General features: G+C 34.9%; 2 protein-coding genes across 4 annotated transcripts; one reads left to right on the top strand and one right to left on the bottom strand.

Moving 5' to 3' along the window:
- Positions 1-6,413: 6,413 nt before the first annotated feature.
- On the top strand, positions 6,414-46,368 carry LOC145332077 (carbohydrate sulfotransferase 11-like). 2 transcript variants are annotated; one of them, XM_080177010.1, is made up of 15 exons: positions 6,414-6,504; positions 15,848-15,910; positions 17,001-17,049; positions 37,091-37,134; positions 38,184-38,271; positions 39,343-39,394; positions 39,727-39,802; positions 41,502-41,555; positions 42,415-42,477; positions 43,186-43,269; positions 43,544-43,607; positions 43,840-43,911; positions 44,840-44,886; positions 45,451-45,510; positions 46,058-46,368. In XM_080177010.1, the coding sequence occupies exons 1-15, from the start codon at positions 6,452-6,454 to the stop codon at positions 46,122-46,124; spliced, it is 936 nt and encodes a 311-aa protein (XP_080033136.1). In that variant the 5' UTR covers positions 6,414-6,451; the 3' UTR covers positions 46,125-46,368. The 2 variants fall into 2 exon arrangements, with proteins under 2 accessions (XP_080033136.1, XP_080033135.1); XM_080177009.1 differs by having other exon boundaries at positions 43,541-43,607.
- Positions 46,369-68,715: 22,347 nt separating this feature from the next.
- LOC145332755 (uncharacterized) lies at positions 68,716-132,587 on the bottom strand. Of its 2 annotated transcripts, XM_080177808.1 has the most exons (18): positions 132,405-132,587; positions 115,458-115,574; positions 114,398-114,474; positions 113,719-113,827; positions 109,848-109,955; positions 108,572-108,633; positions 104,941-105,009; positions 102,368-102,428; positions 89,000-89,087; positions 88,208-88,266; positions 87,316-87,391; positions 77,254-77,270; positions 77,083-77,163; positions 75,995-76,080; positions 71,617-71,682; positions 70,812-70,902; positions 70,343-70,421; positions 68,716-69,641 (listed from the first exon to the last, which is right to left on the bottom strand). In XM_080177808.1, the coding sequence occupies exons 1-18, from the start codon at positions 132,498-132,500 to the stop codon at positions 69,532-69,534; spliced, it is 1,452 nt and encodes a 483-aa protein (XP_080033934.1). In that variant the 5' UTR covers positions 132,501-132,587; the 3' UTR covers positions 68,716-69,531. The 2 variants fall into 2 exon arrangements, with proteins under 2 accessions (XP_080033934.1, XP_080033933.1); XM_080177807.1 differs by lacking the exon at positions 77,254-77,270 and having other exon boundaries at positions 77,083-77,180.
- Positions 132,588-143,424: the final 10,837 nt, after the last annotated feature.

Here is a 143,424-nt window from a genome sequence, read left to right as displayed (position 1 = left end):
GGGAGGGTACCAACACCCTCCCAAGATAAATCAAATAAATATAAAATAATTTCGAATAGAGACTCCTACGCAACATTGCAAGGTATTGTAAAAACTTGAAAGCAAAACAGATATGTAGCGTATTATTTAAAAAAAAAACATTTAAAGTGCAACTAGAGGCCTCTAGAAGCGTAGCTGCTGGTATATTACATAAAGGGATAGAACAATGATCAATAAATTTATGTAAATCCCACGTTATGATAAACAAATAAACACCTTCAATAGATGACAATTAAATACTTTAGACACTCAACTTAATGAACTTATCCATCAAAGTTCATTAAAAGTCTCCATAATTGTTGAGCCAACGAATAAGAAAATGTTATTGTAAAACTTTGGGGGCATGTGTACACGTGGGTTATGGAGCAGTTTGGATACTTTTATAACAAGTGTTTTTAGTGTTTAAATTCTAATCATTAATAACCCTTTAATAGATCTATTTTCATTGATTAATGATTAATTGCTAAACATTCAATTACTATACAGATGGTGTCAATTGATATTGTATTACATGGATGTTGCACCAGATTTTCATACACTCTAATAAAGTAAAATTCGCAGCTGACTAAAATTACGATGACCTTCATCCAACATCTCTATCTCTTCCCCAGGTAAATGAATTGACCAATAAATGAGGTACCATATTAGCAAGCTAAATTGATGACAAATTTTCCCCCGTCAATATATCCACGTATATCCTATATCCATTGAATTAGGACTAGCAGGTGCAAACCTAGCTTCTAGGGACTGTGAAGGGTAGAGAGGAAGCAAGACTTTGATTAATAAAATAGCCTAAAACCACTCCAGGACCGAATCGGTTCAGTGGTCGGTGAGATCTTAAGCTTAATACAAAAACTTACTTTTTATATAACTAGCGAATGCGACCCTAGGTAGGGCCAATTTGATTTTTTTTCATTTCTCTTGGGAGGGTGGTTGTACCCTCCCCCAAAATAGTTAAAAACCTTCCCGGGACATATGAGAATCTACCCTGTTAAGGAGAACCCGATCGTTTCAGCGGTTAGCGAGATCCTTCGGTACACACAGACACACAAACATCCTGTTACATTAGTATAAGGATTATAAGTCAAACTAAGGAAATACACTGCGAACCAAAAAAAAGTAGGCGAATCTGAAATTTATGAATAGCAGCGTTATCATTCAGTTAGGATGATTTTACTATAAATATGAAAAGTAGATGCATCTTTTGGTTACAAGTTTCAACTGTTTATTTTGTATTGCTAGCACCAATGAAGCACAAGATCTCAAAAACTGCAAATTTTATTCAATAATTCATTGGAATATCGTTATAAAATATTGATGATATATCATCGATGACTACTTTTATATAACGTTATAACGGACTTGATTATAGAGATGCTTTGTTTATAACACAATACGTTGTTATAAAAGGAATCAGTATACCAAAAATCAGATGAATCGGATAATTTTAACATACAAAAATTTGTTGTCAAAAAAGTAAAAAATTGGCATGTTTTAAATGAACGTACGGACTTTCTGGTAACGATTATAGAGTTGCTGCGCTTTCAAAGTCGTAGTGTCCTAACTTTTGTCATTTTTGTTTATCCCATTCATAGCGAGCTCCCAAAGTTCAAATTTTTATTCAACGGGGTTCAACAAAATAGTTTTTTTTCAATACTTAACAGAATTCAAAAAGTAAGATGTCAAATTAAAGATCTTACTATTTTTGTTCATAATGGCAATTTCTTCTTTTTTTTTGTTGCGTTTTATTACCATAAATCGAACTTAGTTTTTTTCAAACATAAATTACTTCAAAACGATTGCATATTTAAATTCTATGGATCATTTACATCTACTACGTATAAAAAATACCGACTAGCTATGTTTTAAATCACAAAAGTTAGGGCTCGTTCTTAACTCTTTTGCCTTATAATAATTCAGAATATATACTAAATTTTCCCCTAAGATGAATCTGGTCCACCAAAAACGATAAAAATGTATCTTTAATGCTTATTTTAGGTAAGGTTAACTTTAGCGGCCCCAGGGGGTTAAGGTTTGATATAATATGCCCACCGTGGCTGATATAAGTTTTTACAGAAATATAAAAAAAATTTTGGGGGGGAAGGGGAGGGGGAATATATTCTTACCTTGTTAATTAATGGGGGGGGGGGGGGGGTACAATCATAAAAGTGAGGGATTTTACTTAAAATTCATTGCAGACATTTTTATAATCCATAATTTAGAAAAATCCAATTAATAGCTATAAAAAAAAAACAATTGTGTGCATAATACCTTTTTAAACCTTTAACAGTCAGACTCTTAAAATTTTATTTGCCCATCATAAATAGCACCCAAAATAATAACATTTCCCCCATTGCCTTAGGGGCAGAAAAACGAAGTGAATACTAGCAGAGATCTTAAGGGATAAGCCAATGGCCAATAAATTGATGTACATCCCCAACGATAAGCACAAAATTACCTATTATGTATATTACACTTAGTGGTTGAAACGATTGGACACTCAACTTAATAGACAATCTAATCAAATTCAAAGTCCCAAAAGGTGTGAAGCCAACGAATATAATAACTTTATTATAAAACCTTGGGTACTAGTGTAATAAACAGCTCAATGTCCCCTTCCTCCTTGGAATAATAGAGTTGCTGAATATTGTCTTTCATCTACTCTAATTCAGTGAGTTAGGGAGGGGACAATGGATCAAATATTCAATTATTAAGGGTCTCAAAATTGGGTACCAGCTCAAAGTGTTCTTGAAGGATTTAGCAAGATTTTGGGTACTTTGGGTACTAGCCCGCATTTGCCGCTGAATTTGTTATGATCCTAGTAGACAAAAATAAAAAAAAATAATTAACACAATTTCTAGCAGACAAAAAAATGTATACTCAGTAAGATTATTGCTGCTGGTTATAACAAATATTTTTTCCACGAAAATATTATTTTATGTATAGAAACTTTAATCTGATATTTATGTAATAAACAATCTTAGAACCCAAATGTTTTATCTTGAATTTAGGTGGCAGTTAATAATATAGGAGAAGGGATGATAGAGTTCTCAGGGCGATTTTTCTATTAATTATTACAGAATGTTTACTAGATTGTGATGTACTGGTAACCTAATTGTCTTTTAGCAAAATTTAATTGCCCATTGTCCCCTCCCTTACTCCCTGACTTTAATTACTAATAATGATATGCAATATTAAAATAAGTTTATTCATCCAACTATTGTTTTGCAATCATGGAGGAAGGGGACATTGGGCTGTTTATTACACTAGTCCCCGAAGTTTTATAATAACGTTCTCTTATTGGTTGATTCAACAACTTTGAGGACTTTTATTGAATTTTGATTGGTTGCTTCATTAAGTTGATTGTCCTGATGTTTCAACAACTAATTGCATGATGGGTAATTTTGTGTGTCATTATTGGGTATTTAAATCAATTTGTCGGCCATTATCTTATCCCTTTAAAAACCTGATTGTTTTGCAATAGTGTTTTATGGGAGGGGGTAAAAAAATATTTTAACAAGGATGACATGAAACGTGCATAATTGGCAAATGATAAATGAAAAAAAACGCTAAGAAAATTTCACTTTTGGCAAAAGTGGGATATTTATTACACTAGTCCTCAAAGTTTTGCAATATCAGTTTCTTATACGTTGGCTTAATAACTTTTGAACTTTTATTTTGTCCAAAAATGAGGGATTTAAATATAGGGTCAAAAAAATGTATTTAATGTGATAGGCAGGTAGATAGAAAAAGATGCCTTTTTTTAAAACTTTCACCTCCTTGAGTCGTTTAAACATTATTATAATATTCACATGATAATACAAAAATAAATCTTAAAATTAAATTATTTAAAGATATTTTCATTTAAAAATTTATTCAGCTTTAAATTAAGGCAGTAAAGCAAAACAATAAAAATAGATACTTTTAAATTTAAATTTTAATAGTTTTGTTGACATTTTTTTTCATGAAAGTTTTTAAAAAGTCTGAAATCATAAATAACCCAATTTTAATAAAATTATTTTATTAGATAAAACAAACTCGTATTTTAAGATATATTTAAAACATATCCTATTGAGCATTGACCTAGGTTGGGTCGACAGTACATGTACACTTTGTTAACATTCACTGTGCGTGCGTGCGCGCAAGCAACTGATAACCAGTAACAAAATGCCATTTCACGCGGTCAGACGCTGTCGTACGCAAAGTTGGAAGTGTGCCGCAACTTTGAGATATTAATTTTCGCGTTTTGAGAAGAATTTATCTTTACATTGTAAAGAATTAAAAAAGCTTGCACAGTCACACATCGCTTTTTTATCTTTATTTTTAAAAAAATATTAAATCAACAAGCAAAAACTGATATCTGAAATTAGCGTCACCCTTCTAACATTGCGTCTGACCGCTTACGACCGCGAGGAACGGCATTTTATTACTGACTCTCTATTGCTTGCGCGCACTCACGCACGCACAGTGAATGTTCACAATGCGTGCACGTAAGCAACTTGGGTGTACCACCTCGCCGCGCGTGTGCTTGGAATGGGTACATATTAAGGGGATATATTAACAGAGGAAAAATTTAGTCAATTTAAGTTGGTAACATCAACCTCATTTATTGGTCAGTTAATTCATACATTAGAAGGGGAGGATGTGGGGGCGTTATTGTAATATCCCTTTCTTAGAGTACATAAAATTCTGGTGCAACATCCAGGTAATAATACATCGATTGTGCATGGTATCTTGGGCTTGAGTCAAAATCTTTTCTGTGTTTTTTTTGTTGGGGTATGTCTGTGTATGTGTTAAGTATGTGTGTGTGTGTGTGTGTGTGTGTGTGTGTGTGTGTGTGTGTGTGTGTGTGCTTGTGTGTTTTGTTATGTGTGTGTATGTATTTGTGTGTGTGTGTGTGTGTGTGTGCTTGTGTGTTTTGTTATGTGTGTGTATGTATTTGTGGGTGTGTGTGTGTGTGTGCTTGTTTGTTTTGTTATGTGTGTGTATGTATTTGTGTGTGTGTGTGTGTGTGTGTGTGTGTATGTGTTTGTAGGTGTGTGTGTGTGTGCTTGTGTGTTTTGTTATGTGTGTGTATGTATTTGTGGGTGTGTGTGTGTGTGTGTGCTTGTGCTTGTTATTTTAATTTGTATGTATAAAAAGCATGGCTAATATAGTATTCAAAATCTGCTCAGTATCTATGTATATATATTAGAAAGTTTTTTTCCAGAATGGATTTGTAAACAACTTATATCCGCTGGATTAGAACCGATTCGAAGCCAAGCTGAAAAATCCTGTACAGCATCGTATTACAGACAATTTTCCATAAATATTAAAATATGAATTATACGATTTATATCAGTTTCGTTGGCCTGAGCCTTTGGCCCCAAGTGGCTAAAAAACTGATTTTTATTTTCAAATACGCTATGCGATAAATAACTATTCTTCAAAACGCCCGCTGGATTAGAACCAGTCATAAACCTTTTTGAAAACGCATGAATAAAAATTGCCTAAGTAAACAGGATTTTATTATTTATTTTCTTACCTACGGCCAACTTCTTTCTCTCTCTCTGTATTGTATATATTAAAACCTTGCGCGCTAGACATTTGTGCAAAAATATGATTATTTATGGGGGTGGTATTTCATGAATGAAACCAAAAAAGTTCAACTGAGGAAAGCGTAGAAACAATATTAATTAGATGGAGCAGTTTAAAGCGCCAAATAAAAAATTTGACGCCATACTACACAAATGACCAATGATAGGCCAGTATACATTTTACAATTGGTCAATTACAATGTATCATTGGTCATTTGTATTGTATGTTGTCTTTTTTATTAGGCACTATAAGCTGTTTCAATATTCAATAAGCAGTTTTTTTCTCCATCCCCCCCCCCCCATCATAATATTTTTTTTGTTATCTTCACTCATGGTAATATATGATGCCCTTTATTTTTTTATCATTTGCTATTTAATTGTGACTGTTTTGTTATATATATCTTTTGAGCGTTTTATGGCCTGCACTAGGCCTATGAAGCTTTTAAGCGTTTTATGGCCAAACCTAGGTCTATGCAGTACTACGCAGAAGATGCCATGTTCACTTTTTGAGCGTTCAGTAACCAGTTAGTGTTTAGCCTTAGTAGAGAGCTCAATTAGTGTTGTAGTTTTACAGTATGGCTTCGAAACCGATTAATATCCGCTGGATTAGAACCGTTTCTCAGCCAAACTGAAATATCGTGTTTAGCAGATCGTATTATGAACAATTTTCTACGAGTATTAAATTAATATAATTTATTACAAATTTTGTTCGTACCGACTGAATAATCTTCTAATCCGTTATTTTAATATCCGCGGAAAGCTGTCTATAATACAATGCGATAAATAAGTTATCAATTTATAGTTTACCTAATTTTGAAGAAAAATATTATGAAGAAATGTATTTATATGTGAAAGATTTCCATACATGTTCTAAATCATCATATTTTAGGTAGTATCATTTTTAAAATCGTAGTTTTCTGTAATTAAGGTTGGTCCGACAGTCCGTAACTGTTAGCTCTTTTCGTTTATTTGAACTGTCCCATCGATTTCAAAATTTGCAGGGTGATTCCTGTAACAGTTAGGTGCAATTTAGAAACAGTAGCAACTCTATAATCGTTACCATAGGGTCTGTATGTCTGTTTTTAACAATTTTCAATTGATTTTTTGAATGCTGATTCCCAGGACAACATAGTACTATGTTTTAATCGAAGCTCCTCTATAAACAAGTCCTAAAAAAAGTAAGTATGTCCTTAAACATTAACCTGCATGTAAGCAGTTTTTGAACTGATTATTTAGTTCTGACACTCTACAAAATTTTAAAGATTTTATTAACTTCTATTTAAGAAAAACAGCTGAAATTATCAGGGATTGAATAAGTTTAAATCTTACATACTTCAATTAAGTTTCATTGAGATTTGCTTATTGTTTGGGGTGCTACTTCGATTCCAAGATTTTTAAGTTTTTAAGATTTCTTCAACTTCTATTCAAGATAGACGGCTGAAATTATCAGGGATTAAATAAGTTTAAATTTTGAACCTTCAATTAAGTTTCAATGAGATTTGCTTATCGGATGGGGTGCTAGTTCGATCCCTAGATTTTTAAGTTTCATTGTGATATGCTTATTGGTTGATTTCTACATTCTTAAGTTTTCAAGATTTTATCAACTTCTATTCAAGATAGACGGCTGAAATTATCAGGGATTAAATAAGTTTAAATTTTGAAACTTCAATTAAGTTTCATTGAGATTTACTCATTGGTCGGGGTGCTAGTTCTATTCCTATATTTTTAAGTTTTCAAGATTTTATCAACTTCTATTCGAGATAGAGGGCTGAAATTATCAGGGATTGAATACGTCATGTTCAAAAAATACACGCGCTCAAAGCGAAAATGCCTCGGGCAATTCATTTTTAAGACACAGTGGAGTTTTTTTGTGTCAGCGATAACATTTTTTACATTTTACTTATTTCGACAAAGTTTCATTAGGATTTGCTTGTGCTAGATTCCTAGATTTTCACCTTATGCATTTAAATGTTTTCGTGATTCATTTCAGTTTTAATGTTGATATTTTTTTTATAAAATCAGAGAGAGAGAGAGGGGAAAAGGCTATTTATTACACTAGTCCCAAAAGTTATAAAATAAAGTTTTCTTATTTGTTAGCAAATCGGGACTTTGGGGACTTTATTGAATTTTGAATGGTTAGTTTACAAAGTTTAGTTTTTAAACGTTTTAAGCACCATTTTTTATATTTACAGAAGGGGTAATCGTGTGATAATCATTGGGGGATTAACAATAATTTATCGGTTATTGACTTATCCCTTTAGGGAGGAACACATTGGACTATGTACCCAAAGTTTTATAACCATACTATCTTATTCGTTGGCCCATAAACTTTGGGTACTTTTTACAGAATTATCAGTTGGTTACAAACTGGTAGTAGTGTTCAAAATTTAAACACGCGGACAATACAAAAATGCCTCAGACTATATAATCTAGATATGGTTGGGCCGGATATCCGGCCGGGTACCGGATAATGAAACTATCCGGATAACGGATATCCGGCTGATTTTGATTTATAATGCCGGATATCGGGCTGATTTTGATATATAATGCCGGATATCCGGCTAATTTTGATTCATAATGCCGGATATCCGGCTGATTTTGATTTATAAAGCCGGATATCCGGCTGATTTTGATTTATAATGATTTATATTGTCGGATATCCGGTAATTTGCCGGTTATCGAACGTTGGCCAGATATCCGGCATTATCAGCTGGATATCCGGTATCCGGCCCAACCCTATTAGATATAACTAATTTTAAAATTTCCACAAACTCTCCACAGTAGAGTACTATGCATCTTGCTTAGGGAGGGGGGGAGGTGTTATCCCGTGGGGTCGGGCAGAAAAAAAAGAGAGGGTGAGGGGGAAAGGCTTTGATATACGGAAATTCTACAAAATCTGTATTTTTGGGGTCGGGCAATCATAGAAGAACGGATTTAAAAAAAAGAGAGGGGGGAGGAAGAAAAATAAACTGAAACTAAACAAAACCTGTATTTTCAAAAATTGAAGGGAAAAAAATAGCTGAACAAGAAAGAGAGGGAAAAAGGTGGTGAGGAGTCACAAAAATTATGATCGATCATAGGTTTTTAAATTTAGTAATTTAGACCTGATTTTTGTATTCACGTTTAAGTTTTCAATTTATGCATTATTCGGCCAATTTAAAGATCTTATGTCGCATGCAGATATAAAATTTACTAAATTTTCCAAAGCAAAACTTTTTAATATTGAAGTGTGTTTGTCAGTGTAGCAGTCTTCAGCAAATATCTATGATCGTTTTTTCAGACATTTTAGAATAGTTTTATTGATTTTGACCCTTCTACGAATGCAGAGCCCAACTATACAGAATCTGCACTATTCAAATAATTTCAAAACTCTATGGACGCTCAATTTTTGAGAATCATTGCTAAACTTTTCCTTTATTCCTGGGGCTTACAAAGATGCTTCATTAACAAGGACATGGGTCCAGGGATCTAAAGGGATAAGACAATGGCCGATAAATTGTTGTAAATCCCCAAAGAGGATACAAAAAAGTCTCTCTTATGTAGATTACAACTATATAAACCAACCAACTAATCATAATTTAATGAAAATCCCCAAAGTTATTAAAGCAAAGAATAAGAAAACTTCATTACAAAACTTTGGGGACTAGTGTAATAAACATCCCAATGTCCACTCCCTCCCTGGTATGGTGGTTCTCTCTTATACCCGAGTGTCAGGCGGTGAAATAGGTCACCCCTAGGCCCTACAGGGTCGGGCTAATCCAACGTGAGAACCCACAATGTAACCAAAAAGTAAAATAGCAAAAATAATATTAAAACAATACTACAAACTAAGAATTGATATATTATTACTTGGATATTACAACAGATTTCCATGTTCCATAATAAAGTGAACTCTGTAGCGGGCATAGTCCCCCATCCTCCTCCTTTTTTCCATCCCCTCCCCTCCAAATAAATAAGCGGCCCGACCAAAAAAAAGGGAAGGAAAATTGCAACCTAAATTGACAAAAAAAATTTCTCCTGTCATAATATCCATGTATATTCTACATCCATTAAACTCCTCTAAAATTTTTAAAAAATCATAAATAGAAAAATTACTAGGTTAAACTTTTAGATTTACCCAAATTGAATAAAAAGACTTTTGAAACCTCTGTCAATTAATATAAAAATAAGAATTAAAACTAATTTTTTAGTACATTAAAGTAGCTTGATGTGTGAATGTATGCAAGTTAAGATTTCAAAAATGGCTGATTTGATTTACTTACAAATTGTCATTGACAAGTTCAATGCTATTTTTTAATCCATAATTATGTACTTCATTTAAAAAACGTTAAAAGCGTGAGGCAAGCTCGTAGTTGAGTTCCTTTAACTTCAGTGGGCCAAAATTAAGGGGAATGTAAAAAAGGGGTGTTTTTTGGTTATATTACGTTTTAGGATGGTTTGTATGTACGTTTTGGTTTATATTTGAAGAGGGTGGAGAGGGGGTGGGTGGTTAGGGAGGGAGTACATTTTTCTAATACCCTGTAAAGGAAAACTTGATCGGTTCAACGGTTAGCGAGATCCTTCGGTACAGACAAACAAACAGACATTCTTTTACTTTATTATAAGGATTGCCCGTAAAGGTTGGAGAAAACTAATGCAATTTCAGAGAGAGATAAGCGCTATTTCTAGACAACAAAACAGATTTTCTTCTCTAGTTTTTGCATTGATTTAGATTTAGATATGAAAATTAAATAGCCTAAAACAATCATAGGATCTATGTAAAGGGGGGGGGGGGGGGGTTGTCTCCCCATCAAGACCATCAAAGGACCAGTAGGTATATTCCCTGAAGATTAGAGCCCAATCAGTTTAGTGGTTACTGAGATCTTAAGCTTCAGACAGACAGACATCGTTCTACTTTGTATAATAGATAAACAACTGTTATTTTTAAATATAATTTTAAATATAATTTTAAAACACAAGCCTGTTAATTACTAATAAGCACAACAGTAGAACATATGGAATTATAGAGTATCTTTGCTACTATACTTTAGCTTTAAATGCATTGGTATTGATAGAAAGTTTGAGTATATCATGGATCTAAAGGGATAAGACAATGGCCTATAAATAGATGTACATTCCCAATGGTGATACGCAAAATTGGCCTTCTGTAGATTACAATTAGTGGTGGAAACGTTTGGACACTCAACTTAATGTCCAACCAATCAAAATAAAAGTCTTCAAAGTTGTTAATCAAACAAATAAAAAAACGTAATCATAAAACTTTGGGGACTAGTGTAATAAATAGCCTATTGTTCCATCCCTTCATATTCTAAAAGTTTTCTCTTTTTAATGGCCAAATGCAAGGTTGTGCATTTTCAAATTTACAATCGTCTATAAATGTCTAAAGTCAGAAGGGAGGGAGGGAACATTGGACTGTAAATTACACTAGTTCCCAAAGTTTTATAATAACTTTTCTTATTCTTTGGCTTTACAACTTTTGGGACTTTAATTTAATCTTAGTTGATTTGTTTATTAAGTTCAGTATCCAAACGTTTCAACCACTAATTGTAATTTACAGAAACTGTAATTTTGCGTGTCACCATTGGGGATGTGCATCAATTTATCGGCCATTGTCTTATCCCTTTAGATCCATGATAAACTCTTCTATAAATACCAATGCATGTTCAAAATATAAAACTAAATAAATGTCTAAAGTCAGCGGGGAGAGAGGGAACATTGGACTGTAAATTACACTGGTACCCAAAACTTTGGGTACTCTTATTCAATTTTCATTGGTTGGCTCCAAATTAGAAGTGTAGAAAGGGTAATTTTGTTAATATCATTGGGATTTCAATAAATTTATCGTCCCGTGTCTTATTCCTTAAAATTTCTGAAAAATTTGCATTTGCAGACCATTAATTTTTTTTATGAAGCAAAATAAATTTTAAGCCTTCATTACGGAAGCGTCAGCTACGCTTATTGTTAAATAAATGCAGCTTTGGTTTCATTAGTCTCTTTCCTATTTCATAAAGTAGTAAGCTTTTTTGTCTGTAGCGAAAGATCTCGCTAACCATTGATCCGATATAGTTCCATTTTAAAGTGAAGCCTTTATAGATCCTGGAAAGGTTTTTAACTATTTTCGGAGGGGGTAGTTGTCATCCTTGTTTTTAAATACATGCATTTAACTAAAATATTACAGGAATCTAAAGGGATAAGATGTAGCTTCCCATTGAAGATGCACAAAATTACCCTTTTTGTAGATTACAATTAGTGATTACAATGCTTTGACAAACAAAATTGCAACAAAAATCCACAAAACTGTTAAGTCAACGAATAAGTAAATTTTATTATAAAACTTTTGGGACTAGTATTATAATAATAACTAGCGGCTTCGCCCCTAGCCTCTAGGGGCTTCGCCCTATAAAGTTATGGGAAGTCAACCCTTCTTAATAGAAATATTCAAAAAAAATATTCTTTGTTTAATTACTCTGTGGTAAAATTAAACCCAGGTTGTACGCTTTATGCACAAAAATTTTGATTTGTACAAATTTAACCCAGTTTATTTGCCGTATACACAAAAATTTCAATTCGTAAAAATTAAACCTAGGTTGTTCGCGTACACAAAAATTTAAATTAAAAAAAAATATTTTTATTTTTTTTTTTGGGGGGGGGGATTCATGGGGGCTTCGCCCCATGTTGCAATGGGGTTCCCCCACCTCAATTACTGGTTTTTGTTTACAAAATTTTAAAAAATTAAAAATTTTGGAAGTGGGGATTTTTTTATTTTTGGGGGGGTTGGGGTGTCCCACCCCCCAAGAAAATAGCTTAAAACCACCAGAGGACCAGTAGGTATATTCCCAGAAGGGTAGAGCCCAATTTTATCAGCAGTTACTGAGATTTTACAAAAAATGTAAAAAAAAAATTTTGGGGGGTTGTTTTTTTTTATTTTTGGGGGGGTTGGGGGTGTCCCACCCCCCAAGAAAATAGCCTAAAACCACCACAGGACCAGTAGGTATATTCCCTGAAGAGTAGAATCCAATCGGTTCAGTGGTTACCGAGATCTTAAGGGACAGACAGACAGACGGACAGACAGACGGACAGACGGACAGACGGACAGACGGACAGACATCAAGCTACTTTGTATTATAGATATGCAAAATATCCCCTTCCACCCTAAAAATATTTTGCTTTGCATATCTAAATTAAAGCGTTTCTATATTTAGTGTATGTCCGTACGTCCTTAAGGCATATCGGCTAGCTCTGATTGCGAATGCATACATTTTTTATTGTCTTATCGTCTATAAGTATTGTAGGTAAGGGTGATTTCTGTGAAAATAAGTCAAATATTCAAATGATTATGCTTATTATCTCATTTTAAGTTGCCCTATAGGAATCAAATGTGAATAAAAAATATTGTAATATAAAGTAAAAGCATAGGGTCATGGAAAGAAAACGCAGTTTCGGGTTTCGTCGTATTTTCAAAGTAGTTTTTTTCCTAATCCTATAATCAATAACACTTACCTAACCTAACCTAAAAAAATCTTTCAAAAGCTACGTGAAAATGCGACGAAACCCGCAACTTCGTTTTCTGTCCATGACCCAAAGCATAAAAGCCGATGGACAAGGTTTTAAATTCAAACATTTCTACATTTATGCTTAGAACTATCCGTATATGCACGGAAGGACACACCATAGTGTAAAGTCATGTTTTTCTTTTAAAAGCATTTGAATGTATTTAATAATGTAAGTGTCAGTGTCATGCTAAGATTAAACAAGGATGACAACATCCATAATAGCGAAGCTCTTAAATGGTAGAACAAACGAACATAAACATTTAATAAGCAGAATATTATAATAATAATAATAATATAAAAATTGCATATAAATGTGATGCAGAATTGTATAAATCAGGATACTGTTTAAGGACATACTTACAGTTTAGGACTTAATTATGGATATGCTTCTCTTAAAATATTGTACCATATTGTCTTACTAATCAATATTCCAAAATTTAGATATATAAGATGAATATATAATACAAAAAAATAAAAAATTTAAAGTTTTGAATAGACAATAACGGACTTTCCGGTACCTTTTATAGGGTTGCTAAGCTTTCTAAATCGCATCAAGAAAAATTTTAAAAAGAACAAGCAATTCCAACATCTTTTATTACAGACCTAATTATAGATTTAAAATGATGCTTTTAGTAATAGTGTAATATCCCTTAACCCACAATTGGAACATAATACACCCACCCACCCCCCCCCCATACCCCTCTGATATTTAAAACACTTGTTTGTATTTCTTATGGGGCATTCTAAAAAGTGCATTTTTGATCAGTTAAGAATAAAAAAGTAAAACTTGTTCAGTAGTCATAAAAAGTAAACAAACAAAAAAATAGATTGAATATCCTTATACTAAAGTAACAGGATGTTTGTTTGTCTGTGTATCTGTCTGTGTGTCTGTACCGAAGGATCTCGCTAACCGCTGAACCGATCGGGTTCTCCTTAACAGGATAGCTTCTCATAGGTCGTCCAGGGAAGGTTTATAACTATTTTCTTGGGGGGTTGGACACACCCAACCCTCCCAAAAATGAAAATTACCCCCCCCCCCAAAAAAAAAAAAAAAAAAAATTCCCACCCCCAAAAATATTTTTTTTTCTTTTTCTTTTAAAATCTAAAATAAGAAATTGGGCTATCAAATTCGACTCCCCCCTCCTCAAGTGTCCCTAGAGGGCACTAGGGGCGTAGCCGCTAGTATAAAATAATTTAAGAAAATCAAGATACTTCACACAGAATAAAAGTAGTTTATCGTAAAAAGCAGCCAAGAAAGTACTGGCGGACAGTCAGACAGACAAAGTGAATTATCTATAGAAGCACTAAACATTTATGGAAGGACAAACAGACAAAATGAATTATAGATAAGGTGTTCAGTTGATATGCAATAATTCAAAGGAACCTTTCTGAAAAAATAATAAAAAAAGTACTTGTAATGTCTTTTTATGCATGACGGACAGACTGACGGACAAAACTAATTATACACGCTATGCTTATTGATATTGGGAATCTTTACCAAAATTTTCAGCCATCTATATGCAATAGCAGCTGAGAAAATCGTATTTCACAAATAGCGTTACAGACGGAAAGAAATAGTTAATTATAGAGTAGCTTCGCTAGTAATAATATACCAAAATATGAATATGAAAACAAGGATGATAACATCCATAAAAGCGAAGCTCTTAAAGTAGGACAATCGGTCAAGTAAATTTGTTGAAAAATAGCTTGATGCAGGATAATATTTAAAGACATACTTACATTTTTAGGACTTGATTACAGAGTCGCTTCGAATATGATATTGTCCCAGGAATCAGTATACCCAAAATCAGATCAATCAGATAATTAGATCATATAAAAATTTATTGTTAAGAAAAGTTAAAAATCAACATGTTTAAAATGGAAACGATTATAGAGTTGCTACTCTTTATAAATCCTACTAAAGGAATGAATAATCATGCAAAGGTTGAAATTGATAATTCTAACATGCCTTAATTAACGAAAAGAGCTAATCGTTACGGGTGGACCGATTCTAATTGTAGAAAAGCTTTTCTTTTAATTATTACAATCTAATTGCATGTAAAAGCAATTGTTCTAAAAAGACTAATCATCATTTTTCAATGTTATGCTTAATTACTTTATAGTAGCAAAGCTACTCTATAATTAGGGTCGGTCCGTCCGTACGTCCGACACGGATAGCTTTTTTCGTTATCTTAAGCATGTTAAAATTGTCCTATCCATTTCAAACTTTGCATGATGATTCCTGTAGTAGTTAGTACGATTTAGAAAGCGTATCAACTCTATGATCGTAACCAAAATGTCCGTACGTCAATTTTAAACATGTCAATTGTTTACTTTTTGAACAACAGTTTTTTATGTGATCTAATTCCCCGATTGAACTGATTTTTGGTATTCCCAGGACAACAAAGCACAATGGTATAAGCGAAGCATCTCTATAGCCAAATGAAATTAGTTACTTAAACTTTATGTTTTACATACATTTGTATATATTCTGCTTATTCAGTTCTGATACTCTTCACGTGTTAAAGTTCGTTTGTCCTACTGTTTTAGAGCTTCGCTTTTATGGATGTTGTCATCCTTGTTTAAGTTCTGAGACTCTTTAAGTTTTAAAGTTCGTTTGTCCTACTGTTTTAGAGCTTCGCTTTTCTGTATGTTATCAATCTTGTATTTTTTGTTTAGATATTTTGTATCGCTTAACTGTGTTCTATGGACTGGATATATCTTGCTTCAGCTATCTGATTGGTAAATTTTTTTCTCGTATTCATTCGAATCCGGTGGATAGGAACCGGTTCTCATCCATACGAAAAAACTATGTCTAGCATCGTATTATATCCAGCTTTCTACAAATATAAAAATGTACAATCATAAGATTAAAACCAGTTTTTTAGCCGGTGCCTTCGGCACCTCGGGGCTAAAAAAAACTAGTTTTAATCTTATAATTGTACAATCTATGTCCTCGGAAACCTTATTGTTAATTTAGGCATGCTATAATTGCTATCAATTTCAAACTTGTCATGATGATTCCTGTAACAGTCAGTTACAACTTAGAAAGTTTAGAAACTTGGTAATATTTTCTAAAAAGTCCTTAGGTCCATTTAAACAAGGATGACAACATCCATAGAAGCGAAGCCCTGCAACGATATGACAGAGTAACATTAGCTTTTGTCAGAACTGAATATACAAAATATAATTATACAAGTTTTGACAAAACTATACGTAAATTTGTTGCAAAACTTCTTAAATACAGAAAACTGTTTAAGGACTAGGACATACTGACGTTTTTAGGACTTGATTATAGAGATGCTTCGCTTATAACGTTGTGTCTTATTAATATAGAAATCAGTACTCCAAAGATCAGATAAATTGGGCGATCATATCACATTTAAAAAGTTTGAAATCGATAGGACAATTCTTACATGCCTAAAATAACAAAAAAAATTCCGTTACGGACGGACGGACATGCGGACCTACCCTAATTATAGAAAAGCTTCGCTTTTAAAAATGCTGTAAATGTACGCAAAAATTACAAGGACAAATAACCATTTTAAAATTTTACAAAACAAACATTTTAAAATCGTAAAAAGGGCAAAGTTTTTTCATTTTAATATTTGCGGAAAGACCTATAAAACGATACGTTCATTAACTATTTCATTTAGAAGCTAGTAAAGTGTTTGACTCAGATTAAGACGTCAAAAAAATTAACCAATGAGAGGCAAGTATACATCGTAATTGACCAATGGTAAAATTTATAGTGGCCTCTTATTAATAAATTTTTTTGACGTCATAATCTGAGTCAGCCACTTTTACTAGCTTCTTTCATTTATATATTTAGGCCCTCTCTGGAAGATGACAAATTTCTGGAAAGCTGGCTAAAATTGCAGGTATTAGTTTATGCCGCAGCTGTAGTATTATAGTCATTTTTCCGCGGATATTAAATAAAAATTGTAAAATTAAAACCTCGAGGGGCCGAAGGCCTAGGATAACATAACTGGTATTAGTTTTATGATTCTTATTTTAATGATCCTGGAAAATTGTCTGTAATATGATGCTGTACATGATTTTTCAATATAGCTGAGAACTGGTTCTAATCCAGCAGATATTTATGGGTTTCGAAGCCATACTGAAAAAAAAAATATGGAAACAATAAAGAAAAAGGAAAATTGGACTACTAAACATTATCCTTATATAAAAGTAACAGGACCTATGTTCTGTCTGTCTGTGCATAAGGATCTCGCATACCGTTGAACCGATATGGTTCTCTTCCAATGATGTGTCTACTAGATATTTAAAATATTAAGTATTCCAAACCCTAAACGTATCGTATTTCGAGAAAATTTAGAAGGGAATTTAGAGATATGAAAATATTGAAATTGGGGAATATTAATTAACGTGTGCAAGAATTCTATTTCAAAAATAGGATATTTATTCCCCTCTCCGTTCGTTCAAAAATACCTCCCTATTTCTATTTTTCTAAATATTCAAATTTCTTAATATTTATTTACGAAGTACTTCGTAAATAAATAGAAGATTTTGAAAAATAATAAATTTTTACGTTTTATATTTCTATTTCGAAATAAATCACGCAATCTTAAATGAAGTATGTTCGTTAAACAATTCCGAAATAAAATTTACTACATATATTAGACTTTTAGGTTCTTTTTAGATAGATAGATAAACCCATAGATAGATAGAATCGAATAAAAAGAAATAGCCTGAAACCTGTCCATACAACAATACTTAGCTTCCCTAACAATTTAATATTGAGTAGTTAAGCAATTAAGAGAGAGAGAGAGAAAGAGAGAATATGAGAGAGAACGAGAGAGAGAGAGAGAAAGAGAGAGTCAGAGAAAGAGAGAAAGAGAGAGAATGAGAGAAAGAGAGAGAAAGAAAGAGAGAGAGAGAGAGAAGAGAGAGAGAGAGAGAGAGAGAGAGAGAGAGAGAGAGAGAGAGAGAGAGAGAGAGAGAGAGAATAACATAAAGAGAGAAAGAGAGAGAGAGAGAGAGAGAGAGAATAAGAGAAAGATAGATTCAGAGAGAGAGAGAGTAAGAGAGAGAGTAAGAGAGAGAGAGAGAAAGAGACAGACAGAGAGAGATAGAGAGAGAGTCAGAGAGAAAGAGACAGACAGAGAGAGAGAGAGATAATAAGAGAAAGAGAGAGTCAGAGAGAGAGAGAGAGAGAATAACATAAAGAGAGAAAGAGGGAGAGAGAGTTAGAAGGAAAGAGAGAGAGAGAGATAGAGAGAGAGAGTTAGCATAACTTTTGACGGAGAAACTCACTCACACTAAACTATATTAACCAATAGAAAATTTCAGCGGTAAACAAATTAACCAATGACAGATGAGCATTCATATAGGCGCTAAATAAAAAAATATTAGATTAGATTAAGATTAGCATTTTAAAGAAATTTATAAACCATACGAACTTACGAAGGAAAAAAATGATATTTAGCGTGATTTTTTTCAACTTTTATAGAAAAGCAAAGTTGTTAGGAATTGCTTTGAGTACAACATATAAAAAAATTAGCCTACTAGGATCATTGGTTATTGTTTTATCTCTTACGTAAGTTGGTCAAAAATTGATTTTTTTAAATGTTAAGGTAGGGTACTGTGCTTTTTTTCTTCTTAAAATTTTCATAGCCTTCGATTTTTTTAAAAACTATATTTTTATGTTTGAAAAAATGAAAAAATCTCTAACATATTAAAAAATTAGCCAGATAGCTCGATTTTTGCTCGTTTTATGATAAAATGAAGGTTTTTTATTTTTTATATAAAACAGGCGCAACTTGTTACCATGCACAGTTGGGACTTCTCAGAAAAAGGTCATGCACCACAGAGAGTTGGTTGTCTGATGGATGTTACTTAACCTAATATTGTTTGGACAGAGAAGGGTGCGTTAAAGTCATCCTTAGTTCTCCTGGATTGCTGGACCAGGACCTGGACAGTACATCAAGTTGATAAGGTCCTTGACTGTAATTCCGCCCGTACGAGGTAATTACGAGGTAAACCAAAGTCTCTAAAGTTTATAATAACATTTTCTTTTCGTTAGCTTAGCAACTTTGGGGACTTTTAATGAATTGGGTGATTTGTTGGGTGATTAAATTGAGTGTCCATCTGTTTCAACCACTATTTGTTATCTACATTTTGTATCATAAATTGGGATATTCATCAATTTATCGGCCATTGTCTCATCTCTTTAGATCCCTCGTTATATTATAACAATTTGTTATACAAAAACCTTTAAATAGCATCTTATGTTATATTTATAGCAGCAAAACTACTCTAGAGATAACTTGGTGCGTCTGTCCATCTGTATGGCTAAGGGGAAACATGAATTTCTTGACTACTATTTAATGTAGAAAGCTAAAATTTTTGGTGAAAACTTGTAAGACCTATGCACATCAAGGCTACATTTGTCTTTCCTTATTATATTATACCAGGGAGGGAGACGACATTGGGCTGTTTATTACACTTGTCCACAAAGTTTTTTTGTCTAACAACTTTGGGGACTTTCAAAGAATAATGATTGGTTAGTTCAATAAGTGTCTTAACGTTTCAACTACTAATTGTAATCTATAGAAGGGGTAATTTTGTGTATCATCTTTGGGGTTGTACATCAATATATCTGCCATTATCTTATCCCTTTAGAGCCCTCGTTAAATTATAACAATTTGTTATGAAAAAATCTTTAAATATCATTTAATGTTATATTTTTTTTAGCAAAGCTACTCTAGAAATAACTTAGTGCGTCTGTCCATCTGTATGGCTAAGGGGAAACATAAATTTCCTGACTACTATTTAAAATGGAAAGCTAAAATTATTTTTTGGTGAAAACTTGTAAGACCTATGCACATCAAGGCTACATACATCTTCCCTTATTATATTATACCAGGGAGGGAGACGACATTGGGCTGTTTATTACACTTGTCCACAAAGTTTTTTTGTCGAACAACTTTGGGGACTTTTGAAGAATAATGGTTGGTTAGTTCAATAAGTGTCTTAACGTTTCAACCACCAATTGTAATCTACAGAAGGGGTAATTTTGTGTATCATCTTTGGGGTTGTACATCAATATATCTGCCATTGTCATATCCCTTTAGATCTCATACATGCTCCATTATTACATTATACTGTTTAAATTTCTTTCTTGAAAACCTTTTTTTAGACAAGATTTTTTTCTAATTCTGTCTGCACGGTCATCAGTTTGTAATTTGGATGGGTTAGAATTGTTCTATTGTTTTCAAACTTTGCATGATGATTCCAATAACAGTTAGGTACGATTTAGAAAGCATAGCAACTCTATGAAAATCCGAATGTCCATTTAAAATAGGGTGATTTTTAACGTTTTTTTTGCAACATTTTTTTGTGTGATATTCATCTGAATTTTGGAATATTGATTCCTATGACAACAATGTTCAAAATCTCTATTAAAATAATTATGTATTATATAAATCCTGGGCAGGCTTTTAACCTCTCCTGGTTTGATTGTAGAGAGGGGGGGGGGAGGGTAGTTTAACCCCAATTTTTAAAAATCAAGTACAGATTAACTCATAACCATTAAATAAAAATAAATGGGCGGAGACAATAGTCTATGACCGTATTCTAATAGAGATTAATACCTGACCGTTTCGTTTTTTAGGAAATAAATGGGCGGAGATTAATGTCCGTTTTAATATGGGGCGGGGATTAACACACATTCCAATGACCGTTAAGATACACTCATGACCGTTTTAACCACGGCAATTTCAAATAAATATTTGGCAGGGAGGAAGTGGACATTGGGCTGTTTATTACACTAGTCTCTAGGGTTTTAAATTTCTTATTCGTTGGCTTAACAACTTTGGGAATTTTGATTGGTTCATTTAGTTGTGTCAAAACGTTTCAACCACTAACTGTGATCTACATTAGGGATGTGTGTTAATTTAAAGGCCATCGTCATATTCCTTCTGATCCCTGATTTATATAAATAGATTTATCACTGAAAGTGTATTAATGATAAACCCCCATGTCTGTTTGTTAATTTCTTTAGGTCCTTATTCATATTTATAGAAATGATAAGTAAAGGAGGATGGGGGGGTGTATTTGTGCTTAACAGGTACTTTGTGTGAAAGCACCCATCAATTTCCCTAACTAAGAAACATCATTTTAAAGATATTTCAGTTATTATTTTATAGTCCCAGACTTTTATACTTTTAGGTTAGGAAGGGATCTAAAAGGATAAGACAATGGCTGTTAAATTCATGTACATCCCAACCAATTAAAATTCAGGAAAAGTCCCCAAAGTTGTTAAGCCAACAAATAAGAAAATGCTTTTTATAAAACTTTGGGGACATGTGATATAAATAGCCCATTGTTCCCTTTCTCTAATATTTACTTTCAATTTTAGGATTTGATTATAATACTTTACCTTGTTGTACTAAGAATCATTATTTAAAAAATCAGATGAATAAGATAATTATGTCATACAAAATTGTTTTGTCAAAGTGTCAAGAAAATCAGCATGTTTTAAATGGATATACGGACTTTCTGGTAACGATTATAGTGTTGCTATGCTTTCTAAATTGTACCTAACTGTCATAGGAATCATCATGCACAGTTTGAAATCATTAGGACAATTCTAACATGCCTAAATTAACGAAAAGAACCAACAAAAGAGAAAGAGAGAGAAAGAAAGAGAAAAAGAGATAAAATGAATATAAAAGATAAAGAAAGAAAACACTTGATTATACAGATGCTTCGCTTATAATATTGAACATTGTTTGAATTTTTGAAAAGGAACCAGCATGTTTTTAAATGGATGTGATTCTGGTAATGATTATAGAGTTGCTACACTTCATAAATTATACCTAACTATTATTGGAATCATCATGTAAAGTTTAAAATCGATAGTATAATTGTAACATGTCTATTTTAGTTATCATTTCACAAATAAAAAATTTGGCAAAAAGTAAAATCATCATGTTTTAAATGGACATACGGACATTCTGGTAACGATTATAGAGTTTCTAACAAGGCCAATAAAATCTAAAATATTACATTTATATAGTTCATAGAAGCGAAGCTCCTCTATAATTAGGTTTAGCCAGTTAATCATTAAACAGCTTCCTTAAAATTAAGTTATCCATCCATCCAAACCATTAAAGTCCCCAAAGTTGTTAAGCCAATGTGAATAAGTAAACGTTATCATAAAACTTTGAATTGACAAAATTGTCCTATAGGAAGAATTATTAGGGGGGGGGGGATGTATGAAGTGAGAGAGAGTGAGTGTTTATTTAACTCCTCCCCCCCCCCCCCAAGAAATGCTAAGATTGCATTCCTAAGATACAGGGATAGAGCAATAATTCAGACCAGAAAATTGTAGACTGATCATTAATGATATTGTCTTCCTATTGAAAACTTCGGATCATGTAACTTGTAGATGCAGCGCTGCACTTACAAGTAACATGTTGTTAAGCCATCAAATAAGAAAATATTATAAAACTTTTGGGATTAGTGTAATAAACATCCCATTGTCCCCTATCTCTTTGAACTTTGAAAAGTATATTTGATGAAAATCTTCGTAAAAAAATCCGACATAAATCTTTAATAGTAACCTTTTTATAGACGAATGTTAGGAGTTATACATTATAGAATTGTAGAATAGCTTTGCTATTAAAAAGTTAAGTAGTATGTAGTTGAAATATTGAGAAGATAAATAATATCAATGGTCAGGTTTTAAGCTAGTTTCTCTATAAAATATAAGATATCCCTAGGAACATGGGACGAGCTACTAGTAAGTTAGAAAGTTTCCCCTCCTTCCCCTAACAAATTTTAGTTACAAGAAACAAAATCCTTTTAAGTTTTGCTCACTAATTGTTTTTCCCTTTTTTAGTGGCACAGCTGCTCTATAACTAGGTTAGGTCAGTCTAAAAGTCAAAATATCTTGCAATCAATATTAAGAAAAATCAGGGTTCTTAAGAGATAAGACAATGGCCAATAAATTGATGTACATCCTCAACAATGATACACAAAATTACCTTCTATGAATATGTCACTCTCTAGATTAAATAACTTAAACTACAATACACAAATAATCTTGTTGTATGTATTTCTTTCAATGATTTTGGATCTAGTCAACCTTGTTTTTATTATTGCATGAAAGGATGGGGGAGGGGAGGGGAGGTCATGTTATAATTATCAAATTACAATATGACGTCTATTTGGGGGGGGGGGGAATGACATGTATACACGGGTCATTTAATGTGATTTAGATGTACACTTGTACATTTAAATTATGCTTATTTTGATATTCCGACCATAAACACCAAAAATAGAAAGACAGAAGGACATTTCAAAATATAGAGTAGCTTCGAAAGTTTGGAAAGTCAACTCCTAAGTCTAACCCAGAAGAATGAAGGGATAATAAATAAAAGTAAAAGTTTTCCTCCCCCACAATCTACAATACAAAGTAGAATGATGTCTGTCTGTCTGTCCCTTAAGATCTTTGTAACTGCTGGATTCTACTCTTCAGGGAATATACCTACTGGTCCTGTGGTGGTTATAGGCTATTTGTATTGTGTGGGGGGGGGGGGGACACCATCAACAACCCCCAAAACCTATGTGATATTTTGTTAGCAGAACTAATCAGGGCAAGTTCCAACCTTCTCCCAATCACACCTAACACATGTTTTTGTAGTTTTACAATATACATATACTAGTGGTTACGCCCCTAGAAGCCTCTAGGGGTACTTAAGGTAGAAGGGGAAAAAGTCGACCTCATCCCATTTTAATATTAAGTTTTGAAAGAGTAAAAAAATAATATTTTGGGGGGGAAGTTTAAAACCTTCCCAGGACCTGTAAGAAGCTTTACTGTAAAAGAGAACAATACCGGTTCAGCGGTTAGCGAGATCCTTCGGGACAGACAAAAACGCTTACTACTTTATATAATAGGATAATTAAAAATACTGCTCCCCCCCCTCCAATTATTTATCATTACTTTTTACACTATCTACTTTGAGAAAATTACAAGGATAACAACATCCATAAAAGCGAAGCTCTAAAATGGAATGACTGATATTAACTTTTGTAGAGTGTCAGAACAAATTAAGCATAATATTTTTGGATTATTTTTGACAAAATTATACGTTATTTTTTTTGTAAAACTGTTAAATACAGAATAATGTTAAAAGGACAGACCTACCGACCCTAAGTATAGAAAAGCCCTGCTTTATAAAAAGTAAGGTTGGACCCCTTGCTCATATCAAAACCTCAACTTCCTGTTGTTGTATTAGTAAAGAAATATGGGAGGGATATTAAATTAATCTAATGATTTTATAAGTTTAAATTTTTAAAAGCGAAGCTTTTCTATAATTAGGGTTGAACCGTACGTCCGTCCGTCCGTACGTCTGAGATGGATAGCTTTTTTCATTAATCAAAATCAGAAATCAAAATACCAAAAATCAGATCAATCAGATGATTAGATCACATAAAAATTTGTTGTTAAAAAAAGTAAAAAAATCAACATGGTTAAAATGGACGTACGGACATTTTGGTAATGATTATAGAGTTGCTACGCTTTCTAAATCGTACCTAACTACTAAAGTTATCACCATGATTATTTTTCCATGCTTCTTAGTTAGTTTAATATAATTTCTTGTATTCATTCGAATCCGGTGGATAGGAACCGGTTCTCATCCATACGAAAAAACTATGAACTGAGGGCAGAATATAAATAGATATAAGGACATATAAGATTTTTAGGACTTGATTAGGGAGATGCTTCGCTTATAACATTACTAATATTATGCATGGTTAAAAACTTAAACATTTTAATAGATATTGAAAACAGAAATATACTTTTAATTTTTCATGACTCTATACATGTTTTTTTTATTATCTTTGTCTTAAGATGTATTATGTGTTAAACTTATAATTATTAAACTTTAAAAATTGTAATTTACAGAAGGGGTTGTGTATGATCATTGGGGATGTGAATCAATTTATCTGCCATTGTCTTATCCCTTTAGATCTCATATAAAGAATACAGGACTACAGCCCCTCCAACCCCTTCCCCCCCCATCTAAGGTAATATGATATGAGTTGTCCATCTGAAGTCTATTATTAGGTTTGTTTGTTTTTTTTGGGGGGGGGGGGAGGGGGGAGGCTTATGTTCATCATAGCTTAGACATTTTAAAGGCGAGGCTTTTCTATAATTAGGGTTGGTCCTTCCATCCGTCACAAATGGATAGCTTTTTTTGTTAATTTAGGCATGTTTGAGATATCAAGCAGTTTTTTAACAAATTGACTTACAATTTTGCTTCGACTCTTCTGACACTATACAAGTGTTAATATCCGTTTGTCCTACTGTATCAGTGCTTCGCTTTTATGGATCTTGTAATCCTTTCTAAAATTTTCCATGACTGAGTATATACATGTCATACATTTCCCCCCCCCCCCATAAAATGGGATTATCATCATCATAAATAATTAATGGGGGGTGGGGGGAAAGAAAGGAAGGGGTTGAACATAGGAATAGTGTGATCAACAGCTCATTGTCCCCTCCCTCCCTGGATATTAATTTTTCCGCCTCCCTTTTTATGTTTTAGGTTATGTCAGTCTAAAAGTCAAAATATCTTGCAATAAAAATTAAAAGTAAGAAAAATCAGGGATCTTAAGAGATAAGACAATAGCCAATAAATTGATGTACATCCCCAACAATGATACAAAATATGGTTCTGATATCACAAAAACCAATCAACCAATATTATTTTTTTTTATAATTCATTCTATAAAAATAAAAAACTCATAAATATTTAATTTTTTAAAAAAAATTGTATAAAAAGTAAAAAAAAACACTGAGAAAATATTAGGTGTAGAGGTTTCGTGTTCTTTCTAGACAGCAATATTGGCTATTTTTCCAAATTTTGACGGAACGAAAAAATTTATTGGAAAATATCAGTAAATATTAACTTTCAGGATCGTAAAAATTTAGAAAAGATTTTAACAGTTAGGGAGTTGAATCCATTTTTATAGAAGCAGAACTATAATCTATGATTATGGTTTGGACCCTCTAAAACTGTAATCTACCCTTCCACTTTCCCCTCTCTTGGTGAAGATATCTTCAACGCCGATACGATTTTTGAAATGTAAGATTCCACTTTTGCCTCTCTTGGTGAAGATATCTTTAACGCCAATACGATTTTAGAAATATAAGATTCCACTTTCAATAGAGGCGAAACTGGAATCATGGTTTACATTTTTAATATCTATGTTTCTGTAATCTTCCATTACTTTTTTAACATCGACATAATAGAAATGTACCATACTATTTTAAAATTATGTCAATTGTGAAAAAAGCATAGATTTTGTATATAATTTAAACATCGTTGTATATTCTTAATTAAATAAACAAAACTTACAAAGAGCGTATATAAAAGATGTTTTGTTTATTTAAAAAAAAATACTTTAAAAAGTGTATCAAATGAGTATTCAAAATTATTTTAAGAAAGTCGTTTATTAATTAATTCAATTGTATATACAGTGTGTTTTTTTTATGAGAACTTTTTTGAAAGCAATTTTACCCCACTTATAGTTATCAGAATTTAATGATTAATGGCTTATTTTCTTTGCTTTTTATAACCATTTATAGAAAATCAAAAAAAATATTTCAGTTTTTATTTAAAAAGTACAGTAAAATCAAAAATTAAAAACTTAGGTGTCAACATCTAAAAAAAGTTTTAGCGCAATTTTACTTAGCTCAAATCTTCTATCCTGTGCAAGAAAAAAATTGGATTTTCAGTAGTCCACTTTGGGGGGCCAGTACTCCCTCTCTGGTTGAGATATGGCCTTCAAACTTTGATATGTTCTAGTACATGTCCCCAAAAGTATCTGTATCAATTTTTAGTAGCAAAGCTACTCTATAATTCACTATGTCCGTCCGTCCGTCAGTCCGTCCGTCAGTCCGTAACGCTATGGGGAAAAAGGGGATTTACTCAGCTCCTATAAAAGATAGAATGCATCATTGGCGGTCAGACCGCTTTTTAGCAGGTTTTAGGCTATTTTTATATTTTTTACATTTTTCTCCATATCTTCAGTGTTTATGGACCGATTTTCAAAATTTTTTCAGTTATAGATATCAAAATTAAATTTCCCGTCGTTTAAAGATAACAACCATGAAGGCCTGACTGTCTTTTTAGCAGGTTTTAGGCTATTTTTATATTTTTCACATTTTCTCCATATCTTCAGTGTTTTTGGTCCGATTTTCAAAATTTTTTCAGTTATAGATATCAAAATTAAACTTCCCGTCTTTTAAAGAAAACAACCATGATAGCCAGACTGCCTTTTAGAAGGTTTTAGGCTATTTTTATATTGTTCACACTTTTCTGCTTCGCTACTTATGGATGTTGTCATCCTTGTTAACTCTGTATCTCAACTTTAAAGCGTTTTGCAGTCATTCTTGCAAAGGGTAGAAGATTTGAGCATGAGAAAAATGCGCTAAAACCATTTTTAGATGTTGACACCTAGGTTTTGAATTTTTGATTTTACTGTACTTTTTTAATAAAAACTAAAATATTTTTTTGATGTTCTATAAATGGTTAAAAAAACGAAGAAAATAAGCCATTAATCATTAAATACTGATTACTAAAAGTGGGGTAAAACTGCTTTCAAAAAAGTTCTCATAAAAAAAACACACTGTATTTGTAATTTTTTTGTTCAATTTATTTCATCTTAATATTTCCCTTGTAATCTCTCACTTACTCATTTAAAGTATAAAAAAATTTACCATCAAAACAGACAATGCAGCGTTCAAATAATACCAAGAGACATTTAGAATCCATTGAGAACGAAATACTAGCTGCTCCTTCATGGCAGATATTTCATTTTCAAGATTTGAGGTGAAAACACCAAATTCAACGAATATACAAGGCAATTCTACTTTGAATACAGGAAGATAAGATGTGCTTCTGTAAATTGTGCTCAGTATACTTTTAGATACTTTTGTAACAAAAATAAAAACTTTTTAATGTGAAATCAATGCAGCAGTTGTGATTTGACTTGAATTTGGTTAACTTGTCTTTGTGTTTTATTTGGTTTCTTTTTGATCTTAAACATTAAGGTATAGAATTTTTAACAATCTAGCTAAGTTATTCGTAGAAATATGTAAAAATTTTGACAGGAAAGAGATAAAATTTGCACTTCTTAAGGCAAAGATAGTTTTTTAGAAATCATATGGTTGAAAAATTCCTTTGCTGTATTACTTAAAATGATTATTTTAGTACAATTAAAATTTTGAAAGTTTTTCTTTGCTAATAATAAAATTTTCATTATTAAAATACGTCGTATGTAAGCAAAATTAATAGCTTATCTTTGTCAATAACTTAGACTGCCAGTAACTGATTACACACAGTGGGATCAAATGACAAATACTTGGACATTAAAAGTAGACAAAAGTAAACTTCAATAAATAGGCTTGTATTTGAAGTAATGGTGTAATTTCTTTTGCTTTAACTTAGAAATAACTTAAATTTTGCTCCTGTTAACTTCTAATTTGCATTTGGTAATTATGTCTAGCTGTTTTGGAGGAGCAAAGCTACCCTATTTTAAAAAAATTTATAAACCTTCATAACTTAGGTTAGGATAGGAATTTTTTAATAAAATCAACGTCTATGTAAATATTTCTCCAATGCAAACAATGTTTGTAAACAAAAAAATAGTGGCAGGTGCACCCAGTTCGAGTCCTGGCATTTTTAGGTAGGCCCAGAATAAGTAAAATAGGAGACTTGTAAGGCATGTTTTCAAATATTTTTTTTCCAGATATAAACAACAATAACATAATTTTCAAAACACTTTTGATTTTGTGCAATACCTTTATTCTAAGTGTAGTTATGTTCATTTAAAGTTTGTATAAGAATATACACATAATTACTCATATTATTTTCTCTCAGAAAATGCATATTGCTCTTTCTCTCTCATGCATATATAAGGTTTTGCAAGTATTATAAAAAATCCCCAAAATTTAATTTTTGCTGGATCAAAACCAGTTAGAAATACAAATTTTTAAAGAAAACATGAAATATAGCAAATTAAGTCGCTAAAATAAAAGTATTTATAAAACATCTTTATTTAACCCTTAACGGTCGGGGGGGGGGGCGTTGAACGCCCCCCCCTCCGGTTTTTTCTATCTCATTTTCTGTGTGTGAAAGATAAAGAGCCCAAACTGCTTGACTTTTTAAGTATGGGTATGACACATAACTGAGAGTTGGAATTTTTTGAATATCTCCATCCTGGCGGGCACAGGATGCCAGCAAACCTGGCAGGGTCATCCAGGTAAAGAGCAAAAATATTTTTTTGACTAAAACAAAGCATTTTATCATACCAAAATACTAAAAAATCCACTAGTAGCAGGGGCGTCCAAGCTTTTTTTTTTGGGGGGGGTAAAAAATTTTAGGGGGGGGGGTAATTCGTGTTTGGGGGGGGTAAAATGGCGCGCGAAGCGCGCTGAAATTTTTTTTTACCCCCCCCAAAATTTTTACCCCGGGGGTAAAATTTGATTGGGGGGGGTAATTACCCCCCCTAAAGTCTGTTGGGGGGGGTAAATACTCCCCCCAAATCTGTTGGGGGGGGTAATTACCCCCCCCAAACTAATTTACCCCGGGGGTAAAATTTTTGGGGGGGGTAATTTAATTATGTAAAAAAAGCACCTACCTCATCTATTAAGTTAATAAGTACTATCCTATAACATAAAGTAGTAAGTAAGGTTTATTTGACTATAGCTTCAGATTTCATTACTTTTAATACTGAGTTCTCCTTTTTTTTAGGAAAGCTTCACATAGATCCCATGATGGTTCCACACTATTATAGGTCAATCCTTTGAGTGGTTTTTGGCTATTTTTCTCCTCCCTTTTTACCCTTTAGAAAACACGAGTTCTTAGATGCTAAGGGCGCCACTACTATTCAAATATATAGTAGTATCTCATTCTTTAGAACATAAAAATACAATAATTAACTCACTAACCAATGAACCAATATGATTATACTTTAAAGTGAAGCGTCTTATAGGTCCTGGTAAGTTTTATAACTAGTTTTGAGACACCCTGACATCCTCCCAAAAGAAATCGCCTATAGAAATTCTTTTTCATTATTTAATGAAATATTTAATTTAGTTAGGTATCTATTTTATGGAATCTTCAGTGCTTTACAATTACATCATAGATCCCCGGGATGGTTTTAGCCCTTATAAAGGCCCAAGCAAATAAAACATGATCAAACTATTAAATTTTTTGTTATCATGGTTAAGAACTGTTTTAACTGGTTGGACTATATTGGGGTATAGTCCCTTTTGTGGCAACGCTCTTTAAGGGGCGTTTCTTCGTTTTTTTCACACAAGCTTCTCTCCTATTTCTAGACCCTGCGGGGGGCCAATTGCTTAACCATGTGGGGCAATCACCTAAACCAATATAACCTATCCTAAAATAAACTATCAGTAAAATTTATTTTTAAAGAACATTCAATTTGGGGGGGGTAAATACCCCCCCCCCAAAAAAAAATTTTTAAAGAACATTTATTTTGGGGGGGGTAATTACCCCCCCCAAAATGGTTGGGGGGGGGGTAAATACCCCCCCCCAAAATCGTTGGGGGTGCCTACGGCACCCCCAGGGTAGGGGTAATTTTTTTTTGGGGGGGGTATTGTTCACAAAATTTTGGGGGTGCCTACGGCACCCCCAAAATCGTTTGGGGGTGCCAAATGGCCCATTACCCCCCCCCTTGGACGCCTATGACTAGTAGTACATCCTTTTATGAAATACAGGTGTTCAAGTCACTTTCAGGTTCCAGGTATGATCCTGCAGGTCCTGATCCTCCAGGTCTCCAGAAATCTTTAAAAGGCTCCTGTGGCCGCAATTTTTGACTTAGAGACCTCAAATTTTAAACTTAAGCTTTTCTTACATGTCTACATAACGTATTAAAATTTCATGAAGATCCGCCGCCGTTTTCCCGCCGACCGCCGACTGCGGCGGCTGGCAGCTTCAAAGTACAGCTGCGGCCGCTGAAATTTATATTTTGATATTTCTAATGTAAAATTTACATAAAAATAAACATTTTCTGGGAAAAAATTTTTCTTCTAGCTTCAAAAATAAGAAAATTACAGCCGTTTGAAATTTTTAAATAAAAAAAGACCTAAAAACAAAGGTTGTTAAATAAAAGGGTGAAGGAAGCGAAAATTGACTTAGACTTATAAAAGGTCGGAAATTCATTATCAAACAGGGGACTTGCACAAAAAAATTTAGCCCTCTAGCTCTAATAGGAACTGAGATAATTAGGGGGGCGTTGAACGCCCCCCCCCCCCCCCCCCGACCGATTAAGGTGCGGCAAGGGGCCCGACTGTAAAGGGTTAACAACTCCTTTATCCCTTTAATGTCCATTAAAACCATGGGAACGGCAAAAATAGTTAAAAAACACGCCATCAGCAGCAAATAACGGCGGAATGGTTCGCCAGAGGCAAATAATGCAGAAGTAAAGAAAGATCCGCCTTCAAAAGTTTAAAAATATTGCAGAGATGACTTTGGGCTCTAAAATGACTCCTTCCCCCTCTAACGGGGGAAAATTTGAAATTAACAAGAACGAAATTATTCAAGTCATGCAATATAAAATGCTTAATTACTCAAAAACGGCTGGGAGGGCGCACATATTGAAAACTATTTTATACACAATACATGTTGCATATTAATATTATTATTGCTAAAACCCCGCCCTCCTGGCCGTTTTTGGTTAAAATGGAGAAAACTGATTTTTTTGGGTTAAAAATCTTTATATTTTTGGTGAAATTTTCTTACAAAATGTCAATTTACACGCCAAAAATTTTTTTTTTAAATTTTTCTTTAATTAGACAGTTGTCCAGGTATCTGAAAAGTACCTCAACCAAAAAATATTTTTATAAGATGAACATAAAAAAAAAGTGGGTAAAAAAATCTGGAAAATCATGAAAACTGACAAGAAGTTTTTCACTGCCCTTTTTAAAAATGGCATAAATCCGCCAAAAATTAATATTTTTTTAAAAATTTCTTTTCTAGCTGTCTACTTACAGCCATTATTAGGTCCTAGGATAGATAAAAGTCGATTTTAAATTTTTTAGATGTCCCGCTTTTTGTCAAAAGATCCCACTGTGTAACATTCTTACAATAAAACACCCTTTTTTATAGTCAAAATGTCTTTTTAAAAAATTGTTTTAAATTGCGTTTGAAAGCATAAAATCAAAGCGGGAAAAAATGAAACTAATGTAAGTAATACAGATGCTCAGCTGTGATTGGTTGTTCAGCAGACTTAGCATGGACTCAGACTTCTGATTGGCTAGAAATCCTAAAGGCTGGCATTCTCACGCTAAATTAATCACAATACAACGCAAATTAAACTGATTTTTAAAAATGATTTTGACTATAAAGAAAGGTGTTTTTATTGTAAAAATGTTATCAGTTATTGGCATCCTAAGTTTCTCCCAAAAATAAGCTTATAATTTTTTAGGTGACGTATTTTAATAATGGAAATGAAATTAGCAATGAAAAACTTTCAAAATTTTCATTGTACTAAAAATATGATTTTGAAATGTCTATAACTTTTTTGTTTTTGAAGCTGGAGGCTTCAAATTTTTTGTATTGGGTCTACTCGTGGCAGTCTTTCAGCAGTTAAAGTGGTTTATTTCTTGCATGGTTCCTTTAAGGGTATTAATTTGCCTTTGCTACAAGTAACTTTTTCTTATTTAAAGTTCTCTTCTATATTAATCTACTGTAAAGCTTTCCACTTAAAAACAAAAACAGTGTGAGAATAATATGGAGGTATAGATTCTAGTGTGTTCTATTTATATTTTTTTAAACCTTAAAATTTTTTCTCTTTTTTAATGTTTTTGAAAAAAATTTTGTTATTAGCCTTTTTAGGGCTTTGCCCCTACAGGAGAAGTAAGGTTTCTCAATCTTTTTAATTTGATAAAACAAGGTTTACAAGAAAAAAAGAAATTTAAAAAGAAAAAAAAATTTAATATAAAAAAGTATAAAAAAGCATAAAAAAATATAAGAATATATAAAAACATAAAAAAAAAATTTAAAATTTTTTTCTTTTAGGGGAAATTTTCATTTTTGGGGGGGTTGGGGATGACCCACCTCCCAAAAAAATAGCTTAAAACTACCACAGGACCAATAGGTATATTCCCTGAAGAGTAGAACCCAATCTGTTCAGTGGTTACTGAGATCTTAAGCTGCAGACGGACGGACGGACAGACAGACATCAAGCTACTTTGTATTTTAGATAACACATACTTAAGACTTAAAACTTAATGTAATGAAAAGCTTTCACTTAAGCAAAGCTAACAAATAAAATTAAGAAACATATCAGGTATCTAAAGAGATAAGACAATGGCCGATAAATTAATGCACATCCATAATGATGACGCACAAAATAACCCCTTCTGTAGATTAAAATTAGTGGTTCAAACGTTTATAAACACAATTTAATCAACCAATCAAAATTTAGTAAAAAAAACCAAAGCCAACAAATAAGAAAACGTTATTGTAAAACTGTGTGTACTATTGTAATAAGCAGTCAATTGTCTCCTCCCTCTCTGTATACAAATACTAACTAAGAAAGAATAAAATGCGATGGTACTCTACAATTCACTTTTCTGCCTGTCCGTCATTCTGGCCATGATTTTTTATGATTTTCCAGTATGGCTACGAAACCAATTAAGATCCGCTGGATCAGACCCGCCTAATCCATACTTGAAACCATGTATTGTATTATATTATAGACATTTTTGTACAAATAGTAAAGTAAAAAGTTGTAATATGAACTCCAGTTTTGTTGGCCTTCGCCCCTTCGGGACTAACAAAACTGAAAAAACAGATGCAATAAACAGCTAATCTTGGCTGTTTAGTTTTCACAATGCCAGTTTTCATCAACCAATTAAGATTGAATAAAAGTAAACAAATTCATAAATCCAACAAATGTTTATAAAACTTTGGGTACCACTGAAATTTAAACCCTTCCTTATTTTGCTGAGAGTTAACATATTAAAAAGACATAGTTATAGAAACCTGCAAACCATAAGAGTGATTTTTTTAGAGATACAGACTTCTACCAACCCTTTTTGTAGAAAACGTCACTTAGAAGCAATAACATTTTGTATGTATCTTATCAATTTATATTGTTACTAGCGGCTTCGCCCCTAGCCTCTAGGGGCTTTGCCCCAAGAGGTATGATGAACCTAATTTTTCGTATTTTAGAATTAAAAAGAAAAAAGTAAAAAAAAATTTTTTTGGGGGGGGGGTTGATTTTCATTTTTTGGGGGGGTTGGGGGTGTCCCACCCCCCAAGAAAATAGCTTAAAACCATCACAGGGCCAGTAGGTATATTCCCTAAAAGGTAGAGCCCAATCGGTTCAGTGGTTACTGAGATCTTAAGCTTCAGACGGACAGACGGACAGACATCGTTCGACTTTGTATTATAGATAACTCTTAATATAAAAAGCTTCGTCAAATGTTTTTAATGGACATTCAAGACTTTCTGATATTTATTACAGTTTATCGCCACCAGGGATCTAAAGGGATAAGACAATAGCCGATAAATGTATGTACATTCCCAAAAATACCCCTACTGCCCTACTGTAATTTGCCATCAGTGGTTGAAACATTTCGACAGTGACACTATACTAAATAAACTAACCAATTAAAATTCAGTAAAAGTCCCCAAAGATGTTAAGCAAACAAAAATGAAAATGTTATTATAAATCTTTGGGAACAAGCAGAGATAGAGAGGTGGACAATGGACTGGTTATTACAAGTTTTACGATAACGTTTTCTTATTGGTTGGCTTAACAACTTTGGGGACATTTATTGGATTTTGAATGGTTAGGTTATTAAGTACTATCGGCTTCGCCCCTAGCCTCTAGGGGCTTTGCCCCATGAGGTAATTTTTAAAAAAATATAAAAAAAAATTCTGGTGCTGCACCCACAATTTATGGGCATCACCAGATTTTTTTTTTTGGGGGGGGGGGAGAATTTTTTTTTGGGGGGGGGGTTGGGGTTGTCCACCTCCCAAGAAAATAGCCTAAAACCACAACAGGACCAATAGGTATATACCCTGAAGAGTAGAATCTGATCGGTTCAGTTGTTACCGAGATCTTAAGGGACAGATGGATGGACGGACAGACAGACAGGCAGACATCGTTCTACTTTGTATTATAGTAGTGGTTAAACCAACCAATCAAAATTCAGTAAAAGTCCCCAAAGTTGTTAAGCCAACAAATAAGAAAATTTATGTTTTGAGATTTCTAATATAAATTTTACTTTAAGATAAACATTTTCTGAAAAAATTGTTCTAGCTTAAAAAATAAGGAAATTACATCCATTTAACATTTTAATTAACTATAACCTTAAAAAATAAAGTTGTTAAATGAAAGGGTGAAGTAAGCGAAAAATGACTTTGTCTCACTTAAAGTCGGAAATTTATTATTTAACAGGGAACATGCACAATTTTTTTGCCACCTAACTTTAATAGGAGCCGAGATGATATGTGGGGGGGGGGCGTTGAACGATTAAAATCCGGAAATGGGCCTGATTGTTAAGTGTTAGCAACCTTTATTTTTAGGTCCTTTTTTTCTTAAAAACTTCAAACTAATAAAAATATAAAATAAACTAACTAATATGTACCATTTCTACTATGTCGATTTAAATATATGATATGTTATCTTGAATGTATCATTCCAGTTTTGTCTCTATTGAAAGTAGAATGATACATTACTATTATGTCGATATAAATAAGGAAATCAATGTTTATAAATACGCTGATATGTAAACATGAATGTATGATTTCAGTTTCGCCTCTATTGAAAGTGGAATCTTATATTTTAAAAATCGTATCGGCGTTGAAGATATCTTCACCAAGAGAGGGGAAAGTGGAAGGGTAGATTACAGTTTTAGAGGGTCCAAACCATAATCATAGATTATAGTTCTGCTTCTATAAAAATGGATTCAACTCCCTAACTGTTTAATATTTATGTTTCATGTCCAAATTCAACCCTTTCCCTAATTATTATAAACGACTTTGGACAGTTCGAAAATAGGGGGAATATTTGAGAAATATTGACCCGTGAGTTTCAAATTTCCATCGTCAAAGATATATTGGATTGATTTCAAGTAGACATATGTCTGTTCTCTTCTACAGAGTAGATTCTCATAGGTCTTGGCAAGCCCATCGCCCCTAGGAAAAATCTCCCCCCTTCAAAAATATTTTTCCTTTTTCAAAAAATAAAATTAGAGTTGTCAAAATCAACCCACTCACCCCCTCAAATGCCCCTAGAGGCCTCAAGGGGGCATAGCCACTAGTAATGACTGATATTTTATATAAAATTAGTTTTGTTTTTTAGTCGGAAAGACAAGAATTGGTTGACAAGAATTGTTTAAAGTATTGGGTTAAAGGATTGAATGAAAAAAATTGTTACATCAAGGAATTCTAATTTAAGAAAAATATTAGATCTATAATTAAAAGGAGGTTGCACCATATTTTCGTATACTCAATTAAATTGGTCCTTCCAGCTGGTTAAAAGATACCATTCCTATTCACATCCTTCTGCTAATAGGGAAATTCACTGACAATGAATGAGGTCTAAAGTAGCAATCAAAATCGACGACAAACCTTCCCCAGACAAAATATCCACGTATACTATATCCATTATTTTTAGATTATCGGAGAAAAAAAGAATAGTTATTTCTCGCATCGTATTATAAATAGCTTTCCACGGATTTAAAATGTACAAACATAAGATTAAAAACAGTTTTTTAAGCCCCGTGAAGCCGAAGCCACGGGCTAAAAACTGGTTTACATCTTATGATTGTACATTTTTATATTTGTAGAAAACTGGATATAATACGATGCTAGAAATACTTTTTCGTTTTTTTATTTTTAGTTAGAAAGACAGGCAATGGTTAAAAAGACCTGTTTAAACAAGGAATTCTAATTTATAATTAAATATCTAATTTTTAAACAACGACAGTTACATCCTACAGTTATAGCGAAGCTGTTTGAAATAAAATGAAAAATAAACGGCCAACAATAGATGTATACTTAACTGGATATTGCATCCTATTTTTGCCTACTATATTAAAATAATCCTCTGAGTTGGCTAATATAACAATACCATCCCAATCCCCTCCTATTGGAGGAAAGTAATGACCAATAAATGAAGACTAAAGTAGCAACCTAAGCATGCGAATAAATTTCCCCTGTCATAATATCCATCTTTATTATATCCATTCAGTCAACTATTTTGATTAGAAAGAGAAGGGACAATGTTTTTTACACTGGTCCCCAAAGTTTATTATTTGTTGACTTAACAACTTTGGGGACTTGAGTAAATTTTGATTGGTAGGTTAATTAGGTTGTTAAAACCTTTCAACCACCAATTTTAAACCACAGAAGGCGAAATCTTGTGTATCATCAATTTACATTAACTAATCGGCCATTGTCTTATCCCTTTATATCCCTGTATTATATATGTAACTGAACAAACACAGCCATGCAAAAATACACACACACACACACACACACTAACACAGACATGCATAAACACACACACACACACACACTCACACAAAAACACACACACACTAACACAGTCACGCATAAACACACACTCACACACACACTCATACACATACACACACACAAATACAGTCGTGTATAAACACACCCACACTCACACACACACAAACACACAGTCATGCATAAACACACACTCATACACATTCACACACACAAATACAGTCGTGTATAAAAACACACACACACTCACAAACTCACATACACACACTAACACACTCACACACACTCAAATAACAATTTAAATTTGCAACAAGTACATTACTGATCATAAATAAGTACCAGGGTCAGTGCTCGATAGTCCCGTTATGTGAAAGCACTTACCTTTTCAAAGTCTCTCTTTCTAAATTGTCCCTTTTATTGTAATAATAGTTAAATTAGAATTTCTGGAAAAAATAGGACGACCTTGAATTTGGAGTTCCAGAGTTGGACCTAAAGAATTTTGTGTATGAACCTCACAATAATTTACTTTACTGCTATCATCCAAAGGTATTTATTTATCTATCTACTTATCTATCTATCTATCTATCTATCTATCTATCTATCTATCCATCTATCTATCTATCTATCTATCTATCTATCTATCTATCTATCTATCTATATATCTATCTATCTATCTATATATCTATATATCTATATATCTATCTATCTATCTATCTATCTATCTATCTATCTATCTATCTATCTATCTATCTATCTATCTATCTATCTATCTATCTATCTATCTATCTATCTATCTATCTATCTATCTATCTATCTATCTATCTATCTATCTATCTATCTATCTATCTATCTATCTATCTATCTATCTATCTATCTATCTATCTATCTATCTATCTATCTATCTATCTATCTATCTATCTATCTATCTATCTATCTATCTATCTATCTATCTATCTATCTATCTATCTATCTATCTATCTATCTATCTATCTATCTATCTATCTATCTATCTATCTATCTATCTATCTATCTATCTATCTATCTATCTATCTATCTATCTATCTATCTATCTATCTATCTATCTATCTATCTATCTATCTATCTATCTATTTTTTTATTTATCTATCCCTATATCTAACTATCTATCTATCCCAGAGTTAGACCTAAAGAATTTTGTGTATGAGCCTCACAATAATTTACTTTACTGCTATCATCCCAAAGTATTTATTTATCTATCTATGGTCTGTCCGTCCGTCTGTCCGTCTGTCTGTCTGTCTGTATATCTATCTATCTGGAGTTCAAGAGTTGGGTCTAATTTTGTGTATAAGCCTCATAATAATTTATTATACTGCTATCATCCAAAGGTATACTATCTACTTATCTATTTATCTATCTACTTATCTATCTACTTATCTATTTATCTATCTACTTATCTATTTATCTATCTACTTATCTATTTATCTATCTACTTATCTATTTATCTATCTACTTATCTATTTATCTATCTACTTATCTATTTATCTATCTACTTATCTATTTATCTATCTATCTACCTATCTACCAATTTATCTATCTATCTATCTATCTACCAGTATATAATTGTATCTATCTATCCAGGTAAGCACCTCCACGTGGTTCCAGCAGATCCTGGTAAACTCCAAGACTCTAGGTATAACATTTAATTTTCATGGGGAGGAGGGTTGATGGAGTCAAGAACGCCTTAGAAATGAGGGGGTGCTAAACTGACCACTCACCCCCCCCCCCTCTCAAAAAAGGTTTGAACCTTCCTCCCCCCCCCCCCTACCTCTTTTCTTTTCTAGGGGCAATTTCTATTTGGAGGGTGGTGGTACCCTCTCCCCCGAAAAAGATATAAACCTTCTGAGAGCCTATGAAAAGCTTAACTGTAAAGGAGAACCATATCGGTTCATCAATAAGGGAGATCCTTAGGTCCAAACAGATAGACACCCTGTTACTTTATTATGAGGATAAATTTTGTTTCAGATTGGGTAAACAGCGACACAAATCCACATTCAGTGATTCCAAGATTATATACACCAAAGAATATAGGTTTTCTTAGGTAATATAGCGAACAGTTTTTTTTGGATCATGTTATAAAGACGAAGTTTTTCCGAAAAATGCAAATTACTCGTACGAAGTACTTTGATGAAAAAGCAACCTCTTTAGTTTAAAATACAAAAACTCATATTAATAAAACATACAAAGAAGTTGTATCAACTTTTTTGCTTTTTATTTAAGATAGCTAGCCGGTCCTTTCAGTAAGTAGTAGATGTAAAATTTTTCATAGAATTCAGATATGCAATCGGTTTTTTTGTAGACCTCTTAATTTTTAAGTAATTTAAGTTTTTTAAAAAAATAATTAAGTCGGTTTTAAGGTACTAAAACGCAACAAAATAAAAGAAGAAAATGGCCAGTATGAACAAAAATAGTAAGATCTTTAATTTGACACCTTACTTTTAAAATTCTGTTGAGTAATTATTGAAAAAATCTATTTTTTTAACCTCGGTTTAATAAAAACTGTAGACCTAAATATTTTCTCAAACAGACATAAAAAACATGGGTTCATATATACCTTTAGAATCAGAAAAATATTACGAATCTATTCTAAGCAAAATTGAAAAAGTTTTATAAAACTATAATAAAAAAAACAAGTTTATTTTAAGAATCATAATTTTCGGCTTTAAAGGGTTAGCTTAAACCAAACCTGAAAAAAACCTAAACAAAAGACAATGCAATGTAGCAGATATTTTTTAAACACAAGAAACAATAATGTATTTTTAACTGCATTGTTTTGAAGTTTATAAACAGACTGATGCATATTTGTTCATAATTGTTCATTCTTTACATGTTCTTTAATATCACTATATTTATTGTAGTATCTATTGTATATATTGTATGAACGTTCTCCTTTTTTTCTGGCAATTCTATAGGTTAATTTTATAGATTAAGCTTCCCGATTCGTCAATTTTTGCGATTTGTGATTGGCTAGTTTAGTAGTTACAATTCTTAAAATAACTTTTTTATTTTTTCTATTTTTTATTACAATTTTTTTAAACTTTTTTAATTTTGCTTACAATGGATTCATATTATTTTTCTCATTCTAATGGTATATATGAACCCATATTTTTTATGTCTGTATGAGAAAATATTTAGGTTTAATGTTTTGATTAAACCGAGGTTAAAAAAATAGATTTTTTCAACAATTACTCAACAGAATTTTAAAAGTAAGGTGTCAAATTAAAGATCTTACTATTTTTGTTTATACTGGCTATTTTCTTCTTTTATTTTGTTGCGTTTTAGTACCTTAAAACCGACTTAATTATTTTTTTTAAAAACTTAAATTACTTAAAAAATAAGAGGTCTACAAAAAAACCGATTGCATATCTGAATTCTATGAAAAATTTTACATCTACTACTTACTGAAAGGACCGGCTAGCTATCTTAAATAAAAAGCAAAAAAGTTGATACAACTTCTTTTAAGAAAAAAAAAATGCGCCCTAATTTCTGCTAATTTTCCGTAAACGTAAGAGTTTTTGTGTTATTTGACTTTGAAAAAAAGAAGATTTATAACAGTTATTTATCGCATCATACCATAAACAGCTTTCTGCGTATATCAAAATGAAAATTATAAGATTTAAGTTTTGTTAGCCCCGATGCCATACTTAATTTTGCAGTATAGCTGAGAACTGGTTTAAATCCAGCGGATATTAATCAATTTTGAAAAAAATATAACTTGATTTAATAAAAATATAATTTAGAAATCATGTCCAAACATCCATATCTTTCACTATGGTCAGACATCCTTTTGAAAGGTAAGTTTATTTTGTAGTGCAGCTACTCTAGAATTTAGATAGATAGATAGATAGATAGATAGATAGATAGATAGATAGATAGATAGATAGATAGATAGATAGATAGATAGATAGATAGATAGATAGATAGATAGATAGATAGATAGATAGATAGATAGATAGATAGATAGATAGATAGATAGATATAGATATATAGATATCTTTCACCATGGTCAGACATCGTTTTGAGAGGTAAGTTTTATAGTGCATCTACTCTAGAATTTAGGTCTGTATGTCTTAGGGGATATTGTAATGACAAATATACTGGTTTCCAAATTAAAGCACGTTCTCTTATTCGTTGGATTAATAACTTTAGATATAAACAGAATTTCAGTGAATATTTGCCCTTATATTCTACAGGATTAGTATTGAACTAAGTAACTGGACAAAGTGTGTCAGCCATGTGACCTCATAAAAATGAGGGAGATGAGAGGAGAGGTGGGAAAGAAAACCCCTAAAAACAGAGATGATAATTCCCCATTTTTATTACGTCACATGCTAAATTTTGAGCGACTTTCTTCACTCACTGTCTTGGGTTTATTTTTTAACATTGAAAGGGGAGGCGGTTATCCTTCAGTCGACTTGAAATTAAGGCTAGGAGCTGATAACCTTTACTTACTCGTACTTCATCGTACCTAACTGCTATAGAAATCATTATGCAAGGAAATCTAAAGGACAATTCTAACATGTTTAAATTAACGAAAAGATCTAAACGTTTCGGTCGGACTGACTTACGGACGGACAGACAGACACTTATTATAGAAAAAGAAAAGCTTTAAAAAAATACATATTTAATTATAAAATTATATATTTTATTTAGGCTAGTCTCAGCTTACAAAGATAAAATTCAAATTTTCTCGGATAAAGAATATGATAATAAAAGGTACACAGATAAAAAGCAAGAGCTACTCTATAATTTGAAATGTCAGTCTACCTATCCATAGGACACCAAACAAATTGGAACACGATTTTCTCGGCTCCTTTTTAAGACAGAAGGCTGAAACTTTGACATGATGGAGATGAAATGACTTTTATTACATTTACAATGCAGGTTTGGTTTTCTTATTCAAACCTAGTAAAATCTGTGGGACCTAATCCTTTTATAAAAGTAACAAAATGTCCGTCTGTTTGTTTGTAGCTTATGATTCCACTAACTGCTGGACCGATATGGTTTTTTACTCATAGAGAAGCTTCTTATTGGTCCAGGGAAGGTTTATAACTTTTATTGGAGTGAGGAGGTGTATCTATCTAGAAAAAAATATTTTTTTTTTTTCAAAAACAAATCGAACAGGGGTGGGGGGGGGTAACTTTCCTCATCCCCCTCCAGAATGTGACCCGAGAGACCTCAAGGGGCGTTGCCGCTAGTTCCTATATTTAAGTAACAGGATGTCTATGTGTTTGTTTGTAACAAAGGTGAATAACTATTTTTGTTAAGGGTACCACTACATTCCCCAGAGATTTTGCCCTTAAAAAAATCTCCCCCCCCCCTCAAAAAAAATATTTAGTTTTTCCTTTTTCTTTAAAAAACAAACAAAATAGAAAGTTTAGGGCGTAGCAGCTAGTTATATTTATAGTAGTAATTTATATTTAGAAAAGAAATACTGAATGAGTATGGGAATCTAAACTTTGAATCATTTATAGAACATGTTCTACGCGAGGCAAAAAAGTCATGCAAGTAAGTATTTTACCTTATATAAAAGTAAGAGGAACTGTGTATGCCTAACAACTAACTAAACCAATTGGGTTCTCCTTTACAGTATAGGACCTTTGAAGGTTTATAACTATTTTTGGCTGAAAGTAAGGTGGGTGGTAGTTTTTTATTTGTTTCCTGGTTACTATCCAAAGATAGAAGCTTTAAAATCACGTTAACCCCAACTTACTTACTATTGGACATGCAAAGTGAATTATAGAGTAGCTTCGCTTCTTAAATGTTATTTAATCTTTAGTAGGATTGATAAATGTGTATTGGACCGATACTGGCAACCCTTCATCTACGGATGTGCTTATTGTCAGGTAAATTATACTGGTACCCAAAGTTTTATAAACACGCTCTCTCATTTGTTGGCTTAAATGTTAATGATTAACCCGTAGGGTTAGGAACTAGGCTCGGCAGGGTTAGAGCCCCCACAGGGGATAGAAATAGGAGGCAAGATACTGTGAAAATATGACGAAAGCCGTTAATTCGTTTTCTTTCCATGATCTAAAAAACGTTTAGGGATAAAATTATCCAGCTATACATATTTAGATTCCTTACACCTATCTTCTGAAGCATGAAACGATTGATAAAGATACGAGAGCTATGGCTTTAATTACTAAGGTAGATACATAGAAAGATAATTAATACTAATAAGTTGGATATCTATGATAAAAAGTAGAACAATGTATGTCTGTCTGTTTGTACCGAAGGTTCTCGCTACCAACTGAACCGATCAGGTTCCCCTTAACAGGGTAGATTCTCATAGGTCCAGGGAAGGTTTATAACTATTTTGGGGGAGGGTACCCTTCCATAAGAAATCACAACTAGAAAAAATTACCCCTGTCCCTCCTCAAAAAAAAAAAAAAATTAAATACGGGGTTGATAAAAAAAAAGTTTTTGTTTCTTTTTAAAAATCTAAATTAAAAAAAGTCGGTTTTGAGATTCAACTACTCCACCCTCCTCAAGTGCCCCTAGAGGCCTCTAGGGGCGAAGCCGCTAGTATATAACAGTTTTATGGATAGATAGACAATTAGTTGCAAAGATGGATAAATAGATAGAGAAGATAAACAGAAGAAAAATGCAAAATAAAGCAATAACCTTACTAACTTATTTTTAGTGACTTGAAGCTTTTTACAGTGTTTATAAAAATGACTTGCTTGACTTACCCTTGGTCAATTAAAATGTATACTGGACTGCCATTGTCAATTTAGTCTGTGTATTGGCCTATCATTGGACATTTATATTGTATGATGTCATTTTTTTACAGGCACTATAAAGACTTCAAGTGACTGGCATAAAATACCACTAGTCTAAATCTGAATACGAAGAAAGTCGCTCCAAAAAAATTCTGACGTCATAAAAATGATGGACGAGGAGAGGAGGAGTGGGAAAGAAAACCCCTTAAAAAAGATAGATAATCCCTCATTTTTATGACGTCACATTGAGCGACTTTCTTTGTCTTCCTAAAACTATTTAAGAATTGAATTCTTAGCCTTTTAGAGTATTTTTGAGTGTTTTTCATAACTTTGTTTTATAACTTTTGTTTTAGATACCCTTTAAGTCAGTCCATTTGGAAAAAAGCAATGAAAATACTAGGTAATAATGATAATCCATTTGATACTGGGGTAGTGACAGAAGACCATTAACCCTTAACTATCGAACAAGGATGACAACATCCATAAAAGCGAATCTCTGAAAAGGTAGGACAAAAAAACATTAATACTTGTAGAGTATCAGAACTGAAAAAGCAGAATATAAATTTTAAGTAAATTTGTTGCTTAAATACAGGATACTGTTTAAGGACATACTTACATTTGTAGGACTTGATTATAGAGATGTTTCGCCTAAAACTGTGTACCTTGTTGTAATAGGAATATGTATTTTAAAAATCAGATAAATATGACTATTATATATCAAAGCAACATGTTTTAAATGGACGTACGGACATTCTGTTACGATTATAGAATTACTACGCTTTCTAAATCGTACCCAGCAATTATAGGAATCATCATGCAAAGTTTGAAATCGATAGGACAATTCTAACTAAAGAAAACAGCAAACCGGTTCGGACCTACGGACGGATGAACGGACCGACCCTAATTAAAACAGCAGATTGCGTTGCCACTGAACCCTTACTAAATTGTAATTTAATATTTTCAGAGATGTAGTAAATGAGTTTTTCAAGAGACTTAATCAAACACAAATAGATGCATTAAAGAGGTATTTTCTGTCTTGAATTTATTAAAGTTTTAAACTAATAGAACAATTAAATCAGTAAGTAGTAGTGCAGCGTTATATGTTTATTTTTGGTAGCGAAGCTACTCTATAATTTCTTTGTCTGTCCGTCAATCCGTTCGTCCCCAAACGCTAAGGAAATCCAGTTTTCTCGGCTTATATTGAAGACAGACAGCTGAAATTTTTTTTGTGAAGATTCCCAAGAAGTTTAATTTATTAGGTCCGTTAGTCTGTCGGTCAATAAGAATATTTTCATTTTATTTTTTAGAAAGGTTTCGTGATTTCTATAAACTATTGCATATTTATCAATTGAACATGTTCTCTATAGTTCATTTTGTCTGTTTGTCCTTCCATGAATTTTAGCACAATTTTTTTAAATTTTCTTTTTAAAACTAAAATAAGATATGGCGGGGGGTATTGGTAGATTTCAAGCCCACATAACCTCAAGTGCCCCTAGAGACCTCAAGAGGGCGTAGCCGCTGGTTATTAAAAAAATTCATTGTTAATCTAACAAAAAAATATTTATTTTCAGGTTGTATGAATTAGACTTTAAAATGTTTGACTATGATCCTGATTTCTTGCTGCCACATAATCTATAATACAAAGTAGTGCGATGTATATCTGTCTGAAGCTTAAGATCTCAGTAACCACTGAACCAATTGAGCTCTACTCTTCAGGGAATATACCTACTGGTCTTGTGATGGTTTTAAACTATTTTCTTGGGGGGTGGGACACCTCCAAGACCCTAAAAATGAAAACTACCCCCCCCCCCCAAAAAAAAAAAAAAATTAAAAAGGTATATACATATAGATCTGAACATATAATATACGTATTCACGCATCCAAAAGACACACCCTGCCTTAACCATATAAAGGATACACAAAAATTACCATGAAAACGGACAATGCAGCGTTCAAATAGGACCTAGTGCCAAATAGAATCCATTGAGAATGAAATCCTAGCTGTTCCTTCTTGGCAGATATTTCAATTTTAAGATTTAAGGTGAAAATCACTAAATTTGCCTAATATACAGGGTGGGGCAAATAAGACCGGACAAATTCTAACTTCTAAACAAGTAAACATAAAATCGTCAATTTTGAAGATTTTATTGAATTTAAAAAACTGGCAAGCAAAATAGGTATATGACTAGTAGATAATTCAACAAAATCGCCGCCAGCCTCAATCACCGCCTCTACCGGCCTCCTCAACCGCCGGCAGGTCCAGGTCAAAATGTACCTGTCCAAGCTGGCGTAGTTCTCCTTGATAGTGGCAATGAGGGAGGTTTTTGTGGTATGGGCACGTCCATTGGTGCATGCTTCAATGTAGCCCTAGGCCCAAAAGTCCATTGAATTAAGATCGGGCTGCTGGGAGGCCACATTTCCTTAGGAACATGAGTAACCGCCAAATTGACAAAATCCATGTTTTTGCTCTCATTTGGGCTAGGATTTAGCTACAGTGGACTTTAAGTACTCAAAATGCGTGTCTCGATGAGCTTAAGACACACAAAAAATTTTGGGTCAAATTTCCAACTCCTTCCCTGTCGGGCCCTACTGTTTGAGATTTCTTAAGGCTCAAAATCTTGAAAAATCGATCTCATTTCGGCAAGGATTGAGCTAAAATGGATTTAAACACGGCAAAATGTGTGTCTCAATGAGCCTAAGACACCCACAAAATTTGGGGTCAAGATTCCAACGCCTTCCCTATCGGACCCTACGTTATGTGATTTTGCGCATTAACCACCGGCGCATTTGGAATCTGCCTTGTTGAACATAAGTGCGGCCAGCTCGGTGTACACGTCTATCTTCGTCCAAAAAATTTTTTGTGCTAAAAGGTCATTACCTAAGCTTTTTATAGTATGGTCAAACGTCCTGATTGGTCAAGTAGTTTTGGCGCTATGGACGTTTAAAGTTTGTCCGGTCTTATTTGCCCCACCCTGTACAAGGCAAATCTACCTTTAATACAGGGAGATTAGATACTTTTTTTCTTAAAATTGCTAATGAGATCACTTTTTAAATTAAATAATATCTTAGTCGTGTAAAATCAATGAAGCAGTTGTGATTTGACTCAAACCTGGTTAACTTGTCTATGTGTTTTACTTGTTTTTCTAATCATCTCAAACATTAGGGCATAAAATTCTTTACACAATGTTTATACACTTAGACTAGAGATATCTAGAGACCCCCTCTGTAAATCAGCCAATAGGATAATACTGGAAGAACAATCTGGCTATGCTATTGGTAGAAATGTGTATAGATTTTGGCTCAAAAGGGCAAAATGTTTTCATTCTGTTTGCATAATGAGTCACCTATAAATAGTAGCGTTTTATAGGACAAAGCTTTGCTTGGGTAAAACATATCTTGTAAAGATGTATTATCTTATATAATGTGAAACATACGATAAAACATATATAGTAAGTCAACTATGAATAGTTAAATTTCTTTGGATAAAGTTAGCTTTCTATAAATTATTTTGTGGAAATATTTCATTACTGTATTATATGATTTGACTGTACATAACAAAAAAAAACTTGTGTTTGTATGTTAGATTTTTTCAAGTTTGACAGATTATGGGTCCAGTTTGACCATCTAGATATACTATATCTATTGGTCTAAGCTATGATAATACAGGTTATTTAATTCCTTGTCTGTATGATAATCCAGGCTTCATTGTTTTAATATTGTGTTTTGAAGTATTTCAAAAATGCTTAGTGATAATTTGTAATCAATCAGTTTCTTTTAGAAGCTTTTCTTAATTAAATTTGTTTAATATAATGGAAGTCTAATTCGAATTGTACCAAATGTACCTTTGCCACTAAGAATTAAAGTATGTCTACTACTCTGTTGTGTTGAGGTTTCCTTCAAGTTAATGTTTCTTCTTTCATTTTCTGCTTAAGGCTGTTGTAAAGCTTTATACTTAATAAAAACTTGCTGCCTTGGTGGAACCTAAGGTTTGTGCTGAGTGTGAATATGATTATAACTATTGATGGAGGAGAAGGATTCTTCTTATCTTAGTACTTCAGACATCCAAAAATCCATTTCCCTGTTCTAACTGTTTAGTACCAATCAGAGATTTTGAAGATTAACGCCTTAAGGTTGATGAATATAAGCCAAGAACTTTTGTTCTGGTACATTAAGTTTACTGAAGATCTCAAGCTAAATATTGCCAAATCCTAAGCTTCCCTATAAGCAAGGATTAGGAAGAGGGGTTTGTACCAAACAGTATAGTATATCTAGATTGTCAAACTAAACCCATAATCTGAACTATCTATCCTAAGAAATACAACAATAATACAATATTCATAGTTGACTTATTGTTATATATCCTTTGTCTAAATTTTACATTATATGCGGGAATACATTTTTACAGAATATGATTTTACCAAGCAAAGCTTTATCCTAAGATATGCAACTTTTTATAGCTGACTCATTATGCAAACAAAATGAAAACTTTTTGCTCTTTTGAGCCAAAATTTGTACACATCTCTACCAAAAACATAGCCAAATTATTCTTCTAGTGTTATCCTATTGGCTGATTGTCAGAGGTGTTCTCTAGACATCTCTATTCTAAGTGTATATGTGGTAATACGACACCCATACGGACAGGCCGATTACAGAGTTGCTTCGCTGTGACTTATGATAACAAACCCCCAGCACTAATCCTATTATATCACTATCCATCTCATGACCGCTGTTAACCCCGCACCCGGCGGTCAAACTAGCCTGCCTAAATGTGGGGAGGGGACTTGAACATGCAACTATCACGAGTCCATCATGCGCTTATATAATCGGGAGGCACTGCCTCCCCTTTTACCACCGCTGCCCCCACAGCCTGTCTACCGTCGGGCGCTAAGCCCTAGCGCCCCACACCCCCTTCAAACCTAACCATTGTTATATTTTTGTTGTATATATATAGTAAACATAACTTGTAAATATTATTCAGTTTAAATATATAATTCTGTATGATTGAATCCTGCTTGTTTGTTTGGTAGAATACTTAAAGGCTAGGGCCCGTTGAATCCGAACTCGTTACCCCGTGGGCCGAGTACGCTCGGCTTACCAGAACTTGGTGTCAGCTGTGAGATCGAGCCTTACAGAAACTAGCCTATTCTACCTCTGATTGGACCCTTTGGCAAGTAAGGGGACAATCAGCCGCCAACTGACCCGTGAGACGGCCTTTTTAGGTCGAATTTCCATCATTTTGAACGCAATATGTGGGCCTCTGGCCTACGGCAAGCAGATTTAGCCTGCTAAAAGCGCCAGTTAAGACGCTTTTTCCGTGTCGTGTAGGAGTAGCGCTAGGTGCGCAGCCACGGCAATCGGATAATTTAGCTCAGACGGCTACAAAACTGAGTCTAAATTGGCAAGTGTAGCTGGGACAAGCCCCAGGACACCCAGGCCAAACCTACGAGACAGACAGCTGTGTGCTGGTCTCCCTAAGAAGGCAATGTGTGGCTGCGAAGCTTCAGCACACAAGTAAGCCCTACCACTGCGACGGATAGCAGATTTTGAGCCACAGGCACGGCAGGACGGGACATTCCCTGCCGCTGCCTCCCAGGATTCGAACCCGAGGCGCTGCAGGACGGGCCATTCCCTGCCGCCATTTGTCGGGATTCGAACCAGCGGCGCTGTAGGACGGGTCATTCCCTACCGCCGTCACCCCTCTGAACCTTGCAGGACGGACATTCCCTGCTGCCAGTGCTTCCAGAATCGCACCTAGAGCTCCTAGTGATACCAACACATCATTGTGTATAAAATGTCAACCAAGTGATAAAAATAAATATAAAATTGTTGACCAAGTGATAATTAATAAGCTCTAGTGATTCGAAGCTACAGTCTAAGCCACCATGGTAAGCGATACCACCATAGCTGCGGTGCGGCCACCACCAAAGTTTCTGCCAACCCCAGCCGAACGAGAGGCCCCCTTGTCTCAAGGGCAGGACCTCCACTTCCCCTGCCATATCAGGGTGAGGTTTCCTACTCCTGACCCTGCCCAGCATGTACAGGTTGATGCCATGATTGACTCTGGCAACCGTGTACCAGGGTCTGCTGTAATTTCTGAGCACCTCATGCACGCGATGGGCGTGCAACGCATGTTGATTCCGGACAACACCCAGATCCTGACTGCTAATGAGGACGGCCAGCCCCTCCAGGTAATTGGAAAATTAAAAGAGTTATATATGGCAGTTTCACACACTCTTATACTCCATCTATACCACGTGTCTGTGGTCCGAAATCTCTCACACCCTCTGAACCTAGGAGGGTATTTTCTCAAGGAGTTCGGAACTAGGCTCTGTTTCGACATGCAACCACCTTGCTTGTGGGCGCGTGGGGAGTTTATCCCACTCCGTGGCGTCCCCATTGACCGGGAGACAGCCGAGAGAGAGCTAAGCTATGAGGGGCCTCTGCCAGGCCCCCTGCCTGAGCAGCCGCGTGTGGTTGAGAAAGGCACACACTGGGTGGACGCTGAGCTCAACGCACACAAGGGAGCTAACCTGCTAGCCATGGGGTTGCCCCCAGTGCCCAAGGTGCCAAGGGAGAGCCTGCCAACAACGTTTCCTGAGATTGCCAGCCCTCCAGAACCCATCTTCTCCTCCGACACTTTTATTAACGGCCAGCCGTGTCCACCTGGCCCCCTCTACCTGGGACCTCCAGCCAGTCCACCAGCCAAGCCCGAGTCCAGACCCGTCAAGTCGCGGTCTGATGTACCCGGAGCCCCACTCAGCTCTCAGGCCCCAGCCTCTCCCGGCGCCGTGCCCGTCAAGTCGCGGCCGGACGCCCACGGAGCCAAAGCTGGACCCAGCACTTTGGCCTCTCCCAGCGCCGAGCCCGTCAAATCGTGGCCGGACGCCCCCGGAGCCACGCCTGGCTCCGACACGTCAGCCTCTCCAGAAGCCGAGCCCGTCAAGTCGCGGCCGGTGGGTCCCGGAGCCAAGGCTGACCCCTCACCAGCCACGTATAGGCTAAGCGCTGTCACTCCAACTGACGGTCAACCACCCCAGCTCCGCACAGCCAAGCGGGTGGTCCTGCCTGGCCGCGGGGTTATGGCGGTCCCTGTTGAGCTAGTTGGCCATCGCACCAAGGATGCCATTCAACTAGCTGCCCCAGAACAGAGGTTTGGGGAGGACCTTGTCATTCCAGAGGGCCTGTATGCCCACAGGCCTGGCTCTGCCACTGTGTTCAGAGTACTGGTGGTCAATGAGGGGGAGGTGCCCCTCTTGCTGGATGCTGGCCTCCCAGTGGCAGGGGAGCTGGTCAAACCTGACATTTTGGAGGTCTCTGATACGCCTCCCCCGCGTCTCCACTCGTTCCAAGAACCTGCTGAGCCTATAGACATGCAAGAGTTGTGGGAGGCCCTGGAGATGGAAGACAATGAGTTCCTACGCAAGGACCCCTTGCTCAAGAAGGAGGTCTGGACTACGTTGTCAGAATACAGGGACGTCTTCTCCAATTCTACCCCCGGCTGCACAGATGTGGTTGAGTTGCAGCTGCGCCTCAAACCAGGGACCCAGCCGATCCGCCAGAGATTCAGGGATCTGAACCCGCGGCAAGAGGCTGAACTGGAGAAACAACTGGACACCTGGCTGCAGGAAGGAGTTATAGAGCCGTCGGACTCCGCCTGGAGCAGCCCCCTGGTGCCCATCAAGAAGAAGGACGGGAGCACCCGCTGGGCCGTCGACTACAGGGCCCTCAACAAGTGTCTGGAGCTGGACAGCTACCCCCTGCCTAGGATCCAGCAATTGGTGGAACGAGCTGGCGGGCACCGTGTCTACAGTGCTCTAGACGCGGTGGCCGCCTACTACACCATCCGTGTGTCTGAGGATAGCCGGCCCTGCACCGCCTTCACCACCCCCAGGGGCTTGTATCAATGGAAAAGGATGCCCTTTGGCCTGGCTACGGCACCGTCTGTCTATTCCAGGTTTATTGCAGGGGTCCTAAACCCACTAGGCACAGCCAACCTCCAGTCATACCTTGACGACGTCCTGACCTTCCATCAGGATACCTGGGCCCACCTGGCCAGGCTCCGAGAGGTCTTGGAAGCCCACCGCAGGGGAGGGATCCGCCTCAAGCCAGCCAAGACCAAGTTGTTCCGGTCCAAGGTGGATTATCTGGGTCACACCCTCAGCCGTGAGGGGATAGCCATGCAAGAGGACTATATTGACCGCATCTTGGACTGGCCAGCCCCTAGCACCCCCAAGGATTTGCTGGCGTTGCTGGGCTTCTTTGGATACTACCGCCTGTTCATCCCAGAGTATGCAGACCTCACCTACGAGATGAATCGGCAGAAGACGGCCAAGGCCCTAACCTGGACGCCTGAGATGGAAGCCCAGCTGCTGCAACTCAAGGACAAGTTCCGCCAGGCCCCCATCCGAGCGCCGCCCAGGTTTGATTTACCAGCAGTGTTCCAGCTCACCACAGATTTCAGCAGCCGCGCCATCTCTGCCATACTGAGTCAATGCCAGGAGGGCAAGGAGAGGCTGATTGCCGCCGTGGGGCGCAAGACAACCGACCCTGAAACGCGCTACCCGTCCTGGAAGGGAGAGATGGCCGCCATTATCTATGGGATCCGAAAATTCCACGGCATCTTGTCCTACCGCAGCTTCCAAATCAACACTGATTCCTCTGCCCTGCTACAGATGAAATCACTGAACACATCCACAGGGATGGTGGCCCGCTGGCAGGAGGAGCTAGCGGCCTTGGATTTTACCGTCTGCCACAGGCCTGGCACTCAGAACACCAACGCTGACGCCCTCAGCCGCCGGGAAGATGCCAACATGCCAACGGCTAGCGCCGAAGAATTAGCAGAGCAGGCTGAGTATATCCACAACCTGGGCCAGCCAGGGGAGGCCGCAGCTAGCCGGCCTCCTGCCGCCCGACTGGATTCAGCTAGAGTATTGGAAGCCCAGACACAGGACCCCCTCCTGCTCCGTGTCCGCCAATGGGTGGCTGATGGCAAGGCCCCAACCAAGGCTGAGCTGCGTGGCAAGGAACGAGACGAGCAGCAGTACGCCAGCCGCTTCTCAGCCCTGGGGCTTGACGAGCATGGCTGCCTCACCACCACTGACCAGACTCTGACAGGGGAGAGGACAAGATACCTGCTGCCCTCGGCCCTCCAGAAGGACGCGTTCTTTCTAGCCCATGGGACCCCCATGGCTGGGCACTTTGGGATGGACGCAACTATCGCCCGCGTTGCCATGCACTTCTGGTGGCCCAACCTGGCCCGTGACGTCCGCCTGATGGTACAAACCTGCCCTGAGTGCGTCCAGAAAGTTACCAAGGAGAGGCTGAAGCAGGGGATCCACGTGCCCTCCCGCCAGGGGTATCCACAGCAAGTCCTATTCATCGACCTGGTGGGGCCACTGCCAGAGACCCCAGCTGGGAACCGCTACATCCTCACCTGCCAAGATGGATTTAGCCGGTTTGTCAGCCTCTACGCCATCCCCAACAAGCGCACCCTCACGGTGGCTGAAGCCCTGTTGCACCGCCACCTGGCCACGTTCGGATGCCCCCTGAAGATCCATTCCGATAATGGAATGGAATTTACCGGCCAGGTATTCCAGGAACTGGCCTCCCGGCTCGAGATTGGCCTGACACATCCACCACCCTACAACCCGCAGTCCAACCGAGTGGAGAGGTTTCATAGGACGCTCAACACAGGCATGCGCCTGTTCCTAGACAGAGACGATAACAACTGGGAGCCCCACCTGCCTGCCATCGCCTTTGCCTACAACACCAAGGCCTGCAGATCTACTGGTGTGACCCCGTTCCTGGCCTTCTTTGGGAGAGAGGCCAAACTGCCGGTGGACATGGTGCTACGGCTGCCAGAGACCGAATATGCTTCAGTTCCAGCCAACGTCCAAGCTCTGTTGCAGCGCTACTATGCAGTTTATGATGCCATCCAGCAGAAGGAGGAGGGAGCCATCAGGAGGAGCGCGGCAGCTTACGAAGGCACGGCCAAGTATGAGGTTGGAGACTTGGTCTGGTACCTGGCCCCTCGCCTGGTGCCAGGAAAGGCAGCCAAGATTACCAAGAGATGGACTGGCCCCTGGAAAGTAGTGAGGAAAGCTACAGAAGTCCATTATGTCATTAAACCTGCCTCTCCAGTAGCCAGAATCTCAGAAGTTACCGCGCATGTAGGCCGACTGCGCAAATACACTGGAGATGTGACTGCCCACCAGATCCCAGACGACATCCAAGTTGACGTGGACGGCGACGAGGATGCCACCGAGCTGCCAGTTGGAGCGGCGGCGCCCGCAGCTAGCAACCCAGGAGAGTTCCCAGTGCACCAGCCAGCCGCAGCCGCCCCACAGCCTAGCGGCCAAGATCGTGACCCAGTGGAGGAAAACCTGCAGGAGCAGCCCAACGAACCGCCGCCGCCGCCGCCCGCTCCAGAGCCACTCAGAGATGCCATCTGGAACCCTGACTCAGACATGGAGAACCTGCCAGCCAGCAGCGAGCCTGTAGGAGAAGAGCCAGCCACTGCGATGGAAGAAGCCGCCCCAGAAGAGGAAGAAGAAGCCATGTGCCCCCTGCTGATGACAGCCATCCCCATCCGGGTCGGAGCTAGGAGGCCAAGCAACCTGAATCAAGCAGGCGCCCCCATGGAATTCTATGCGCCCTTTGCCATCACCATTCCACCCTTAGGAACCACCAGAGTCTGCCTAGGCCTCCGTGTCCAGCTACCAGCCGCGACAGAACTGATCCTGCAGACGAGGCAAAATTTCCAGCGGCGAGGCCTGGCCGTGGCCAACCCACGCCTAGAAGCCAACCAGGAGCTGACAATGCTGATCACCAACCACAGTCAGACCGAGCAACGAGTGTCCCGGGGAGCCTGTGTAGCCCGAGCTGTCCTCCATCGAGCTGTGCCCCAAGAACTGCCTGTCCGGCGCATGAGCCGGCTGTCGTATCCCCAGGTTCAAGGCCTGGTGGCTCAGGAGCCACGCAACCCTTGAAGGGGAGGTTGTGGTAATACGACACCCATACGGACAGGCCGATTACAGAGTTGCTTCGCTGTGACTTATGATAACAAACCCCCAGCACTAATCCTATTATATCACTATCCATCTCATGACCGCTGTTAACCCCGCACCCGGCGGTCAAACTAGCCTGCCTAAATGTGGGGAGGGGACTTGAACATGCAACTATCACGAGTCCATCATGCGCTTATATAATCGGGAGGCACTGCCTCCCCTTTTACCACCGCTGCCCCCACAGCCTGTCTACCGTCGGGCGCTAAGCCCTAGCGCCCCACACCCCCTTCAAACCTAACCATTGTTATATTTTTGTTGTATATATATAGTAAACATAACTTGTAAATATTATTCAGTTTAAATATATAATTCTGTATGATTGAATCCTGCTTGTTTGTTTGGTAGAATACTTAAAGGCTAGGGCCCGTTGAATCCGAACTCGTTACCCCGTGGGCCGAGTACGCTCGGCTTACCAGATATACACATTGTGTAAAGAATTCTATACACATAGACAAGTTAACCAGATTCGAATCAAATCACAACTGCTTCATTGATTTTACATGACTAAGATATTATTTGATTTAAAAGTGTCCTCATAAGTGCGATTTAAAGAAAAAATGTATCTAATCTCCCTGTATTAAAGGTAGATTTGCCTTGTATATTAGGCAAATTTAGTGATTTTCACCTTAAATCTTAAAACTGAAATATCTGCCAAGAAGGAACAGCTAGGATTTCATTCTCAATGGATTCTACTTGGCACTAGGTCCTATTTGAACGCTGAATTATCCGTTTTCATGGTAATTTTTGTTTATCCTTTATTTGGTTAAGGCAGGGTGTGAAGAACTGTCTAAAAACTATCCTAAATTATAAAAAAATGCATTAACAAATGATAATCTGTTGAAAAAGTGAATTATTCCGAAAATTTAGTGAATATTTTTGATTTAAGATTACACTCCGTAATTTTGTTCTCATTTCCAGAGTTGATATGAGTTTTATGGATAAAATAATTTATTTTGTAATATAATATAAATTGTTTATGTATGTATAAGGGTTTAGGATGGTTTTTAGCCATTAAAAAATATCTTGTGATTTTTTTTTGAATTTGGAAGTTTCTCTACCTCATTAATTAATAACTTTTGTGTGTAGTTCCTTTCGTGGCAACGCCTCTTAAGGGGCGTTTCGTCGTATTCTAACCGTAGCTTTTCTCCTATTTCTAGCCCCTGCAAGGGGCTCTAACCCTGCGGGGTAATCACCTAACCTAACCTGAAATTTCGACAAATCGCCCCTTAAGAGGCTTGACACGAAAGGGACTATAGCCTATTTATTTATATGAAAATAAAATTTGAAAATTGTTAATTTTGTTTGTATTAAATAGTAGGGAACTAAAGAAATAAGACAATGGCCGAAAAATTGATGCACATCCCCAAAGATGATACAAAAAATTACCACTTCTTTAGATTAAACTTATTGGGTGAAACGTTTAAACACTCATCTTAATTAACCAATCAATCAAAAAAAAAGCCAACCCATAAGAAAACGTTATTTTAGCCAGCTGCAAGCAACACTGTATTAGAGTTCATGAAAATCTGGTGCAACATCCAAGTATTTATAAATCTATTGTTGGCCGTATATTTTTCATATTATTTGAAACAGCTCATGTAATTATAAATCGATTCTTGCTTTGTTTATTGCATGATGTGATGTGCATGTATTGTTGCAGGGATCTTAAGGGATAAGACAATAAACGAAATAAATCATATATTCATATCCCTAATGTGGATAAACATAATCACCCCTCTTTGTTTCACAATATTGGTTTAAAGGTTTGGTGACTTCTTGTTTGGAAACAAAAATAAGAGTACCAAAAATTTATGAGCATAAGAATAACATAAGGTGGTTATAAAACTTTGGGTACCTGTGTTGTTTACAGTCCAATGTCCCCAATATTTTGAGAATCTACCAATTTCCCATATGATCAAGATAAAAATGTATTTTAAGTTTAAAGCAGCTTATAGTGCCTATTAAAAAATGACGCCATACAATACATATGACCAATTATAGGTCAGTTTACATTGTAATTGACCTATGGTAAAATGTACCTATCATTGGTCATTTGTATTGTATGATGTTGTTTTGTATTTGGCTCTATTAGTTGCTTTGTCTAACAGGGCTTATGGCCCACAGGGTTAGGGTTAAATATGATTGGAGCTGCCTACCATGCCTAATGATTCAGAGAGAATGAGGGGACAATGGACTGTTTACTAAGCTAGTCCCAAAAGTTTTTCTTATTCTTTGGCTCTACAACTTTGGGACTTCAGTGAATTTCGTTGATTCATAAAACTGAGTTTTCAAACGTTTCAACCACTAATTTAGTCTACAGAAGGGGTCATTTTGTGCATTATCATTGGGGATGTACACCATTTTATCAGTTTTTGTTTTATCCCTTAAGATCCCTGTTAATAGTTAGTTTTTAAAATATATATATATATATATAAATATCAGAGGGGGGGGGGGGGTAGATATACCACACTTTTCTGGGATCTTGCCAGATCAAGTATCAACTGTGGGGAATACCAAAGGATGACTCCATGCAAAATTTGAGCCTGATCCGACCAAAACCGGCCAAGATTTTTATAAAAAACCGGTTTTTTCCGGTTTTTAGGGGGTATCTGTAAATCGATTCAGCTGGAGCAAAACCGGTTGGAGGTACAAAAAATTTTAGTTCACATGAAATTTAGCCAATGTAATTGCCTACAAAAATGTACTTCATCATCAACTTGATTAGACAACTCTTTCCCCTCCTAAATGTCCATTAAAATCTCGGAAACGGCAAAAATCGCCAAAAATCACGCATTCGGCGGCGAATAACGGCTAAACGGTCAGCCGGAGGCGAATCAAACATATGTAAAGAAATGTCCGCCTCAAAAAGTTGTTCAACATCAAAGAGATGCTTGAAGTCTCTAAAACGACTCCTTCCCCTCCTTTAAGGGGAAAAACTGAAAAAACGTGATTTTCAAAAGTATGCCCACTTCGTGGGTGTGGGGGGCACTGAACCTTTCACCCTAGGGTCACCAAATATAAAGTCTAGGCGGCTCACAATGCTGAATTTTCACCAAGTGAAAGTCTTGTGTCATTATCTCTTATGAGAAAAAAGTTATTAATTAATTAAAATTTCAAATTGTGATTTTTTGATGGATTTCTTTGATGAAATGACAGGCTGGTCAATTTTTAGGCCATTTTTTGCGGTTTTTGGCCTGTCACGCCCAAACAGTTTGAGATAATCTCACGGGACCTTTTGCCCAACCTAAGTCTGGTTATTTATGAGGTCTAGGGAAAAAAATCAGACTTACGCAAAAGATTATAATAATAATCTTTACTTAGAAAAATGGCACAAGGTGAGGGTTTGAGGGGGCAAAATTAGCCAACCAGCGATTTTTGACTGCGCGCAGCGACGTCGTGCTTCATCCAATCCGGGATTTTTTCTTTCTTAGACCTCACAAATAACCAGACTTAGGTTGGGCAAAAGGTCCCGTGAGATTATCTCAAACCGTTTGGGCGTGACAGGCCAAAAACCGCAAAAAATGGCCTAAAAATTGACCGGCCTGTCATTTCATCAAAGAAATCCATCAAAAAATCACAATTTGAAATTTTAATTAATTAATAACTTTTTTCTCATAAGAGATAATGACACAAGACTTTCACTTGGTGAAAATTCAGCATTGAGCCGCCTAGAATTTATATTTGGTGACCCTGGGGTGACGGGTTCAGTGCCCCCCACACCCACGAAGTGGGCATACTTTTGAAAATCACGTTTTTTCAGTTTTTCCCCTTAAAGGAGGGGAAGGAGTCGTTTTAGAGACTTCAAGCATCTCTTTGATATTTAACAATTTTTTGAGGCGAACATTTCTTTACTTATGTTTGATTCGCCTCCGGCTGACCGTTTAGCCGTTATTCGCCGCCGAAGGCGTGATTTTTGGCGATTTTTGCCGTTTCCGAGATTTTAATGGACATTTAGGAGGGGAAAGAGTTGTCTAATCAAGTTGATGATGAAATACATTTTTGTAGGCAATTACTTTGGCTAAATTTCATGTGAAGTAAAATTTTTTGTACCTCCAACCGGTTTTGCTCCAGCTGAATCGATTTACAGATATCCCCTAAAAACCGGAAAAAACCGGTTTTTTATAAAAATCTTGGCCGGTTTTGGCCGGATCAGGCTCAAATTTTGCATGGAGTCATCCTTTGGTATTCCCCACAGTTGATACTTGATCTGGCAAGATCCCAGAAAAGTGTGGTATATCTAGGGGGGGGGGGGAGAAGGGTACAAAGCAAGTTTTTGGGATTTTACTCAAAATTCATTACAGACATTTTTATGATCCATAATTTAGAAAAATCCAATCAACAATCATATCAGAAAATAATTGTGTGCCGAAAATATATTGAAACAAGGTATTTCTACATTCAAAGTTTGTCAGTCCATAACCAAAACAAATTCATATGTTAGAATGATCCCAGTGGTTTAAAACCTGCATGAGGTTATCCCTATAATAATAAGGTATAATCTGAAAAGGGGATAAAAATTATTGTCAATTTTGCTTGTTATTTTCCATGTCATTTAATGGTTAGTTCGTTTATCCAGTAGAAGAGGAGGGGTTGGGTAACAGGGGTAGCGGGGGTATCGTTATTTCAGCCTGTTGGAAGTGGCAGTTTATTAGAGAACATGAAAATCTGGTGTAAGATCGAAATAATAAATCCATTTTTCCAATACAATTTTTTTTTTATTCTTTTAATTGGTACTAGAGGCCTCTAGGGGCACTTGAGGAGGGGGGAGTCGAATTTGATAACCCAATTTCTTATTTTAGATTTTAAAAGTAAAAAAAATTTTACATTTGACGTTTATGTTTGCGTTGAACTCTCTTTCTAAAATTGAGAACGTAAAAAAAATTTCGTTTTTTTGTGAATTCTCTTGGGGGGGGTGGTGGTACCCTCCCCCAAAATAGTTAAAAACCTTCCTGGGACATATAAGAATCTACCCTGTTAAGGAGAACCCGATCGGTTCAGCGGTTAGCGAGATCCTTCGGTACAGACACACAGACACACAAACACACAAACACACAGACAAACAGACATCCTGTTACTTTAGTATAAGGATGTGGATCATTGTTTTGAAGCATAAAAAATAGCAGAAAGGTCGTCTTTGTTGACTGAGCTTATTAGAGTTGGCTGCTTTAGAATCGAAGCAACTAGAAGACGAAAATAGGCAGTGGGCCTAGAGGCCTACTCAGCGCTGTTGCCGCGCTAAAATTTAGTGCTATTCCACTACTTTTCAAATGGGAGGATTAAAAATCATTAAAAAAAATATTTTTTTACTTTTTAGTTTTTACTATTTCCATATTTAGGGCAAGAATATTAGATTAGATATTTTCGTTTTAATGTTTTAATTAAAAATTACATAGAATTTTATTTTTATTTAAAAAATTTATTCATGAAAGATGAATCCTTCTATTTCTAAAAAGGGGGAAATTTTTTTCATAATGAACAATCAGCTGATTCTGACCGCCCACGGCTGTTTGCTAAATATCGCTTTTCTTTTTATTCACATTATTATTTATGATTGACTTACAAAAAGCCCTGGGCGGCTTTTGATTTTCGTCTGCTTCTAAATTTAGGGATGGGGAAGTAGTATTTTACCATGAAAAGGGGGTGAGTATTCATCCTCTTATCCTTTTTCCTTATGTAAAATTGTCACTTTGTGGCAGTATTTTTTTCAATTTAATGCCTTTTAAATTATATGGCTTTGACAATGGACGGCATTAACCTGCAGTGCCTTAACCCTGTAAGGCTATTTTGTACTAATATAACCTAACAGTAATCTATTCAAAATGAATAAGTAAACTCAAATTTTTTCTAAATATACGACGACATTTAATAACTTCTCTGTAGTAAAAAAAATACTTTGGCAAATGATCGAGATAATGGATATAGAATATGCGTAAATATTATCAGCTTACACTCACAATGAAATTAATTCGGAAAAAAATCACAAAATCTATACGTGTTTTTCAGTTGTCGTTGGGGGGCAACACATTGTAAAATTGACAACCTCTCTATTTGCCCCCAAATATTATTTTAGATTTATTTTGCTTGTTGGTTATACCTTATTATGACAGGGGAAAAATTGTCGTCATTTTAGTTTGCTAAAATTGGTCAGTTCGTTCCTCTAGTAGGAAGGGAGGGGGTGGAGTAAAGGGGGTTGGTGAAGGTGAAGGTTATTTTTGCCCGCTGCAGTTTCACTTTATTAATAGAAAACATGAAAATCTGGTGTAAGATCCAAGAGAGACAATTAAAAAAGAAATTATTGACTGCTTATATCTTGTTGATTTTATTACAGCAAGAGGTTTTGACAATGATAAAATTTGATAGATGGCGTTTTATTTGATAACCCAAAAAGTTTAAAGAAATATATTTGTATCGGCTACGATCCTAGAGACATTTTAGACACTTACGGGAAAGGAGAAGAGGTGTATCTTTTCAAGGGGTGATTTATCGTAGGAGGTTGTTTTTACCTCCCGCCTAATAGTTATCTTCACTGAACTTTACTACAAAGAAGAACCATATCAGTTTAATGATTAGCAAGATTCTTTGCTTTTGAACTGAACTGATTCTGTTCTCCCTTTTATGGAAGCTTCCCTTAGGCCAAGGAGTGGCGATTTATTTCTTTTATTTAAGTCTTGGGTTATTTTTTACACTTCCCTACCCCTTTGAGCCATTTGAAAAATAAATGCATAAGTATAGATGTATAATCCAATAACTACCTGGCCCAAGTGGCGTAGACCCTTTTCTTCTGCTAGCAATTGCTTTCAGTTCTTTTGTAGGGAATCTGCTGTGTTGATTTTTCCGACGCTATTAGCTGATTTCAAAGTTACAAAACAAAAAAGGAAAGGGTCCCCTCTTGTTGGGTTGATTTACATATAGCCTCCTCTATTCTTTTACTATATCTATAATACAAATTAAAATGATTTCTGTCCGTCCGTTTGTCTGTCCGTCTGTCCCCTAAGATCTCGGTAACCACTGAACCGACCGGATTCTACTCTTTAGGGAATATACCTACTGGTCCTATGGTAGTTTCAGGCTATTTTCTTGGGGGTTGGACACCCCCGACCCCCCCCCAAAAAAAAAAAAAATCCCATCGCCATTTTTTTTAAAGTTAGAAAATTGAAAACAAATCTTTGATATCAAAGACAGTACAAATAATACATCATATTACGATTTTGAGATAAACAAAAAATAGTTTATTATGTTTATGATAGGATCTTTATTAGAAAATAATTGATACTTCATTTTTGTGTTTTTTCTTTATATTAGCTTCAATTACATATTATAGATATATGGATAGAGTAAAATATGCAATGGACAGCGAAATATAACTTAAAGGCTTTATGTTTTTCTTATTAAATAAACATAAGTAGAGACCTGCAGATGGAAGATGTAGGTGTCAACTCCCTTTTGTAGAGGGGTGTTAAAATAAAAATTAAACTCGTCTTAAATTTAGGGGAGTATGTTGTATTTGCCTTAAAATAAACCCATCCTATTGTCTGGAATACAATCCACTAAAGCTTAAACCCATTATAATTTTTTATTCAGGGTGTTTTGAACGCCATTATATAAGCAAATATGTTGCCAAAATGTTATTAATATATTGGATAAAAAGTCAGCAATTACCACATATATTATCTAATATAGTCGACACATAAAGAAATCTATAGTATACACGTGTGTAAAATTAAAGACTGTTTTTTGCGCGCTTTTACTAGCCCCTCCTTTCAATTTTATAAAATTCTACGGCCCTGACATGATATACCTGACAGGATCCAAAAATACATTAAGTACACATGTGTGTAGTCTATAAATAAGGAAAACAACAAAAAATAATCAATCAATGTAAATTAATAATTTTTGGCTTGCAGCTACGCACCTAGAGGCCGCTAGGGGCATTTAAAGGAAGAAGGGGAGGCAAACCTCCACTACACATTGAAGTTTTGTAAAGAAACAAAAAAATATCTCTTTTCCATGGGCAATTTTTTTTGGTAATGATGTTCTTTTGATTTGACCCCTAAATATTATTATTTTGCTTGTTGGCTATATCTTGTCCTGTGGTGGAGGTACTTTACCTCAAAACAGAGCCTGCTATACCTGTCAACGCCCTTGCTGAGGTCAACAAATGATATTTGCTAGCTTATCCAGAGACGGGTTTTTGAGAACACAAATGGAGAATAAACGGTCCACTCTCCCCCCGCCCACCCATTAGTTCCCCTTGCCCCTCACTTTTCCTTTTCTGCATAAATGGGGCATTCTTTTTATACAAACCAACCTGAGGATTGATAAACTAATGAAAGTTTGCCCCCAAAAAATTGCCTATTTCTGTTGTTTGCAAAGTCCGACAATTTTGTAACTGTATATATCTTCCACACAGATAAAATATGTAAAATTTTAGGGGAAGGGGGTTATTTAATGGCTCCTTTCCCTGGAATAAGGTAAAAACAATTAAAGAATATTAAAATAAAAGGGCATGTTGCAGCGGGACCGACCGAATAATGATTTTCTTGTCAATATTTTTGTGTAGGTTATGCTTATCAATTGTAATTTTATTATTGTATTTTGTCTATTTCTTCCCCAAATAAAAAAAGGCAAGAATAAGTAATAACATTAATCCCATTTAAACCCATCCTAACTATTGCAAATATTTAATTCAGTAAATTGTTGCCTATAATAAAGGTGTAAAAACTAGATCTCGCTCAGGGCAATACAATATAACAATTTATATACACAAATTACCATTACCTTGTAAGGGCGGGATTCCCCTTCGATTTAAGGGATCATCTAGAGAAACCAGAGCATCATGCAAGTGTAATGGTATACAATACTCTAACACCAAAGGATATTAGGTTTAGTAATCCATCAGACAACTAACCCTTTGATTGCAAGATTTTTTTCTGAGATGTTCTAACTGTGCACGGTAGTGAGTTGCACCTGTTTTTGGGCCAAATTGGCCAAGGCATTCCCCTACTCTTACTATTTATATCGCGCACCTGACATAGCGGCTGTAGGAAACATTTTTAACGTCTTTAGCAATGACGTGGTGTCAGCCTGAGATTCGATCCTATCACTTCCCCGGCGACGAGCGGATGCGCTACAAGTTGAGCCACGATCGCGGGTTTAATATATTTATACATAAATATTACATGAACTAAAATAATTCAAATCCTTAAATATATGCCCCTGAATTTGTTGTTAAAGGGCACTGAAGAGGGTAAAACATTATTTTCATGAGTGTACCACCAATTTACTCCCCCGTAATGAAAAAAGCAAAAAAATCAATTTTCTCGTATTCATTCAAAACCGGTGGATAGGAACCGGTTCTCACCTATACAAAAAAAACTATGTCTAGCATCGTATTATAACCAGCTTTCTACGAATATAAAAATGTACAATCATAAGATTAAAACCAGTTTTTTAGCTAGTGCCTTCTGCACCCTGGGGCTCAAAAACTGGTTTTAATCTTATAATTGTACATTCTATATTCGCGGAAAGCTGTTTATAATACGATGCGAAAAACAACTCTTACTTCTATTGCTTATGAAGGTCGGTACATTCGTATTTATAGAGAAGCTTCGGTGCTAATAAAGTTGGGGTAAGTTCATTGATCTATAGGGATAAGAACATAGATGATGATAAACAAAATTACCCCTTTTAAAAATCTAACTTTGTGGTTGAAAATTTTGACACTGCAAGTTTGAATCAAATGATTAAGAACTAATAAAGTTCACAAAGTTATTGAGCCACAAATGGGAAAATGATTTTATAAATCTTTGGGGACTAGTATAATTTAAAGTCCTCTCCCTCTCTGTGTATGAAAGATCCATTAGCTAAATAGGCGATGCATCCAGAGAAGAAGGATTTACATAAAATTAAAATATTCGAGTAGATCATATTACACTATGCAGTGGTGTGCACAGAACTTTGAGGGGGGTACTAGCACGCCACCCCCCACCCCCCCCCCAAAAAAAAAATATATATCTTAGTTGAGTGATTTTTACAGACAGACAGACAGAAATGGGACTAAGATGACTATCAAAGCTGAAACACTTAAAAGGGAGGTTACTTTTTACTTGACACTCCCCTTTACCATGCAGGGGGGGGGGGTGCATGTACTTCAGGATGTTAACAATTAGCTATTTTTTTCGTCAGAGGGGTTGAAAACACCCAAGGAGGGAGGGTACATTGGGCTGTTTATTACACTAGTCCCCAAAGTTTTAAAGTACCGTTTTCTTATTTGTTAACTTAACAACTTTGGGAACTTTTTAATGAATACTGATTGGTTGTTTCAATAAGGTGAGTGTGTCCAAACGTTTCAACCACTAAGTGTAATCTGCAAAAGGGGTTATTTTGTGTATCATCCTTTTAGGTGCCTGGAATACACCCCTGTGGCACTCTACTGACTCTGTATAGAGCTTAGTAAAATAAAAGAGTTTTGCATTTACATGTATTAAGGTTCAGTGGCGTGTGGAAGTAGTATTTTGTCTTTTTAAAAGCGAAGCTTTTTATAAATAGGGTCGGTCCGTCCGTACGTCCGTAACGGAAAGCTTTTTTCGTTAATTTAGGCATGTTAGAATGGTTCTTTTGAATTCAAACTTTGTATGGTGATTCCTATAGTAGTTAGGTACGATTTAGAAAGCGTAGCAACTCTATATTCATTACCAGAATGTCCGTACGTCCATTTTAAACATGTTGATTTTTTTACTATTTTAAGAACAAATTTTTATTTGATCTAATAATCCGATTGATCTGATTTTTGGCATACTGATTCCTGGAACAACAAAGTACAATATTTAAAGCGAAGCAACTCTATAATCAAGTCCTAAAAATGTAAATATGTCCATAAACATTATCCTGTATTAAACAGTTTTTCAACAAATTTACTTACAATTTTGCTTTGAATCCTATAGATTTATATTTTGATTATTCAGTTCTGACACTATACAAGTGTTTGTCCGTTTGTCCTACCGTTTCAGTGCTTCGCTTTTATGGATGTTGTCATCCTTGTTTATAAAAGGATTTATATTGATGGTTGTTATTTATGATAGACAGTTGAATTCACACGTCCAAAGGTGGTTAAGGGGTGTTTACCCTTCCCCCCACCTGAAACAAAATTGGGGAACTATAGTCACCCACAAAAAAGCTTAAAAGTTGAATAACTACCCAGCCGAAAAAATGCAAATGAATTTCAAATTTTTGCGACTAATGGCGAATTCGCAAAATTTGTAAGAAATGGAGGGGGGATTTTTTTTTTTTTGGGGGGGGGGGTAGAGGTGCCCCCCTCCCCAAGAAAATAGCCTTAAACCACAACAGGACCAGTAGGTATATTCACTAAGGAGTAGAATCCGATCGGTTCAGTGGTCACCGAGATCTTAAGGACGGACGGACGGACATCAAGCTACTTTGTATTAAAGATACCTTTCCATCCATCATTTTTTAAAAGCGAAGCTTTTCTTTAATTAATTAGGGTCGGTCCGTAAGTCCGTAAAGGTTTGCTCTTTTCGAATTGTCCTATCGATTTTAAACTTTGCATGATGATTCCTGTAGTAGTTGGGTACTACTTAGAAAACATAGCAACTCTATAATCATTACCATTACCAGTTGTGTACTATTTATAATCGTTGCCAGAAAGTCCGTACGTCCATTTAAAACTTTTTTTCTTTTTCGACAACAAATTTTTGTATGTTAGAATTATTAGAATTAATTTGATTTTTTAAATTCTGCTTTCTATTACAACAAATTTCAATGTTATAAGCAAAGCATCTCTATAATTAAGTCCTAAAAATATAAGTATGTCCTTAACCAGTATCATGTATATAAGCAGTTTTGTATGAAATTAATATACAATTTTGTTTGGACTTATGCATTGATATTATGCTTATTCAGTTCTGACACTTTACAAATGTCAATGTTCGTTTGTCCTTCCATTTCAGAGCTTCGCTTTTATGGATGTTGTCATCGTTGTTTATGTCCATGCTTCGATAATTATGGAAACTTGTTAAAAATCTCTTCCCAATGTTACTATTATGAAAATATTTATTTACAAAAATGTGTATTTACATAAATTATACATATCATATTAATAAAGCAACAACTTAGGTTAAAAATCCGCAATTTTTAGTTATAAAAATTTTGAAAAGCTGTACAGAAGGACTAACTTAGTTCATTATAATTTAGAGGTTAATATTAAATGAATTTTTCGTCCATTGTCTTATCATTTAGGTTAGGTCATATTGACTATAAAAGAATAATTGAAATTAGTTGAGGCTACCAGTTTATCCATATATATCCCTTCCCCGAAGATGAGTATAGTCCTTCAACCGATTATGACGTCATACAATAGAATAGCCAATGAGAGGCTAGTATACACTGTAATTGACCAATGGTAAAATTGGATAATTATCGTATGACGTCATAGCTGTTGAGGGACTTAAATCATCTTTCCCTTCGTTATACAAATGAAAATTCAAATTTTAATTATTTCTCTATCTATAATACAAAGTAGAACGATGTCTGTCTGTCTGTCTGTCTGTCTGTCTGTTTGTTTGTCTGTTTGTCTGTTTGTTTGTAGCAAAGGATCTCGCTAACCGCTGAACCGATCAGGTTCTTCTTAACAGGGTAGCTTCTCATAGTTCCCGGGAAGGGTTATGACTATTTTCTTGGGGGGTGGGACACCCCCAACCCCCCCAAAAAATGAAAAATACCCCCCCCCAAAAAAAAAAATAATTCTCTTTTTAAAACTAAAATTGAAATAGTGGGATCGACTACCCTCCCCCCCCAACAAAAAAAAATTCCCCCCCAAAAAAATAATTTTTTTAAAAATTTTTCTTTTAAATCTAAAATACGAAAAATTGGTTTGATCAAACCTCTTGGGGCAAAGCCCCTAGAGGCTAGTTTCTACATAAGTATTCTGGTAGCAAACATACTTAATTTAGTGTGCTTTAACTCCCACATAACTTCACATCTTAATAGTTTTCTAGTATTGCTTCAAAACATAACAATATCCACTGAATTAGAACAGGATTTTAGCCATACTGAAAAATCATGTAAAGCATCATATTACAAATAAATTTCCAGGATAATAAAATAAAAAAATTATACCAATTTGTTAGCTCTTTTTTTTATTTATCTTAATTTTTCATTTGAATATCCGTGGAAAGCTGTCTATAATATGATGCAAAAACTATCAAACTTAAAAAAGGATACATAGGCAAATAATAAATTAATAATAATAATAATGGAAGAAGGCCAACTTTTGCACTTGTAATAAATCCCACTTCTGATGAATGGACTATGTTTTGCGGAAATAAAGAAACACCAATTAATTCACCATTGTTTACTTTTTGCATACTAATCCTTATACATTTTTTAAACAAGGATAAAAATATTCAAAACAGTAATCATTAAAATTGCAAATAGATAAGGCATTCATTTAAATACAAAAAAAAACTTTTTAGAATATTTCCTTCTAATTACAAAAGTACATTATTTCCATTCAAAATACCTCTGAAATTCTTAAAATAAAATTCTGTTTATTCAAATATCATGACAAAAAGTAATTTTAAACCAGTTGCAAAATGAAATAAAGTAAAATAATTTTTAATTTTCAAATTTGAAATTACAAATACATTTGCATTAAATGAAATAAAATTTCAATTCAGTAACAAAATATTTGAATTAATTTCTACATAGTGTTGCTTTACAAATATAGAAGAAATGATCACAAATCTATAATCAAGGGTTTGAAATATATGGTACATCTAAAAAAAACTATTGGCTCCGGCATCAATAAAAAAATTGCCAAAAATTTTCTTCCTTTTGCCAATTTTTTTCATTAACAAAGTTTCAAAGTATAATATATTTCATTAGGATTACTGTTTAATAACAAAAAATTTGGAGGTACAATAACTTTTTTAGTTGTTATATTCCACCCTTTCTCTATTCCATTAAATAAGTGGGACAACTGTTATGATTAAAATGGCCAGGAATGATGTGTTGAGTTTTGTCGCCACATTGCCTTGAGTGTACACTGACGGGTCCAGCTGGATCTGACTTCCTGTGTACACAACAGGGTTATTAACTTTTTGGTTATACATTATTATTTTCTTCAAATTCTGACAGCTGTTTCAAAATTATTTTTATTTTAAAGGTATTTAAGTTTATAGGAATCAATAAATGGGCCTTTTTCTGTAGTTTTAAAATATGATGTTTAATTATCTTGTTTTTATTAAAAAATAAGTTTCATAACATTGTTCTGCATTTATGCTTTTTCTAATTGACCTCTTTTTATTTGTTTTGATATTTCCATATAAAAATGTTTTAATTTGTTGAAATTAAAAGAATTGAAAAAAAAACAAATTAAATGTCAGGTTACATCATTTGAAAAGACAAAAGTCAATTTTGTTTTTCCTGGAATGATAAAATACAAACATTGAAATTCTAAACAGAAAGAATGTATTGTTAGGATGCCAAAAGAAAATAATATTTTTAATTTTTATACTCCTTCTTATTTGTTGAGGAAAGAGTCACTAATAGGAATCAAATGATCCCAGCTGCCCTAAAGCCCAATTTTCTTGACACCCTCAAATTTGTTTTTTTTATCCCTAATCGTGTTAGATTATTATTCTGTAGGGCTAACAATCCAAAAATATCTTTTTAAAAACAATGCAAAAACATTACATTATCTAAAATTAGTAAGAATTCACAAACAAACTTAAAATTTTTGAAAATCTACAAAAAAGAAGTTGGTAACCCTGCCTGTGGAAGTTGGGTTTGGCGCCTTGTAGCCAGTTGTACTTGTGCGCGGTGTAGTCAAGTTATTAGTTGTTGAGTCATCCTAAAATTAAAGATTTTGTATCAATGGATCTAGAATATACGTGGATATTATGACAGGGAAAATTTGTTCTCAATTAAGCATGCTATTTTTCATGCTATTTATTGGTCGTGCTGTTCATCCAATAGGAGAGGAGGGAATTGGGTAAAGTGTGTATGTGGGGGGGGGGGGGAGATTGTTTTTTCAGCCTGCTACAGGTTTTATTACAAGGTTTATATTAGATAACATGAAAATCTGGTGTAAGATCCAAGTAATAATAGATCCATTATTGTATCACATACTAATTTGTAGAGAACCTTTTGATTTTTTAGTATTCCTGATATGTTTAGTGACTTTAAAAGTGACTTTTTTAGAGGACTTTTCTGAAGGTTTTCATAAGTTTTACAGGTTTACCTTTGAGTGTTTCCATGATTTAGGAAGAATAATTAGATCAGGTTCTGAACTTGTTGAATCATAATTCTTGATCACCACTCCACTTCCACACCTAATTAAAAAGTGGATGATTTAAATTTATTCAGGTTCTAGACTATTATAATTAATAGATATTAGTATAGTGAAACACAAAGAAATATAATGTATGAAGTGATTTAAGAAATAGTTGTTCAGTGGACATGAAAATTAAGAATAAATTTATAGAAATAACTAAACCTTTCACATTTGTTCTTATTACGTTGTATTGTAAATAATTTTGAAACATGACTGGCGGACTTGCCAAGCAAATAAATATGCTCATGATATGAGGAATCCTAACTTGGTTTTGGCCAGATACTTTTTTGGCCGAAGACCGGATATCAAACTGATTTCTAATGCTGGATATCCGGTAACCAGCCGGATATCTGGCCAACGCCGGTTATCCGACAAATTGCCAGATAACTGGATATACAGCATTAGAAATCAGCCAGATATCCGGTATCCGGACGGTTTCAATATCCTGTATCCGAATAGTTTAAATATCCAGTATCCAGCCGGATATTGAAAATGGCCGGATATCTGGCCCAACTGTTATCCTAACAAACAAAAATTAATCATCTTTCTTAGATAACAGCTGTTAAAAATTAAACTTATTTTCAAAGTTATGGACTGACTCAAGAAAAAACAACGTGAATTAAAGAGCAGCTGTGCTACTAATAAAATCTTGTTATTGCTGATCTACCTATGGCAATGAATAATCTTAATCTTGTTAAAAAAATAGACAAACCTCAAAACGCCATCATCTACAATTATTGAGTTTGCTGCATATTCCACCAATCTCTCCTCTGTGCTTCTAAAACAGTTAAATTCTTATAATAAAGTAACAGGTGGGTTTGTCTGTGTGTTTGTATGTGTGTTTGTATATGTATTTGTATGTTTGTACCGAAGGATTTCGCTAACCGCTCTATAACAGGGTAGCTTCTCATAGGTCCCGGGAAGGTTTATAACTATTTTTGGGGAGGGTACCGGCACCCTCCCCAGAGCAATTGACAAAATAAAATAAAAATAAAAACGTCGCCCTGCGGACATTTTTTTGCATTTAGCTAAAAACATAACCAACACAATCTATTGGAGAAAACAAAATTTAGGTAATTAGTTCTTTTGAAATTGATTGAAAAGAAATAATTTTGCGGATTTTACGGCGTCTAGGGGCGTAGCCGCTAGTAATAACATACAGTCAAAAAGACAGACTGACACACAAAATGTCAGACAAAAAAGCTAGACACATTTTTTCTCTCCATAAGTTAATGTTTTATTATATATCCCAGGATAATGTGAATAAAATTACGCGGATTTTCCTATTATCGTTCAGGATTTAAATTACCATAATAGAAGAAAATCAGTATCCTGTGTTTATTCAGTTTTACATTAAGTTTAAATACAATTTTTACATATAACTCTATATTCTGCTTATATTATGTCCAGACACTCTACAAGTGTAAATGTACGTCTTGCAATAACAATAAGTAACTGAATCGAAAAGTACAACAGACAGACAGAAGTATATAAAAGTACATTAAAAGTACAGGGTTTACAGATAAACATTTTTGGTGATTTACCACAAATTGCCTGTCAAGCACTAATTCCCAACCCTTATTATTAAAGTAAAAAGGAGGGGGTGAGGTGTAGTTTTTTTGTGTACCACCTGCAGGGGGCGCTAACACTGTGGGGCCTAAACCTGCAGTGCCTTATCCATGTGAGGATACTTTGTACCCAATATAACCTAGCCTAGCCATACCTAAAGTAAAAAACCAACAAACAAATAACTAACCCTCAACCCTCCCTTTTTATATACAATTTATTTTGAAAATAAGGAGGTGGGAAGTCGACACAAGAAAAAAAAGAAAATATAAAAATGTAAAGTGGGACAATAAAGTAATTTGGTAAATAACAAAGCAGTCAATAAAGCACGATGGACACAGGGATGGTTAAATAAAAGATGAGCATTCCCTTCTTTTGAAAAGAACCCAATTTTCTATTTTAATTACTTACTAGCAGCTACGCCTCTAGAGGCCTCTAGAAGGGCCTTGAGGAGGGGTGAGTTGAATTCGATAACCAATTTTTTTTATTTTAGATTTAGAAAGAAAAAGTAAGAAATATTTTTTGGGGTGATTTTTTTGGGAGGGTGTCGACCATTCCTCCCCCTTTTATTTTTTTTTTAAGGGGGGGGTAATTTATGTCTAGGGGAAATTTTTCTGGGGAGGGTGGGGTGCTCATCCCTCATTTTTATGACGTCACATGTTTGCTTTTTTTAGGTGTATTTAAAGCTGAAAAATTGCCTAAAATTATTCCAAGATTAAAATATAAAAATTAAATAGCCTCAAACCATCCTGGTCCCGAAGAGAAGCTTCGGTTCAGTAGTTCATAAATCTTAGACTTCAAACAAACAACCTGGCCTTACTGCTGTAAATAATTGGATGGACATTAAAGTAAAACACTAGAGGGAGAAATGGTTAGATATCTGTATCTCCCCATAGCAACCACCTTGTGCAACCTTTCTATTGGGTCACTGAAAATCAACCAACACAGCCAAGTAGCAGAAAATAATTTAGAAGCAGACGAAAGAGTTTTTTGAAAAAGGATGGGAGGTAGTTGTATGTATATACATTTATACTATAGATTTGTTGGATGGTCACCATTTTACTAGGTGAACAGTAATACATAGATTATAGAAGAGCCCTGCTCCCAGACAAAAAAGTTTTTTCTCCCTGCTCCAAACATAAGATATCTCTTTAGAACTTTCATGGTTATGGATACAGGTGGTTAGATTAATTCTTGTACATAACATAAAAAATGTCTTCTAACGGGGTGCCTCCCGAAAAGTGCCTAAAAAGAATAAAAATGTTCAATCTTTATTTGATAATAAGTGAGGGTACTTTTTTCCTTAACCTATAATGTTTAATCCCTTAGGGGCCTGGTTCCAAATTTCCTGTACCCTATATAACATAACCTAAAATTAATTAAATAATACTAGCGGCTATGCCCCTAGAGGCCTCTAGGGGCACTTGATGAGTGAGGAGTTGATTGACCCATGAGAAACTATCCTGTTAAGGAGAACCGGATTGGTTTAGCAGTTAGCGAAATCCTTCAGTATGGACAAACAAACAAACAGACATCCTGTTACTTTATTATAAAGATAACACAAACTACCACCCCTCCTTTTTATTTTAAAATTTTGGAATGGGTTAATTACTCAATTTAACACTTGATAATAGCCTAAAACCATTCCCAGACCTATGTAAGGTTTCCCTAAAACAAAGATTTCTTCCATTAATTATCAAAATCTTAAGCTTTAGACAAAAAAAAACATACTACTTTTTAAGTAAGGATAGCTAGGTTCTTAAGAACTAATATTTTAAGCAACTGAAAATATTTAGTGTCCAGGTTCTAATTCTATCCAATGAATGTATAACCTTGGGAAGCATAATGAAAGAGAAAACAACAAAGAGCAGAAATTAATTTGTATGTGTGTGTGTGTGTGTGTTTGTGTGTGAGTGTGTGTGAAGAACAAATTGAAGCGGGAAAATCTCTTTGTTTGAGTGCCAATTTTCTAGCCGCACCAAACCATTAATATTTCAACGCAGATGGGAAAAATAGGTGTCAGGGCTTGTTGTATATAAGGGTTTATATTTTAGTGTGTAAAATAATTAAAGTATAAATGATTTAAAAACTACACAGTTGTCTGTCTATATGAGCGTCTAATAATATCTTAAATATTTTTAGAACATTTAGTCAACAAATTTTGGATTGGTCCCAGGCAGGTTTGAAGCTAAACTAACTTGATGGAATAAGAAGAGTCTAACTGCAGAACGTAAATGTTAAGTAGGAGGTAAAGATTAAGGCAATGTTAAAATATTTCTAATTTTAAGTGTCTTTTAGATATGCAACATTTTACATATACAATAAGTTAAAACATACCTAAATTATTATGCAAAGTTATTACAAATTTTTCCAAAGTAACCTTAATTCTTCCAACTTGATATTCAGCCCTGAGACAGTCTTTAAATAAGTTTATTAGACAGCTTTACCACAAATTTTATTTCTATGCCTCTCATAAAGAAATTTCTCTATTGGCCAATTTTCTTTATTTGGATTTGAAAGTTGGACATGTATCAAATGCTCTTGTTATATCAGAAGTAATATTTTGTGTATTCTTTTACATGAAGTTTTAATATGTATCAAATACTCCTAGTAAAGGGAAAGCAAAAGTTAAACGATCTGTTTTTTAATAATCATAACTATTAGACAAATTGGTTAAATACCAAAAAATTTTGAATAAATTGTAATGATTTTTAGTTGGAATTTAATGTTCTTCATGTATCAAATGCTCTAGTTAGCTCAAAACTCAAGTGTAATAAAAATTTACATTATTATAGTATTATAGACAATTTTCTGCGTATAGTAAAAAGAAAAAAAGTATAAGATTAATTCAAGTTTTGTTAATGTTTACAAGTTAAGTTACCAATGGAAGAATTTAAACATAAACTTTGTTTTGTAAGAACAGACAGAAAAAATTTACATTTCTTTGAAAACTTGTAAAAATGTTAATTACTGTTCAAATGAATTATTAATGGAGTGGTAATTGTTATTCATCGCATCGTATTATAGACAGTTTTCTGCGGATATGAAATAAAAAATTATAAGATTAAAAGCAGATAAAATTGTCAAAGAACAGACGTGTTACAATCTAAGATAAAGATTTATCCTTTTATTAAAGTAACAGGATCTGTATCGATGTAACCACTGAACCAATATGATTCTCCTTTGAAGATTGATAGCTATTTTTGGGGAGAGTAACACCACCCAAATGAAATCGCACCTAGAAAATAATGGGCCCCTACAATTTTTTAAAAATTTTTTCTTTTCAAATCAAAAATAGAAATGGGGGTCTGTCGACTTCCCCCTCCCCACTCAAGGTCCCCTAGATGCCTATAGGGGCGTAACCAGTAGTGACTAATAAAGTTATACAAATATTTTAAATTTTTCATCGCATCGTATCATAAACAGCTTTCCGCGGAAATAATAATGTGCAATTATAAGATTAAAACCGGTTCTTATCCAGTGGATAATCAATCGGTTTGGAAGCTATACTGGAAAAAACTTACTTGCACTCAGAGTGGATACACTTGAGACATTTACCAGAGGTCAGGTACAACTGACGGATAAAGTTCAGTGATCCGGTTCCTTTCACCTTTAAAAAAAAGATTGATTAATCTATTTTCTGTTAATATATCCCTATCTATAAATCAAATTGTAAATTTGGTAGCCGAAATTGTACCAAATATACAAAAACTCGAAGAAAATGATTTACAAATATGGTTTATCAGGGAAAAGGCAATGTAATTCTGACAAAAAATTCTAAAGGAAAATTTCCCCGCAACCTCCTTCCCCTTTTCCTCCCCTTCTTACTCACCCCTCTTCAGTTACATGAAAAAACAAGATATACCCCCAGCTAACTTCCAAAGGTTTCGTGATTTTTTGTAGAATTGATTGTTAGAATAGCTAGGCCTGATGGTTTATGCATCTACAGTCGGAAAAAAAAACATGTATAGAGTAGATGCGCATATGTTTTAGAAATCTTTACTAAAAATTTCATCCGTCTATCTTCAATTATAGCTGAGAAAATCACATTTAGCCCTTATTATTACAGACAGACTTAATGACGTAGGAAATGTGCCTACTGTGGGAAAAAAGCTTAAAACCATTACAGGACTGAGGTGGATTCTTTAAAAAAATTTGCCCCACTAATCGCTTAGTGCGGCAAAAATGTTTTCGTGAAAAATCCACCAAAATCACATTAAAAATCTACAAAAAATTAAATGAAATCCTCACATGGTTATTAAAATTTTTAGATTTTTTATGTTGTTTTGGAGGATTTTTCAGGAAAACAATTTTGCCCCAATAAGCGATTAGAAGGGCAATTTTTTTAAAGAATCCACCTCTGGTAAGTATAAGCTCTGAAAAGCACATCCTAATCAGTTTAACGGTTAGCTAAATCTTAAGAAAACTATGGACGGACGGACGGATAAAAAATAAAAATCGTTCTTTCAGCATTTAGATATATGTATTAATAACTCCAATTAATTCTAAAAACTAGACCTTTTAATTGTAGCTCTTTGATCGAGTGAGCATTTTGATATAGATCATCTATTTTATGGATGTTGTCATACTTTTAAAAAATATAAAAAATCACCTTAGCAATCTCTCCAATAGATTTGCTGTTATAACCATGTTGTCCATAGGCTAGCAACCATCCTACTGCATCACACTCACATGGAAACTGGTTGTTATCTGACAAATAAGACAAATAAGTATAACCATGTTGTCCGTAAGCTAGCAACCATCCTACAGCATCACACTCACAGGGAAACTGGTTGTTATCTAACAAATAAGACAAATAAGTATAACTATGTTGTCCATAGGCTAGCAACCATCCTACTGCATCACACTCACATGGAAACTGGTTGTTATCTAAAAAATAACAGAAATCAGAAGTGAAATTTAAAAAAACTTTTTTGGCTTACTGCCTCACTAGAATCAGTGAGGCTCACAGTGAGGCAAAAATATCCCCACCTAATTTTTAGCGAGCCTCGCTGATTTTAGTGAGGCAGTGAGCCAAAAATTTTTTTTAAGAATTCAACTTAGGAAGAGGGTAATTTTTTAGTTAGTTTTTAGTCAAATGCTCTTATTAAGTCAAACTGTTCTTAATTGTGACCAAATTTTAATAAAAGAAATAGTCGTGATAAAGTTTGACTAACTGCTAACACACAAAAAAAAACGCAAAAAGGACCCTTTTGATTTACTTTGGGCAGATCCGTAATTATCTATTCATGGTTACCCAGGCAGAACTGATATATTTTTTAATAAGTGTATCTGTATCTTATATTCTTGATTTTATGACTTTGTCTGAATATTAATTCCTAAAATGAAAATATTATTATGTATTGTTTACTACCAATTTACGTTTATTCTCTGCAAGGTTAGGTTATGTTTAAAATACAGATTCCTTATAACACTCTACATGTGTTAATGTTTGTTTGTCCTACCGTTTCAGAGCTTTGCTGTTATGGATGCTGTCATCCTTTATGAGCCTTTATCTATAAAATTTTCCTTAATTGGCTTGCTATTGTTGTGCTACATATTAAACAAAGTTTTCCTCCTTTGATGAATTTTAAAAAGATCATTTATAATATGGAATATAACTTTACAAGAAGAGTGCAAGAAAAAATGTTTTTCATCATTTTTGCATTTTTACTTGATAATGACTTAAAATCATTATCATTTCATTGTCAACTAAAAGTTTTAAAAAAGTACAAATATAAAATTTAAATATTTTCATATTATTGAATTTTATTATTATTGCTACTCTGTAACTATATTGTCTGTCAAACTGTAAGCATTTTATTCAAATGATTATTTACAAATAGTAGTTATGGCTGACAAAATATTGAGAGGCTTTTTAAATCAATACTTTATTGTTGAAGTAAAATAAACACATTTCTTATATTATATAAAATAATGTAGACCAAAATCAAATTGGAGGAGAGAGAACTCCTACATGAACTGAAAATTCTCTCTGCGATGCCTCATATGGTAACAAATTAAAGATTGGAGAACCATTGTGCATGTCCTTAGAAGAAATAACTGGCAATTAAGATGACAAAATTAAGGACAAATACAGTTTATTGAATAATAGACATTTTGCTGAGCTAAAATGATATTTTAAAATTATTATTGAAAAATTAAAAATATTTCTTATACATACTTTGTTAAAGAGGCTTAACAGTTTTAATTATGCTTACAACTTATCATTTGACTACATCATTAATTTAAAAGATGCATTTTTGCTCAGTTTCACACAAAATTAAGTTTAACTCAAATATTTACTAGTAATTACTTTTCCCTAAAGATTTTGTTTTGTTAATATTTACATACAAAAACTCAATCTGTTAAAATAACACTCAATTAATTATACAATATATAGGGTCTCTAAATTTGAAAGGGCAGAGAGGGGCTAGAAAAATAGCTTAAAACAATCACAAGACAAAATAGCCTAAACCATCACAGGACTTATGTGGAGCTTTCCTAAAACAGAAAACTCAATTGGTTCAGTAGTTACTAAGATCTTCAGCTTCAGACAAAAAACCTTACTTTTTTTATATATTTTGCATTTTAAAAAATCTCTTTTTTTTATAAATTTTACAAACTAAAACTTGTTTTTATTTTAGTCGGATTTTAAACAAGCGAAAATTGAGTATAACCTTTCTTTCTATGACGCCACTATGAGCAATTTTTTTGGGAAATAAACGCGAATCTTGACTTTTAAAAAGATTTTTATCTTAACTACATATATGAGAGGATTGCTTACTAAACAGTTGAAAAAATTAATAAAACAAATGGATATAGAATATATGAGGATATTATGACAAGGGAGAAAATGTTGTAAATTTAGGTTGCTAGCATTAAACTCGCTTATAGGTCAGTTCGTTCATCCAGTAGGAGATGTAGATGGTGTTTATCGTTAGTTTAGCTAGCTGTGTGTTTCATTTTATTTGAGAACACACAAATCTGGTGTAAGATCCAAATAATAATATATCCTTTATAATACAAAGCTTAATATGTTATAATAAGACTCGTTTAATAATTTTGTAACTTTTTGTTAAGTAAATATATGAATGTATTTTCATGTATTTTTAAAGGTTATATATATGAAGTGCTTAAACAAAGATGACAATATACATACAAGCGAAGTACTACAAATAAAAAATAGAGATTTTTTAACATTGCAAATTATAATGTATAAAAGTTATGAAATATTTTTTTTATTTATTCATCGCAACGTATTATAGACAGCTTTCCACGTTTATTAAAATGAAAAATTATAAGATTATAACCAGTTTTGTTATCCATGATGGGCCGAAGGCCCTGACTAACAAAACCTGTATTAATCTTATGATTTTAATATTCGTGGAAAATTGTCTGTAATATAAGCTATTTATGAATTTTCAGTATGGCTAAGAACCAGTTCTAATCCAGCGGAAATTAATCAGTTTCAAAGCCATAATGAAAAATATTTTTATGCTTTTTAATTTCATATAAAAATTAATTTACATTATAATTTACCATTACAAGAATATTTATTTAAGCTCTTTTTTAAAAATGCAAGGACGTACAGCCATACAGAAAAACCCTAAGTTTAGAATAGCCCAGCATCAAATAACAGGCATTACATGAATTTTAGATTTTTACAGACAGTAATTTTAAGGGAGAAAACATTCTTAGATACAAATGATTCATTTTTTTTTCAGCGCATCCACTTTATATTTCACTTTGTCTATCATACATACTGTAAGACCATTAATCAAATAATGTAAAGATAAACTGTATCTTATCACGTAATAATATAGCCTAAAACCAACCCATGGCTTTTACTTACCCTCCTCGACAGCACAATTGGATCCAACTAGTAATTTGCATCAAACAAAGAAAACATTATGGCTTTTATTTCAAATATCACATCACTTAGAAGAAAAAGATATATCCACCCCGTGTAATAAGTACTAGTTTTTTAATATAAGTAGATGGGGGTACCATATCTCCCAAAAATTGACAGTTTAAATACTTCCTCCCAAAAATTAATGATTTGTTGAATATTTAGTGACTGCGGCTGAGGCTAACTGGGGTAAGTGAAGCAGCAAACTGTTGAGCCTTGCGGATGAATGTGGCTCCGCTGTCTGGCTGGCTGGCTGAATTTTGGATCTTTTAAACAACGCATAAGTTTTAGAAAATAAATTTGTATATAGAAATTTGTATTGAGGTGTTAAATAATCTTTTAGGTTAGAATAAGAAAATCAAATAGTTTGTGTGTGGGGGGGGGGGGTGTTAAAAAACCCTGTGAATTTTGATTTCGTAAGTTTTATCCCTACACAAGCCAGGGACGCCTATGCTTTTTATTTTGAGGAGGGTAAAATAATGTGTTTCATATGTTTGATTGGGGTAATCTAATGTATCTTTCAAAATTTTATGGGGGGTAAAATGAGGTTTTTCAAAATTTGAGTGGGTAAACACACCTTTACTTCCACCCTTGATCGTCTATGCAACAGATTTATAGTAAAGGTGTATATACATATAACTACCTGCCCTTTCCAAGGAACGTTTTCGTACCCTAGCAAATTCTTTTCTGCTACTTTGGTGTGTTGATATTCCCGAAACTATTGGTTGATCTTCAAAGGCCCAATTGAGAGACCTTGGGATGGAGACATACAGTTATTTAACCCTTTCCCCCTCTAGTGTTTTACTCTAATGTCTGTGTAAACACCCTTCCTGCACGCCCCCGGATTATAATATAAAAGAAGTGCACAATTAGCGCACAGAATAAACTAACAAAACTTCTGCAGAAAAAAAAACTTTCAAGTTTTTTTTGCATCATCTACTGTCAGTGAATTGTTCCATTTTATAACCTCCTCATTTAATGGTCAGTTCGTTCATCCAGTAGAAGGGGAGTTGATAGGTTAAAAGAGTGGAAAGGGTTATTTAAGCCCGCTACAAGTTTTATTTTATTAAAGAACATAATAATCTGGTATAAGATCCAAGAAATAATAAATCCATTGTACTATTCCCTAAATTAAAATCTCCTGGATCAAAAGGTGGGTTTATGAGAACGATTAAATCTAAATAAAAAGGATATTGTTTCTTTTTGTACTAACAATATAAAACATAAAATATAAAGAGGGGGAAAGGTAAAAATGAAAAACAAAATAAAGCTTTTAATTTATTTTATTTTTGTTTTAGTTTTTGCTTGGCTACTCTATAATTAGAATATCAAAAGTTTACGTAGTTATCATATAATCAAGGATGACAATATCCATAAAAGCGAAGATCAGAAGGAAGGACAAACTAACATTAACTTTTGCAGAGTGTCATAAATATTTATAAGCCGAAGATTAATGTGTCTCAACTCCTAAATCTTACCTAGTTTTTATAGGAATCATCATGCAAAGTTTGAAATCGATAGCACAATTCTTTCATACTTAAATGTAAACAGCTAATCTTTTCACACGGACGGACTGACCCTAATTCTGGAAAAGATTCACTTTCAAAAATGTAATTAGAATATTGTTTTGCTGATTGTTTGTCAACAAAGATCTCCAAAATGCTGAAGGTATGACAGTTTATGTCCATAATTGGACTGTCTTAGTATCATAAGTAACTGTCTACCTTATCGTCTAATTATCTATCTATCTGTATTCATTTCTGTCTACCTGTCGGTCAGTCTAACTGTCTGCCAGTCCGTCCATTTAAAATTTACAAATCTCATTTAATTTCTACTTCTTCTCTTTTATTTTTTGCATACTCAGCATATGCAAACAACGAAAAAAATCGGAAAAAATAACGAAACCTAAACGTCTTTTTAGATGTCATTGGGGGAAACACATAGTAAAATAACGACCTTTTATTTGCCCCCGAAATAATATTTTAGATTTATTTCCGTCTGTCCGTCCGTACGTCTGTCCATTAAAATCTCGGTAACCACTGAACCGGTCGGACTCTACTTTTAGGGAATATACCTACTGGTCCTGTGCTGGTTGTAGCCTATTTTCTTGGGGGGGTGGGACACCCCAACTCCAACAAAAATTTAAAAAATCCCCCCCCCCTATTTTTTCTAAATTTGTTTGAAACTTGTGGTGGCAGCTCCAGAGGTACTAGATTTTTTTAAAAATAATTTTTGGGGGCAAAGCCTTTAGAGGCTAGGGGCGAAGTCACTAGTAAATGGATAAACTATTTCTTAGTTGTTACTTCAGATTTTCATCTTATAAAGGGAAACATGTAGCTGGCTATAATAACGTCCCTCACCCACTTTACCCATCTCCTCCCCCTTCTACTGGATGAATGAACTGACCATTTTCCCTCTGCCATTACATCCACATACATTCCATATCCTATGATCCATTCTACCATAATTGCTATTCTGATAATGAATTTGAGACTAGAAAAGTTTGGCTATAAGTAAGAAAAAGAAATAGAGGGAAGGGGCGAGGCTATAAGTTTTATAAAAGGACATGTTTGTGTACATCATAAAATGTTATTTTGGTTCTTTACCACAAGTTGCTGGTTGAACCTTATAATACCCCCCCCCCCCCAAACCATCATTTTTATAATAAATAGAAAATAAGGTGGTTTATTTTTTCATATTTTAGTGGGGATGCTCGATTTCCACTATGAAAATAAGCTGACTTAAATAAACACTGAAACAAAAAACTACCTCTAACATAAAAGTATATGCTTATTGATCACTAAAATTTGTATTTGTAGAGTAGACAAAGGCCTTAATTATTTAGCATAACCGACAGACCAATGGACCATGTAAGGCATATAGTAGATTAACCGGATCTACTGCAGTTCACGGTAAAATATTGCTGGTAAGCAATATTTCCAAAAATCTATGAATTTTAAAGGCTGCTAGCTGCCAAACGGCTGAACGTACAGATCATACCTTGCACCATTTTAAGGCATAAGAAGGCCTACAAATAATCTGAAATAGCCAAGATCCAATTATGCACAGGGAAAGCTTCACTGAAGAAAAAACGCGTAAAATAGGTCTTTTTCGCGCATTTCTCTGCACTTATGATTATGCATTATTGATTTATGGCTATTCCAGATTATTTGTAGGCCTTCTTATGCCGCTTAAAACAGTGTGCTGGCATGATCTGTACGTTCAGCCGTTTGACAGCTAGCAGCCTTTAAAATTCATAGATTTTTGGAAATATTGCTTACTAGCAATATTTTACCGTGAACTGCAGTAGGTTCGATAAACCATTAGTGTAATAAATCTTCACAAAAAATGAACCTGATTTACGGACGGACAATTTGAATTAAGTTCGCCACAAATAAAAAAATGTTGAGGGGATTAAAAGTTGGACAACTGGCAAATTTATTGATTCTACTAAAATGTTTTCTCCAAATATCTTATCAGAAAATAGAAAATTCAATGTTTGACCCTTTTTACTTACACTTACTCTTATTTTTAGTAGCGAATCTGCTATTTGATTAGTTGTCTTTGTCTGTCTGTCCGTCTGTCTATTTATAATATAATTTTTAAACCTTTCACCCACCCTTCAACATATAAACAAGGGAAAAAATACCAACCTTCTATAGACTACAAATAGTGATTGTAATGATTGGACACTCAACTTAAGGAACCAACCAATCAAAATTCAATAAAGTCTCTAAAGTTTTCAAGTTAAAGAATTAGAAAACGCCATTATATAACTGTATAATAAATAATGTTTTCTAGGACTATTTTGTCTTTTTCATTAACCTCAAAATATATTTATATAAAATCTTCTAATCAATTGTGCTGATCAAAGTTATTGGTTAAAAAGTTTTGTCACCAATAGTTTATAACCAACTTTTTGTCAAAAACACAGTGTCTGTATTTTTGCTAGTGGTAAAGTTGCAGCACCCCAACCAACTCATCAAAATCAAAATATTAAATACCCAAAATTTTCAAGCTAACTAAAACGTTGTTTTACAACTTTAGGTATCATTGTAATTTAAAGATCATTGTTCCCTTCCCTCCTTGCTTATTATGTTCAGCTTGTAACCTTTTTTTTTTGATGATATATGGATCATGTCTTTTGAAGTAAAGTCAAAATAACATCTAATGTGGATACAGTTCCGCATAATAAAATATTAGCATAGCTTTTTTTTTTAATCCAGAAAGAGAGAGAGGGGACAAAGAGCTGTTTATTACACTATTCCCAAAAGATTAATACTAACGTTTTCTTATTTGTTGTCTTAACAACTTTTGGGACTTTAGTGAATTTTGATTGGTTTGTTCGTTTAGTTGAGTGTTCCAACGTTTCAACCAATAATTTTTATCTAAAAAGGGATAATTTTGTGTATCATAATTGGATGTACATCAATTTATTTGCAATTGTCTTATCCCTTTAGATCCCTGTTTATAATCACAGATAGTCACAGGGTTCACAAGACTGTCACAATATTGAAGTCTTATCATATTCATTGGATCAAAAACTTTGGGTACTTTTAACTAATTTTATTCTAAAGTGTCGAAACTTTTCAACCAATAATTATAATCTAAAAAGAAATAATCATCGTTGGGAAACATATCAATTCATTGTCCATAATCTAATCCCTTAAGAGCCCTTAAAAGGCAAATGCATTAAATATAGGAAATGGACAATATGTGCTGTTGTAATAATTTGCAGATCTGATAACTTTTCTATCTGCAGAAAAGTATGCATGCCTCAAGATTAATATTCTCAACAACAATATTTGTCCCCTTTCTTCAGCTGATATACTTAGTGAGGGATGGGTCATTGGGTCGTTTATATTACACTAGTCCCCAAAGTCTTATAATAACGTTTCTCGTATTCATTCGAATCCGGTGGATAGGAACCGGTTCTCATCCATACGAAAAAACTATGTCTAGCATCGTATTATATCCAGTTTTCTACGAATATAGAAATGTACAATCATAAGATTAAAACTAGTTTTTTTAGCCGGTGCCTTCGGCACCACGGGGCTAAAAAAACTAGTTTTAATCTTATAATTGTACATTCTATATCCGCGGAAAGCCGTTTATAATACGATACGAGAAATAACTATTTCTTATTGATTATTGCTTTGGGGACTTTTTTCAATTTTTTTTGTCCACATGTTTTAACCACTTATTGTAATTTTTAGAACTGTAATTTTGTGTATCATCATTGGTGTTGTACATGAATTTATTAACTATTGTCTTATCCTTTTAGATCCCTGTGATATACCAGAAGGATAGGTCAATGGGTGGTAAATTAATCTTTTTACATTTCAGTAAAAGAAATCCTAATTGATATATCATTGATTGGATGTTGCACCAAATTTTCATGTACTCTAATAAAGTGAACCTTGTAGCGGGCTAAAAGAAGGCTATACCAATCCTCCCCCCTTTATCCTATCTACTCACATAATACTGGATGAACGGACTGACCAATAAATGACAGGGAAAATAGCAACCTAACTTGACAAAAAGTTTTCTCATGTCATAATATCCACATATATTCTACACCCATTAGGATAGGTCAATGTATGATGAATTGTTCTTCACACATTTCAGAAAAGGAAATCCTCAGTTTTTGTTTGCCTTATCATTCTTACTAGAAGATTCTAAAGCATCTAGTTTATAATTTCTATCTGTCAGACAGTCATTCTACACAAATATGAATATTATAGCCTAGTTCACAAAAGACATAGGTCGACCTCTGGAAATTTTAGGTCGACCTAAAGAAGCTTTAGGTTGACTGAATTCATAAATGAATTTGTTCAGAATAAATCGGTCGACCTCTAAAAGTTGTTTGTGAAGTGGGCATAAAACATTTTAAAATGCTTGATTAGGCTTCGGGTGTTTTTTTTTCAACCATTACAAAAGTAATTAAGGTTTTTTTTGTCTAAAGCTTTAGATTTCAAAAAACAATTCAACTGATTGAGTTCTTTTTTTTTAGGGAGGCTTAAAATAGTTTCAGAGATGGTTTTAGAATATTTTATTTTTAGATTTCATCCTTATATACTATATAGGATGGTTTAAGAATATTTTCCCTCCACTATGAATGTAGAATCTCCAGGAATTAGGGCTTAGCTGCTAGTTACCAAAACATTTTTTGTTGGGGGGGGGGGGGGAGGGGGGTAAATCATATTCGCCTCACCGCCCAAGGTTGCACGCCTTTGCATCCTAAGCACATCTAATTTAATATAAATACAGGTTGAAGTTAAACTTAAATGAAAATTAAATTATAAATTAACTTGTAATATGTGTATACCAGGAATAGAGTGATATGGGAAAGAAGGATAAAATAAAATTTTAAGTAATTGTATCAATTTTTTTCTTGGAAAAATATTATTTTTCACTATGGCACTAAGATAAGCTTTTGGTAAAGTTGGTTTAAATGACAAAATTAATAAAAGAGAAAAATATTTCTCTTATTGTCCACGAAAACATTAAAAAAAATAAAACTATATTTTCCACTACCCTCTTCCTGAAATCCTAAGCTGGGTAAGTTTAATTAAACTTAACCTTATATATAATTATGTAAGCAATTCAAATCTTAGAATTTATCTAGCTCTCTATCTATCTATCTTTTGTCTTGTCTGTCTATCTATTAATCTATCTATTAATCCATCTGTCCACAGGGAGGAAGGGGACATTGGGTTGTTATTGCAACTGCCCCCAAAGTTTTATTTTTGTTGGCTAAACAACCTTGGAGACTTTTAAGAAATTTTGAATGTCAAAACGTTTCAACCACTAATTGTAATCTACAGAAGGGGCAATTTCGTGCATCATCATTGGGAATGTACATAAATTTATTGGCCATTGTCTTATCCCTTTAGATCCCTGTTCTATCTATCTATCTACGTGTTTACTAACCTATATCAATGTAAGAGTCCTCCTTATGAAGTTTATCAAATGAGGGCATTGCCAAAGAACCAAAGGGTAGAACTGGGTTGGTAATCATTGAATTAATCTTTACATTTAATATTATTGGATATATTTTTACTTGGATCTTACACCAGATTATCATGTACTCTAATCAAGTGAAACTTGTAGCTAGCTAAAATAACGATTACCATAATCCACCCTATTTATTCTACTACTGAATTAACGAACTGTCCAATAAATGATGTTCACGTTAGCAACATTATAGGGTTGGATTTGTATATAAAACTAATACAGTTGATTCCAAGAAACAGTGCAGTAACTCACATTTTCATACGGAATTAGCCCATATGGTAGTTTGTCGGCTTCCAAGGAGATGTCGTGTTCGAGTCTGATATCCATGGAATCAGTTATATATATGATACAGTTAAAGGTCACACTTTTATTCTCTAGGGATTTGATTTTAGAGATGCCTTGCTTATAATATTGTACCTTGTTGTCCTAGGAATCATGATACCAAAAAGCAAATTAATAAGAAAATTATCTCATACAAATAGTTGTTGTAAAATCTTTTTAAAAAATACATTTTTAAATGGAATCACTGACTTTCTTGCAACGATTATAGAGTTGCTACACTTCCTAAATCATACCTAACGGTTACAGGAATAGGCATGCAAAGTTTAAAAGCAATAGGACAATTCTAAACATGTCTAAATTAACGAAAAGAGCTACTCTTTACGGACCAACGGAAGAACCCACCCTAATTATAGAAAAAAAACTCTGCTTTTAAAAACACTTTAGTAAAAGTATTTTTTTATATATAAAAATATTTCTTGAATGTAAATTATTATGTTTGCACGCACGATTTTCAATCATTTCCTGGATCTGAGTAGAATTTATTTTCTCGGAATACGAATCCTGTCAGCTGGCTTTTTCCACCTTCTAAAATAATAAAAAAGAAATGTTAAATAGATTTCTTAAAATTCGCTCAAATTGTAAAACAACCAATAAAAAATAGCATGCATAACATTAGGCAACTACTCTGAAAAAATAGTAGAGTAACTCAATAATTGCTTAATTTTGAAAGCGCACTGTAAAGTTTGGCATGTTTCATGAGGGCCATTTACACCGTTCCACAAAATTCTAGGGTTGTGAAAAGGGCAATATAGTTAAGCTTTAATGCCTCTTATTTTAATTTTTTGATCTATCAATCCTGGAAGCAACAGTAGCCATCCAAAATCATGGTATATTAAAGTAAATGAGATAGTAGAAAAGGGATTTTTTCAAGCCATCCACACCCCTTGCCCTCTCCTCCTCATAATAGGCTAATATATATTAGAGCCATAACAATATGCAAGTAAAAAGACCACATAATAAAATATTGCAAGATATATTCTGTCTGTTTGTACCAAAAGATCTCTCTAACTGGTGAAATGATACAGTGCGAATTATAACTATTTTGGGGGAGGGTACCAACACCCTCACAAAAAAACTAATCTCATCAAGCGCCAAAAAAATATTTCTTGAAAACAGCTGAGCTTCATAAAATTAAATTACAATCCGCTAGAGGCAACTATGGGCATATCAGCTAGTTTTGAAGAAACTGGTAAAAAAATATGAAAAAAAAAACAAATTGCCCAGGACTTCAAATTGTATAAAAATGAAAAATTGTTACCTGGTGGAATTGGTTTCAGATCAATGAAGGGATTGCCACCAAGACTGTTGAAGGTATTCCCCTGGATGTCAGACAGAACATATTCAACCTTAAGTATAAGAATGCAGACATTGTACTACATATTTCACTACATTATTTTTCATTTTTAAAAGTATTCATCTAGAATGGATGTCTTTTTTGTTAATTTAGGCTTGTTAATTTTCCTATCAATTTTGAAATTTGTATTGTAATTCCTGTAGTAGTTAGGTATAATTTAGAAAGAGTAGCAACTCTATAATTATAACCAGAATGTCTGCACATCCATTTTAAATATGTTGATTTTTATTTTTTAACAACAAAATTGGATGTATTTACCAAATTGATCAGATTTTTATAGTAATGATTCCTAGGACACCAAAGTATATAATTAAGTCCTAAAAATGTAAATATGTCTGTAAACAACAAATAAATGTACAATTTTGTTTGACTTTTGTACATTTATATTCTGTTTATTCAGTTCTGACACTCTACAAGTGTTAATGTTTGTTTGTCCTACCATATCAGCTTTCGCTTTTATGGATGTTTTTGTCCTTGTTGAATCAAATTTATATTGTGAAAATTATCTATATTACATATAAAAATTTTGAATACGATTAATTAAGTAGTCAGTTTGAATTGCATTAATAGATTATTTTGTTTACTTTGCTACATTATCATATAAGGTCATTGATAAAATTTATAATATTTGACATTTTGCATTTTGCATTTGGATCGCTATTACAAACTTGCACCCTAACTTTTTGTTTTGAATTTATTACTGTAGGTGAGGTAATCAAATTTAATGAAAATATAATCTTAATAAAGAAGTTCATAAAAAACAAAAACTTTTAATGCATTGCAAATTTAAAATGAAAATTTGTTTTTATTATTTTGCCATTATGGTACTACAAAATTGACAAAGTTAATTCTCAGATTATGTTATTTTTTTTTCTTGTAATACAAAAATTTCAAATTTGGACAGAGTATTATCATAACTAAAAGTGTTAAAAGCTGTTCAGATTATATTTAAATGCATAAATTAACATCAAGATTTATAAACACATTGACTCATAAACAAGAATAGCACATTTAAAATTGTGTTGCTTAAATTAAAGATCAGCTAATTTCAAGTATGTTTTTATCTGTTTTTTTTAAAGTTTAGCACAAGTTTTTTGTAACACTACTGAAAGATATTTCAATTTAGTTTTATTTAGAATAATAAAGTTGCTTCTTGCTGTGAAAATGTCATCATATTCTGTTCACATTTTTAATGGTCGTGTATTTATCAAGGTTTTTCTTCTGTTTTAATGTGTCTGGTCTATACAAAATGCAAATATGTCTCAACACCTTTTTTTCTAATTTTATTTTGACGTGTTAAAATTGTCTAATCATTATCATACCATTCATGTAGATCCTTGTAGAAATTCATTCTATTGATAGAGTATATATAAAAGAAGACAATCCCTCTGACAGTTAAGATTTAATTACAAATAATCTTTATAATTATTAATTATCTCATTATACGAGATTTTACATACATATAAAGTACCAAAGGATTCTAGTGACATATTCAGAAACCATTAATAAATCCATTTGAAATTGCTGAAAGTTTGGATATTTTAGTGCTTTTGTGCTGTAACTTAAGGTAAATGAGTAAAAAGAGATGGGAAAGAAGAAATGATTTTGGTGATTTTTTTACTTAAACTTGTTTTGTCAGAATTCTGGTCCCTTGTCCCTTGATGTTTTAAATGCAGATCAAAAACATTTTATGATTATCCTTATGGGTCGCAAAAAGGCACAGGCGATTTTAGAGTCACTCTTAGTCTAAAGATTATAAAAGTGTAATTTTTAAGTGCAGAGTTTGGATAAAATACAAAAATACCAATGAAAAAAAAAAGACTAAGACCTTAACTTTACCCAAAAATCCAGGGAAATAAACAGAACAATTTTCCAGAATGCATTAAGAACCAGGGGTAGAGGGATAGACAATATGATAATTATGTTAAGTATAAGGCCATTTGGTAATTTATTACACCAGTCACCAAAGTTTTTTAATAATGTTTTCTTGTTCGTTTGCCTAACAAATTTGGAGACTTTTATTGAATTATGATTGGTTGGTTTATTATGTTGAGTGTCCAAATATTTCAACCACTATTTGTAACTTGTAGAAGGGTTAATTTTTTGTATTAACATTGGAAACGTGCATAAATTTTTCGGCAATTGTCTTATCCCTCCAGGTTCCAGTATAGGTCAATTGAAGATAAAAAAAACATGAATTTTATATGTTTAAGAATCTGTATCCCTAAATTTCGGATTGAGCGCTAAGGTTAACAAAATTTATTTGCTTTTCTGCATTTTTATCTAGAAACAAGGATGACATTATTCTTAGAAAGAGTAGAGAAAATAACACAATATTCTACATACTTTACATAGGTCTTGATATCCGCTTGACCGATTGGTCCAGTATTTTCATTGAAGTTTAGAAGCGGGTAACTCCTAACTATTACTTCACCTAACCTAATCTAAAGTAAGCATATAAAATACATTGCTTTAAAAAAAAGTTTTGATTTTTTTCAAGATGCAATTTATAAGGGAGACTGCCAAAAGTCGCTGTGTAAAATTCTTGGAATTTTTATTACTTGGATCTTACACCAGATTTTCATATTGTCTAATAAAGTAAAACTCGCAGCGGGCTAAATTAATAACGATTCCCCTTTCCACACCGTTTGCCCAATACCTTCCCCAGCCCTCCTACTGAATGAACGAACTGACCAATAAATATCGATGCCAGCAATCTAAATTGCCGAAAATTTTCTCGTGTCATAATATCCTGTATATATTATATTCATTGTAAAAATGCACCGCAATCAGAGTTATTTGACATTATAAGTGGAATAGACACGATAGGTCAAGCACAACAACTATAATAATAAAAAAAACAAGGATGACAACATCCATAAGTAGCGAAGCACAAATTGTGAATGGGAATACGTACAAGTAGATTTAAAGTGTATTTATTAAATCAAGAATAGATTTATTGGAGAAAATAAACACGAAACCTTGTTTTATTTTGTATGATGAAGACGGTTAAAGTAAATTACATTCTAGATGCACATAACAATGGGAAAAATTATTTGGAAACTGAATGCAAAAAAGTTTTAAAATTGGACTAAAAATACCAAAGATATGGGGAAATATGTCAAACATATAAAAATAGCCAAAAACCTGTTAAAGGCAGTCTGACCGCCATTGATGTTTTCTTCAAACGACAGGAAATTTAATTTTGATATCTTTAACTGAAAAATTTTCGAAAATCGGACCATAAACACCAAAGATATGGAGAAAAATCTAAAAAATATAAAAATAGCCAAAAATCTGCAAAAAGGCAGACTGCAAGTCATCGTTGTTTTCTTCAAACGACGGGAAATTTAATTTTGATATCTTTAACTGAAAAAATTTTGAAAATCGGACCACAAACACCAAAGATATGGGGAAAATTTGCAAAATATAAAAATAGCCTAAAACCTGCTAAAAAGCAGTCCAACCGCCATTGATGTTTTATAGTTAATTGTGCTCCTTATTGATGAGAATGTTGTCAAAAAGTTTCAGCTTTCTACCTTTTATATGAGCCGAGAAAATCACGTTTCCCCCAATTCATTAATTACGGACGGACAGACGGACGGACGGACAGACGGACGGACAGACGGACGGACAGACGGACGGACAGACGGACGGACAGACGGACGGACAGACGGACGGACAGACGGACGGACAGACGGACGGACAGACGGACGGACGGACGGACATTGTGAATTATAGAGTAGCTTCGCTACTAAAAAATGAAAAACTATTGAAAGATTGTAATTGGTTTATAAGTCTTTTGTAGTATTAGGTTTTTTGTAGGATTTGGCCTTTTGTAGCAACTATAATTATTATAGTATAGTATAAATAATATATAATAAAGGTTTAAAGTTAATCTGTGAAATTATACAATAAAACAATACTTTTTTTTATTAATAATGATCAATGATCATTTGTCAAAACGCGAAAAAGTAGCATCTAAAAAAACTTTTTTTTTTATTTAGGTCTCTAGGGGAAGTTGAGGAACCTCCCCCAAAATTGTTAAAAATCTTACACACACATAGACATCATGTTAATTGTAGATAAGGTATCATATTTCACGTAAGTCCAGTATGATATCAATAACAGCAATACCATTTGCTTCTCAATATTCAAAGTATGCGAACACAGTAATAGTGTCTGACTGATTATGACGTAATAAAAAAAATTAGCCAATGAGAGGCCGTTATTGACCAATGGTAAAATTTATAGTGGCCTCTCATTGGCTAATTTTTTGTGTTACGTCATAATCAGTCAGACACTATTACTGTGTTCAAAGTATGCAGGTATCAATTTAGATTTTAGATTTTCTTGGAGGTTGAGCATCCACTTGGAATAAATACAATAGGGTTTGAATACGCATTTTTTCAGTATGGCATCGTATTACAGGCAATTTTCTAAGAATATTAAAATGAACTGGTGTTAATTTTATAATCTTATAATATTTCATTTTAATATTGGTGTAAACACGTCTATAATACGATGCGATTAATAACAATTCTATATTAAATAAGGGTTTTACCACCCATGCTAGAAATATTCTTGCAAGAATTTAATTTTGTGTGAAGTAATAAAAAGCATAATGATTCTCCTGAGACTATTATCTACTTAATCAACAAAACTTTGAACAATACCTATAAGACTTTGAATGATACCATCAACCCTCCCCCCCCCCCTCAAGTTGATTTTGGCCAGTTGCTAAAAATATTTAAATTGTATTTACTATTATTTTTTTCAGTAGGATCTCGATAACACAAGTAAAATTGGTCTACAATTTACTGAAGTTCTTTGAATAGTCAATGACCATAGTTTAGGCTATTTTTCTAGGGGAAATGGATTATTCCTGTTATCTCGAAACCTATATGTGTTTTTCAGTTGTCGTTGGGGGGCAAAACATCGTAAAATTTACGAACTATCCCATTGCCCCTCAAATATTATTTTAGATTTATTTTGCTTGTTGGTTATACCTTATTCCTGTAATTAAATAGCTAACCCTAAGTTTTTCTTTTTTAAAAAAAATTAAGTTTAAAAAAATGAAAGAAAGATAAAAAATAGAAAAAGAACAGAAAACTACGAAATTTTAATTAGGCTTTTATTGTACAATACTAGATGCTCTTTGAAAAATATCACACAAAAATCAGCAATTTATGTTAATTAGCAGCTTAGAAAATCAAATTTCTCCTGTATCGTCATTGTCTGACAGACGAACGGATAGACAAATGGAATTATAGATTAGCCTAACTACTACAAAAGGGGGTTATTTTTCGCGTTACTACGTAAGTTTGACGTAAATTACCGAAAAGTTTTCAAGATTAAAAACACTTTGGAAAGAAAAACAATTTAGTGCAAATGACGAAAAATTTGTCTGTTTTGATTTGTCTTACTGCTTGACGTAATTAACAAAACAACAAGGATGATTAAGTCTAATAAAAGGGAATTGGCAGATTTTTAAAAAAAGTTTTTGGAGGATTTATAAAATTATAAATAAAATTCTAACTAGAGGAAAGAATAGAAAAACCTAAAACGTATTTTTTAAGGATTTTTTTTATTTAGGAATGATTTTTTCATCATTACTAAAATAAAAATATTTATATTTTGCCATGTTGTTAGCGATTAGAAATAATTCATATCTATAATACAAAGTAGAACGATGTCTGTCTGTCCGTCTGTCCGTCTGTCTGTCTGTCTGTCTGTCCCTTAAGATCTCGGTAACCACTGAACCGATCGGATTCTACTCTTCAGGGTATCTACCTATTGGTCCTGTGGTGGTTTTAAGCTATTTTCTTGGGGGGTGGGACACCCCCAACCCCCCCAAAAACCAAAAAATCCCCCCCATTTTTTTTTTTTTTTTGAAGGAGATTTTCGCCATAATTTTTTTTTTATCACCTCTTGGTGCAAAGACCCTAGAGGCTAGGGGCGAAGCCGCTAGTCTATAATACAAAGTAATACGATGTCTGTCTGTCCCTTAAGATCTCGGTAACCACTAAACCGATCGGATTCTCCTCTTCAGGGAGTATAAATACTGGTCCTGTGGTGGTTTTTGCTATATTCTTGGGACACCCCCAACCCCTCTCAAAACAAAAAAATGGGTATCAAAGCAATAATTTACAGCATAATATCCCCTCAACATTCCGATTAAAAAATGATGTAATTGCATGTTTTCTTATTATTCTATAGTTATATTGTGGTATCCGCCGAGGATAAATGGCAGACACCGGAGTTCAATTAGATTACGGCAGTGTGACAGACGTGGACACCTTACTATAGAGAAGCTACGCTTCTCTAGCTTTCACTAGATAATGATCAACATCTATTTTCAGTTGTCACTTTATTGAAGGGTTAAGAGATACTGAAGCTATATACAACAAACAATAATTACATGGATAGGAATAAATAATCATAACATAAAAGCATAAATAATACATATACAATGGTCAGTTTGGGCAATAATGATTCCCCCATCCCTGGAAAGGGTGGGGGAGAATTAAGAATACAGTTAACCATAATAAACATGACAGATTCAATCATTAATTCTAAGCGTAGGGAGGGGGTCACTAGACCCCTTCCCCAGGACTCGGGGGAGGGCCATTTACCCTCCACCGAACCCCAGATCAGGGGTGCCATAGACATGGCTCACGGTTGCCGAATACCACAACTCTCCCCTCGGAAGGCTGGGAGGTGGTTTCCCTACCAGACTTCCGACAGTGGTTGAGGCCTTCGGCCCGCTCCTTAGGGCTAAAGTATATACAAACGATAATGATTCAATGGAATCCTAGTGGTGAGTATCTTCTTAGGGTTGATGGGCTCCCAATGTGGGATAGAAGGCAGAGGCTGACTTGGGTTGGATACGTTGGTCAGCGCCGGCAGGTATCAGGTTTGCTGGTGGCACAGTTGTTGCTGGAACGGTCAGCAGTGGGGCCTGCTGGTTGTTGTTGGCAGCGGCTGGGGCACTGGCTGCCAGGTTGATGGTCTGAGCCGCGGCCTGTCCTCCTGAGGGGCCGCGGGGTCTGCCAGAGGGCGGTCCTGGCCTACCTGGGCGGTCATGCCCGCTGTCAGTTGATTTCATAGACACCATTTCCTCGGCTGCTTCCCTGCCGATGGGAATGGCATCCCAGTCCACTGAAAAGTCCCGGGACTTGGCATGGTTGAGCCTGGCTCTAGCCAGCGCTTTCCTATATAAAGCTGGATGGTACAGGAACACTTGTGATATTGCATTCAGGGCTGCCCGGACTCCTCCCTGTGCTGCTGCCAGAGAAATGATGGTTAGGTCCCCCAGCAGTTTGAGGATCAACAACAGCAAGCACAGTATGGCTGCGCCATCTCCCCACTCGTGGATGGCTTGTCTAAATCCTGCCCAGACATCCAGGGCTGCCTCTCCTTCCTCCCCCAGTCGGTCAATGTTGTAGGACACTATCCCATGGTCTCCTGTGGCCGAACAGCTGCCTTGCTGAACGCAGGAGCCATAGGATAGGCCGGTCAGCATGGCACTCTTGTATGCTGGGAACGCCAGCAGTTGTTGCCAGTCGTTCAACTCAGCCTGCGAATACAAACCGCCTGAACTGAAGTCATCTAAGGGTTCTGTCAACAACTGCTTAGGCGTATGCAGCGGGGGTGGCCTCTTCTTGGGAGCAGGGGTTAACTCTATCCAGCCTTCCTCCGCGTGCACAGTCAGGGGGTAGGTGGAGGAGCAGGGAATCTTGGTGGCGTGCTCACTGTATACCCGTGTCACAGCGTCTACAAAACCTGTGGGCTCTACTGGCACTTTGTCCCAACACTCCTTGTGTTCGCGGACAACATACTTGTGCCTTTGGCAGGTCAGCTGCAGCAGGATGTCTCCCCTCAGTACCGAGAACGTGCTCCCCTGGACACGCACCGGGTGGGCCGGATCTAGTTGCTGGAGCTTCCAGCAGTTGGCCGCTACTTCTTCTGCTGCAGTGCTTTTCATGCGCGTTTCCAGGGTAAACCCAATATAACCTGCATGGATCTGTGCTTGAAGGGGAACGTCAACATCCCTGGCCGACACTCTGGGCAGCGCAGCCGCGGCTGGGTCAGCTGCCACGAACAACGCTGGATGGTTGGTGGCATGGGCCTCGAAGTCGCAGTTCACAATCGAGGTGGGGTTGGTCATGTTGATGAAAAACTGGGCCTGATGGTCAACCAGATATGCATCCATCACCAAGCTGGGCTGGAGGCTGCGGATCAGCCTCAAGGGGCAATCTCTTCCCAGGTGGTCCCACACGTAGGTTGCTTCCCCAGTGATGCAGGACAGCTCAGAATGGGGACACTCTAGGGTCAGGTGGTCAGACTGGGACTCCACCCCCCCATCCTCCACCACATAGGTCTCCTCCTTGACCAGCAGCCGCCGCTCCTGGAGCACTAATTCGTTGCGGTATAGCTGGCCCTCAAAGTGGACGTCCTCCCCCTCGCAACCCACCCCCTCGGGGCTGTTGACGAGGGCGCCCACCATGTCGATGGTGAAGAACAGGGGGTGGTTCAGCTGGAACGTCAGTGGCTGGGTCTTGCCTGGCAACGTGTATACTCGGTTCCTGGCCAGGTCTCGGCACTCTTCTGGGTCTATCTTGGTTGGCCTCATGAGGGTGGGGACCGAGGTCACCTTGAGGTGACCCCATACCCCACACCTGAATGTCCACTGGGACACGGTGAGCTGACAGCTGAACCCAGTGGTTTCCCTCACCTTGACTTGCTGCAGGACGTGTACTTCATGGCCCAGGGGCACCTCCTGGTGTAGGGGCCCCGTGTCACACATCTTTTCTTTATTGTAAGACGTGACATGGGTGGGGTTGGCACAGTCCCACCCCACCAGGACGTAGCTGGTTGTAGGCCACACGGCTGCCAGCAGGAGGCCCCACAGGACCATCCACCAATGGGAGAGGCTTCCAGGTAACCACCTTCCTCGTACACGCGGCTGGGGATCTTCAGCTCTGGTCACGGCTGCTTCTTGGGGCTGGACACGGCTGGGCTGCTCCTGGCTAGATACAAATTTCCATTGAGCGTTATCTGCATGCGGCCGAGGCACCCCGATACCCTCCCCAATGACAGACTGGCAAGCGACTGGCACTTGCCTGGGTGTCGGCTCCCCTAGCCCTAAGTGCTCCCTTCCCTTGTCCAAGGCATGCCCAGTGGCATGGGGCTGAAGTGCATGTGGCACAGGCTCGCCCTTACTCACTGCCCTCCCCTGCCCTAGGAACTCAGGTGCATGTGGCACAGGCAAGTCCTTATTTTCCCAAATTTCAATCTCCCCAGCCTCAGGTGCAGGGGGCACAGGCAAGGCTGGGTGTTTACAATATTTTGGATACAACACATTTAACAAATTCAACTTATCCTGATGTTGAGCAGCTGGGTTCCCTTGGCTGGCAGGGGGCTCTGGATGGCATGTAGCTGGACTCTCCCTGCAGGCTGGTGGCGCTGGCTGGCATGTAGCTGGGCTCTCCCTGCAGGCTGGTGGCGCTGGCTGACTGGGGGTGACGGGTGTCACCCCTTCCTCTGGGACCGCTGGCTCGTTCCAGGACTCAGGTCTCTCGGTGGCGGCGACGGTTGTCGCCCCAGACATCAGGTTGGAGGCTGGCTCGTTCCAGGATCCAGGTATCTCGGTGGCGGCGACGGTTGTCGCCCCAGGCACCAGGTGGGAGGCGCTGGATAGCACCCCCCCATCATCCCAGGTGGCGACGCCGGGTGGCGTCCCATACATCGATGCAGAGGTGCTGGCTAGCACCTCCTGCCTCTCTCGTTCAGCGGCTGCCAGGGCCTCCCCATACACCGTCTCGGGGACGCTGGGCAGCGCCCCTCCACTCTTGCTGGGTAGGCTCAGTCGGGCAGGTTCCATCATGTTGAGGCTAAAAGGCTGGGGCCTCAGCACCTCTGGCTCGGCTATGTTGTTGGGCTGTATCAGCTCTGGCCCCAGATGGTTAAGACTGAAGCCTAGGCCAACCCGGTTGGGTTCAGCCGCGCCGCCCAGTACGTTGATCCTAGCTGGGACAGTCCCAAACTGCGGCATCCCATCGGCTCGGTCCGCAGCTCTGGGGGCGGCTGCTTGCTGTGGTGGTGCTGGGGGCGCGCTCCCTTCCATATGGGCCACTCTGCTGGGCTTCCCTGGAGGGGCACCCTTGTTGGCGGTGCGCCTGCGGCTGGCTACCTGGGCCCAGTCGGCTCTACAATCGGCCGCCGTGTGACCGTCATAGTGGCAACGCTCACACTTGGCAGAACGGTCACGGCGTGGCTGGGTGCGTCTCTCCTCTAGGCTAACTTCCACAGGCGTTGGGCAGTCTCGAGCTCGGTGGCCTCTCCCCTGGCAGCGGTAGCAGCGGCCTGGAACCTTGTCATCTGGAGCGACCTTCCCCATCTGGTGGAGACCCGGAGCCAAGGAGCCAATCTCCATTGGCTCCGACTCGTCATATTGGGGCAACTGGATGCAGGCAGATCCAGTCAGCCCGTCGGTCGAGTCCACTAAGCACACACCTTCCTTCAGCTGCTTAGTAACCATGGTCACGGTGAACATGGCCTTACGAGTGTACTCAGGTACACTCGTAATTTCATGGTTCATCATGAGGCGTTTTACGTTGGCGTTACGAATTCCACGATTTAATTCGTCCACCAACAACTCAAGATCCTCATGGTTGTAGGCGTCCCTATACAAGGCGCACTTAGTTGATATGTACGCTTGTATAGGTTCTGTCGAGTGTTGCTTGTAATCCCTAAACGCTTGTTTAAGCGTTTAGGATTCAAAAGCAGGGCGAAATAGCAACTCACACTCGGTCTTGACCTGTTCGTAGGTCAAGGCTTGGCCTGCCTCGCCAAACAGATGGGACGCCATTTCCGCCGCTTGCCCTACCAGTGACAGTAGTAGGGCGTTGCGGCGGTTGAGGGAATCATGAGGTGGTACGCGGTAAGCCGCCCATGACATCTCAAGTCTGCGGATATGTGCCGACCAGGATTGCTTGGGCGGCCCTCTAAACTCCGGCAGATTGCTCAGCATCAGCTTGCGGTACTCGGCTGGGGCCGGCTGAGGGTCATCCTGGAGCCATCCTGGGGCTTGGTCACCTCCTGGGGCTTGATGCTGGTCCATTGGGTCAACGGTGAAACGGCGGGCACAAAGTTATACAGTACTAAAATTGAATGGTTTGTCACTTGAGGCTTCCTAGCCTAACAGCCAACACTGTTTGTATCACTAGGTTGGGAATTTAGTTACAAAGATATAACTTAGCTGTACTTATCACTAGTTAGGTGTTGAGGTTGTAGGGTAGGCTGGTAGAGGTAGATAGATGTTGAGGGTCTGAACTGCTGTCAGGAACTGATTGGGTTTTCCCTTATCACACTAGAGCTAGAAGGAAAGAAACTTGCAATTCTTTATTTGCTAAAAATACCCCTGTTAAATGCTATGGAGTAGCTCCGCTCTGGTGTGAGTGTGTGTGTGTGGGTGTGTGTGTGTGTGCGTGGAATCTCCTGTCCTTGTAACGCGCGTTCGCGCCGTCAAATCCGCGCACACGGGGAAAACGCGCTCTCACCCCTCAACTCGCTCTCTCATTGGTCCGCTTCGTCCGTTGGATTTATGATATTTTCCGCACTCTGTTGCGCTACCCGTGAATGGCGCTCTGTGTATCCGATCGCTAGCTCCACACTACAGACGGACTTAGTCTAGTGTGGGTATGAAGGGGGAAGCGCGTGAGGGGACGGGGGTAACTCCGTCCGTTCCCCCTGTGAGGGAGGGGGGTAACTGTGTGCTGGTGTAATAGGGCCTTTTCTTCTTAATCTTAGGCTTATCTATTATATCACCCTGATTGTATTTGCCTTCAATGGAGAGGGGCCCCTCCCTTTCCCTTGGAATAAAGGGGTGTATTGTTGTTGTGCTGTGGGCTTGAGATTGTTTTGATTGTATATCAGGGTCTTGATTATATTACATCTAGCTTCTATTTTTGTCCTTATCACAATTGCATAACAGATTTGTTTACCAACTCTGTTCTATTTTTAGCTGTTATCACAATACACAGTAATCCAAGCCTGTTCTATTCTTAGATTTATCACAACACAACAATTTGTTTGCCAAGCTTTGCTCATAAATCTATTGTTTGGCCATCACACTAGGGTGGTAATCCCTGCAAATGTGATATAATATCTGTTTTCTAGATGGGTGGCTGCGTTGTAGCTTCTCAGGATACTCGGAGTTGACGTAGTTTTTCTCTGTTCTGGTGCACTACACTCGTATGTTAGCTCGCAGCTTGCAGCTATGTGGCATGTTTCAGCCTATCGGCGGCAGGGAATGTCCCGTCCTGCTGGCGCCGCTGATCCAAATCCGTCTGATGGCGGCAGGGAATGTCCCGTCCTGCTAGCGCCACTGGTTCGGATCCTGCTATTTCTTGCAGTAAAGTTGGCCTATTTCCAGCCGTTTACACTTATTTGGCTTGTTTCAGCCGGTCCGCAGGCCTGTTTCAGCCCTTTTGGCGCTCAATTCTCCGTTAGATATCAGCGCTGCTCGCGGTTATTCGTCAGATTTCGCTGTCTCGCTTCCACAACTGCCGGATGCAGAGTTAAACTTTGCTGTCCAGGGTGGGTAATTCAGGTTGCTTGCGTCAGTTTTGCCAGATTCACTGCTGGGAGTACCTTAGCCTCAGATGCGCGTCTGCTCTACACTTGTGGTTCGCCGTAATCTCACACAGCTGTCACCAAAGTTGTGGTATCCGCCGAGGATAAATGGCAGACACCGGAGTTCAATTAGATTACGGCAGTGTGACAGACGTGGACACCTTACTATAGAGAAGCTACGCTTCTCTAGCTTTCACTAGATAATGATCAACATCTATTTTCAGTTGTCACTTTATTGAAGGGTTAAGAGATACTGAAGCTATATACAACAAACAATAATTACATGGATAGGAATAAATAATCATAACATAAAAGCATAAATAATACATATACAATGGTCAGTTTGGGCAATAATGATTCCCCCATCCCTGGAAAGGGTGGGGGAGAATTAAGAATACAGTTAACCATAATAAACATGACAGATTCAATCATTAATTCTAAGCGTAGGGAGGGGGTCACTAGACCCCATCCCCAGGACTCGGGGGAGGGCCATTTACCCTCCACCGAACCCCAGATCAGGGGTGCCATAGACATGGCTCACGGTTGCCGAATACCACAATATAATAGTGGCAGACGTACGGACAAACCATGTTTGTCAAGTAGCTACGATATATAGAATATAAAAAAGCTCACCTCAAAAGCAGAGTCATGTATATTTCCAAACCAATTATACGCCATGGAAAATTTTTCACAACTGAAATATATGAAAATTAGAATAGTTATTTATCACATCGTATTATAGACAGCCTTTCTCTTAATCTTATGATTGTACAATTTATATTCGTAGAAAGCTGGATATTTTACGATGCTAGACACTGTTTTTTCGTATGGATGAGAACCGGTTCCTATCCACCGGATTCGAATGAATACGAGAATAGTTATTTCTCGTATCGTATTATAAACGGCTTTCCGCGGATATAGAATGTACAATTATAAGATTAAAACTAGTTTTTTTAGCCCCGTGGTGCCGAAGGCACCGGCTAAAAAAAACTAGTTTTAATCTTATGATTGTACATTTCTATATTCGTAGAAAACTGGATATAATACGATGCTAGACATAGTTTTTTCGTATTCATGAGAACCGGTTCCTATCCGCTGGATTCGAATGAATACGAGAAATGATTTTCTGTTTCGGATTCGAAGACACTGGAATAAAATATCATATAATGAAAAACGTAAATTCTTTGGTAAATAGCGGGTGTGTTATCACTGACCCACAAAATATAACAACGTTGCAAAAATAAAAAGAAATTTCAAAAAGAAGCAGCAAATAGTGCCTAATTAAAAATGACGTCAAACAAAAAAAATTACCAATGATAGGCCAGCATATATTTTATGATTGGTCAATAAAAAAAATGTATACTGGCCTATTATTTGTAATTACTATTGTATGACGTCATTTTTATTAGGCACTATTTGCTGCTTGTTTTAAAACACTCGTCCGTTTGTACATCAGTTATTTATGTCTGTAAAACAAATTGGTTTAGTATCATAATTTGATATTTATATTTTAACTAAAAACAACATCGCCTATTTGCTAAATAAAATTTTGACAATCATTTAGATTTGTGTGTAAAAGTTTGTACACCATAGAATTACCAGGCTGTCAAATGCAAACTTATTACCAAATAGAAAATAAATTAATAATTATAAACTCACAAACTTTTTCTGTCTATCTGTCCTTCATTAACAGCTTTTATAGTTGCAGTGCAGATACTCTATAATCTCATGTCCATATATGTGTATACAACGCCCCTAGAGACACTTTAGCTCGGGGAACATTTTATCCAACATATTAAGATCTAAGTTAAAAATCTAAAACAATCCTAAGTATAACAAACAAAACCTTAATACGCCACCACTATTTTAAATCATTTTTTTTAAATGGCGGGGGGATTTTTGTTTTTTGAGGGGGTTGGGGGTGTTCCACCGCCCAGGAAAATAGCCTAAAACCACCAAAAGACCAGTAGGTATATTCCCTGAAGAGTAGAATCCGATCGGTTCAGCGGTTACCGAGATCTTTAGGGACAGACAGACAAATAGACTGACAGACAAACGGATGGACGGACGTATATCAAGCTACTTTGTATTATAGATAATAGTACTTGTTTTCAGCCTATTATATTTGAAGTAGTAAGGATTTTTGGTAAGTAGCTTGAGATTTTGAAGAATCTTCACACAGGTTCAAGGGTGATTAAGAATATTTTATTTTTAGAATTTAATAGTTTCTTGATGGTTTTAACCTTTTTTTCTGCTCTTCCCTAAACCTTCAAATACATAGTTCCTGAACGCTAGTGGCGCTTCCACTAGGATCATATTTGTATTTTCATAATTTACTTTTTGATGTTATCAACTCCTTTGACGTCAGAAGTAATAACTCTCAATAAAATTAATAATTAATGAAATAATGTAAAAAAAATACGTTGTCAACAACTTAATCCGTATACAAATTATCCGCCTGATCTCGCTAACCACTGGACCGATATGGGTCTTCAATACAGTGAAGCTTAGATAAGGTCCCCAATATATATTGTTTAACTATATTTTTAACCCTCCCAAAAGAAATCACCCCGTTTCTTTTAATTATAAACAAAGGACAATTTTCCTTTTTTAATATGTTGTATACAATTTTTAAATCTTCATTGACCTATCATTGGAAAAAAGATAGGTGATTTCTAATAAATGGCTTGTTGAGCAAGGATACCCCCTCCCTCCACCGTATTTAATCAATTCAAATATGGGGGTATTTATGTTACTATGACTAATCCATGCGGAAACCCCTAACCCTACAGGACCTATGCCTGCATTGACTTAACCCTACTGGGCTATCCACTCAGTACCCAGTATAACCTAACTTGACCAAAAGAAACAAACGTAAAAGCAAGTACCCCCTCCATATTCTAGTTTTTTTTAATATGAGAGGGAAGGTTATCCAGTTAGGGAGGAGACATTGGGCTGTTTCTTATACTAGTCCCCAAATTTTTTTAATATCGTTTTCTTATTCGTTGGCCTAACAATTTTGATTAGTTGATTCATTAAGTTGAATCACTTCATTTGTCATGTACAGAAGGGGTAATTTTGTGCATCATCATTAGTGATGTACATTAATTTCTCGGCCCTTGTCTTATCCCTTTAAATCCCTGAAGGATTCCAGTGCTCAACAAGGTACTTTGTGGGAAAGCAACAAAATAAGATACAATCCTTACCTGGCTTTTATAGCATGTGCGGCTAGTGACGCAAAATGCGTCATCCCCAAAATATTCAACTCTCCACATCTAAAACAAAAGTTTGAATGAATTTTGGGTACAAAACCAGAGATAGAGGGGACAATGGGCTGTTTATTACACTAGTCCCCAAAGTTTTATATTAACGTTTTCTTATTCGTTGGCTTAACAACTTTGAGGATATAGAGAATTTTGATTGGTTGATCAATTAAATTGAGTGTTTAACGTTTCGACCACTAGTTTTAATCTACAGAATTGGTAAATTTGTGTATTATCATTGGGGATGTACGTACAACACTTTATCGGCTATTGTTTTATCATTTTAGATCCAAATACAAAACTCTTGTCTAGAAGTTTTAACTATGCATGATATTCAAAGATGAATTTTTAACGACAAGGCATTCCAATACCAACGGCGTATGGTCTACATTTTAGTCAAATTAGAGGATTTTATGCCAAAGCTTTATATTAGTTATTTATCGCATCGCATAATAGACAGCTTTCCGCGGATATTAATATGAAAAATTATAAGATTAAAACTGGTAATGATTTTTCTATATTTGATTTTTCAGTATGGCGGAGAAAATGGAAGTAAAAAGCAAAGATTTACATGAATAAATAAATAACAACAATTATGCTCATTACTTGCGTAGCAATTTAGAATATCATCATTATAGATTTTAAAAGTGAATCAAATTTAAATTAAAACATCCATAAGTTGCAAAGCTGAAAAAGTAGTTTATAGACAATTGGACAAAGAGGGTTAAAATGCAGTTGTTCAATCATAAAAAAATAATTTGAAAATATGAGAACACGAAACCTATATTTATATATTTCTTTCAAACGTTTCAACCACTATTTTTTAACTACGAAAGGGATAATTTTATCTTTTTTTGGGGGATGTACATCAATTTATCGGCCATTGTCTTATTCCTTTTAGATCCTTGGTTTGTATGCAGAGTAGATGTGCTAAAATAAAACTAAAATTGTAGCATGCCGAAAAAAAGTGTCAGATTTCAATGAAAATTTGTGAGATGTGTGAAATTCAGTGTCTGCAAAAATGAGCAAAAAAGGGACATAAATTTAAATCAAAACAGTACATGTGATATTTTTTAGAAGCGAAGCTACTTTATAATTTACTTTGATGTTTTTCTTGAAGATTCCCAATCTATTATACAAAGTAGAACGATGTCTGTCTGTCTGTTTGTTTGTTTGTACCGAAGGACCTCGCTAACCGCTGAACCGATCGGGTTCTCCTTAACAGGGTAGCTTCTAATAGGTTCCGGGAAGGTTTATAACTTATAACCCCCCCCCCCTAAAAATAATTTTTTTAAAAAAATAAAAAATGGGTTTTGGGATTCAACTTTCTCTACCTAAAGTGCCACTAGAGGCGAAGCCGCTAGTACCAATGATAATTCAATATGTAATTGACTTTGTCCGTCGGTCTGTGAGTCATGCTTCAAAATAATAACATTACAAAATAAGCGAAAAAACGTGAGAAACGTTTCGTACTAATATTCATGATTTATGGATGTTGTCATTCTTGTTTTAATGTAGGAAAGCTACTCTTCAATAAACTATTGTGGTCCGTAAGTCCGTCTGTCACGCTGGTCACGTAATACTCTGAGTTTCCAGTTCGTTCATCCAGTAGGAGGGGAGGAGATGTGGTAAGAGTATCGCTATTTTAACCAGCTGCTAGTTTCACTTTATTAAAGAACATGAAAATCTGGTGTAGGATCTAAGTAATAATAAATCTATTCCCACTGTCTAGCTAAAGCATTAAGTGTCTGCATCGATATTAGTCATGTCAAAATATTGAATGTAGAATATACGTGGATAAATTGACAATTTAGCTTGCTACAATGTTCTTTATTTTTTGGTCAGTTCGTTCATCTAGTAGGAGAGGAGGGGATGTGGTCAATAGAACAATGTGGGGGTATCGTTATTTTAGCCAGCTGCGCGTTTCATTTTATTTAGAGACCATGAAAATGTGGTGTAGGATCTAAGTAATAATAAATCCATTCCCACTGTCTAACTAAAGCATTAAGTGTCTGCATCGATATTAGTCATGTCAAAATATTGAATATAGAATATACGTGGATATATTGACAGTGAGCGTCAATTTAGCTTGCAACATTGGCCCTTATTTATTGGTCAGTTCTTTCATCTAGTAGGAGGGGAGGGGAGGGAAAGGGATGGAGAAATGGGACTATCGTTATTTTAGCCTGCGAGTAACACTTTATTAGAGTACTAGCGGTTCCGCCCCTAGCCTCTAGGGGCTTTGCCCCAAGAGGTTTGATCAAACCAATTTTTCGTATTTTAGATTTAAAAGAAAAATTAAAAAGAATTTTTTTTTTGGGTGGGGGAATTTTTTTTTTGGGGGGGGGGAGGTAGTCGACCCCACCATTTTGATTTTATTTTTAAAAAGAAAAGAAAAATATTTTTTTTTTTGGGGGGGGGGAGTATTTTTCATTTTTGGGGGGGGGTTGGGGGTATCCCACCCCCCAAGAAAATAGTTATAAACCTTCCCGGGACCTATGAGAAGCTACCCTGTAAAGGAGAACCCGATCGGTTCAGCGGTTAGCGAGATCCTTTGCTACAAACAAACAGACAGACAGACAAACAGACAAACAGACAGACATTGTTCTACTTTGTATTATAGATATTAAAATCTGATGTAGCATCCATGTAATACTATTTCCATTTGTCTAACTAAAGCATAAAAGTGTCTCTATTAAACACATAGACATATTAGTCATGTCAAAATATTTTTTTATTAACGAAGCTACTCTGCAGTTGACTTTATCTGTCCGTCTCTCAGTACCTTTACTCAGCTGTTATCAAAGCTAGATGTAAATGCTTTGTCAACAAACTTTCTTTTTTTATGACCACTGAACAAATGCTTCATTCACTTGGTCCGTTTGTAAATCAATGTTTTTTTTGTTTTACTACTTATGGATGTTGTCATCCTTGTTTGCTTAAGGGGGGGGATTGCTCCCACCTACCTTTCTCCCAATAATTATACGTCTATTAAAACTGTGTGCCGCCACCAGTGCGGGGTTCAACATAAATAAGCTATTTACCAAAAATATTTTTTTCTCTGCTAGGGCGTTTTAATATATTTATTGCGATTTCTCTTGGTAGGGTGGTGGTACCATCCCCCAAAATAGCTATAAACCTTCCCAGGACCTATGTGAAGCTTCCCAAAACCCGATCGGTTCAGCGGTTAGCGAGATCCTTCGGTACAGACAAACAGACACACAGACAGACACACATCCTGTTACTTTATTATAAGGATAATAAGGTGGAGGTTTTTGTGCTCCACAAGGCACTTTGAAGTAGTAGAACAAAGGGACTCAAAAATAAGCCATGTGACGTCATAAAAATGAAGGATTATCCAGCTCTTTTTTAGGGGTTTTCTTTCCCACTTTATCACTCATATCCCTCCTTTTTATGACGTCACATGGCTGATTTAGGATTCACTTTGTTCCATTACCCCTTTGAGAGAAGTTGACAAATAACTACCCCCCCCCCTCCCCCTTTATTAAAAATAAGAGATGGGTTTCTGTGTTCGCCTTGGCACTTTGAGGGAATCTGCACAAAAAAAACTTACTTTGTTATTTTGATGGCCCACATAGACAACCGGTCAAATTTACTTGCAAAAACTGAAAACTCCTAAAATTGAAAAAAAAAAGTTTTTAGTGAAGAAGCTTATTCATAATTTACTTTGTATGTCCGTCCTTCCGTCACTAAAAGTAACGTGATTTTTATTAGCGAAGCTACTCTTTAATTTGAAATGTCCGTCTGTATATATGTATGAATTTCTGTCTGAAACGTTTTGGGTGAAACGTGATTTGAAAAGATTATTATTAAGTATCAAACATCTATAGCTGTCGGACTGCTTTTAAAACACTTTATTTTTCATAACTGATTTTCTCGGCTCCTGTAAAAGATTGAAGACTGAAACTTCTTGTGAACATTTTTATTAATATGGAGCATTATTAAGTATCAAACATCTATAGCCGTCGGACTGCTTTTAAACTGCTTTTTTAAACAAATTTCAAAAACATGAAAAAAGATTTTGTGATTTTAAGTTTTTGCATATTCTCTCTCTTTATTTTCTTTGTTATGATAACATATAATCTGTTCTATAACTCACTGTATCCGTTTGTCTATTTCATAATAAGTTTTGTGCTTCGCTACTTATGGATGTTGTTATCCTTGTTTTTGTGTCAAGATAGTCTTTTTAAAAAAGAATCCAGTATTCATCTAACTTTGTCTGTCGGTCAGTCATTAATGTTATGTCCTTTTCTTCCTTTTCAATCCTCTCTTTTTCTCTAACTTGGATTTTTTTGTGCTTTGCTTTTTACAGATGAGAAAAAACCTTGCCAATAAAGTGCACAGCCATACGTTCTGAGTATACAACAAATATTTTGATTATACAATCGTTGTTATAATGTTCTTAATGGTATTGAATTGCGCCTGTTAGGGCCAAGGCATTCCAATAATATAACTATAAATGTTGCCAACATGACATACTAGGAGCAGTAAGAGTTTTTAATGTCTTTAATTATGATGCAATTTGAACCAACACCAAATTTACAACTAGAGGTAGGGTATGTATGAATGTCTGTCAGTCCATCAATTGTATTATAACAACAGATCTATAGTATAGATGTATATTCAGACAAATACCTCCCTTCCTTTTCAAGGACCTCTTTCGTCTGCTTCTAAATTATTCTCTGCTACTTGGCTGTATTAATATAAGAGAAACCATTGGTTGATTTTCAATGATCCAATAGAAAGGTTGCACAAGGTGGTTGCGATGGGGAGATACAGTTATTTAACCCTATCTCCATCTAGTCTTTTACTCTAATATTACTTCTTACCTTAACATAGTCGAAGTTTAGGGCCATAGGCACGACCGCGGCCATCTGAACCTCTCCGAGGTAAAATCTGTTCCGGATTTCCACTCCGCGGAAAGCATATCTCCGGATCTTAAATAGTAAGAGATATATTATTACTTGGATGTTACACCACATTTTCATGTACTCTGATAAAGTAATGCTAGCAGCTGGCAAAAATAACGATAACCCCCATCCAACCAATTCTCTCTCCTCTCACTGGATTAACAAACTGGCCAATAAATGAGGTCCATATTAGCAAGCTAAATTGACGACAAATTTTCTCCTGTCACTATATATATACATGTATAATATATATATCATATATCCAATAATAATCCAGAATTATTTTCCTCTTATACAAAGTAGTTAGTTATTTTGTATGTAGCTTAAGATTTCGATAAATATTGGACCGATTCAGTTCTCCATTTATGGAAGCTTCACATAGATCCATCTATAGTTTCAGGCTATTTAATCTCCAGGTTTAAGTCTCTGGTTTAAGGCTATTTCTCTGCGTTCCCTACTCTTTAAATACAGAGCCCGTAGATGCTAGTGGCGCGCCACTAGTGATAATCAGTATATATTTTATAAATACAAATATTTAATATTGTAAATAAATATTACCAATGATAGGCCAGTATAAATTGTAATTGCCCAATAGTAAAATGTATACTGGCCTATTATTGGTCAGTTGTATTGTATGACTATTTTTATCTGGCACTATAATCTGTTTCGAAAAAGAACAACTATAAAGATGCTATGAATCTAAAAAATCTTGTTTGTATATGTTCAGCTTTACTTTGCATGTTAAGAATATTTTTAAAATTCATGTAAAAAAATGTACATGCAATAATTTAAGAAAATATTTAGTTAAGAACTTAAATTGAATTTAACTTGTGTTTTGTTGTATGCATAATTAATAAAGTTTTATTAAAGTAAATATTCACAGAGAGAAAAACTGTTTATTACACTTGTACCCAAAGTTTTATAATAACATATAGGTTGGCTTAACAACTTTGGAGACTTTTACAGAATTTTGATTTATTAGTTTATTAAGTGGAGTGTCCAAACGTTTCAACCACTAATTTTAATCAACAAAAGTTGTAATTTTGTGTGTCATCAAATCATCGGCTAGTGTCTTATCCATTTAGATCCCTGAAATATTCAGTTAAAACTAAATTAGAAATTAAGAAATCATATTCAAGGCAACAAAGAATATCTGTGTTATATTTCTTTAAAACACAGATGGCAAAACGAAGCTCTAAAGTGAGATGGTAGGACAAATGGACATTAATACTTGTAGTGTTTAAAAGCATAAAGTCAATTTATAAAAGTCTAAACAAAATAGTATATAAATTTGTTGCAAAATCTCGTAGATACAGGATACGCTTTAATGCCATACTTACATTTGTAGGACTTGATTGTAGAGATTCTTTGTTTAAAATTATGTACCTTGTTGTCGAGAAAACCAGATAAAAAGGATATCAAACAAAAAAATAGGGATACAAAAAGTTTATGAACGTACAAACTTTCTGGTAACGATTATAGAGTAGCTTTGTTTTCTAACTAACTTTGATGCAACCGATAGGATAATTCTTACATTCCTTGATTATAGAAAAGCTCTGCTTTAAACCGTTTTAATAGTAATGTATACTTTATTTGACATACTAAGGTTATAAATTATTTACCATAATATTGTTTTTGTTACACATTAATAACAATTTAAAAATACTTTCAAATCTACATTCTTTGGCAGCCAAGCCATAGAAGTCCGAGGGAAAGGGGGGGGGGTAAAGGGGTGTTCAAGGATCTATTTTGGGGGAGGGTACAACAAACCTCCCAAGAGCAATAACCCTTTTAAAAATAAAAAATGGTTTTACTTAAAATAATTTAGAAATAAGCAAAGTTCGACTTTCTTTATTTGTCCCTAGAGGCCTCTAGGGGCGTAGTTTTGTATAGAAAGAAATACAATGAACTTCATGATAAGTTCATCCTTGTTTTACAGTGTCAATACTTAGAATCAAACCATGGAAATGTAAAAATATTGACACAAATGCACAAAAACAAGGATGACAGCATCCATAAAAGCAAAGCTTTGAAATGAGATGCTGAAGTCTTGAGCTAACAAAACTTGTTTTAATATTATGATTGTCCATTTTAATATTCTAAGAAAACTGGATATAATACGATGCTATACGAAATTTTTCCGTATTGCTGAAATCAAGATATTTTCGGTTTTGAGGCGATACGAGAAAAAAAGATTTTTTTAACGATAAAACATTTTTTTCTCTCTTAGTTAAGTCGATTAAGGTTAGAGCCCAGCAGAGTTGCTTCGCTTCTAAAATATACAAACCCATCCTACATTTCTATTTTAATTTTTCTCTGAGTTTGCAATAAATTGAAAATTGTTTCGTATTATTCACGAACAAGTGACAATGATAAATTGATGTACATCTCCTATGATAATGCACAAATTGTCCTTTCTGAAGAATACAATTATTGGTTGAAAAAGAATCAATAAAAAATCAATAAAAGTCCCCAAAGTTGTTTACCCAACGAATAAGAAAACGTCATTATAAAACTTTAGGTACTAGTGTAATAAATATCCCAATATTCCCTTCCTCCCTGGGGTTGAACCCCCCCCCCCCCTCCCTTCAATTCTCCGTGGTTATAATTGTATTATTTTATAGTGTTGTCAAACAATTCACCGTTGTATTGGTATTTCGGAACAAGTAAAAAAATCACGAAAAACTTTTCCAGTAGGGTTTCGAAATCAGCTGGATTAGAACCGGTTCTCAGCTCACGTAAAGCATCGTAATACATACAAAATAACCCCTTACAGATCGGGGGGGGGGGGCATATTGAACCCCCCCTCCAGTTTTTTCAATGTCATTTTTTTGTAGGTAAGATAGAGAGTTGTGACTTCATGAATTTTTAAGATTAGTAATTATACGTCGGCAAGAGTTGATCTTATAAAGATATCTGGTCTGTGTCGGTCGTGGCTTCCGGTCAAAGTCGAGGCCGAGATAGAGGGGGGGGGGGGGTCAATATGACCCCCCCCCTTCCCCCCCGATCTATTAAGATGGGAATTGGGGCCCGATCCCGAGCTAATTCTAACAATGTGTGGTCAGAGGCATGGCTATTAGTAACCTTACCAGTTAAAGAAATAAGGTCTAATTTCATATTTTAAACTTGATTTATTTTCTTGCAATATTGCATTGCAAAAAAGGATGCAAACGTTCAAAGATAGCAGTATTTTCACACACAATGAAACAAACAGACAGACAGATAGCGTCCTCTAACTTTTATATAGGGATTACCTGTAAGTCTCTGATATTATGAAACTCTATAGTATCCAGAGAATAAGAATATCCTTCAGAACTATACCTGTAGATCTCTAATATTATGGAACTCTATAGTATCCAGAGAATAAGAATATCCTTCAGAACTATACCTGTAGATCTCTAATATTATGAAACTCTATAGTATCCAGAGAATAGGAATATCCTTCAGAACTATACCTGTAGATCTCTAATATTATGGAACTCTATAGTATCAAGAGAATAAGAATATCCTTCAGAACTATACCTGTAAGTCTCTAATATTATGGAACTCTATAGTATCAAGAGAATAAGAATATCCTTTAGAACTATACCTGTAAGTCTCTAATATTATGGAACTCTATAGTATCAAGAGAATAAGAATATCCTTTAGAACTATACCTGTAAGTCTCTAATATTATGGAACTCTATAGTATCAAGAGAATAAGAATATCCTTTAGAACTATACCTGTAAGTCTCTAATATTATGGAACTCTATAGTATCAAGAGAATAAGAATATCCTTTAGAACTATACCTGTAAGTCTCTAATATTATGGAACTCTATAGTATCCAGAGAATATGAGGATCCTTCGGAACCTTTGGCATCAAATACATCTGCATTCACTATCACTTTGTCTACACTCCTAGATAGATAGATAGATAAACAGATAGATAAATAGATAGATAGATTACCATCTTATTTGTAATTTCAATAATATTGATAATAATATTGGTATCTAATTTCAATATTCTGATTAAAGGTGTATCATCTTACAAATGAAGCTGAAATATGATATTTTATAAATATATATACACTAGGTATATCACGCGACTCTAAATCAACTAATTGCGCGTAGATTTAGCCTAACTAGTTCAGAACCAACCCGATCAATTAGAATTTTTTTTTAAAAAGTAGATCTATGCCTGAAAACTTATTAAATGAAAAGAAACTAGCTGTAGTGCACCTAGCATCTAGGGAATCTTCATTTAAAGGTATGTGAAAGGGCAAAGGGCAAAAACTAGTCTAAAACCACCATTGGCATCTAGGAATTCTATCTTCAAAGGAGTGAGAGGGCAGAAAAAAGCCTTAAACAATCCCAAGGCTTAAATATAAAATGAAATAGCCTAAAACTATCCCAGAACATATGTGAAGAAATATTTCGCTATATACAGACAAAAAAAGCTTACTACTTTATATAATAGGATTGTCTTACCTTATAGTGATATTGTTTACATTTGAGAGGTGATTTAGTAAGCGGCTCTCTATTTCTAGCTTCCCACAATTTTCTATCTAAAATAATTATGTATCATTAGTATCTTAACCCTTTACGGTCGGGGGGGGGGGGCATTTGTTAAATAAAAGGGTAAAGGAAGCGAAAATTGACTTAGACTTATAAAAGGTCGGAAATTCATTATCAAACAGGGGACTTGCACAAAAAAAAATAGCCCTCTAGCTCTAATAGGAACTGAGATAATAGGGGGGGGGGGGCGTTGAACGCTCCCCCCCCCTCCTGAGGTGTGGCATGGGGCCCGACTGTAAAGGGTTAAATATAGATCAATAACTAGTTGGAAAGATGGATATATAGTTTAGTAAAGAATACTCTTTATATATATTCCTAAAACTTTCTATCAAAACTAAAGATAGATAGTTAATTTGTTGGAAAGATAGTTTAGTAAATGAATCTGAAATTATTTGAAAAGATGGATAGATAGTTAATATTATTATATAAAATAATATGTTTAATATAGTTAGGAGCTATCTTAAATGATAAAATATGATGCTTGATGCGCATCCTTTCCTAAAAATGCCGCAATCCATGTTTTACACTTACCTGTATGAATACTGTGTGTACAGGAAGAGTATTGGTCCCAGGAGTGTATACTAACCTGTATGAATACTGTGTGTACAGGAAGAGTATTGGTACCAGGAGTGTATACTAACCTGTATGAATACTGTGTGTACAGGAAGAGTATTGGTCCCAGGAGTTTATACTAACCTGTATGAATACTGTGTGTACAGGAAGAGTGTTGGTCCCAGGAGTGTATACTAACCTGTATGAATACTGTGTGTACAGGAAGATTATTGGTCCCAGGAGTGTATACTAACCTGTATGAATACTATGTGTACCGGAAGAGTATTGGGCCCAGGATCGTGTATACTAACCTGTATGAATACTGTGTGTACAGGAAGAGTATTTGTCCCAGAAGTGTATACTAACCTGTATGAATACTGTGTGTACAGGAAGAGTATTGGTCCCAGGAGTATATACTAACCTGTATGAATACTGTGTGTACAGGAAGAGTATTGGGCCCTAGACTGACAGATTCTGTGGAGTCTGTACAAATAAATCTTGATGCTGAGTCATGGTACTCCCAACTTGATTTGGAATCCTGAAAATAAATCATTGTTCAAAAGTTGAAATGGAAGGGAGATGAATTTTTCTAATGGCTAACCCCTTTGGGGGGCTTAACTCTGTGGAGCTAACATATATATAGTGTCAAACATTGGTGGGCACCCAGTACTAAATCTAACCTAACTTATTTGACCTTAAGTAATAGACAAACAAATAAACCCTCTCTCCCTCTTTATTTTTATTTATTTTAAAATAAAAAGAGAGTGGCTAAGATAGTACTTTGTGTAATAAAATCTTTCCTGAAAAGAATAGCTAAATCATTTTCAAAAATGATAATCCAATGAGATCTACAAATAACCATTTTGTTCATTCGACTGTTGCTCTTTAATCAATACTAAAGATGAAATATTATTTCTAAATGAAATTGATCATTGCATGACTGTTATTTAAAAATTTAAATATATTAAATTTTTGTATTTTCCTTATATTTGAGCATTTGGAGAAATATTTTTTTATGGACAAATGTAAGTTACTTAGATGCTATATACAGGCATTTAAAAGTTTGATGAGTTTCTTTTAAAACATTCCTATTTTTAGGCTTTGCTACATTTTATGAGATAGCTCAAATTGTCATGTGTGACGTCATAAAAATCCATCTCTTTTTTAGGGGTGTCCTTTCCCACTTCTCCTCTCATCCCTCCTTTATAGACGTATTTTATGACGTCACACATGACACTTTGAGCTTTCTCCATTTTTTATATAATATTTTTCTTTACGTGTTCAGGGAAGAGAGAGGATATTGGATTGTTTATTACACTAGTCCCCAAAGTTTTATAATATTTTTTTTCTTATTCGTTGGCCTTACAACTTTAAATTCATTGTCCAACCCCTAATGTACTCACAAAAGGAGTAATTCGGTTATTGGGGATGTACATCAATTTAATGGCGAATGTCTTATCTCTTTAGATCCCTGGTTGTTATTGCAATTTTTAACAAGGTACTTTGATTATATATTGGAAAAGGGGTAATAAGTAGATTATTAATATCGGAAATATCGTTTCTTAATCAAAATACATAATAATCTAATTTTTCCAGTACGGCTTCGAAACCGATTAATATCCGCTGGATTAAAAATGAAAGAATTGTATGAATTGTATGAAAGACAATTTTCCACGAATATTGAAATAAAAATCATAAAATTATTACAAATTTTGTTATCCCATGCTTTCAATCCTTTGAGGCCAATAAAATTGATTTAAAAATTACAAAGAAGGCGTCTTAACTTTTTTGCTTTTTATTTAGAATAGCTAGCCGGTGCTTTTAGTACGTAGTAGATGTAAAATTTTTCATAGAATTCAGATATGCAATCGTTTTTTTTGTAGACCTCTTATTTTTGAAGTAATTTAAGTTTAAATTTTACATCTACTACGTACTAAAAGCACCGGCTAGCTATTCTAAATAAAAAGCAAAAAAGTTAAGACGCCTTCTTTTCAATTTGATATCATAATGTCGTTTTCTTAAGATCTCGCTAACTGCTGAACTGATATGATTCTCGTTTACAGCAAAGCTTCTTATAGGTTTAAGAATTTTTCCCCTATTTTTGGGGAGGGTACCTCCAACCTTCAGAGAGGAATCAATTTAGAACCCTCCCCCCTTAAAAGGACTCTCCACAGAAAAATCAACTTTGGATTTTTGAAAATCTAACCTGAAACTATTATTCTCTGTTCAATTTTAGGCATTTTTTGTTTTTGTGGCATCGCGATCGAAGCCCTTTGAAAATTTTGTCCGCCGCCTATTTGTACTGCCGCTATAACAATATATACTACACTTTCCTCCACTCAATATATGTTTGCCGCTAAAGAACATTTGCTCCATTGCAACCGGCCGCTCTACGATTTATCCTCTTCCTTGACTGGACAATCCTGCCGCCTCCATTTTGTGTTCGCCTCCGCCAAATATAACCATCTTTTGCCGCAGTTGCCGCATTCATCGCCCTTCTCCGCCGCTACTCCGCTATACATTGCGTACGTCGCTATACACAACACCCCCAGCCTCCATTTAATTTCTGAACAAGGAAGAGGGGAGCATGTATTAAAAAGCAATGAACAGCGGAGTAGCGGCGGAGAAGGGCGATGAATGCGGCAACGGCGGCAAAAATAGAAGCTAAAAATCACTAAAGCAGCACAAATTAAATGGCGGGAGGATTCACTTAAAGGAGGTAAAAAATTTCAAAGTGCTTCGATCGCGATGCCACAAAAACAAAAAATGCCTAAAATTGAACAGAGAATAATAATTTCAGGTTAGATTTTCAAAAATCCAAAGTTGATTTTTCTGTGGAGAGTCCTTTTAAGTGCCATTAGAGGCCGTCAAAATGGGAACAAAATTTTGAAAGGGCAAGTTCTTAATTCCTATGAAAAAATTATAACAAGAAAACATTCTTTCAAAGGCCAAAATAGTTTAAGAACCAATTTTTTTTTTTAAATCAGAACTTAAACACTCCTGATTAGCAAAATTTGCGGGGTTAAGGATGATTTTATGTTGCTTATATTTACAGTCAAGGATTACCGTTACGCCATATAGACAGACGTACAGACACACATCAAATGTATTCAAGGTTGGCTTTCAAAAAATCATGAAATAACTCGATAAAATGTAATTTTGGTCGGATAGAGGGGATAATGGGCTGTTTATTACACTTTAAAGTTTTATAATAACGATTTCTTATTCTTTGGCTTAACAACTATTTAGATAATTTTGATTGATTGCTTTATTAAGTTGTGTGTTCAAACGTTTTAACCGTAAATTTTAACAAACTGAATGGGTAATTTTGTGTATCATCATTGACGATGTACATTATTTATCGGCCATCCCTTTAAATCCCTGATAAAATTTAGGTGCTAAAATATTTCACACTCCCAAAATTTTAAAATTTTTCTCAGATTAAATCAATCAAAATATTTAACCAAACTTGCTTTACGAAAAGACTGTCGTTTTTATATTTTTTAATATTAATTTCATATTCAAACTTTCAAATTTCATGGATTTTACTCACGTCACTTTAAGTTGGGTTTAGTTGCAAAAAAAGTAATTATGACAACATCCATGAGAGCGAAGCTCTAAAATCAGAAGGAATGACAAACAAACAATAACCCTTGTATATCCCCTTGTATCAAAAGATTAAAATCAGCATGGTATAAATGATTATACGAACTTTCTGGTAATGTTTATAAAGTAGCTACACTTCCTAAATTGTACCTAATTGATATAGAAATCATCGTTCAAAGTTTAAAATAGATGGGACAATTCTAACATGTTGAAATTTTCTAATAAAACATTAAGGACGAATAGACCCTACTTATAGAAAAGCTTCACTTTGAAAAAGAAGAAAAAAATAAATCATTGCAAAGTATAATTTTTGTGAATATATGGTTATAAAAGATTTCAATAATTGAAATCCAAAATTAAAATTTAATTAAATTTATTTTCAAAATTTTTGTACATTTACCCAATTTATGTTCCTTATTAAATCTTGTGTTTTTATTCAACATAAGAATATAACGCTTTCATTGTTTAAATTTAACAAATATTTTCTCAAAGAAAACAAATAAAATATTTCTATTAAAGCTTCCAGTGTCTTTTGTGTGTCAAATTTTTGTAGAATTTTAATTTTAAACTATTCAAGTTTTAACACAAAATCACTATTGTGTTAAGAAATTAATGAGAAAAAGGATTATTTTATCATAAAAAAAAAATATTTTAACCATGGCAAAGCCCTTAATTCTACTAATCAGGTTAATTCTAGATATTCTATAGATCATAATTGGCATTTGTATACCCCTTAAAAAGTATAGTGTGGATTATAACCCTACCCTCCCCCTCAAATAAAATTTACCCATCCAGGAATAAAATTTGACAAGCTTTACACATTATTTAACAAGGATGACAACATCCATAAAAGCGAAGGACTGAAACGGGAGGACAAACAGACATTTACACTTGTATAGTATCTGAACTGAAAAATCGGAACATAAATGTATAAATGTTGAATCAAAATTGTAGGTAAATTTGTTGAAAAACTGCTTAAAAACAGGATAATGTTTATGGACATACTTACATTTTTGGACTTGATTATAGAGTTGCTTCGCTTATAATATTGTTTTTTGTTGTTCCAGGAATTAATATACCAAAAATCAGATCAAACGGATAATTAAAACACTTGAAAATTTGTTGTTAAAAAAGTAGAAAAATCAACATGTTTAAAATGGACGTACGGACATTCTGGTAATGATTATAGAGTTGCTACGCTTTCTAAATCGTACCCAACTACTACAGGAATCATCATGCAAAGTGAAATCGATAGGACAATTCTAACATGCCTAAATTAACGATTTAAAACTATCTATCTCGGACGGACGGACTGACCGACCCTAATTATAGAAAATCTTTGCTTTTAAAAACTGATGTTGAATTAATCCAAACCTCTTTTAAGATTATTTACCTCTCAAAAAAACTTTGACATCCTTAGTGGATGTTGTAAATTAATTACTGGAGTGTTTTCTGTCAGGACGATGGAGCTAATCACCCTCAAAGGAGATTTTAATTGAACCAGTGGATTCATAATGACTAAACATTCAATATCTTTGATTTAAGAATAATATTAGGCATGGTGTTTACCCCCTCAAACTTTATTTAAAACCTTTTTTTAACCCAAAATAAAAAAAAATACTTTAGATTACAACCATCAAACCTTTCAAATCCCTCATTTAACCCCCCTCAAAAAAAGAGCATGGATGTACTTGATATTGGGGGATTGTTTTATACTAGTTAATAACCTATGGGCTTACAAAATTTGATTGTATATTGGCGTGTGCAGTCAATTTGTTGATAGTCATGTCTGAATAGTTGGCAAGTTTGTTCAATTAATTTTCATTTATAGATTCCCTTCTTAACAATTTATCTATAACAACATAATCTAAAACTAATAAGATCTAATACAGTTTTATATCAATAGATACATTCTTTCACCAGAAGAAAAAAAGCGTTTCCTGTAAGGCTTTGGATTCGATTAATATCTGCTGGATTGGAATTGGTTCTGAGCCATATAAAAAAAAATTTAAATCATTTTCAGAAATTTTCTATGGATAATGAAACACAATTCATGATATTAATACTATTTTTGTTAGCCCAATGCAATAAATAACTTTCCATTTCAACTTTTAACATAGCTAATTTTTTTTGCGGGTCTGAGAAAGAGGCATTTATAAGGATGGTGAAGGAGGTAGACCCCCTCTCCCCCCCCCCCTCCAACTAAAAAAGTGTCCAACCCCTACACTCCCCCTCCCCTGATACAACCCATTTAACAGAATTTACCTTGATACCCCCTATCAAGGTAAATTCAATAGCGTTGTGCACGAACTGACAGACGAACACCCATTATTAGTTTTAGAGTAGCTTTGTTCGTTAAAAAATTGCGTAGGTACAGACCTTTTCCTTTTCCTGACTGGACATGCATAGTATTGCCCCTGGCAAAATTTACTTGAATGAAAATTACATGGATGTTTACACATTTCAGCGCAAATATTCTACACTAGTGGTTACGCCCCTAGAGGCCTCTAGTAGTTCTTAAAACATGTTTTCTTTTAGAATATCTAATTGGATAAATAATTTGTCTGTGTTAAGTTCAGCAGCTGTTTCTTATATCTGTTTCTACGACCTTTTAAATATTTTTTTTTGCAATTTATGTTGGGAGGGTGGTGGTACCCTTCCCTTAAAGAGTTATAAACCTTCCCAGGACCTATCAAAAACTACATTGTAAAGGAGAACCATATCAGAACAGACACACACACAGAAAGAGATCCTGTTACTTTTATATAAGGTTACTCAGGCGTGATAAAGCAGATATAGGTCCATATTAAAACAGATCAATGGTATAGATTCATATTTAGAAAACTACCTCCCTTTCTTTTTCAACGACCTTTTTCGTCTGCATCTAAATTATTTTCTGCTACTTAGTTGTGTTAATATAAGCGACACCATTGAATGATTTTCAATGCCCCAATTGTAAGGTTGCACAAGGCGATTGCAATGGGGAGATACAGTTATTTAACCCTTTCTGCCTCTAGTGTTTTACTCTGATCATATCAAGAAAAACTCAATATATAAATATGTTAATAAACAAGGATGACAACAAGTAGAGAACACAAAAATTTCAAAGATGGACAAATGGACAAATCGAAGAACTAACTACATTAGTAGCCTAGAAATTCAGGTCTCCGTTAAAAAGTTTTTGACAAATAGATGAACATTTCTAATTCTAGAGTAGACAGCTTCCGTGAACATTAAAATGAAAAAAATATTTAGATTAAAACCAGTATTATTAGCCCCAATGGTGGCCGAAGGACCGGGATAACAAAATTGGTATGAATTTTATCCTTTTATATTTTATCATTTATGTAAAATTGCTGTACATGATATTTCAGTACTGAGAACCGGTTCTAATCCAGCGGATAATAATCAGTTTCAATGCAATACTTAAAAATTTGATATTAACATGGAGATAAACAGACGTACGTACTCTACCTAGTTGTAGCATAGCTACGCTACAGAAAAGGTGTGGTATTTTATTGGATATATTATTACTTGGATGTTGCAATATATTTGCTTGTACTCTAATAAAGTAATAAAAATAATGAAAACCACAATCCACCCTCCCCCCTCCTACTGGGTGAACGGTTTTACAAATAAACGAAGACCACTGTAGCAACCCATATTAGCGCCAAATTTTCCCCTGACAATATATCCACGTATTTTATATCCACTGTGATGTTATAATTAACAAGCAAACATATATGTTTATTTTATATTCAGGGATAGGTTACTAACAGATAAATAAATTTTTCCCTTGTATTTTTTTTCTAAGTAGTAAACAACTAATAATATCTCCAATGTACCAATTCCTACATAACAGTTAAACTTCATTCAGATATTTAATGAAAATTGTTTTTTTTAATTAATTAAATTGATTATATAATTTTTTGTTAAACTTATTAGAAATTAAATAATTGCTAATTAGGCTGTTATTATATCAATAAAATGATATTGCCCAACTGGCATTCATATATCAAAACATTTTCTTAATATAGAAACAATTTACATTGTATCAGCTATTGAAATCATGTCATCCTTGTTACGAGGGGAGTGGCATTAAAACTTGATAAATGGGAAGAAAAAATCTAGTTAAGCATTAATAAATAACTTCTTTATATATAACTAGCGGCTACGCCCCCTAGAGTCCTCTAGGGGCACTTGAGAAGGAGGGAGTTGAATTCCATAGCCCCTATTTTATATTAGATTTAAAAAAAATATAATATGTGAACCCCATCGGTTCAGCGGTTAGTGAGATTCTTCGGTACAAGCAGACAGACAAACAGACAACCAGACACCCTGTTACTTAATTATAAGGCACTAAAAAATATAATGCCTACAATGCATATTTATATTCCTGTATAAGGGTGTAGAGGCTTTACTTGATTAAGCAGAGAGAAAAAAAGGATAGCCCTTTATGCTTTATGTAAATGTAAGGTAACGGGATGTTTGTCTGTCTGTAGCAAAGGATCTAGCAAACCGCTGAACCGATATGGTTTTTAACTATTATGGGGAAGGGTACGCTACCCACACCCATAAAATATAAATCGCTAATACCTATTGGAAACATTTTGTAAATAGATTTTAAAAAATCAATAAAATCAATAAAAAAAATAAGTATTCAATGATTTAAAGCTTGTTAACACAAATTTTGCGCCTCTTTGATTGAAAGAAAGCTTAACTATTCTCCCATTAATACATCTCTGAATCCCTGTTGTAAAAATACATTAATTTCAACAAACACTTAAAAATGTTACTCCTAACCTTTCATTTATTTTTAGAAATTTCTATTAACGTAGCTTTTTTATAATTCGTGTCTGTTCTTCTGTTTTGTCTTTTTTGTGTTAATTCCCTTATTAATTTCTTATAACAAAGTAACAGGATGTCTGTTTGTTTGTCTGTACCTAAGGATCTTGCTAACCACTGAATCGATCGGGTTCTTCTTAACAGGGTAGCTCCTCATAGGTCGCGGGAAGGTGTTTTGGGGTATGGTACCACCACCCTCCCATGAGAAATCGCCCCTAAAAAAATTACCCCCACCCAAAAAAAATATGTTTTAGGATTCAACTCACCCCTACTCAAGTGGTTATAAAGGCCTTTAGGGGCGTAGCTGCTAGTATATTATATTTTAGAAGAAAGGGACATCACATAAAGAAGTAATTTTATTTTTGAAGATTTCCATGACTAATAACCATTTACCTTTTTACTAACTAATACCTTGTCCGTCCGTCTGTTTTATAATTCGTAACATTACCAAAAAAGAATTATTTTTGCTTTGCTACTTATGGTAATTATCATCATTGTTTTCTTCGTTTAAAAATTTGAAATTAATGAACTTTTTTGTTACATAAGTTTACTGTTAAAAATTAAATTGACCAAAATTGCACCCGAATAACAAAAACAATTATGTTGATAGTTAAAAAAATCAAAATATTTGGATGTTTCACCAGATTTTTATAATAAAGTGATGCTTGCAACTGGCTAAAACAACGATCCCCTCCCCCCCATTCCAAAACTTGTGATACTTTTATTTAATTTTGATTGGATATTTCAGAACTATCTATATATCTATCTATCTATAAGTGTTTTAGTCTAATCTGCACAGTAAGGGTAATCTTATTTATCCTCATTGGGGATATATATTCAATTTATCATATACTAGCGGCTATGCCCCTAGAGACCTCTAGGGGCACTTGAGGAGGGGATAGTCGAATTTGATAACCCAATTTCGAATTTCATAATTTTAAAAGAAAAAGTAAAAAAAAATCTGGTCGGGGTAATTTTTTTTTTTTTGGGGGGGGGCAATTTTTTCTAGGGGTGATTTCTATTGGGAGGGTGGTGGTACCCTCTCCCAAAATAATTATAAACCTATCAGAAGCTACTCTGTTAAGGAAAGTCCGATCGGTTCAGCGGTTAGCGAGATCCTTCGGTACACACAAACATACAAATAGACATCCTGTTACTTTTTTATAATATAGATCTGTTGCTTTGGGTACTTTTATTGAAATTTGATTTGTTAGTTCATTGAGTAAGTGTCCACACGTTTCAACCAATAATTGTAATCTACAGATGGCGTTAGCATGGAATGTACAGCAATTTATCGGCCATTGTATCATCCCTTTAGATTCCTGGCTTAAAATCATTAAATTTATAATTTTGACAAACATATTTCACCCAAAATAAAAATATTATAATATATTGTATATTGTAAAATTTAAGCTAATTTTAAAATTTTAAGTAAAGGAGTGTCGCTAGATTGTCAATTTAAAGTTAAATATTAAACAATTTTCAAAAATTTTTGCGAATTTTTTGGGTTACGCCATGACTATTAATTTTTGGTCAAAAGGTATATTTTCGTTCTAATTTTTCCTCTAGTGAAAACAAAATTTTAGTGTTGTCAATTCGGTTTTATCCTCTTAGAAATTTTTTTTTCAATATTGAAAATTTGAGAACCCCCACCCCTCCCCCCCCCCGACAGCGAACTATGAACTCTGGCCGCAGCGCTCGGCTCCCTAGCCTGCCTAGCCGCAACGCTCGGCCCCCTTGCCTGCCTAGTCGCAGCGCTCGGCCCCCTTGCCTGCCTAGCCGCAGCGCTCGGCTCTCTAGCCTAAAACCTAACCTAACCTAAAATAGTTGTTCGTCGGTAGTGGGGGGGGGGGGGGGGGGGGGTACAAAATTGAAAAAAAGTTGAGGATAACGCCGTCAATTCAGTACAAAATCTCCTCATTGAATAATTTAAAAAAATCTTGAAGAGTAGCATTTCTTCTTAAAATTTAATAATCGAATTGCACACATTTATGTACTTTTATACATTTTCATGACGCCATTACAGACATACTGGCTGATTCTATACTATGGAAAAGCTGAAAAAAAGATTTTAGGTATTTTATACATTTTCATGACGCCATTACAGACATACTGGCTGATTCTATACTATGGAAAAGCTGAAAAAAAGATTTTAGGTATTATACTAGACTAAATTAAAATGTATACTTTTAAGAAATTCAAGGCACATTTTATTTTTTTCTTTAGGAAATATATCCATGTTTCTTGGCTTAAGTAGATAATGGACATAAATCATTAAATTCCCCCCCAACATTTTAAAACAAGGGCTATTATGTTCAATATCAGCGGAGTATTGAAAACTTGTGGCCATGCCTTAACATCTAAGTGTATACAACGGTTTAAAATAGCCTAAAACCACCCAACGACCATTGTGGAGCATCCCTAAAATGTATCGATATCTTAAGTTACGGACAAAAAAAACTTACTCCTTTATATAATAACTAGTTTCTTCGCCCCTAGTCTCTAGGGGCTTTGCCCCAAGAGATGGTAAAAAAAAGTGTAAGGTGAAATTTGTAAAAAAAAAATATTCCACAAAGGAAATCTTCCAAAAAGGAAATCTTCTACAAAGGACCAAGGATATTTCTTACAAAAAAAAAAAAAATGGGGGGGATTTTTTTTGTTTTTGGGGGAGTTGGGGGTGTCCCACCCCCCAAGAAAATAGCTTAAAACCACCACAGGACCAATAGGTATATACCCTGAAGAGTAGAATTCAATTGGTTCAGTGGTTACCGAGATCTTAAAGGACGGACAGACGGACAGAAAGACGGACAGACAGACGGACAGACAGACGGACAGACAGACGGACAGATGGACAGACAGACAGACAGACAGACAGACAGACAGACAGACAGACAGACAGACAGACAGACAGACAGACAGACAGACAGACAGACAGACAGACATACGGACAGACAGACGGACAGACAGACAGACAGACGGACAGACAGACGAACAGACAGACGGACAGACAGACGGACAGACGGACAGACAGACAGACAGACATCGTACTACTTTGTATTATAGATGATATACGGATAAGTTTATGACCTAAAGTTATCCTGTTATTATAGCCAGCTACAAGTTTCATTTTATTAGAGTAATCTGGTGTAGAATCCAATAAATTATAAATCCATTATTTCAGTCATACCTTCATATCATATCATAAAGTTGACACAAACTATTTCAATTTAAACAACGCTTAGGTTTCTTCTAAGAGTAGAATCTATTTATAGAGAAGCGTCACCTCTTCCAATAAATCGATTTTTATACAATTTTACATGATTACGTTTTTTTTCGATACTTAAAAATAGAATGGCTATACAAACAAAACAAATTACATTAAGACCTTTTTTGTAGCAAAGACACTATATCATTTTTTTTGTCCACAGTCAACAAAGCTTAAGAGGCTAAGTAGCTATTTTTAAAAGCGAAGCTTTTCTATAAATAGGGTCGGTCCGTCCGTCCGTAAGTCCATCCGTCACAGACGGCTAGCTCTTTTCGTAAATTTAAACAGGTTAGAATGATCCTATCGATTCAAATTTTGCACAGTGATTCCTGTAGTAATTAGGTAAGATTTAGAAATCATAGTTACTGTATAATTACTACCAGAATGTCCGTACGTCCATTTTAAACATGTTGATTTTTTTTTACTTTTTTAACAACTATTTTTTATGTGATCTAATTATCCAATTGATCTGATTTTTAGTGTATTGATTCCTGGGACAACAAAATATAAAGTTATTATCGAAGCAACTCTATAACCAACTCCTAAAAATGTAAGTATGTCCATAAACATTATCCTGTATCAAGCAGTTTTTCAACATATTTACTTACAATTTTGCTTTGACTCTACATTTATATTCTGATTATTCAGTTCTGACACTATATTAGTGTTAATGTCCGTTTGTCCTAGTGCTTCGCTTTTATGGATGTTGTCATAATTGTTTTGTAAAGATTTCTCTGAAAAACTAGCATCCACAATAAAACTTTAATCCAGCCGTATATAGCAATATGAAACGGATTTTATTTATAAAAGATAGACATTTATAATTTCATGATTATTTAATTTATGAATTTCTTTGTCTTTTCATCCATTATTTATATATATTTATAGCATCGTATTATAGACAGCTTTCCAAGTATAGTAAAATTAATAATTATAAGACAACTTCTAGTTTTACTAGCGCTGAGATTGAATACCTCCTTACACCACTAAAACCTCGTCAAAATAAAAAGCTTGAACGTCCATACGTCTTTATTTTATACTAGCAGCTACGCCCCTAGAGGCCTCTAGAGGCACTTGAGGGGGCGGGAGTCGAATTTGATAACCCATTTTCTTATTTTAGATTTTAAAAGAAAAAGTAAAAAAAGGGCGGATATTTTTCATTCCCCCCCCCCCCCTCAAGAAAATATTTATAAACCTTCCCGGGACCTATTAAAGATACCCTTCAAAGGAGAACCCGATCGGTTCAGCGGTTACCGAGATCATTCGGTACAAACAAACAGACAAACATCCTTTTACTTTATAATAAGGATATAATCAAAATAATTGGTTTGATTTATGTGCTAAGCATATTAATGTATATTGTCATCCTTGTTATTTTCTTCCTAATTTTCCTTATTCATCAGAAATAGGAATATATATCCTTAATGACTAAAAATAAAATCATTCCTTCTCAAGATTAAAATCATTGGTTGATAAGTTTTGACACTTCTTGTTTTGAACCAACAAAAGTAATACAGTTTTTGTTTGCACATAGTTTAAAAACTTTGGGTATCAATGTAATTCCAAGTCCATTGTTCCCTCCCTCCCTGTTTTATTTATTCAGAATAAAACAAGGAGAGCGTTGTCCATAAACAGCGCATCAACAACAAGAAAACAAAATTAATATTAAAAGTAATCTATCAACTATACAAAGTGGAGCGATGTATGTCCGTCTGTAAGAAGTTTAAGATCTCTGTAATTGGGCTCTACTCTTCAGCGAAAATAGTTATGTATTTTGCTTTGTTTTTATGCTATATGTTATAATGTGGGACACCACCAAAGAAAGAAAAAAGTACACCCCTACCCCTCAAGTGTTTTAAATGAACACAGTAATAGTGTCTGACTGATTATGACGTAACAAAAGAAATTAGCCAATGAGAGGCCACTATAAATTTTACCATTGGTCAATAACGGCCTCTCATTGGCTAATTTTTTTTGTTACGTCATAATTAGTTAGACACTATTACTGTGTTCGTTTTAAATGCATTTTCTATAATGTTGTACACTTTTCTTTGATTTCCTTGCTCTTAGGGTAAAGCTCTTAGAGGTCAAGAGCTAAGCTATATAATCTTTACAAAAACTTATGAGGTATACATTGAATAATGATTGGCCTTATAAGGCAGCAATGTTCAAAGATTTTCACCAATAAGTCTAGTGTACATCATGATTATTTCACATAATTGAGGCATATTGATTAATCGCTCATTGTCCTTTCATTTAAAAATCAAAGACAGACAAAATAACTTGTAGAGTAGCTTCGTAACTAATAAAACTGAATCAAACAGCAGAGACAAAAAAGTGTAAGTCTTATTGGGCTATATTGATAAGATTTAATTGATACAGAAACCTATAATGCTATAGTGAACATATCATCTTTCCCCCTCATCCCCCAATTTTCCAATTTCATTTTTATTTGAAGATCAAAATCTTGGCTAAGGGATCTGAAAGAATAAGACAATGGCCGATAAATTGATGTACATCCCCAATGATGGTACACAAAATTACCCCTTTGTAAATAACAATTAGTGTTTGAAACGGTTGGACACTCAACTTAATGAACTAACTAATCAATATTCAATAAAAGTCTCCAAAGTTGATGAGCAAACGAATACTAACAATATCAAAAAACTTTGTGGACTAGTGCATAAACAGCCAAATAAAAATCTCAAAATAAAATAGCCTAAAACCTTAAGAAAACTTAATTGGTTTTGTAGTTATCGAAATCTTAAGCAATAGACAAAACCTATTACAACCCCCCCCCAAAAAAAAAAAAAAAAATTCAAATCAAATATTTAAATATTTAAGGGATCAAGGGGGGATACGTGTTACACCCACAAAAAATTATCTAATAGAAGAACAAGTCATATACTCATATTTAGTATAATTACATCAAAATAAATTAATACACTGAGGTATGAATGCTGCTGTTATCCTAAGCCTAATAAAAATCATGGAACGACCAAAGATAAACTAATTACATTATGTAAGTAGAAAAGACAAGGAGGGAGGTGGCATTGGACAGTAAATTGTAAAGTAACAGGATCTGTGTCTGTCTGTCTGTTTGTTTGTACCAAAAGATCTTGCTAACCGCTAAACCTATATGTTTCTCATTTACAGTTTAGCTTCGCATAGGTCCTAGAAAGGTTTAGAATTATTTGGGAGGAGGGTATCGGCAACCTCTAAAAAGAAATCGCCATTAGAAAATGATTATCCTTCCCAAAAAATTTCAAAACTATAATTGAATATTGGGGTTGGGTGGGGGGGGGGCGACCTTTTCCCGCACTTCAGGTGCCCCTAGAGGCCTATAGGGGCGTATGCGTAAGTTTATTCATAAAGACATTCCTATTATTGGCGTGTAACGTGATAGGTGGAGGGGTGGGGGGTGTAGACAGCTTTCACAATTTCACACCCCACTTGAGAATACTGTGCGCGCCAAAGCATGCAACTGCAACTTTGAAAATGCAGAAATTATATTTTTATGATTAAAATCAATGAAATTTGCATAAAAATAAAAAAATAACAAACATTAAAATAATTTAATATAGCTTAATAATTTTTGAGTTCCTCAGAGACTTGTCATTTTTATTTTAGAATACGTTATACTAGAGATAGTAAAAATGAAACATATCCTCAATTGTTATATTCAGATGGGCGATACTTTTTAAAAGCGAAGCTTTTCTATAATTAGGGTCGGTCCGTCCGTCCGTCCGTAACGGATAGCTTTTTTCGTTAATTTAGGCATGTTAGAATTGTCCTATCGATTTCAAATTTTGCATGGTGATTCCTTTAACAGTTAGGTACGATTTAGAAAGCGTAGCAACTCCATAATCATTACCAAAATGTCCGTACGTCCATTTTAAACATGATGATTTTTTAAAACTTTTTTAACATCAAATTTTTATGTGATCTAATTATCCGATTGATCTGATTTTTGGTATATTGATTCCTGGGACAACAAAGTATAATGTAATAAACGAAGCAACTCTATAATCAAGTCCTAAATATGTAAGTATGTCCATAAACATTATCCTGTATCAAGCAGTTTTTCAACAAATTTACTCACAATTTAGCTTTGACTCTTATACATTTATATTAGGATTATTCAGTTCGAAACTATACAAGTGTTAACGTCCGTTTGTCCTACCGTTTCAGTGATTCGCTTATATGGATGTTGTCATCCTTGTTACTCAATAAAGAAATACACTGTATTTTTAGTATTTTTAAATGCTTTACAATGGTCATTAAACAATGAAAAAATATAAAAAAATGTATTTGAAAAGCAGGTATACAATTATTTTACATGACCTTCCACTTTTTATTTTAGCATTAAAGAGAAAAAGAAATAAAAAAAAATAAAAGGACAGACTGACCGACAGACAGACATTATGTTACTTTTTTTACCGTCGAGAATATATCGTTCTTGTTGGAAAGAAAATAAACATTATTAAATCATCTTCATTGCTTTTTTTCTAGATTTATTGGCAAATAAAGCAATAAAGAATGCTTTCAGGCGGCATTTTTTTTTCAAAATTGAATTTAATAAATAATAATCCATATAATAAAGTAACTAGATGTCTATTTGTCTGTCTTTTTGTTTGTACCGAATGATCTAGCTAACCACTGAAACGATCATAGGTCCCAGGAAGGTTGATAACTATTTTGGGGAAGGGTGCCACCACCCTCTCAAAATAAATCGCCCCAAGAATAAATTATCCATATCCAACCCCCAAAACAATTTTTTTAAAACACCCCCCCCCCCCTTAATCCAAAATAAAAGAATGTGTTTTGGGACTCAAATCGCCCCTCCTCAAGTACCCCTAGATGCCTCAGGGGGCTAAGCCACTAGTGTAAAATATTATCACAAAAATATTTTGAGAATCAATCCATTAACAAATCAATGGAAGTCAATTTTAGTCATTAATGTTTTGGATTTAATAATAATTAACAGTTTTAGTCTTGAACAAAAATTTCCTGGTTCTATTGACTTCCTAGATCACTTAAAGTGGATTGTTTTAGGCTATTTCCCCTTATAGTATATATCTTGAAATATTTAATATTTTCCTATCCTTTTAGCTTAGCCGTTATTCAAAGTTTTAATAAGTGACGTCTTAATACTCTTTTGATATGATATGTCTACTAAAGGCAATTGATACATTCAATATTTTTGATTTACAACTATATAATATTTAGATATCATGATTTTTATGCGTATATCTTCTATTCAGACTTCTTTAGACTTAAAATGGCCTAAAACTATCACAAGATTTCATAATAAAAATAACAATAAGATAGTTTAAAACCATCCTGGGACCATTTCATAAAATGGAAAACTCCTTTGGTTGTGTTGGATGCAAAATCTTAATGTAATTAATTCTGATCTATTTAATGGAAATGAACGTTTTAGAACACAATATATTGTAAATATCTCTATTGTCTATGGGCAAAGATTTTTGTTTTTAATTTCAGCTTTAAATTTATTTTTTATAATAATATTGAAATCTTTGTTTAACGGCTATTAATGTGAGCAAAGAAGGATTACTTATTTTATGATTTTGTGTGTCATGACCGTATGACGATGTATGATTCAGAGCCGTAATGGAAATAAAATCTTACCTTTAAATCCAGTTGTACCAAGTGTACCGACCGTACATCTAGGAGGGCCAGAATGACCAACACATGCACACAATTGTTTAGAGTCTGTGCTAACATTTTCACTGAGTTGTCTTGTAGCGGAGCTACTCTATAGATTTATATTGTTCACTCTAATAACTGTATAACTTGCACCATAGGATTAATCTGTCTAAAAATTTACATTTTATAGTTTTTTTTATACTAGCGGCTTCGCCCCTAGCCTCTAGGGGCGTTGCCCCTAGAGGTTTAATCAAACCAATTTTTCGTATTTTAGATTTAAAAGAAAAGTTTTTAAAAAAAATTTTTTGGGGGGGAAAATTTTTCTTTTGGGGGGGGGGTAGTCGACCCAACTATTTAAATTTTAGTTTTAAAAAGAAAATTTTTTTTTTTGGGGGGGGATGTTTTTCATTTATGGGGGGGTTGGGGGTGTCCCACCCCCCCCCAAGAAAATAGCTTAAAACCATCACCGGACCAGTAGGTATAATCCCTGAAAAGTAGAGCCCAATCGGTTCAGCGGTTACTGAGATCTTAAGCTTCAGACGGACAGACAGACGGACAGACGGACAGACAGACATCGTTCTACTTTGTATTATAGATTATAAACGATTATATTTATTGGTAGCGTGTCCCTAAAGTCTTATTTTAATGTTTTCTTATTCGTTGGCTTAAAAACTTTGGGGACGTTTTAACCACTAATTGTAATCTACAGAATATGTTATTTTGTGTATCATTATTGGGGATGTACATCAATATATCGGTCATTGTCTTATCCCCTAAGATCTCTGATATCTAGTGGTAGATCTAGATTAACTGAAATTTAATTTCCGAATGTGTACACAGTTTCCTTGGTGTTTCCTCGTCCATATCAATATTTACTACTAGCTAAAAAAGCTTCAAACTTCCAAAAAAAAATCAAAATTTGAAAAATTAAAATTTTGAATGTATAATGTACAAATCGTTTATGCAATAAAATTTAGATTATTTTTTTGGAAAACAGTAAAAGTGTCTAACTATGACGTCAGAAAAATTAACAATTAACCAATGAGAAGCCAGTATTCACAATGGTAAAATTGGTTAATTGTTAATTTTTTTCTGACGTTATAGTTAGACACTTTTACTGTTTTCCAAAAAAATAAATATTGAGATAGGATGAGGAAACATTGAGGAAACTGTGTACACAATCGGCAACTCAAATTCAGCGGACCTAGATCTAACTTACATGAGACTGCATACTATAATAGCGGCTGCGCTCCTATCATCTAGGAGCTCTATATTCAAGAAAGAGTTAGGAAAGTAGGAAAATAGTCTAAAACAGACCTCAAATATAAAAGTTTAATAGCTTTAAATCACCCAGAGACTTATAAGAAGCTAAAATGAAAAATATGTAGTTATTGAAATCTTAAGCAAAAACCATACCACTTTATGAAATAGGTCACCAAGATAGATCAATAAGTATAAAGGAGGGAATTGCATATAAACAGGACAACGGCCACACTTATTTATTTTGTACCTTGTTGTTCTAAGAATCATTATTCTAAAGATCAGATGAATAGGATAATTATGTCAAAAAATTTTGTTTTCAAAAACATATAAAATGAGCATCTTTGAAATGGACGTACGTACTTTCTAGTAACGATCATAGAGTTGCCACGCTTCCTAAGTTTGAAAATTTACACGTCTAAAGCAAAAAGAGCTAATCGTTAAGGATGTACGGAAGGACGTACCGACCCTAATAACAGAAAAGCTTCACTTCTTTAAAACAAAACTATATAAAAAGTTCCTTTAGTGCAGCGTTAATCATATGAAACAAAAAAAGTTACACTTTTTCTCTTTTTGGGTTCATTTTATATTCAACTCACATTTTTATATTCTGAAAAAAAAAGTTTTTTTTATTATATTATTAACATATTATATAACATATACTTTAAAAGCGGCTACGCCCCTAGAAGCCTCAAGGTGTAATTAATTGTGGGAGGGGGGAAATTTACTCCATCATTGTCAATTAAGTTTCAAAAAGTATATAAAAAATTTTATCGGGGAGTCATTTTTTACTGGGAGTGTGGGGATACCCTCCCCCAAAAGAGCTAAAAACCTTCCCTGGACCTATAAAAAGCTTCACTGTAAATGAGAACTATATCAGTTCAGCGGTTAGCGAGATCCTTTGCTACAGACAAAAAAACTTACTACTTTATATAACTAGCGGCTTCGCCCCTAGCCTCTAGGGGCTTTGCTCCAAGAGGTTTGATCAACCTAATTTTTCGTATTTTAGATTTAAAAAGAAAAAGTAAAAAAAAAATTTTTTTGGGGGGGGTATTTTTCATTTTTTGGGGGGGTTGGGGGTGTCCCACCCCCCAAGAAAATAGCTTAAAACCATCACAGGACCAGTAGGTATATTCCCTGAAGAGTAGAGCCCAATCGGTTCAGTGGTTACTGAGATCTTAAGCTTCAGACGGACAGACAGACGGACAGACATCGTTCTACTTTGTATTATAAGATAGGATATACTTTAATAATCGATATATGATATTGCACCATATTTTCGCCTACTCTCAAAATATGGTCCTTACAGCTGGCTAATATAACGATCTACCCCTTTTCACCCCACCCCTCCTAATGGAGGAGAGTACTGACCAATAAATGAGAAATACAGTAGCAACCTAAATTGACAACATAATATCCACGTATATATTATATCCATTACTTTATTATATTTGGTTACGCACAGAATATGATATAAATAAATACAAACAAGGATGACAGCATACATAAGTAGCAAAGCACAACAATTCATGGTAGGACAAAAGGACAAAGTCTATAGAGCAGATCATGTGTCATAAAATGTAATTTTTTTAGAAAATGACAAGCTTCTATTTTAAATAGCAGTTAAGAAATTCACATTTAACCCACACTACGATTGGGCCAGATTTAATTATTTATCCGGTCGAATATCTGGCTAACGCCGGATATCCGGCAAATTACCGGATAACCGGCATTATAAATTAGCCGGATATCCGGCCCAACTCTAAACTATACCATATAAAATAAACCGGCTTAGCTATTTATAGTGACTTTTAAAAATTGGGGATACATTTAAGAACCTTTAGCCAAAGTATCGCAAATGACGTCATATTAGAATAATGGACTATTCTAATATGACGTCATTCGAGAAACTTTTATTAAAAGTTTTTTTAATTTTTCTGCTTTTTTATAAAGAGCTTTTAAACAGACTGACGAACAGACGTAAACGTCGTAACCATAAAGTAGTAGCGCTTTTAATAAATATGAGTGCATTTTCTTAAGGATAGAATAATCTTTGATTTGTGTATTTTTGTATGCAGGGAAGGAGTGGACATTGGACAACTTATTACACTAGTCCCCAAAGTTTTATTATAACGTTTTCTTGTTTGTAGGCTTAACAACTTTGAGGACTGTTATTAAATTTTGTTCGGTTGGTTCACTAAGTTGAGTGTCCAAGCGTTTTAACAAATAATTGTAATCTACAGAAGGGGTAATTATGAGAATCATCATTTGAAATGTACATCAACTTATTGAAATTGTCTTTTCCCTTTAGGTCCCTGATTTTTGTGAGTGTATGTATGTGTGTGTGTGTGTGTATGTGTGTGTGTGTGTATGTGTGTTTGTGTGTATGTTAGTATGTGTGTGTGTTTGTGTGTGTATATGTGTACATAACAAGACCCTTGACATGAAACATTGCTTTATATAATTGTTTTCTTGGCTGTTCAACAGGGTGGGTGAAACATTGGGCTGTTTATTACACCAGTCCCCAAAGTTTTATGATATTATTACAGAATTGGCAATTTTGTTTAATATCATGGTGATGTGCATCAATTTATTGGCCATTGCCTATCCCTTTAATCCCTGGGTGTTCAATCATCACCGCTTATTCTCATCAAAACCTGGTGCAAAATCCAAGTAATAATATATATCAATTTTAAACCCCACCGGCGAAGTTAAATATTTGATGTTCTTAATTAAATTAAAAGAATCAATCAGCTTATAAATTGATGAGATATGAATTTGAGAAATAAAATTATCATAGATCAAAGAGTTAATTAGTATCTACCAAATGCATAAAATTCCAATTTGATTAATTAAATTGCTATCTTATTCATTAAATTTTAAATATTTTAGATATTACTATTAGTTAGTTTGAAAAAGTTATACATTTATTATTCTTATTCATTAAAAGTGTATAAGCACGGGCAAAAAAACCTGGTTTTAATCTTATAATTGTACATTTTTATATTCGAAGAAAACTGGGGGTATAGTCCCTTTAGTGGCAACGGCCCTTAAGTGGCGTTTCTTCGTATTTTCACAATAGCTTTTTTCCTATTTTTAAACACTTAACCAAATATAACCTAACCTTACCTAAAATAACCTATCAAAAGCCATTTTGAAAATACGACAAATCGCCCTTTAAGGGGCGTTGCCACAAAAGGGACTATAGCCGAAAACTGTATATAATACATAGCTACACATAGTTTTTCAGTATGGCTGGGAACCGGTTCTAATCCGGATAATAATCGTTTTCGAAGCGATTTTTTGAGCCCTTCATATTGCTGACTGAATTATGTGTCCTTATTGGTTGTGTATGATTAATCTAATCTGAATGCCTGCAAAATCCAATTCTAAATAGGTTACAACAATAGATATTTATTTATAGAGGTTAGTTGGTCTTTCTGCAATGCCTATTATCGTCGCAAAATATAATTCCAAGGGGTGATTTATCTTAGTAGGGTGGTGGTACCCTCCCTCAAAATAGTTATAAACCTTCATAGGACCTATGAGAAGCAACATTGTAAAGGAGAACCATATCGATTTAGCGGTTAACAGACAGAGGCAAAGACATCCTGTTACTTTTATATCCTATTATATGAAGTAGTGAGCGTTTTTTGTCTGTCCCGCTAACCACTGAACCGATATTGTTTTCCTTTACAATGAAGCTTCTTATAGGTCCAGGGAAGATTTTAAACTATTTTTGGGGAAGGTGTCTTAATTTTTTTTTTACTCTTTTGAAACTCAAATTTAAAATGGGATGAGGTCGACTTTTCCCCCTCCTACCTTAAGTGCCCCTAGAGGCGAGTAAGGATATATTAGAATATTAAATATAATATGAATATAATTGTCAGTCCATCTAATAACTCTAATATAAAATACATCTATTTCAATATTAGTGAATATAATTAATGCATGTTCCTAATCAATATGGAGAGTCGCAGGGATCTAAAGGGATAGGACAATGACCGATAAATTGAAGTACATCTCCAATGATGACACATAGAATTAACCCATCTGTAGTTGTTGAAACGTTTGGACACTCAACATAATAAACTAATCAAATTAAATTCATTAAATGTCCCCAAAGTTGATAAGCCAAAAGAATAAGAAAGTTAAAGTAAAACTTTGGGTACCAGCGTAATAAACAGCCCACTGTCCCCTCCCTTCCTGGAATAGTGCACCAATTGAAAACAAACCAAAAGATATTTTGAATATAATTTTTATAATAAAGTAGTTAAATGAGTTTTTATCTTTATCTCTAAAGTATTTTACAAAATATTTGTTGAGGGAAGGTTGTAATCTATTTGCAGAGTTGTAAGTCCTTTTTTTAACATTTCCCTAAATATTTCCTAACTATAGAGTCACAGTGTAATAACGAAGCTTTTTAGTGCCTATAAAAAATGACGTCATACTGGCTTACCATTGGTTAATTAAAATGTAAACCGGTCTACTATTGGTAATTTAGTCTATGTATCGGCCTATCATTGGTCATTTTTATTGGCACTATTAAGAGCTTCTTCAATAACATAAAACAATGGGAAAATCTTTATATTAAAGTAACTATATTTGAGTCTATTTGTCTTTCTGTCTGTATCGAAGAATCTCATTTACCGCTAAGCGGAAAAATATGTTTTTTTTTTTTTATAAACTAAAATTTAAAGTTGGTTGGTGAGCGGTTCGACTCCCTCGCCCCAACCCAAAGTGCCCCTAAGTACCTCTAGGGGCATAGCCAATAGTGTTGTAAAAAAGTGGAACATAATAGTTAATGGATAATGATAATATGCCGAATTCTCGTTGTATCTGTGAATCAATTTATCAATACAGCATATTAAAGCTTATATCTTGGAGCGTTTATGCAAATCGAAAAAAAATAAAAATAGTAAAGCTATTTAAAACAAAGTTTTGCCGGTATGTCTGCTTGTAATGCATCAAAAGTATTTCGCCAGTTCCTAATATAACCATTCTAGTTATCCATAATTAGATTAAATTATTTTTTTTTTGAGGTCGAAACAATATATATATGAAATACGTGAATATATTGACAGGAAAAACTCGTATTTTTAGAATGCTAATAAGGAGATCATTTGTTGGTCAAATTATTTTTCCAAGTAAGAATATATCCATTGAAGAAACAAACAGTTCAATATTAGATAAAAATCGAAACCAAGTTAACTTATCTATAAAGTGTTGAAATCATATCCTACTAGTTATAGAGTAGTTGCACTACTAATAGGTGTTCTAAATTTGAAAGTCTAGCAATATATATATTTGTTGTCAATTTAGGTTGCTACAATGGTCCTTTTATTGGTCAATTCGTTCATCCTAGTAGAAGCTTAGGATACGGGTTAAAGGGGGTGTATGGGGGGTATCGTTAAGTTAGCCATCTGCAGGCATCACTTTATCAGAGTACATGAAAATTATGTGCATCATCCATATAACAATAAGTCTAGCTATTTTATAATTAGTTCTAGCTGTATGGCAAGAACGTTCCTTACCCCTCTTGAATCTTGCCAATTTTGGCAACCTTAGATACTGGCATAAAGATGGTGTCACAAAATATATGGAGGGAGGGGATATTGCACTGTAAATCGCACTGGTACCCAAAGTTTCATAGTTTTCTTATTCGTTAGCTCAAAAAGTTTGGGTACATTAACTGAAATGCGATTGGTTGGTCTCAGCTATTAGTGTCCACAATTTTCCACCAATAATTTCAATCTTTAAAAGGATTATTTTTGCATATCACCATTGGTTATGAAAATCAATTGAAGTGGAGTTCTAATCCTTTAAAAAATAAACATCTACTCAATAACTTTGTCTGTCTGTTAGTTTGTTTAAACATTAAAACATTAAACTTTTTTGTAATTTTGAAGCACCATATTAGTATTTTTTTTCTTTGCCTTTCAGTGATCTCTGCTTTTTAGTATGCATTTTATATCTGCCTTTTATTCACCATTTGAGCGATTAAAGCAAGTCAAGCCCTGAGGAGCCGAAGGCCTTGGCAAAAAACTGGTGGAAAATTATCTATAATACAATTCTATACATAATTTTTTCGATCAGTTTCGGAACATTATCATGCTTGTTTGAAAAGAACAATATATCATATGAAAGACAATTTTCCACGAATATTAAACAAAATACATACCCGTTTGTTAGCTGAGGCCTTCGGCCCCTCGGGGTTAACGAAACTGGTTATAATGTTATAATTTTTTAATTTATTATCCGCGGAAAGCTGTCTATCATACGATGCGATAAATAACTATTCCTATCCCTATCCCTAAAAAATTCAAGAGACAGATATTAATTGAATGAAGCGGTGTATATTAACTTCCGCAAATGAATCATATTATTAAAAAATCAGTAAAACAGCACAATGTGCCCCCCTTCCTTTTGCAGCATTATGCCTTTAGGGGCACTTGAGGTAAATTTAGGGGGATAAATAAATGAAAAGTGATATTTATCTATAAATAGGTGAAGGTAACCTCCTCAAAATCAACCTTTCCTGGACCTATAAGAAGTTTTAGTGTAAAGGAGAACCATATCGGCACTTCGAGATCCTTCCGACACTCAGATAAACAGACTTACATACAGACAGACATCATGTTAATTTCATATTGGATTGTGTTTATTTTGCAAACACTATGTATGCGAATGTTACATTATGTGGAAGTAAAGGAGAACCATATCAGATTAGTAGTTAGGAGATCCTTTAGACACACATACAGACAGACATCCTTTTATATTGGATTGCGTTTTTGTTGCAAACACCATATATGCGAAAGTGAGGAGAACCATATCAGTTTAGTATTAAACAAGATCCTTTAGACACACATACAGACAGACATCCTGTTACTTTTATATAAGGATTGCGTTTTTTGCAAACAATAGATATGCGAATGTTACATTATGTGGAAGTAAAGGAGAACCATATCAGTTTAGTAGTAAACAAGATCCTTTAGATACATATACAGATAGACATCTTGGTACTTTTATATTGGATTGTGTTTTTTGCAATCGCTTTGTATGCGAATGTTACATTATGTGAAAGTAAAGGAGAACCATATCAGTTTAGTATTAAACGAGATCCTTTAGACACACATAAAGACAAACATCATGTTACTTTTATATAGGGATTGTGTATTTTTGCAAACACCATATATGCGAATGTTACATTATGTGGAAGTAAAGGAGAATCATATCAGATTAGTAGTAAACGAGATCCTTCAGACACACATACAGACAGACATCCTGGTACTTTTATATACGGATTTTGTTTTTATGTGGAAATGAATACACAACAAGTAAAATGCTCCGGAAAAATAATGTTTTCTGTCTTTGCTCTATTTTTCAACTATTTTACAATAATTACTTTTTAAAGTCTATTAAATCTGATTATTTCAAAATTATTTAAGTTTTAGTTTTTAATTCATTTTTAAACAGGGCATTGACTTAGTATGGAATAAGCATTATTACTGTATTACAGTCTATTGTTTTGCTTTCGTTAAAAAAAATAGGAATGTTATTGTTGTGATACTTGTAAAAAGCGAAGCTTTTCCACGTTCAGGGTCGGTCTTTCCGTCCATCAGCTTTTATTATTATTTTAAGCATATTAGAATTGTCCTATCGATTTCAAACTTTACATAATGATCTTTAACAGAAAGCTAGTATATTCTGTTATTCTTTGATTTTATTACTATACATATATGATTATCTTCTTTACTTGATTTTTAGAATATTGATTACTTTAGTGTATAGGAATAATTTTATATGCAAAGTATTTCAATAATCAAATCTCAAAATGTTAGTATGTCCATGTTAGGTACCCTGTTAGTAGTTTGGAATAGATTTATACAGTATTAAATTAATTGTTATTTAGCATTTTTCAACATTCATTTGTCTGACCATTAAATTTCACTTTTATGGATGTTGACATTCTTGTTTTTAATGAATATTTTAACACGCGTAACTTTTTAACTGGACATTAGTGTCCTAGTTTTCAAACACATTTTTACAAATTGATTTTGACTTTTTTCATGCCTTTCCAGCTTGTTCTGTTTAATAGCGTGGCTACTGTATAAATGTAAATTATACTGGTACCCAAAGTTTTACAAATACCATCTTTCATTTGCTTTATTAACTGTTTATTTTGTTGTCCTAACTTTTCCACCAATGATTTCAATGTGTACATTAATTCATCCTCTATTGTCTTAAAACTTAAAATCCCTGAAAGTAAAATATATTTAAATTTTGTTTGTGATTTCACTTTTTACGCAATTATGCAACAAATTTATGTACAATTTAGTTTCAACTCACAAATTTATGTTCTGACACTCTACAAGAGTTATATTTCGTTTGTCCTTTGTTCTGATTTTAGAGTTTCGCAATTATGGATGTTGTCATCCTTGTTTAACTATTACCACAAGCTAAAGCAAGCTTGTATTCAAATCACACATTTGAAAGTAAAAGCTGATCTATTTTAGTTGTTACTTTTTTATGTAATTTATTATTATCATATACAAGTAAGAGGGACTGTGTCTGTCTGACTAAGTTGCCATGCTATCTATAATACAAAGAAGAACGATGTCTGTCTGTTTGTGTGTTTGTGTGTTTGTGTGTTTGTGTGTGTGTTTGTGTGTTTGTCTGTTTGTTTGTAGCGAAGGATCTCGCTAACCGCTCACCAGATCGGGTTCTCCTTTACAGGGTAGCTTCTCATAGTTCCCGGGAAGGTTTATAACTATTTTCTTGGGGGGTGGGACACCCCTAACCCCCCCTTAATATGAAAAATACCCCCCCCAAAAAAAAAAAAAAAATTTCTTTTTAAAACTAAAATTAAAATAGTGGGGTCGACTACCCCCCCCCCCCAAAAAAAAATCCCCCCCATAAAAAAAAAAAATTTTTTTCTTCTCTAAAATACGAAAAATTGGTTTGATCAAACATCTTGGGGCAAAGCCCCTAGAGGCTAGGGGCGAAGCCGCTAGTATAAAAAATAATAAGAACAAAAATTCACTTTTGCTTTCAACTTTCTGCAACTTTTTCATGACTGTCTGTAAATCAGTCAGTCAGTCAATCTGTCTGTCTATCTGTCCATCTGTCCGTCCAGGGGCGTCAAAGCTTTTTCATTTGGGGGGAAGGGGGGTAAAATTTTGAAAATAACAATTTTTGGGGGGATAATCACACCTTTACCCCCCCCCCCTTGTACGTCTATATGTCCGTCTGTCTGTCTGTCTAACTGTGTAACTGTCTGTCTGTCCATCCGTCTGTCTGTCTGTATATCCGTCCATATGTTTGTCTGTGTGTGTGTTTTGTGCCTGAAGCGTAAGATCTGGCTTTCCAAGCACATTTAGGATTATCACTATGATCTAATAACAATTTTCATATATTTCATCTCATAATAATAGTTATTTGTCGCATCATATTATAGACAGTTTTCCGCGAATATCAAAAAATAAATTATAGTTTTAAAACCAGTTTTGTTTTTATAATTGGTGAAAAATTTTCTGTAACACGATGCTATACACGTTATTTTTAATATGGCTGAGAACTGGTGCTAATTCGGCGGATATTACTCAGTTTCGAAGTTATACTGGAAAACAATTTTCTGTCTTTTTTACATAAATTTACTTGTTTTTACTTGTTCGGCATTAACTTTCCCTTTAAATTTCCTCCATTTATGCCAGGGATTATAAGGAATAAGACAATGGACGAT

Source organism: Acartia tonsa, chromosome 11, assembly GCF_053477335.1.
Source record: "Acartia tonsa isolate MP-2025a chromosome 11, ASM5347733v1, whole genome shotgun sequence".
In the NCBI taxonomy this organism is placed as follows: Eukaryota; Metazoa; Arthropoda; class Copepoda; order Calanoida; family Acartiidae; genus Acartia; species Acartia tonsa.
Note: the sequence above shows the minus strand (reverse complement) of the source record. Positions and strands in the feature narration are given on the sequence as shown.

Coding starts and splice junctions, on each gene's coding strand:
- LOC145332077 (XM_080177009.1), top strand. CDS start 6,452: ATGTATTTATATGTGAAAGATTTCCATACATGTTCTAAATCATCATAT. Junction 42,478..43,185: donor AAAGAATATGATAATAAAAG/GTACACAGATAA, acceptor ATTTATATTTAG/AAAAGAAATACTGAATGAGT. Junction 43,608..43,839: donor ACGGATGTGCTTATTGTCAG/GTAAATTATACT, acceptor ATACATATTTAG/ATTCCTTACACCTATCTTCT.
- LOC145332755 (XM_080177808.1), bottom strand. CDS start 132,500: ATGTTAGCACAGACTCTAAACAATTGTGTGCATGTGTTGGTCATTCTG. Junction 109,956..113,718: donor ATAATATTAGAGACTTACAG/GTATAGTTCTAA, acceptor TTACTATTTAAG/ATCCGGAGATATGCTTTCCG. Junction 70,422..70,811: donor AATCATGGAAACACTCAAAG/GTAAACCTGTAA, acceptor CTTTAATTTTAG/GATGACTCAACAACTAATAA.